General features: G+C 43.7%; 1 protein-coding gene across 2 annotated transcripts; it reads left to right on the forward strand.

Moving 5' to 3' along the window:
- The first annotated feature begins 66,044 nt into the window (after positions 1-66,044).
- Positions 66,045-118,846, forward strand: WDR48 (WD repeat domain 48). Of its 2 annotated transcripts, XM_036738027.1 has the most exons (20): positions 67,092-67,220; positions 84,911-85,051; positions 88,269-88,347; positions 89,434-89,516; positions 89,641-89,770; positions 93,350-93,438; positions 93,760-93,861; positions 94,807-95,031; positions 95,942-96,016; positions 97,163-97,265; positions 99,042-99,139; positions 100,934-101,041; positions 101,485-101,581; positions 102,443-102,538; positions 106,453-106,533; positions 111,989-112,094; positions 113,439-113,526; positions 114,666-114,742; positions 115,209-115,401; positions 116,821-118,846. In XM_036738027.1, the coding sequence occupies exons 1-20, from the start codon at positions 67,173-67,175 to the stop codon at positions 116,914-116,916; spliced, it is 2,115 nt and encodes a 704-aa protein (XP_036593922.1). In that variant the 5' UTR covers positions 67,092-67,172; the 3' UTR covers positions 116,917-118,846. The 2 variants fall into 2 exon arrangements, with proteins under 2 accessions (XP_036593923.1, XP_036593922.1); XM_036738028.1 differs by lacking the exon at positions 106,453-106,533 and having other exon boundaries at positions 66,045-67,220.
- Positions 118,847-119,308: the final 462 nt, after the last annotated feature.

The raw sequence follows: 119,308 nt of genomic DNA on the forward strand, positions 1-119,308 counted from the left end.
CTGTCAGAAACTTGGGGGAAAGAGGAGTAGGGGTGGTGTCAAGGGGTATTCAGATAAACAAAGGGAGAAAAAAGGACTCACTTTGAATGGACTCAAATTTCTCAGTAAATTAAAAGGTGTGGTTTGCTTTGAGAAGCTCTAGGTTTGGGAAAGACTTTTGGGAGGTGAGACAGAGACTCAATCAAGGAGGAATAAAAGAATAACCTTTTGCAATGAGAGCTGCTAGATAACCTGAATGTATAATGTTCACCCAAGTCAGCCTGGTTGTGACACTTCCTCCAACTCAATTCAGCAGCATGTAAGCAGGAGTGGAAGAGGTGGATGGTGAAGTAGCTCAAGGCAGAGATTTGAGAAGAAATAAGGGTGAAGGATTCTAGAGCAAAGGACAATGTGGAATTGAATTGGCTAACTAACCACCAAGTCAAGACTAGAGAGAGGGCAGTGTATTCAGTGCAGGGGTAATGGCCTAAGAAAGCACTGAGGAGTAGAGGGATTGAACATCTGGATGGGCATAGGGAGAAATGGAATGATCTAAGACAGTACAGTAGGATAGGGTAGTGTTTTTAATCAAGGAAGTGAAAAACTTGTGGGCAATGGTAAGAGCCAGTAGAATAAAGGTGCAAAGTGGAATAAAGGAGGAAGTCATGAGATTTAAGGAGACTGAAGAATTCAGAAGTTAGGGGAATTTGAGGGAGCATTGACATGGACATGGAAGTCCCCTAGCATAAGAGCAGGAATGGGGAGAGAGGGTAAGACAATGGGTCAAGTACAGAACTCTTTGAGAAGGAGGAAGATTGCATGACTACACGTAGAAGCTATCTATTGCATGTGTAGAAATCTATCAAATTGCTTGCCTTCCAAAGAAGGGTGAAGGGGAGGGAGGGATGGTGGCAGAGAATTTGGAACTCAAAATTTTTTTAAAAATTTAAAAAATTTACATGTAATTGAGAAAAAATTAAATTTAAAATTTCATGTTAAAAAAGGGAGAAAGGAGGAAGAATGAGGTAGGGGCTACTATACAAGAGCCATCATAATCTGAATTGGGTGGAAAATGTTGATATGGTGTACTTCAAAGAAGAACAGATAGGGGGAGATAGGTGGCACAGTGAGTAGAGCACTCTGGCCCTAGAGTCAGGAGGACCTGAGTTCAAATCCAGCCTCAGACACTTGACACACTTACTAGCTGTGTGACCTTGGGCAAGTCACTTAACCCCAATTGCCCTGCCTTCCCCCCTCCAAAAAAAAAAAACAAATAAGAAACTATTAAAAAAAAACAAAGAAGAACAGCTTGCTAAGCAATAGTGGTAAATGTAGAGTCTGAAAGTGGCAATGGGAAGGGAATATTCTGACTCCCTCCTGGACCAGTACAGGGAGGGGGTGGGGAGAGGGGGAGTGAAAGTACAGCCCGTAGGTACAGTGGTAGAGAGGAGGGAGCCCTGTCTCGGTAAAGGTTTTATTCAGCTCTTGAAGACATCTCCCTGTGGAGGGTGTGAGAGAATCATCTTCAGTGATGATTCATTGATATGTGGCTATTGTGGATCTGAGTCCTTAGAATCTGTCCCATAAATATGAGCGAATAGACCAGATAATGAAGGCAGAGCTAACACATACACACAGTAGCCTCTGGTCCCTGGAAGTGAAGCCTGTACATCCAGGCAGTGTACCCCCTCCCCTTCTTGCCCCCCACTCAGAGAACCTTTTTTTCCCCAGGATGAAGGTAGAGGAAGAGGCAGAGATGGAGTGTTAATAGAAGATTTCCTGGTCAACACTCAGGTTCAGGACCCAGCTTCTTGGAGGAAAGGATGGTAAGTGCTTGACCTCAGAGATGTGGGAGCAGCAAAGGAACCAAGATATGGAAGTTTGGAAAATCACCAAATTAGGAATCATGAGTTCTAGTTTGGACATATTAAGTTGGAGATTCCAGTAGAATATCCAAGCAAAGATTTGCAGAAAGCAGCACGTGATGTAGGACTGAAGCTCTGGGGAGAGGTTGGGACTGGTTGTGTTTATGTGTGAGTAGTTTTCAGAGATGATCCCTGAGCCCCCAAGAGCTGATGAGTTGGTGTCCTTCCTAAAATGTGGCACCCAATACTGAATTCAATACACCATATACTACCTAATCATGGCAGAGTTCCGCAGCACTGTCATTCTCCTCATTCAGGACACTCAGCCTTTCTGAATTTATTCTAATATCACATTAGCATGTTTGGCTACATCAGCACACTGTTGACTCATATTGAGTTTTCCATTCACTGAAATTCCTAGCTCATTTCTAAGACACACTGTTCTCTTCTCCGTGCCTCACTCATCTTGTCCTTGTGAAGGTCATCGTTAAATTAACCCAAGTGAAGGACTTCATGTTGATCACATCTTAACAGATTTAGCCTGTTACCATAGTCTGTCAAGAGCTTTTAGTGTTATCTAACATGTTGGCCCTATCTCCCAGCCTCGTGGCATCTTCAAATGTGATAATATGCCACCAAAATGAGCTTCTTCAGGGCAGGGACTGTTTTCTTTTTGTCTTTCTCTCCCAGTGCCTGGAGCATAGTAGGTATTTAATAAATACCTGTTGATTGACTGACCGACCAATGCTTTCATCCAAGTCACTGATTTTTTTAAAAAAATTGAACAGCATAAAGCCAAGGAGAGATGGTTAGGGTACCATACTAGGGACCTCCACAATTATATGGAGATACTAATGACTTTGAGCATCTGGGTAGCACAGTGGATAGTGCTGGTCCTGGAGTCAGGAAGACTCCTCTTCCTGAGTTCAAATCTGGCCTCAGACAAGTATTAGCTGTGACCCTGGGCAAGTCATTAAACCCCGTTTGCTGCAATTTCCTCACCTATGACATGAGCTAGAAAAGGAAATCACAAACTACTCCAGTCTATTTGCCAAGAAAACCCAAAATGGGGTCACCAAGAGTCAAACATGACTGAACAAAAATTAATGACTTTGATTTTGGCATGCCTTCTTTTTATACCAATCCTCTAAGTCACATCTCTGTCTTGTCTATGAGGATACCATAGAAGACTTTGTCAAATATTTTGTTGAAATCTAAACAAGCTAAACTGCAGAATTCCCCCAATCACTAGCCTAATATTGCAGTCAGCAACAACAACAACAACACACACACACACACACACACACACACACACACACACACACACACCCCTGGCATGATCTGCTCTTAATTAAGCCTTGCTAGCACTTGATCATCACGACTCCCTCTTTCAGAGAGTAACAAACCACCCCTTTAATAAGCAATTCGCCAGGAATCAAAGTCAATCACTGACCAAAGGTTTGCAGGCTTAATTCTTTGTTCTTACCCAAGCCTACAGGATCTCTCCCATTCTCCAAGCTCTTCCAAATGTCTTTCCAAAGATTTATCAAAGAGCTTTCAAAGTTCCAGGAAGGAAGAAAGGAAGACAGGAGGAATGAAGGCGAGCTCTGTCACTTTCCCTTTCATGAATGTCTTTCATATCTACAAAATAGGAATAAGACCATAAGATCAGATGACACAATATATGCAAAGTGGTTTGCAAACCTTAAAACTCTATATAAATATCTATTCTTATCATTATTATCTTATTAGTCTTAGACAACAGTTACGTAGCACTTTCTACCTGCCAGTCCCTGTGCTAAGCGCTTTCTTATTATATTTGATCCTCACAATAACCGTGGGAGGTAAAGGCTATTATTATCCTCATTTTACAGAGGAGGATACTGAAGTAAACAGAGCTTAAGTGACTTTCCAAGCATCACACGGCTAGTAGATGTCTGAGGCCAGATTTGAACTCGGATCTTCCTGTTTGCTTCAGTTTCCTCAGTATAAAATGAGCTACAGAAGGAAAATGCAAACCGCTCCGCTATCTTTGCCAAGAAAACTCCAAATGGGTTCTTGAAGAGTCGGACGTGACTGAAACAGATGAACAACTTCCTGCCTCCAAATTCGGCACTCTATCCACCGAGCCATTTAGCTGCCCCATGGAGCAAAGATTGAGTAGCTCAATCAGATTGATTGATCAAAAAACCATCCCACCTAAAGAAAATGATGAGCTTTTGTACCCTGATAGATTTATCAGAGGAGAACACATTTCTGTGATTACTAGTATAACAACGCCTGAACACCTGTCGACATTCTATAGTAAATGTGTTCAGATTGGGCAAAAGTCTTGTCCCACCTTGGACATCTTATATCAAACCAAGAGCTAATTCAGAACCTAAGATATCAGACAATATGGAAGATGCCTTCCAGCTTGGTCCCTAAATGGAGGGAGAACACAGATTCAGTACCAACTGCCTTTCTTCTTCCCCACCCCAGCCAATGGAGGACCTTGCAAGCTTGAAGGAATCTCAGACCTCTCACTTGCCATTGGTATTCTAGCAGCAATTTTGAGATAGCAGTGGCTGCCATTGGGGTCTGCATTTGAAAGTGAGGACAGACTGGATATACTGAGGAACGGCAGATTCACAGTTCTACCAGAAGCCTAGTAGAAAAGTTATACCATACCTGAGGGGAATGTCTTGAAGACTCCAGCAAAAGGACTTTCCAAAGCTTGGAGTTAGCCCTCTGCCACATGTGCTCTCTAAGCTTGAGGCCACTTTCCCCTGAATTCTCTATGTACCAGGGGGAAAATGTGTCATAGATTTTGGGGGGAGATGTTTGGTATCAACTATTTCAACTATGCCACTGTAGTAAATACTACTTCTAAAAGCTAAATAGGTCTGGTTGTCTAATTGATATCAACTAATAATCATGGGACAAAGCCCCGTGGGGGTTTTACAACACTAACTATAACACCAAAAAACAACCCCGGGTCCTCAGAGATACCCCAAAGGACCTGAGGTGAAGCTGTAGCACCCACCCTCTAGGGGACCCAACCTGCCAGTGGGAGGTGGGGGGAGGAGGGTCAAGAGAGTTGCTACAGAGTGTGAGCTACACAGGTTTGGTTTGGTCTGTACTTGTGATTTCTTTGGTATAAGCAGCTCCCAATGAGGAAACTCCCTCTACCAAAGTGAGTCAACAACTGGCAAGAGTTGTCTGAGACAATAAAGGTTAAGTGACCTACCCAGTCATAGAAGAAGCATACATATCATTGGTGGGACTTGAACCAGGAGCTTCCTGACTCCAAGACCAACTTTCTCTCCACTCTGCCATATTACCTCCCACATCTGTCTCTTTTTAATTTCCACTTTGACCACCCTAGTCCCAGCACTCCCAATACCTGTTTTAGTGTTTTGAGTGCTAGGAAACACACTTTCTAACCTCCTACTGTGCATATTTTAATCTTGACATTGTTCATAGGATCACAGAACTGAGGGATCACAGAAATCCTCTGGTCTAAGATCCTTATTTTACAGCTGAAGAAAATGAATCCTGAGAGCCTAAATGGAGTTACATGGGTAATAAATAACAGAAGCAAGATTCAAACCCAGGTCCTCTGACTTCAACTCCAATACTCTTTCCACTTAACCCAATTTTTCCAGTAGATTCACATATCAATTTTTTCTTCCGGATCAGAAGAAAATTTATGGATTTTCTCATGGATAGCCCACAGCTCCTACCATCCAGCTGGGCACACAGAAAACACTCAGGAATGGTCTGTTGTTTAAGGAGTAAGGGACATACTAAGGAAAGGAAGAAGGCAGGCAAACTGCCAGTCTATAGATGGGAAAGGTGGCCAAGTCTATGGAGTCCCAGAGAAAGGCCTGGCTGGAAGTCAAAGAGGATATAATTAACTTAAGAATCACAATGAACTTGTGGCTGCTCTTAAATAGGTTTCAGTATTTTCTCTGTTTACCCTGAGTCTCATTTATCTCTATTTTCCCTTGGGGAGGGGTGGAGCACCAAGGAGAATGGAGGGAATTTTAAAGGTGCAACATCTATGAAATCTGGATAATCTTAGAACCTGAAGATGACCCAATCAACCGACAACCTTATTCTGACTGGTGTGGGAAACATCCCATCCTAAGAAGCCAGGCACTGAGGACAAAGAGGTTGCCAAATTTCCAGTGAAATGAAGATTGCTTTTGGAGCCAGAAGATGGAAGCTTCAGTCCTGCCTTTGACACAAGTTGTGTGGTCTAACCTGTCTTCCAGCTTCCTCCTCTGAAAACAAAGTACTTACCTCACTATCTGGACAAATTCTGATGAGGAAAATGTTTTGTAAACCACTGAGTATAATAGAAATATGAGTTATCTGATGGCATTTTCTTGTGGCCATTTCACAAATAGTCCATTTCTTTTCTTGGTCTTTGTAGAGGCAGAAAGAATTTCAAGGTGGTACATAAGTAAGGCCTTGAAGCATGAAGAATGGGGAGAATTTTAATAAATGAAGTAGAAAAAAAAGGTGAGGGATGAGCTTGATCAAAATTGGGGAAGTCAAAATCAGCATAACATAAAAAACAGCAGACAAATCAAATTTGAACATATTTAGTTCATATCATGCAAAAATGGAGAGACAAAAATCTGTGGTAATCAAGGTTCCAGCCTAGGAATGGCAATGATTGGGTGCACTGAAAAGACCAAGAGCCATAGATTCTAGATCCAGGCTTAGCTATGAGACCTTCCTACTTATAAAGTCAAATACAAGTAACTTAAATTCTCCGAACTTTGTAGGAATGTGTCCAATGGAGCAACCACTGGGGAGAGCATGCTGATACAAAAGAGAAAAGCAGGAAATTCAAAGGCCCTCTCCATCTGGTTAGACCAGCCATATCTAATTTTTAGATTTATCCATGCTGATCTGATTACACAAGCACCCTACTCATTCTCGTCTCCAAGACTTTTGTCCCACTCAAGTCTTTGTTAGAGAATTGGCATAGTAAAGCTAATGCTGTCTGCATCATGGAAGGATCATTGTCTACACAGGTCCCCAGCTGACATGCAGAGCAGACCAAGGACAGGGGAGACAAACATTTATTAAGTACTTAACATATGCCAGGCACTGCACAGAACATTTTACAGATATTATCTCATTTGATCCAAAGAGTGGGAAGGCTGGTGGCATGTGAATGGTTTAGTGGTTGCAGAGGCTAACTGGCCAGGCTTTGGGATCTAAGTTTATTGTCCCACCATGGTGGGACAAGACTGTGGCAGTCAAAGAAGGGTTTTCAGGGAAGAAGAAAACAATAAAGTGATTACAAGATGCCAAAAAAAAAAAAAAAAACGGTCCTGCCTTCAGCAGAAAGAGGGAAATTTGGAAGAAGTAACAATTTAGGGGGGAACTTGTACCAGATAAACTTCCTTCCAGTTACCTGTCACTAGGGAAATATTGTGGGGGACACTGAGCAATGTAGTAATCTCACCCCCTCCTTTCTCATCCAAATGGTGTCTGTCCTTCAGAGCCGAACTCATTTATCACTATCTCTTTGCATCCTTCCCTGACCTTCAGTACTGACAGTCCAAAGCACACAATCTCACACATTTTGTCCTGTATTTTCCCAAACATCTAAGGCTTGTCTTCCCAACTGAACGATGAGTTCCCCAAGGGCAATGATTTCTTTTGTGTCCCCTAAAACACCGAGCAGGTATAGCAGGTGATCAGTCAAATATTTGGTGATTTAATTATTATTCATTGTCAAGAATAATGTTAAAGGACCAAATGAACCCAAGAACAAAGACAGCTAAGCCACGTCTAGAAAGGAATGCCAGCTTCCCACCCAGAAGGAGAAAGAAAAGAATTCTCTAAAAGATGTGCAGAAGAACATAACAGACACAAGTCAGGAAAAGGATTAATTGAAATGGACAAAGGAAATATTAGGCGGATGTTAATGGAAAATTGAATCTACAATAAATGGTTACTCAAATTACTTGGTCTCATTACTTGTTGAAATCATGTTGGGAAAGAGCTGGGTATATCAGAAGAGAAAGATCCTGAATCATTGAAAGGCAGAGAGAAGTATGAAAAGCCTCAGGGCAACATAAGGAGCCATCAGGGTCCAAGCAAACAAAATCATCCTTTTTTCTCCATCCCTTCACCCACAAAGTCAGGATCTGTCATTGAGTGAAACAGGCATCAGTGTCCCAATAAATGGCATTGAACAGAGAGAAGAATCAAGGTCCAATCTGTTTCACTGGGCCAGGACTTTCTGGACATAGATTCAGTCCTGGGTATATGAATCAAATTCTTGGATGCCGACACCTTTCAACATAGCACATCCACAAGTTCCAGTCTAATTTAATTAATGGAGAGGATTATAGCTACATTTCCCCCAACAAAACTGTAAAAATGGACAAAAATAGAGGACTGCTTCCTTTTTTGGCAAAGCTCCATGTTTGACATGGCTCTCTTCAGCACTGCTATCCATCCTAGGTGGGACCCAGGATTCCCAAATGATACTGCAAGTTGACCAATTGACCATTCCTGCTGCTACCAAAGCTTCTCTAGAAATTGGAGACTCTTCTTCACTTTCACATGTCAAGGCATGCCCAGGGTAAGTCCTAGCCTGACTATCCCCATGAAGACATCACCAAGAAGAAGTCAAGTCCACAGCTGGAGACCCCTAAAGCCCCATGTTCACCAGGAGAAAGACCTCAAACGTTCTCCAGGCACTGGAATATCACCCACAGTTTCCTGTCCTACAGAACTAACATAGTGTCCAGTTCCTGGATGACTTTGGATGAGCCAAAGATGGATGCCCCATGGCCTCCTTCTGGAGATAAACGACTTGGGTCATATGGAAACTGTTGCTTCTATATTAGCAGGGTATGAAAAAGTAGTATAATATGTCCCATTGACCCTGTATGCCAAATACCCTCACTACAGGAAAGGAAAAGAAACCAGTCAGTCAGCTTTTAACACTCTGAAACAAAATGAGGAATCAAGAAACGTGTCAGAAACACCCACCTTCCAGTGATCCATCAGGTATTCAGATAAACCTGCATTTAAACCTCTGCTCCAGTTAAAGAATACAATTCCTCATGGAAAACAATGTTTGAAAAAGAATTTGATTCAGGCAGTTGGTCTGAGTGTGGCATTGTCAGGGCAACTTAACCCCAAACTATAAGAGAAGGTCCCAAGAGGTACAAGTAAATTAAGATGTATCTATGTCATGCCTAGGCTCGGCCCACAACAAGAAAAGATTGCTCAAGTGGGGGCAAGTCCACATCTAGTTAATAATAACTATCATAATAATAATAATAATGATAGTTAACCTGTATGTGTCGTTCAGTTGTTTCAGTCGTGTCCAACCCTTCGTGACCCCATTTGGGGTTTTCTTGGCAAAGATACTGGAGTGGTTTGCCATTTCCTTCTCCAGCTCATTTTACAGATGAGGAAACTGTGGCAAACAGGGTTAAGTGACTTGCCCAGGGTCATACAGTTAGTGATTGTCTGAGTCAGATTTGAACCCAGGTTTTCCTGACTCCAGGCACAGTGTTCTATTCACTGCAGCACATAGCTCCCCAAAGACATATATGGTAAGTACCTACTACATTCCTGGCATTACACTAAGAGTTTTACAAATATTTGTATTTGTATTTACAAATATTTGGATTTCAACTCTGGTCTTCCTGACTCCAGGCCCGGTGTTCTAGTTGGGTGGAAGACAGCACAGGTCTAGGCTAGCAACAGGCAAAGACTATGTTTAACACAAGAAGGAATAAGCAAATAAAGTACAGCCAGCCATGGAGTCCAGGAGATTTCTGAAGAGGAGAAAGAACAGGCAGAATTAGAGCCTGTGGGGCAGTTCGATGGGAAGAACAGGGTTGTTGGAAGTACAGAGGCAGAGAAGGGCATGGGTGGTGTCCTCAGGCAATACACCCTGGAGATTCTCTGGGAATGATCCCAACAGGGCCACACAAAAGAGTCAGGCAAGTGGGCTTAGAGAAAATATAGCTGGTGTCAACACCGATCAGATGGGCTCAGGTGTTGTTTAGCTCAGGGTGTGGTCAAAGTAGAGAGGAAAGGAGGGGCTGAGAAGAGCAGTGAGCAAATGCAATTTGTAGACTCCAGAGCTAATGGGGACCTTAGAGATCTTCTAACCCAAATGCTTTCTTTTTACAGGAATCTGCAGCCCAGAGAAGCATAGTGATTTGTACAAACAACAATACTGAGAGTTCAGACCAGGGACCCTGATGACTAGTCCTCTTTCTTCAAAATCCACTGCCTCTCTGTTGCTGTCCACCTCACAAGATTATTGTAGGGAAATCATTTTGTAACCCTTGAAATGAGAGACAAATATGGCTTCTCCCTACCATCACTTTCTTGCAATGAAAGCTGGAGTAGGGAGCATGTAGAAGATGCATTGACAATGGAAGTCCAGCCAATAATTAGACCAGAGAATCATAGACTCTTAGATTAGGAAAAAGTGCAATTATCACTGTGGGAGATGAGGAAGGGCTGGTGTAGTCCATGATTCCATGTTTAAATTGCAGCCTATTATAAAATTAGGAGATAGGAAATTAGTTTAGGATCGTTGCCCAAGTATACAATAGCCTGGTATAACCATGTGGATGCACGTTATCCTTACTAACAAGCACCTCCATTCTCTTTCCCTGGCTCTTTGGACAACAACAAAAAAATGTCTTTTTAGTCTTCCGCAAATCAAAATCATGAACCATTATTAGTTTGTTAAAGAAATGTTTCCATTGCGAAAATGTCAGCACTAAAAAAAGATGGATCTTTGCAGCAGTGATCATCTTCGAATTACTGAAAATACTGCACCATTTCCCAGATGTGATCCAGCCTGAATTCAATTCATTTCTGAGCTTAGTCTATCACCGTGAATCATGGAACACCACAACATCAAGGTAACCAAAGTCGAGGGTAACCCAAATGGCAATGGAAAGACGGCAAACATAAGTACAGCACAGCATATTAGCAACAGTTACTTTGTGCATAAGAAGTGGCATTAAAAAAGGCATCCCAAAAACCAAGTACTCACATTACTGGAAAAGAAAATGGACTAGTTACATAGCAAAAAGGGGGATAAACAATAGGGGAGGTAATACATTCATAAGATGCTGCTAATAGCCGTGAAATATTAAAAAGTCAAGAAGATGCCTCTGTCATATTGGGAGGATTCTCTATGAAGTAATTGTGGGAAAACTGTGGAAAGCATTGAACTCTGTACTACAGGAAGAAGTTACCACACTTTCTCAATCATAGATCCAGAGAAATAGGAAGTGATTTTTGTGAGCTCAACTTTAAACAATAACAAATGCATTTGACACATTTCAAGAGATATATTCCAGAACTATTGGCTGCTCCATACCTCTGCTAATATCTTAGACCATTAACATTCAGAAGAGCCTTAAACACCTTTCAGGTCTGTGGCTTCATTCCTACATAGGAGAAAATTAAGGCTTCTCTTCCATTGTCTTTGGTTTTATTCTCTCTCCATTATAAATTGTTTATGAACTTATTTTCCTTTACCAACATGGAAGCTGCTTCAGAATGAACAGTCAGTGTGCAATAAGACTGAAGGATCACAGCAAAGGCCATAAGTAACACCCAAACTACTTCAGTAAGCTACTGACTCTGAAAAAATGAAAACTAGACAGAAGTGAATATCGCTGACAAATCATTTCTTAGAGAAATTTAACAAATAATAATTGCTAACTTTTATATGGTGCTCATGTTATCTCATTTGAGCATCACTACCAGCCTGTGGGGGAGATGCTATTATAAATCTCTTGTATACAGATGAGGAAACAGAGGGTCAGAGATGTTAAATGAGTTGGCCAGCATCTCGCCCTTAGGAGGAAGCATCTGCACAAATAAAGCAATTTAAAGCAGTCAGCCATAACAAAGGGAACAAATGGTCCCTGACCAATTTGGTCAGAAAACATTTGTTCTCCCTTGCAAGGTGAGGAAAAATGATAGACAGCCAAGAACAGCACCAGGTTAGAGTATGAGTTCATCTGAAAAACATCATGGAGGAGTATAGTGGGAAAGTTCAAGCAACATTTCCACACAGGACAGGAAAAAGCTGTGGAAGGGAAGGCAAAAGATGGGTAATCCATCAGACAATTAGGTATATTTATAACTGTTAAAATGATTGGACGTAAAGGATACCCCTTGGTATCCCCTCTGCTAAGAACATATCCAAGTGGAAATAAAAGTTCTGCTGGTCAGGATGGAAATTCATCAATCTTATGATTCATAGACTAAGGTGGGATCTTGTCTTCTCTGAAGTATGAAGGAATTCCATGTCCCTGTGCCTGGCTTTCCTTGCAGATCCTGAGAGAGAAAGGCCCTTCTGTACCAGAACATCCCCTAGCCAAATTTGGAATTCCCCCACTTGCTGGATCAAATACTCTTCTACAATCCCTGGCTTTCAGCCAAACAGGAACCTTCTTGATTGTACTGGGTGGGGTTCACAGATATTTTTACTCAGTTACCTGTAATCTTAAATTCTACTTCTCTATATCAAATATAAAGGATTAGGAAAAAATATTTGTTTTATCACCAGGAAAATCAGAATCTTTCAAGCTTCCTGGCTTTGATCTGGGGAGCACTAGAAAACCAAATATTTCAGATGGGCCTTGGGAAGAGCACAGGAGCATCAAAGTTTATAAAAGAAAATGCCTGTGCTTATAATATCTGTGACTCTTTAAAAGTGTTAAGAGCATTTAGCACCTGCCCAAATCAAGAAGATCTGGGTTCAAATCCAGCCTTGACATTTGCAAGCTTGTGTGACCCTAAAAAAATCACTTAACAGCTGCCTTAGTTTCTTTATCTGTAAAATGGAAATTATAGCACCTACCTCCCAGAGTTATTGTGAAGATAAAGTGAGAGGATAATAATAATGGTCATTTTTACCTTACCAGGCAGCAAGGTGGTACAGTGGATAGAGCACCGAGCCTGGAGCCAGGAAGACTCATCTTCCTGAGTTCAAATCCAGCCTCAAACACTACTAGCTGTGTGACCCTGGGTGAGTCACTTAAACCTGTTTGCCTCAGTTTCTTCATCTATAAAATGAACTGGAGAAGAAAATGGCAAACCATTCCAATATCTTTGTTAAGAAAACCTCAAATGGGGTCAGAAAGAGCCAGACACAACTGAATAGTAACAACATTTTACCTTGACTACATCTCTAGTATACTTCCCTTTGTCTTCATTCACAGCCGCTACTTTTATATTGGCTCTCCTTTCTCTTGGCGTATTTTAATAACCTTCTAATTGGGCTCTCTGCCCCAAATCTCTCCCCTACTCCAGTTCATCCTCCACTCATCTGCCAAAGTGATTTTCCAAAAGCTCAGGTGTGACCAAGTAACTTCCTCTGCCCAAACTTAATCAACTCCAGCGGTTCCTTATTATCTCCAAGCTCATATACAAAATCCTATTTGGGGAAAATCTTTACTAAATAGTGTGAGAGGATCCCACTGAAATATGTCCCCATGGTGGGGAGAAAGCTACTCCATAATGGGAGATTGGGACCTTAAAATGGGTATAATCTGCAGGAATTTGTCATTTAGAGGGACCATTACATTTGAGAGTGTGCAATGTCCCCATGGATGGCATCTCGCCTCAAAAGAGGAAGGAATCGGAGGAATCAGAGCTGGGAGCAACTGAAATCCAGGAGGGAGGGGAAGCATGAACTCAGAAAGAGCTTTCATGGCAAAAAGAAAGAAAATGATGATGTGGGGAGGGGGCAGTGAGTAGTAAGGGGCCACACAATAAAGGACAAAGGAGAATTCCTACCACAGAACAACACTTCTATTTCCTATGGGAATTAATACTTTTAAGAGCAAGGCAGGGCAGGTAAAAGGGGGTAGGGGCAAGTTCTATAAAGCAATAGAGTAAAAAACTTTTTAAAGAAAGAATTCAACAGATACCTTAGAATTTTTACAGAGAATAAAGAAGGAATAAATAGTATAAGGACCATGACTCAAAGAATAAAAGTATATATGGATAAGAAGGGAAGAAAATTAATCGAGGGAATGAGGTTGAAATAAATGCTTTTTTTAAGAAAAAGGCAAAGAAAATGGGAAAACCAACAAACAAACAAAATGAAGGGGAATGAGAAGTAAGATGATTTTATTTAACAATTTAATTGAAAAGGGAAAAGAAGGAAAATAAAAGAAAGAAAAGAGATTATTGAGACAAGCAAAACTTCAAAACTTGGGAAAGGGCACCCAGTGGAAGGGGTGTTGAGGATAACCAGAAAACAAATGGGGGAAATAGGGTTGCCTGAAAATACATTAAGCCAAACTGAAGAAACAAAGTGATGTATTTTCAGAGAAAGAACAAAAAATATCCTAGGGAAAAATATTAGGGGCAAAGAGAGGAAAATAAAAACCTAATTCTCATGAGCTGACATGTGAATGGATTAAACAATCAAAAATGAAAGAAAGTGACAAATTGGGCAAAGGGACAGGAAGGGGCCACCTTGTGAAAAGCTTTATAAAAGCCCAACAGGGCCTGAAGGTAACAGAAAGCCAGTGGAATTATTAGAACCACAGGGCAAAATAAAAAGAATCTGTCTCACCTCCTGAAAGGAATATCCAAAGGAAAAGTCCCAAGAATGTCATAACCACAATCCAGAGCTCCTACAAATTTAAAAAAAAAAGTACTGCAAGCATCCAGAAAGTACTTTCAGTATTTTCTAAAGTACTTGTTACTTCCAGTTAGAAGAAAACAAAACCTGGCAATTGCTTATAAAAATGAGAAATACTGAATACAATATTCCAAAACCAAAAAAGATAGGTTTACAACCAAGAATAACTTATCTTATAAGGCTGAATGGAATACTACAGGGAAAAAAATAAACTTTTATTGGAACACAAAACTTTCAAGCATTTCCGATAAAAGGCAAGAGCTGAGGAAGAACTTTGAAATACAAAACAAAAGTCCATAGAAACCCAAAAATGTAAATTAATTTGGGTAATTGGAAGGAGCTGCATGGTGATGTTGTGCTAACATTCTAAAAGGGAAAAAAGAAACAAATGACCTTTCATTTGAAAGGGCATTTATGTCTTCAAAGAACTTAATGTCTTCAAAGGATACTGAGGGAATCAAATAAGAAAAACTGAGGACCTGGGAGGGGGAGGTGTAAATTGGTTATCTTCTGAAGACTTGAATAGCAAGGAGAAGGAGGTATAAAAGGCAGAAAACATATGTATGGAAAGAAAGAAGATGGAAGAAGACTTGCTATTTCTCAATATTAGGATGTACAAGACAACACAAACATGGATAGAGGGGTAAGGGGATTGGGGAGTGGGAATCAGATGACCCTTGCTCATATTTAATGAACAAAAGAAAATTAAACCCACAAATACAAATAAATAGTTGGCGTAGAAATACAGTATACATCAAACTCAGGGATAAGAAGATGGGGGTAAAGAGGGGAGGGTAAGAAGAAGGATAATACTGGGAAAGGAATACTCACAAACAAAACCAACTTCCTCTTCCTGAAGTGGGGATTAGAGGGAGAAGGAGAAGAAAAAAAGAACTAAAATGAAAGAGGGGCTTAGATTGTGAAATTGCTGAACAAGCTGTGGAATATGGATTTAAAGAAATACTATTGTACCATAACAAATGCTAAAAGAAATCATTTCAGAACATCCTGGGTAGTATGAATTGACAGAAAGAAAAGTCACTTGAACCAGAAGAATAATTTATCCAAGGACAACAACATAGTAAAGAAAAAAAAATTTGAAAGACTTAATAACTTTTCAGTGCAATGACTGACTATGTTTCCAAAAGACCTATGAGAAAGCAGGTTACCCACCTCTTGCCAGAGATGTAATGGATACAAGGTACACAGATGTTAAACGTATTTCAATATGGCCATTGTACAGATTTGGCTTTGCTTGACTATGCTCATTTATTCCAAAGCAGTTTTTTTTTCATTTTCTTGGTTAATGGAGGGAGACTAGGGGGAGAGCAATATCAATGTGGAAGACAGGGAAGATGCGGGGTTTTATAATGCCCAGAAGAGAACAGAAGGAAGTTTAGAAGGAAGCACAGACAAGCAGAAGTTTTAAAAGTAACACATAGAATTTATTCTATAAATTTTAAAGAAGCAAGCAATGTAAAATGGAGGGTCACTACCTCAGTTATGAGGTTAGGGTGTTTGAGGGATTATCAATATGTTAAAGTCCCCTAGTGAGAGGACAGGGGTTGAGGAGGAGAGAGTTGCTAGAGAAAGACCTCTGACACTTCTCACAGGAACATGCCAGGCTTTTCTATTCATTCTCTTTCACCTGTCCTTACTTCCATCTTTGGAACCTTTTTTAAGTCTAAGTGGAGTATGAGTTCCCTGTGCATCTATACCAAGTTCTTTGAACAATTTTCCCTTTCTTTCACCAAAATTGCTTCTCTTTGGTTCTTCAGAATTTTGAATTATGAACTTCCTTTTCTTCCTAGGTTGACTTCTCCCACAGAATTGAGTTCATCTATGCTTTCTCTCAACCCTTTCAAATCTGCTTTCCTGAAAGTCGATCGAACTATAATTAACTAGATTACAAAGTGTAAAATGACAGTCACTTTCCTCACAACATTCCAGTCATTTCAATCCAGCCACTAGCTCCTCCTTGCTGGTGAGGATCACCAGATCAAGAGTACCTTGTTCCTCTCCAGCGAGATACATTTTAGGAAAGACATTGATCAACTAAATAGCATTCAAAAAAGGGTGATCAGGCTGGTGACAGGATTTGAGACTATGCTTGAATGAAATAGCTGTATTTCACCCAGAGAAGAGACAATTTAGATGCATGGGTCACTTTCCCACTGAACAACTTTCCATAAAGCCCTCTGTCTTCTGGGAAAAAAATATATAAACTCCCTTGCTTGGCGCTCAAAGGCAGCCATTGCTGGCCCCCACAAACTGTTCTGCCTTATTTCCCATTGCTCCCCCACTTCACACACTACACATTTCAAATTAAGGAACGATTCCCTGGATTTGATGGTCCATCACCTTCCTGCATTTGTTCAAGCTATTCATCATGCCCAGACTACACTGCTGCCTTCCAGAATCTTTATCTCCCTTCAAGGATTAGGACAATTCCTCTGTGAGGTCTTCCCAGACCCTCACAATTTCTAGAGCTCTTTGCCTCCTCAAATTTGCATCATATTTCTCCATGTGCCTTTTACATACCTCCAATAGAAGGTGAACTCTTGAGGGGTAGGAACTGTCTTTATAATTCCTCAGCCTAGCACAATATCTTGTGTATAGAAAGGTGTTTCAACAATCTGGCTAGCAGCTGCTGTGGGGGGGTGTAAAACCAACAGCAACCAGCTCACAGAATGCTGCAAGCCCAGGTTCTTTTGATCTGCTTTACTAAGGAAAGCAACATTAAGGGGTTAACAATCTCAATTTAATCCAGCACACAAATATCATTCACTTAGTTCGGGGTAAAAAGCCAGAGCCCTGAATTTCAGAGCAAATACAAACAAATTACAAACATCAACAGACCAAATATAAATCATAGTTACCAAGAAAACCTTCAACATCTGAGTTCAGCCAGAAGGCCCTTAAGTGACTGCCCAGAGTCCCGTGCCGCCAGGAGTGAGAGCCTTAAGCAAATAGCTCTGTTCTCCCTTTTTGTACAGTTTCAGATGTCATCAGACATCATCTGAGCGACCAGAACTTAGGCTCCTATGATTGGCTCTGGTGTTAGCACCTCCCTTCATTGGCCCCACCTGGAGCCCCACTTTAGTTATCATACCCACACAGGCTTAGCACCTAATAGATAGGGGTTTGGGCCTGGGGCTTACCACCTAGTAAGACTCAATCAAAGACACTGAATTAATCAAAGGAAACAAAGGCCAAACTCTTCAAGGATCCCTAGTACAAAAGGACTTAATGTATATTTGTGGAATTTGTTAATAAACTAGTGGATGACACATTTTAAATTATTATCATAGAAAAGAAATATTAGATTTGTTCTTCTTAGCCCCAAAGGTCATCCAGTCAAGGAGCAATGGAGGGATACAGAGAAGCAGGTGAGAGGCAAATGAAAGAAAACAATTTGCTAATCTCCACCTGGAAGATGGGGAAAGGTTTAAGAGGCAATGGTTTCTCCCTCACTACTGTCTGCTGGCAAAGGATGGACGATTGCCTTGCGGGGCTATTGGCGATTCTAGAAGGGATTTGTGGCCATGTGCAGGTGGGCAAGATGGCTTCTGGGATCCCTTCCCACTGTAAGATTGTGCAAATGAAAAAGTTCACAGACAAGGCTTTCACTCCCCAAATTGGCAATCGAGTCATCAGCAACTACTAACACAAATGTGGTCATTCTTAACACTATAAAAATCTTTATGCAGGGGCCCGTGGATACATCAAAAGTATCTTTGATGAAAATAAGCAGGACTTCAGAGACTATTTTCTACAGCAAATCACACAGCTGGGTGGCACAGTGGAGAGAGCACCCAATCTGGGGTCAGGAAGACACGAGCTCCAATTCAGCCTCAGACAATCTAAAGTCAAGAAGACACGAGTTCCAATCCAACCTCAGACATTTACTGCCTTCCTAGCTGTATGAACCTAGCCAAGTCACTTAATTTCTGTTCACCTCTGTTATCTCATCGGCAAAAGGGAGCAAATAATATAGTCTGCTTCCCGGGGCTGTTGTGAGGGTGAAATGAGATAATCCTTGGAAAGCATTTGCGGTAGTCTTTAAAGCAATATATCATTCTAGCTATTACTTTAAAGTGACCAAAACCAACTGAGAAGTGTGGAGGATCCATGATCCTATTATGTCTATTTTGTTCAGGTTTTTTTAAGTATCTGATTCATCAGAACACAATGTGCTGAGAACCCACGGTGACCTGTTCCAGCCCAACACCATGGGGCACAGAGGGTATTGGCCACCTGTTTTTCCTCTGTCAGGATCTTAAGGTCATATGTTGCTGATCACCCCCTAACTCTGGGCCTACGTGGGTAGTTCATAGGGCTCAGTCTTTCATCTGGACTGAGGAGAAATGTGTTTATATTTACATTTAAATTATAAATAAATTATACTTATGTTATTTATATTTTTATATATTAAAATATTCATATTTTCAGTGTCCCCACCCACTAGCAACTCACCTTGTGTACTTCCACTGTGTCGCCTTTCCCAAAGTCATTGATTTGTAAAGCTTTTAGTAAGATTAGAGGGACAGTTGTTTGGCACAGTGGATAGAGTGCCAGGCCTGGAATCAGAAAGACTTATCATCCTTAGTTCAAATCTGGCCTCAGACTCTTACTAGCTGTGACCTGGACAAGTCATTTAACCTTGTTTGCCTCAGTTTCTGTCAAATAAGCTAGAGTAGAAAATGGCAAACCATTCCAGTGTCTTTGTCAAGAAAACCCCAAATGGGGTCACAGAGAGTAGGACATGACTGAACAACTGAACAACAACTACTAGAATGCCACATAGCCACATTCAATCTCAGGACCCAGCCCCAGCCTTTCCTGGGCTCTCTTCCAAATCTCCAGACTCAGACACCTGGACCAAGGCCTGAGTTACAAGAGGATAGGGACTGATGTCTTCCTAGTTACTAGGATTGGTGGTGTTGTTTGTCCTTCGTTCTCTAAGAGGACCGTGACATCAGGCAGATAATGCCATGACTTGCAAGTGAATCGGATTTAAGTGACGGAGGGCTGTGCAAAGTCACCAGCCTCCTGAACCATCTGGGTCCAGTGGCCAGATATAGATCAGGATGACTGGAGATGGCCCCTAGTTCCTAGGAAAAGTGAGGCTGGATAGATGCAGTTAACTGACAACTGGTTCATTGGGTTGTAGACACTTTGAAGTGCTTCCTCCTAGTTGCAGCTGCGTGAGTATGGAGAAAGAGACCATGTCCCATGCTCAGTTCTGTTATTTCCCATCAATCTTCCCTCTATAACTCTTTTTTTTCTGAAACAAAATCTCATGGGTTTCCGTTTAGGGAGGCTGGCTATTGCCTGCTCTAGTCCTTCCAAAGATCAATGATATAAATGGAGTGAGCAGGGTAAGCCCAGGGATGACTTGTGCACAGATGCCCCACATTGGCGCAAAGGCAGCCACACATCCCTGCCATAGTAATGTGATTTATTATGCTAATTGTTTTCTTAATATTATGCAGTTCTCAGAAGAAGAAACACAAATGAACAATAGCCCCAGGGGGAAGGGAGGATTGTTAGCTAAATGGTTTAATCGCTGGTGCCAGCATGGTGCCCTGCCCTTGGAGTCAGAGACTCATGTTTGAATTCCAATTCTGCTATTTCCTATCTGTGTAACCTCAGGAAAGTCCCTTCATTTCTCTGGGCCTCAGTGCCCTCGTCTGTAAAATGAGGGTGTTAAACTAAATGGTGTCTTCTAAATCCATGATTTATGTAATGGAGTTGACTTTAATGAGCTGTTCAGTGATTACTTCATGAGACACATTGATAAATATATAGCCTTCTCTATTATTAATAACCATTGACATTTCTATAGCGCTTTAAGGCTTACAAAGCACTTTATGTACATTATCTAGAGAAAGACCGCAGCATGCCAAGAGAAAACAGGGGAATCCTGAGTCACCCAAGGCTGTCTCCTTGAACTGACTTATCATTTTAAATGCAGATCAATCCCCTTCCCTACACTGACTTCCCACCACACCTCAGTTGTTATGATGGAGACAAAGCCACACTCTTTGTAGTTTATCCAACATAGCCACGTGGACCTCGCCAGACCCTGGGTATCATTCAACTACCTTCTCCATTGAAATGACTCCCAACCCCCTCCCCCCATCTGGCCATCATCTCCTGATCTCCAGTCCCCTCTATCCAACTGACTGCTAGTCATCCACTCAGTCTTCCCAGTGTATCTCAAGCTTCACATGCCCAAAACAGAACTTGTTCTGTTTCCCCTAAATTCCCTTCACCTCATCGTCTTCTTATTTCTGTCAAGGACAACACCTTTATTTGTCTGGTCTCTCAGGTCTGCAACCTAGGATTTCTCCCCCTCTATTCACACGCACTCCTACCTCCCACTCTACATCCAATCAATTCTACCTCCTCAGAATCTCATCCCTTTCCCTCTGCTCCCACCACACCCATGCTAGGCTCCATTTTCATTATTTTTCCCCACACATAATAGCTATTTAATACCTTCTTTATTCATTCATTCTTACCCAGACTATTACAAAAGCCTCCTAACTGGTCTTCCTGCATACAGGTTCTCTCCTCTATATTCATCTCAAAATGGGAATTCCTAAAGCATAGCTCTGACCGAATCACTCCTGTGTTCAAGAAGCTTCAGCGTCTCAGCATGGCCTTTAGGAGGAAACACAGACTCCTTTGTTTGACTCCTAAAGCCCTTCTTTGTGCTGGCCCATCTGTCCAACCTGATTACCCATGAGAGCCTCCTCAGACAGTCTGTGTGCCAGCCAAACGGGCCCGCTCACCATTCCCCATAGATAATTTTCTATCTTGCACCTCTGTGACTGTGCTCAGACTTTCCCCACTCCCTGGAATGCCCTTCCTCCTCACCTCTTTTTCTTTAACTGAGGACCTTCAGACCTTGGCTCCAGCCACAGCTCCTTCATGGGGCTTTTCCTAATTCCCCACAAAAATCACCATGGATTTATTTTATATACCTCCTGTGTGTGCAGACATATTGTGCCACCCCCCAAAACAAGTAAGCTCCCCAAAGGGAAGGACAACCATCTTTATATTTGTATTTCCAGCAGCTGGCACACAATAGATGTTTAATTAGTGCTTTTTTAATTTAATGTAATGGAAAAGGAACCTTGGTAGAAAGTCCTTCCCTCCAGCTTTTCTCTTCATTAGATTGTAAGCTCCTTGAGATCATAGTCTGGGTCATAGCTACAGGGCAGCCAGATGGCACAGTGGATGGATTGTAGGACTTGGAGGCAGGAAGCTCTGAGTTCAGATCTGGCCCCAGACACTTGCTAGCTGTGTGACATCCGTAAAATGGGGACCATAATGGTACCACACGGTAACCAGAGTGACCTTTGTTTTCTTTGAGTGACTCAGTTTACCTCACTGAGTCTCGCTGGGTGCTGAGGGCTCCTCTTCTGGGGCAGGAAGCCCAGACACCATGCCAGGAAGCAGAGAACTTCCTGTGTGATGAGTCACGGGGCTGACTGAAGGGAGGTGTTGACTCCAGAGCCATGCCCTACGCTAGGGGGAGGGGCCAGCTCAAGAACCAATTGGCCCTGGTCATTCAGGCAGCACTTGATGATGTCAAGAACTCTATAAGAAGGGAGAGGACAGCTTGAAGAGCCCTCTTTCCTTTTCCGGTTGGCGTGGGAGCAGCGGGGAGCATGACTCTGGACCAGCCCTTGCTCTCAGGCTGAGCCCAGATGTTGGTAACCATGAATTGTACTGGGTCTGTCTGTTGATATTTGTAATTTGTTTGTATTTTGTTTTGAAGTTCGGGGTGCTGGTTTTGTTTTCCCCCGAACTAAATGAATGTTCTGAACCTCAGGGTGCTGGCTTTTCCCCTAAAGTAAGTGAGTGAATCTGTATTTGGCCTGTCTGTTGATGCTTGCCTGTATGCTCCTCTGAACTAACTGAATGCTGGCGTTTTTTCCCCTGAACTAAATGAATGTTGTCTGTATGCTAACTGAATGCTGGATTAAAGTAAGCTGGTCAACCCCTTCACCATGCTTTCCTTGTTTAAGCAGATAAAAAGAACCTGTGCTTTTCCAGTGTGCTGGCAGCCTCCTGGGTGCATCTTACGCCCCCACAGAAGCTGCTAGCCAATTATTAAAACATACACTCATAGGGTTGTTGTGAGGGTCAAATGAGATGATATATGTGAAGCGCTTTGCAAACACGTATGTCGTACCTACATGCTCCCCATTGTGATGCCCAGACACAAACCTATGATCCTAATGACCGATCCAGGGACCTCATCGCCTTGATCTCTCTGCACCACAGGGCATGATGGGCTCTCCTGAAAACCTTCCTTGGCTTCGATGAACCTGTCTCTCTTGTCATCTCTGCCTCTTCCCATTAGCTTTGTTTGGGCATTTTCTCCTCTCCCCTCCTCACTTCCAGTTAGACATCTAGCAAAGTTCATCCTTGGCTTTTTTCCCTCCTCACACCACGCTGACTCTTTCATTCACTTTGTCAGTTTTCAGAGCTTTGTTCTATAAACATTCCTCTGCAGACGGATGACCCCAACTCTAAACCTCCAGTTCTGACCACCGTCCCAAGTGCCAGCCCTATAGTTCCAAATTCCGTCTCCACGGGGATCATCAGCCATGATTTTATAAGTCCATTGTATATGTTTCCATACTGTTTTAGAGACTGGAAATACCAAAGCAAAAAGTGGCACAGTCCCTGCTTCCCAAGAACCCAACAATCTACGGGGGTGGGGGTGGGGGCAGGGAAAGGATGGTAAATGGAAAATAAAGTGTGATCCAAGTTACAATGGGCTGGCCTAGGTGACCTCGGGGGGGGGGGGGTGTCGATCTAACCTGAAATTCTGTGCTTCTGTGATATGAACAAAGGAGAAATCCAGATGAAATGCCCTAGGAAAGTTTGAGGCTGGAGAGGTCATGTGCAGCTTGAGAGATCAGGGAGGGCCTCATGAAGGAGGTGGCACCTGAGCTGGCTTTTGAAGGAAGAGAAGGCATTCAACATACAGAGATGAGGCATAGGGATAGATGACTGTTGTGGGGACATTGAGGCAGAAAAGTGTAGTATAAGATTTGAGAACAGCCAGTAATCTAGTCTGGAATGAATATGGAGTGTATAAAGGGGCAAAGTATACAATTAGTCTAGAAAGCTGGTTCAGAACCCCATTATGGAGGATCTCCTAGCCAACTGGGCCAGGGAGTGTGTGTTATCCTACATGAAGTAGGGAGCCACTGGGAATTTTTGAGCAGGGGAATGACAGTCATACCTGAGCAGTAAGAATATGGTTTTTGACAAGTGTGTCCAAAGGAATGGATTAAGAAAAGTTGGGATGCAGTACACCAAATAGGCCAGGTGAGGTAATAACAGTATGAACTAGGTGATGGACATATGGGTGGACAGAAAGGAAAAGATGGGAGAGATGTTAGGGGAGTTAAAATTAACAGGACTTTGGGGCAGCTGGGTGGCGGAGTGGATAGAGCGCCAGCCCTGAAATCAAATGAGTTCTGATCTCAGACAGTTACTAGCTGGGCAAGTCGCTTAACCCCTATTGCCTCTTAAAAAAATTAAATTAATAAAAAAGACTTCGCAAGTGATTGGATGTAGGAGGAGGGGGAGAGTAAAAAAACCAAGACAATTTTGAGGTTTCAGGCCTGAGTGACTAGGACAAGGATGGTGCCTTCAAAAGAAACAGAAAAAGTGGGAAAAAGGAAAGACTTGGAGTGAATCAGCAATTGAATCAGTGCATTTATTAAGCGCCTACTCTGTGCCGGCAGTGTTAAAGATAAAAAGCATTCCCTTTTGGACATTTGGAGTTCAAGGTCCTTTGGGGACACCCAGGTGAAACTGCCCAGGCAGCTACCATGGACCTGAATTTGGCAAGAGAGCTCAAGGTTGCGTGTGACCTGGGGAGTGATCTGCATAGAGCTAATAGCTATGGAACTAGATGAGAAATTCAAATGAGAGGGCGTATCCAAAGCTAACCCCTCTTCCCTGACAAGCTTCCGGATTTCCCCACCATTCCCCCAGTCACCTAGGCCTAACAGCTTAGAGTGATCTTTGACCCCTCTCTCTCTCTCTCTCTCTCTCCCTTCACTTTCCACCTTCAGTCATTCTACACCTGTTGATTCTATTTCCATGATGGGTCTAGAACCCAGTCCCTTCTTCCCATTCCCATTGGTTCCACCCTAGTTGAGATGCAGCTGATCTGTTCTGCCCTGGTCTCTCTCCTCCCCCAACACATACATGCGAGTGTGTGCACGCGTGCGCGCACACACACACACATACACACATACACGCATACACACCACACACACCCCTCCCACCTCAAATCTATCATACACACAACTGCCCAGGAAATCTCCATTAAGCATAATTCTGATGATGCCACTCCACATCTAAAACCCCCAGTTACTTCCTACTGCCTCTCGTAAATGAAATCCAAATTCTTTACCCTAACGTTCCCGTCCTTTGGGCCCCAATTCCACAGCACTTTTCCAGGCTTATCTCTCCTTCACTGTACATGCCTGGCCTCTGGTCGAACTGAGCTCCTCACCTTTCTCTGAACATGCTCCACCACTACCCCAGTCCTTGTGCTGTGTCCTCTAACTGGACTGCCCTCCACAGAAGACTAGATTCTAGAATGGATAGTGTACTGAATTTGGAGTCAGAAGAGACTGGAGTTCAAATCCTGCCCTGACAGTTACTATGAGACCTTGGGCAAATCTCTTCACCTCCCCAAGTCTCAAGTTTCTTCATCTGTACGGTGAGAACAACACCTGTAGTATCCAATGAGATGACATTTCAAACTGGGGGGGGGGGGGGGCAGGGCAATTGGGGTTAAGTGACTTGGCCAAGGTCACACAGCTAGTACATGGGTCAGGTATCTGAGGCTGGATTTGAACTCAGGTCCTCCCGACTCCAGGGCCGATGCTCTCCTCACTGCACCATCTGGCTGCCCCGTTTGCAAATCTTAACTAGCCACAGGAATACCAGCTCTAACCTACCTCACAGGGCAGTGGAGGATGCCATGGGATGGAATGGTGCCAATGAGAATAAGAAGGGGATGGCTCAGGACATATTAAGGCAATAGAATCACCTGGCCTGGAAACCGATGAGATCAAGTGCTGTGCAAATCTCTAGAGACGTCACCTGTTGCTGTCTTCACCTGCTGCAGAAATACCCACCTTTCCAGGTCCAGGCCAAATGCTGCCTCCACCATGAAGCTCCTCCTGATTCCTGCCTCTGGCTTGGATCTCCGTAAATTCTCCTCTGGCATTAGTGGCCTGCTTTGTCCCACGGTTATTTGTTCACTTGTCTGACCTCCACCACCAATTCTTGTTCCCAGAAGGCAGGTGCAAGGTTTTGTTTCCTTTGGTACTCCACACCTCTCAATGCCAAGCATAGAGCCTGGCACATAGTAGTCTCCTAATAAATTCTTGTAAATTGACGGATTTCATGTAATTGGCACTCACTAAACATTTGTTCATTAACTAGGCCCTTTCTGTATCTTTCAACCCCTCTGCTTCCTGTCCACGCATTCATTTATTCATTCAATAAGCATTTAAATGCCTTCTGTGTTTCAGGCACAGTGCTGAGAGCTGGTGATTCAAAAGCCTCTATCTCCATGGAGCTTAATCTCTTTGCAGTGGGGGAGAGATTTCCACAGATAAATAAATACAAAATATACAAAGTAAATACACAAGAATTTCTAGGGGAAAAGGCACTAGCAACTGGGGAAATCCAAAGTCTCCTGCAGCAGATATCTGAGCTGATCCTTGAAGGGAAGCTTTCAAAGAGAAGGAAGTGCATTCTAAGTGTGGCAGAAAATGTGGCCTGGGCAGTGACATGAAAGCAGGAAATGGAATGTCTTATACAGGGAATAACACATTAGCCATTTTGACTGGAAGATGGCATGTGATGGAGAATACTGCGCAATAAGCCTGGGGAGGCAGGTTGGGGCCAGCTGGTATAGGATTTTAAATGCCAAACAGAGGAGATTGCATTTCCTCCTGGAGGTGATAAGGAGCCCCTGATGGCTCCTCAATAAAGAATTACATGGTTAGACCTGTGCTTTATGAACATTACTTGGCAGCTATGGCAGGTTGGAGATGGCAGAGACCAATGAGAACATCTCCAGGTATTCCAGGTGAGAGGTTGTGAGGGGAAAGGGAGGAAGGATGGCGGTGTGGGGAGAAGGAAGGGAATGGATGGCCATGACTCTGTCTACAGAGCGCGTTTGACTGACAGCCCATTAGCTCCACAGAACTGTGCACACCCTAACTCACTCCCACCAATTTGTACCTTTCCAATAAGGAGTTATTTGTTTTGATTACTGGAGAATTCTCCTCTCTAATTGACTTTCAGGCATTAAAGTTTTACACTGATGCTCTCAGAGGATCCTTGGGGAGCAGGGAAAGTACTGGGCATTGCTGCCCTTGGGGCTGGGAAGCTGGCAGAGAGTTCCTCAAACCGTTTCCTTTGGTTTGTAGGCAGGGCAGCTCAAGGCAGGAAGAACTTAGGAGCTTGTGCTTCGGGACTTGGCTCCAAGCCAGTCTAGAGTCCTGGGGCGAAAGATGTGGGAGATGGCAAGATGGCATCCAAATCTTTCCAGTCAGGTGTTTGAGCGTTTTCTTTCTTCAACACACCCCCACTCCCTCCAAGGCCATCTCCGCCCTTGCCTGGCCTTGCCATAGCCTCGCTCACTCCATGGATCCAATCAGGTGCCAAATCTAGTCATTTCTCCTCATATAACATCCCTTCTTTCCACTCTGCTCTAGCTCAGAGCTTTGTCACCTCTTGCCAGGATAATTTCAGTAACCTCCTAATTGCTCTCTCTGCCTCATCTATTCCCATTCAAACCCATTCTCAGCTGGATGTGATTTTCCCAAAATTCGGGTCTGACCACAGCACTCTCCTACGCAATAAACTTTGGGGCTCTCTATTGACTCTAGTATCAAAAATTATTTCATCTTTACTCATTCTTTTTTTTAATTTCTATTTTTGTGTACATTTTATAACATCTATAATTAGAGATGCTATTAGTATGGTAGCGTGTGCAACTAATTTATTAATAAGCATTTATATATCTATTAGGGGTGCATGCTCAGGAACTTTTATGGATAGTGCCATATAATCAAAAAACTTTGGCTACCCCTGGTCCACTCACTTGGCAGAGTGCTGGGCCTACTATAGTGTGTAAGAAAGGTACTGAGGAGGAGTCTTGGACTCTAGTATCAGCTTTGCCTTGATCTACTCACATTCTGGCTGATGGGGCGAGTCCCTCAGTCTGCATACACCTCGGTTTCCTCATTTGTAAAATACGGCCTTCTAAGTCATAAAGTTATGTGAAAACCTCTTTATTGAGTGCCTGCTTTTAGCCCAGGCTTACTGGGTAAGGAGCCATAAAGATACAAGGGCCTCCAAGATAATCTCTTTAAAGGAAGTGAGACAAGCTCACGTACAAAAATCGATGGTATAGACAGGAAATGTGAGAACAAAGACATTAGCTGATGAGTCAGAGAGTTTGAGGGTGAAACTAGATCTTGAAGGATAGGTCTGCCTCACTCAAATCCATTCCACACACAAGTCAAGACATTCCCCTCGTGATGTCATTGGTCCTCTTCTAGAACGACAGACAACAAAAACAAGGGAGGGAGAGGGAGAGACAGAGAGAGGCAGACAGACAGACAGAGACAGAGAGACACAGAGACAGAGACAGAGAAACACAGAGAGATACAGAGACAGAGAGAGAGACAGTGAGAGACAGATAGAGAGACAGAGAGAGAGACAGACAGAGACAGAGAGACACAGAGAGATACAGAGAGAGAGAGACAGACAGAGACAGAGAGAGACAGAGAGAGACAGAGAGAGAGAGACAGACAGAGAGAGAGACAGACAGAGAGAGAGAGAGACAGAGACAGAGAGAGACAGACAGAGACAGAGAGACACAGAGAGACAGAGACAGAGAGAGACAGAAAGAGACAGAACCAGAATCCAATTCAATTTAGCAAGCATTTCTTAAGTATCTGATATATGCCAAGCACTATACTAACCAAAAGAAAAAGAAAACCAGCCCCTGCCCTTAGAGAGCGTCTATGGGGACACTGAGCGTTGCCAGCTAAGTCAACACGAGATAATCTGAGAAGAGAGAGTGATGAGCTGTATGGCTCTTCACCAGACGCTTAGGGCCCTGCAGAATTAGTAACGGCCCACAGACCTAGGAACAGTCACTGTACTAATTAATTAACAGGATACCTAGGTGGCACGGTAGATAAAATGCCAGGCCTGAAGTCAGGAAGATTCATCTTGCTGAATTCAAATACAGCCTCAGACACTTACTAGTTGTGTGACCCTAGGCAAGTCACTTAACCCTGTTTGCTTCAGTTTCCTCATCTGGCTAGGCTATGAATTTAGCCTAGGGAATAATGAAATACTGCTCAGAATCATTTTAAGAAATAGATGAATCTCTGACTCCACTGCGCCCCACTTCACCTCTGGACTCTTCTCTCTGTTGAATGGCCCCTTTGTTGGACTCAGGTAACTGCAGCACATGGTTTATTTAGCAAAATGAAAATAAAAGAAAAAATAGTTAAGCATCAGCTAAACAGAGCCATCCACTTGACTGTCTCCCACAACTCCTCCAATAACCCTCCTTACCTTTTAGGAGTGGCTGGAGAAAAATCCCAAAGCACCTGTGTCCACTGATCAAGGACTGCGGCTAAGTGGAGTGGGGTGGGGAGATGCCCTGGGCCCCGGCTCTGGTCCTTGGCACTTAAACAGGAATGGCAAGGGCAACTCAAGAATGAAAGGCAGATTCCATTGGCATTCAGCTCCCCATTCCTTTGGGTTTCATAACAATTGACAATCTCAGCATTCAGAGCTTTCTTCTAGCTCTGGTCTGTGGATGCTGAAGGAAGAGACTCTGGCCACAGCTGTTTGCCAGCCCCCTCTGTCAAATAAGAGAGCCGAACCACAGATGGCTTCTGAGGTCCATCACACCTCTAGGTCTGGGATGCTACAATCCCAAGTCTGTTCTCATATCTCCTGCAGCCAGTCACAGCCACAGAAGGTAGAGGTAACCCCATGGGACAATTCCCAAAGTTTGCTGCCACCTGACCAGATGATGGGCAGGCTACTACAGACCACTTGCTGCAGCTCTCTTCTCCCTGAAGCCAAAATTGATGAGAGAAAGTCTCTCTGAAACCCTAAATGAAAACTGCCCAGAGCAATTGGAACCAGGGGGCAAAAGGAAGACAGAAATAACCCACTGAACAGGAAGTGATCATCACCTGATGATCCATCGTCCTGGGATTCAGGAATATCACAGCCAAAATCCAGAGCTTCCACATCCAAGGAAAATGACTTCAAGCATCCAGAAAGGAGTTTAAGGACCAAAGAACCATAGTCAAGATCATTAAAAACCTGGCAGCTTCTTTTATAAATGAGTGGAGAGCTTGGAATATACTACTCCAAAAAGTTAAAGATGCATGTGAGCTGACAACCAAGAATAATTACCCTGGAAAGCTAAATATAATTGGAGGGATGGGAGAGGGGGAGGCCCCTTAATGAACTTGACGACTTTCAAGCATCAAGCATTCCTGATGAAAAGACCAGAGCTGAGAACTGACTTTAAAATGGTGACATAGCAGTCAACAGAAACAGGCAAAAGACATTTGTTTGAACAATTGTCTAGGTTTTGGGGGAGAGGGGGATGAAATAGTGAGTAGAGTGAAAGAGTTACTTAGTGTGCAACAGGAATTAGGTATGGGACAGGTAATTTATCCCTTCATACACAATTTTAAAAGTCTGAAGTACACATGAACAGAACTAGATTCAGTAAATCAGCTCCTAATTTCTGGGGCAATTTGGTGGGAAGATCAGAACATAAACAAGTTTTGGGATTGCTGATAAGGGAGTACAAATTTGTATTTGACTCTTCACTGTCAGTCCATTGGAAATCCCGATGTCCTCCAGACCTCATGCTCAGTTGCACCTACCTAAGCTGCAGTGAGCTAATCTGGAGGATGTTGATGGTCATGACCACACTCAAAGATGCCACCTCCATATCTCAACATTGCTGCTTGATCATTACTCAGTAAAATTATAAATATATATATATATATATGTATGCAAGGCAGCCCAAAGACAGGCTAAGGGTGGCCTAGACATATGGGCCTCAGTAGCTAGGCCTGGAGTCAGGAGGACCTGAGTTCAAATCCTACGCCAAACACCTACTAGCTCTGTGATCCTAACTTGTTTGCCTCAGTTTCCTCATCTGTAAAATAGAGATAGTAATAGCACCTAAATCTCAGGGTTGTTGTCAGAATCAGATGAGACAATCCTTGTGAAGCTCTGTATAAATGCTCGCTATTATTACTGGTATTATCATTATCATTAGCAGCAGCTGCATGTGCTCCCAGCTACACGGAGGTGTAGGAAAGGTGAGGAATAGGGTCTCCCACCCCCTCATATACCTATTTCTCAGAACACAGCTCAAAAATACTCCTGCATGATTCAAAGTTAGATAGAGAGTCAGAGGAAGGGTTAAACCCTTTTGGGTTCCCACTTACTGAGGCTCCATCTCCTCCATCCCAGCAGCCAGTCAGATGACTTTGTCTCCTCAAGGATGAGCCCCTCAGCAACGAGTCAAACATGGGCAGCATCTGGTCCCACATGGTCAGTTGGGCAACTCTGAGCAAGCTTTGTGGCAGAGGCATCAAGTCTGTGGCCTGAAGGCCCAACACTTCCAAGTACATGGAGCCAGATTAAAATGGAATCAGGAATTATTTCACAAAATAAACAAAAACATAATTAAAACACAAAATGTTAATACAGTGTGTGGTTTTCTCAGTCAATGTGCAGACTGCAGGCATCTTTACTATGTATTAGCGACCTCATTTCTACTTGAATTGGACACCCCAGCTCTAGGAGCTGCCCCTATTTCTCTCCTAGGATTTCTGAGGACTCCCTGGCTTCTAACTAAGCCCTAGAGATAATCCCACAGCAAGAAACAGGGGTGTCATAAAAGGCCGCAGGAAATGGCTCCTGAGCTGAAGCACCCTATATGCTTTCCTAGCAGAGAGGATGGCCTATGCAAAGGCAGAGCAAAATAGGGAGGCTGGTTTGGCTGGAAGCCACAGAGTGTGTGAGGAGTGATGCACAATAAATCTGGAAAGGTCAGCTGGTGTCAGATTGTGAAGGGCCTTGAATGCCAAGTGAGTGAGCTTTCATATTATCCTCAAGGGAACAGGGACAACAACTGCTCGTTCCTGAGCAGAGGCAGACGCGTAGCAGAAGCTCAGTCCTTCCCATCAGGGTTGTAGGGAGGACTGAGTGAGGCCATGTGCTATTTAAACTTTAAAGAACTTTATAACTGCCAATCATCCTCCTCATCCTCCTCCTCCTCCTCCTCCTCCTCATCCTTGCAATACATGCTCGTCCACCCCGGAAGTCTGGTCGAGAAGAAGCCCGCGGCCTAATGGAAACGTTGCCTTACCTGAAGTGTGGGCGGTGATTCCTGAGGACGCTCGGGCTGTGAGGCCGCATGCCTCTCCCACAGTCCCATCAATATTATGATGCGCATGGTGCTAGTGTTCATCACGGTGAGAAGCATTTATGGCTGACGGGGCTTTCCTTTCATCATCCGTCTTCCTCTTTGAAAGCCAAGCTCCCATTTACTTTCTCTTTGGCTTCTACGTATTATATGACATTAGCAGGCAAGGGAAGGAAAACTCCCCTTCGTCTTCAGTTGACGCTCCTTGGGGCTGGTTTCCACAACCATCCTCCAGCCTCTAGACCTTCCACTCTGTCTGTCTCATCCAAATCTCCTCCACCAATCTTTTTATATTTTCTATTAAGTACAAGAGCTACATCCCCGGTTCAGAGAGGGTAATCTGTTCCCTTTGGATCTCAGGGTCATAAACACAGAGCAAGAAGGGGGACCAGTCCATCTGTCTCCTTTTACAGATGAGGAAACAGACCCAGGGAATTTGAGCGACTTGCCCAAGATCAAACATGTAGTTATTGGTGGAGACAGGATTTGAACCTGGGTCCTCTGACTCCTTATCTAATGCTCTCTCCGCTGCATCACCCTGGAGATGAGCTGGCCAGTTCACGAAGGTGGGAATATCATGGTATTTAGAACTGGGGCATAAATCGCAGAATCACGTCACTTCAAGGACATTGGAAGCCATTGTGTCTAACTCTTCCATTTGACAGATTAGCAAGTTAAGGCTTAAAAAAGTTAAGTGCTACTTGCCCAACATCACAGGTGGGATGGACAGGATTTGAACCAAGGCCCTCTGACTCCCAGTCCAGCATTCTTTCTTCTATCCCACAGAGCCTTTCATGTGTTATGGTAGACACACCACTTCTCACTTATGGCAGACCAGTGGAAGGTTATTAAACAGATTTAGAAGCTCCAGATACATATTGCCATGAGAAGATCTGTTTAAGACAAAAGCCCCCATTCTCAGGACTTAAAGAAGGTTTTTATGCCTTTGAGGGGCAATGGCTAGCTTCTATTAGCATTGGCCTGACTGGAGAGTGAATCTATATTTACAGAAATAAGACTGTGTTTTAGTAGTTGCGTCATAGGGACAAAGGTAGAAAGTCCTTAAAATACAAAGAAAATTGAGGAGCATGTGCCTCCTGATATCCAGTAGACATCTTTCACTCAACATGTGGAACTTATTACCTTTTCCTTCTACCTTCCCTATTACTGTAGAGGACACCACCACCTTGCCCGTCCCTCACATCCTAGCAATCATCCTGGACGCCTCCATCTCTCTCACCCCACCCCACCCCACATCCAAGCTGCCGCCATGGCCTGTTGATTTCACCTCTGCAGCATCTCTGGAATATGCCCCCCTCTCCTCTGACACTGCCCCCCCACCCATCACCTCATGCCACCAGTGGGTCTGCCTGCCTCTCCTCACTCTAGTCCCTTCTCCTTTTAACCATTAAAATGACTTTCCCACAGTACAGATCACTCCTCTACCCAATAAACTCCATGGCTCCCCATCACCTCTAAGATCAAATATAAAATCCTATTTGGTGTTCGAGGCCCTTCATTCCAGTCTTCTCACAGCTTATACCCTTTCGTGTACTCTTCAATACAGCGACTCTGGTCTCCTCACTACTCCATGAACAAGACACTCCATATTTCAGCTTTGGGCATTTTCACTGACTGCCCCCCATGCCCAGAATGTTCTCCCTCTTCGACTCCACCTTCTGGCTTTCCCAGCTTTTTTCAAGTCCCAACTAAAATCTCATCTTCTATAGGAGGTCTTTCCAAACCCTTCTTCATTCCAGCGTCTTCCTTCTGTTAATTATTTCCTACTTATCCTGTATAGAGCTTGCTTTGTATACATTTAATTACAGATTGTTTCCATTATGAGCTCCTTGAAGGCAGGGACTGTTTTTTGGCTCTTTTTGTATCCCCAGCACGAAGCACAGTGCCTGGCACATAGAAAGCACTTAACAAATACCATTTGAATGACTGAAAAACAGAGAATGGTTTCCAAGATGGAGCTGCTTAGTGTCTGTTTCAACAATCCGGCTAGCAGCTTCTGTGGGGGTATAAGATCCACCCACAGCCAGCACCCGGAAAGCTGCCAACAGCACAGATTCTTTTGATCTGCCTTAATAAGGAAAGCAAGGTGAAGGGGTTGACAAACTTACTTTAATTCAGCATACAAATATCATTCACTTAGTTCAGAGGAAAAAGCCAGCACACTGAACTTCAGAACAACATACAAACAAATTACAAACATCAACAGACAGACCTTGTCTGATTCAAATCCCCATACATAGTTACCAGAGTTCAACAAAGTCTCAGCATCTGGGTTTACAAGCTGGAAGGGTCCTTAGCTATAGCTTACTGGAGTCTCCTCATCAACACCATCTCAGAGCCCTTAAACAAATTACAAACAGACAGACCCAATACAATTCATAGTTACCAACGTCTAGGTTCAGCCCAGGAGCTCAGAACAAGGGCTGGCCCAGTCACACATGCCACCACTACTGTGGGTAAGAGAGCTCCAAAGAACAGACAGCCAACCCCTGGTTTTTATATCTTTTTCAGCATCAGGGGTGAGTCACACATGCAACTCACCCACATGACCTAGAATCGTCACAAAGAGGCGGACTTAAACCCACGTGGTCTAAAAGCCTCTGCTCTCCCAGACATGTAAACTAGGCCCTCCCTGGAGTTAGCCCCACCTTGGGCCCCACCTTAGTTGCCAATCCACACCCACTAAGGTTTTACACCTAATAGCGGTTTGGGCCTGGGGCTTAGCACCTAGTAAGGCTCAATGAATTACTCAAAGGGAACAAAAGCCAAACTATTCAAGGGCACTTGTTGAACTAAGTGGAAAGGAGCCTATTTTGCTTACCAACACAGTGTCAAACGAAGGAACCTCTGAATCCCTGCTCTCTTCATCTCCACACTCTGTGTTGGGAAGCTCTTCTGGCATCTCTCAGTATTACTTATCGTCAGCAGCTCCACAGATGCAAAACTGGCTTTAGATTCCACCTTCGCTCATGCTGCCCATGAGTTAAAGGGTTCTGTGGGGAGGATGGGACAAAATGATCCTGGTGCCCCCATCAGCTTTTGGGGTTCTCCAAGCTGATATTCCACAGACAAAGGTGAGCTCACAGCTGAATTCTTTTGGTGAACCCCATACCCTGCATCAGGATTCTTCAATATACACCAGTTCAGTAATGGCTGCTTTTCTGGAAGATCACAACAGAAGCCCAGGAGAGGCCTGCAGCTAAGCCTGAAGCTAGAAGTGGCAGAGAGCGCAGCTGCCCATCAGGAGTCTAGCAGATTGATCTGCCCAGAAGAGATGCTATGCTCTGAGAGGAGTGAGCCCAACCATGCAATGTATCTACAAAGATATCTGTATCTTCTGTATCTGTTGGATATCTGCAAAGATAACCAATAACAAACTTTTTGAGTAATCTTTGTAAAGATATCAAGGCCTTGTAAGGCCATGTAGTTTCCAAGTTGTGAGTCAGCTTGACCTACGTATATTTCTCACTACCATTATACTTTGCCTATACATAGTGTGTATTTGTAAGAGAGTGAACCCCATATTTATGAGGCATGGGGGGAGAATAATTGATAATTACATCTTACATTATTTGAGTAAATGCTTTTGGTAAGAGCTATTTGAGTCCAGTGGCTGATCATTAATTGGAAGCACACCAATGGGGGCTTGCAAGCTATAGTTTAAAAGGGTGATATCAAGGGGCACATTTTTGAATCTGAGAGAAATGAGCCCTCTGGGGATCCAATCAGAGAATGCAAACACAAATTGGGGGAGTATCCCAGAAGAGGAATTACATTATTGTAAGACATTCATATAAGTTAGAAGGGTTTTACAGTAAGAAGGGAAGCAAGAGGGAATCATCCTAAGTTGTTCTATCAAGTCTGGGTCTGCAAATTACAAACTAACCTCTCTTAAATATGTAGGAACAAAACTCAGGGGTAAAAAGCCTGAAAATATGGCTTATAAATTCTCAGTAAGGAAGCAACAAACTACAACATTTGTACACCCAACTCAGGTAAAGATCAGCAAACAAGCCTTTATTAATCACCAACCACTGTGCTAAGTTCTGTGCCTACAAAGAAAGATGAACATAAGGTGCTCTCAAGGAACTCCCATTCTAATGAGAGAGACAAATTTTATAGACTATATATATGGACTGAGACAAACCCTCAATGAAAGTTCCATTCAAGAGGTCATTGAATAGATTCCTTTCTCCAGGAATCCACTTTAGGAAACCTCATGCCAAGAAGCAAAGCAAGGGCACTACTCTTTAAGAAGCATCCAGCTCAAACAAACAGAACAATCCCAACTAGGACCTGGGTTCTTACCAATCTATTAGGAGGGGGAAAGTCCAGATATCTCAAAGCTTGGTTGGGGAGCCCATGGACTTTCAGAGCAAAGCTTCCTGAAGTCCCAAAGAAGATTTGTAACAGCTTTCTTTTATCTTCAATCTGGGCCTTGGGGTCCTACAAGAAGTAATTTGTGATCTCCCTCCCTCCAGATTTTTGTATTGGCTTCCTCGGCCCAATCACACGACAAGCTACTGTGTCAAAAAGACCACTTGTTATGTAACCTCAGTCAAGTTGATTTGAAGTTAATTTAAATGTTTATTGGAGCCACTTCACCTCTTAGGAAATTAGGGGAAAATATTTATCTCTAAATACTTTCATCAACCAAAGAGAGAAAGGAAAAATCAATGAATCAGGCAAGGAAAACTAGAACAAATCAAAAATCTCCAACTAAGAAAAGTAGAATTTTTGAAAATCAAAGAAGAAATTAATAAAATTGAAAGCAAAAAGACCATTGAATTGATCAACAAAACTAGGAGCTGGTTTTGGGGGAGGAGTAGATAACTCTAATTAATCTGATTTTTAAAAAGAAAAGAAAGCCAAATTGTCTGTATCACAAAGGAAAATGCCCAACAATTGAAAAAGAAAGGAAATAATATGCTAAGAAAACTGATAACTTAGAGGGAATGGATAGGTTCTTTAAAGATGTATAGATATATAGACAGAGATAAGGATAGATATAGTAATATCCAGATTAACAAAAGAAAAAGGCAATTATTTAAGCAACGCAATATCCTTTTTAATTGGATAAGCCATAAAGGAACTCCCAAAGGAAGAAAACTCCATGACCAGATGGATCTTTAAGTTAATTCTATCATACATTCAAAGAACAACTAAATCTAATTGTATGTAACTTTTTGCAGAAATAGTGGGGAATGGGATCTTTCCAATCTCTTTCTATTATATAAACGTGGTCTTGAAACTAGAGATAAAAAAGAGAAAAAGCCATAGACCAATATCACTAATGAAAATTGATGAAAAATATAAAATACACTATTAGGCTACTGGCTAAAGCAACATATAAAAAGATTATTCATTATAATGAGACTGGATTTTTACCAGGAGCAATATCCTTCCTTAATTATAAGGGAGGCTGGAAAGGTAAAAAAAAAAACCAACCACTTCGCCCTTTTCATCTGTAGCTCTGCTTGGTTTGAACTCCATAGAACAAGATCCCCATTGATGGTTCCCCCATCCTTTTCAACTTCATTTGGGTGTTGTCTCCCCAAGTTAGATTGAAAGCTCCTTGAGAACCCAGATTGTCTTTCTTTTTCTTATTTGTATCCCTACCACTTACCAGAGTGCTGAACACATAGTAAGTGTTTAATAGACATTTATTGGATTGAATGTTAATATAAATACTAAAAACATTGAAAATGTTTTTGACAAAACACACATTTATTGAATTGAATGTTAATATAAGTACTAAAAACCATTGAAAATGTTTTTGACAAAACACACATTTATTGAATTGAATGTTAATATAAATACTAAAAACCATTGAAAATGTTTTTGACAAAACACCCATTTTGGTTTTAATAGAACACTAATAAGCATAGAAATAAATGGATCTTTCCTTAATATAGTACATAATGTCTATCTATAACCAAAAGAAAAATTATGAATGGAAAATTATGAAATGGAAAAAAGTTAGTGGCCATTTCAAAAAGATCAATAATAAAGCAAAGATATCGTTAATCATTATATATGTAACATATATCTAATGCATGTAATATATATTTAATATATACTATATGTATATATAACATAGTGCTAGAAATTCTAGCTCTATAGCAATGATGAGAGAGAGAGAGAAAAAAAGGAAATAGACATTATAACTATCATCTATATAGAGCTTTAATGTTTTCCACAGCATTTCACAAATACTATCTCATTTTATCCTCACAACAACCCTAGGAAATAGATGCTATGATTAGCCCCACTTTACAGATAAGGAAACTGAAGCAGGTAAAGCTTAACTGACTTGCCCAGGGTCATAAAGCTAGTAAGTGTCTGAGGTCAGATTTGAACCCAGATTTTCCTGACTCCAGACCCAGTACTCTATCCACCATTGTCAATTTTTGAAGATAATATGGTGATTTATTTAGAAAACTTCCAAGTCAACTAAAAATTTATTTAAACAATTCACAAATTTAGCAAAGTTGCAGAATGTAATACAAATCCATATAAATCATGAGTAGTCTTATTCATTAACAATGAAACCCAGCAGGAAAAAATTTAAGGAGAAATTCCATTCTAAACAACTACAAAATATCTGGGTGTCTATATACCAAAATATGCCCAAAAATTATATGAATCTAGCTACATAGCACCTACATAATTGGAAAAATATTAACTGCTCATGAGTAGGTTGAGTCAACATAACAAAAATGACCGTAACACCTAAATTAATTTATTTATCCAGTGCCATACCAATTAAACTACAAAAGAATTATTTGATAGAGTTAGAAAAAATAATAACAAATTCATATGAAAAACAAAAAAGATCAACAATATCAAAGGAAGCAATGGAAAAAAAGTGAAAAAGGAGGGTGCCTGACACTACCAGATTTCAAAATTAGATCATAAAACAGTAATCATTTTTTTAAATGGTACTGATTAAAAATAGAAAGGTTGATCAGGTGAACAGATTGAGTGAAAACAATGATACAGTGTTTGATAAATGCAAAGGTGACAGTTACTGAGAAAAGGACTCAAAATGTGACAAAAATTGCTAGGAAAACTAGAAAGTTATCTGGCAGAAATTAGGTATAAGCCAACATCTGACACCATATATCAAGAAAACTCCACATAGATACATGACTTAGATATAAAAGTTGGCATCATAAACAAATTAGAAAACCACAAAAGAAATTCCCTTTCAGATCTATGAAGAGAGTAAGAGTTCATGATAAGATAAAGAGGGGATCACAGGAGACAAAATCAACAATTTTGGTTAGACAAAATTTTAATTTAAATTAATTTTAATTTAAAGTTTAGTTTTAATTTGCATAAACAAAACTAATTTGGTTAAAATTAGAAGGAAAACAGGTAAATGGAAAAAAAAAACTCTGCAGCAAGGGTCTCTGATAAAGGTCTCACATCCAAGATACTTGGGGAATTGATCAAAATTTATAAGACCAAGAGCCATTTCCCAATAGACAAATGATCAAAGGATTATAAACAAGGAGCTTTCAAAGGAAAAAATTCAAACGATATGAAAAATCCTCCAAATCACTAACAACCAGATAAATTCAAATTAAAATGACCCTGAGGTTCCACCTCACACCCATCAAGTTGGCACAGAAGACAAAAGAGGAAAACAATGATTAGAAATGCTGTGGGAAAACAGGCACACTGATGCATTGTTGGTGGAGCTGTGAATTGATTCAGTCATTCTGGAAAGCAATTTGTAACAGCTATGACCCAAAAGTTACAGTTCTTAAGCCCAAAGAAACTACTGTTTGCCTATACTCCAAGAAAGATCAAAACAAAAAAAAAATAACTCATATGTACAAAAATATTTAGGTGATCTTTTTTATAGCAGCCCCAAAGTGAAAACTAAGGGGGTGCTCAACTTTTGGGGAATGGCTAAACAAGTTATGGCATGTGAATGAATACTGTACCATAAGGGATGATGAAACAGACAGTTTCAGAGGGAACTGGGGAAACCTCTATAATCTAGGCTGTGGCCTCGAGTCAGGAAAACAAGTTCAAATTTGGCCTCAGCCACTTTCTAGCTGTGTGACCCTGAGCAAGTCACTTAACCTTGATCTGCCTCAGTTTCTTCATCTGTAAAAAGAGCACCTACCTCCCCAGGGTTGTTGTGAGGATCAATTAAGGTAATATTTGTCGAGCACTTAGCACAGGGCCTAGCACATGTAGTAGATACTATTTAAATGTTAGCTATTATTTTATTATTATTATCTGATGACGAGGGAAGCAGAATTAGGATAGCAGTATGTGTGATGACAACAATGGTGAAAGAGAGCTCTGAGAACTTTGGGCCTCTGACCAACGCAGTAATAAACTGAGAGGCCACAGTGTAAGGGGGAAGGGCCCAGCCTCTGCCTGCCACAGAGCTGAAGGACTTAACATGCCATAGACTGACTCAATGTGCCCAACATAGAAACCTGTTTAACCAGAAAAGGCATATTTATTTGTTCAGATGCTTCTATTTTTATTCCCTTTTTGTCACTCAATGTTTTGTGCCAGTGGGTGTAAAGCTACATAAATTTGAGCCATTGTTACGCTGCTTTTTTTTTTTTAAAAAAAGCATAGACTTTAAAAAGATGGTCTTGTTTGGACACTGAAATCAAACCCAGCATCTACATTCCCTCTTCTCTCTCTCTTGCCTTTGGTGCTTTCTACCGATGCTGCTTCTCTGGTCTTGCTCACAACTGGCGAAAAGGAGGGGCCCTCCTGCCTCCCCACCTGGCCTCGCTAGGGCTAGGGTGACTTGATCAAGGCCATACAGACACAAGTTAATCAGCCAATAAGCATTTATTAAATGTCCTCTATGTTAAGAATTGGAGGTACAAAGAAAGTACAAGATGCCAAGCAGTGGAGCTGGGATCCTAATGATGTGGGTGACAAGTGGCCTTCCCATGGCCCTGCAAAACTTGCATAAGACTCAATATGTATTATCTCTCTTGAGGCTCACAACCACCCTATAAGGGTGCTACAGGTATGAACATGCCCATGATATAGACAAGGCAACAGAGTCTCAGAGAGGTGATGTCACTTGCCCATGGTCGCTGAGTTGGTTCAGAAACTCTGCTTTTTCTGTCAAAGAAAAAATGACTCATTTTCTTTTTTTGTCTTTCTCTACTCAACAAGCCACATGTTTACTAATCATGTTCCCTCCTTTGACCTGGATGCCCTTCCCTTCTGTGCCCCTTTGATGGAACACCTTCCTACTCCACCCTCATATTTAGAAACATTTCCAGGTTAGAATCTCCCAGTTTCCTAGCTGACTGACTGATGTCTCCTGGACCTTGACCACAGCAGGGGTGGGAAATAGATCAGATCTGCCTGAGCAGGGTCCCCCCACCTCCTTATAAAAACCCATGAGGGAGCTCGTCTGGGATGTGCCTAAGCTGGTAAATTTGTCCCAACTGGTGGTTTGGTAAATTCTAGACATTCACCCTGACTCAGGAATTGCTTCAGCTGCCCTGAAGCACGGACCCAGAATCCTCAACCATTATAGACCCCTTCCTCCTGCCATGCTTTGGAGACCATGTTGCTGGACAGTTCCTGGTGACATCTCTGCTTGTATTTCTTCCCTGCCCCTTTCCAGCACTACTGTGAAAGTGTGAGTCAGTCCCCTGTGTGAGGAAAGTACCCTGAACTGGATGCATCAGTCTAGTCCTCAGTGAGGGAGATGGGGGCTCACTGGACTGTCATAGGGCCCTCCCCCTGCCAGTCAAGACATGGGAGCTTCTCCCAAACGTGCCAGATTAAGAAAGCCCATTGCTTTCAGCATGGTCTGGCTTGTCTAATATTTCTGTGAAGCCGCTTAGTCTTAACTATGGAGCCTGACAGTCCCACAGCTGGAGTCAGACTCCAAATCCATCACACTGTTCTGTGGGACCATACTATAAACACTTGACAAAGTGTCTCATTATCTCTCAACTATTCCCACATCTCTAGAATGGACCACTCACATCTTCATAGACATGGCTACTGATGAGCCAAGGAGCAGGAATAAACTAATTCCAGCAAAATAACAATAAAGTTAATGATAATTGATGAGGATGATGTACATCCCCAATCTCATTTTAGCCAGCCAATTGTTTCCCTCCTCGGATCTCTAGCTGGCGCTGTCCAAAGTAGCTGAATTTATGGACTCTCCTCCTACCGCCTCTGACTTCCCCCTGGGTTGAAATGACCTTAAGCACAAATCTGGCCAGCAGAATGAAGGAAAAGAGGGAAGAGCAAGGAAAATCACCAGACTGGACCATCAGCCTGGCCATAATTGAGTTGCCTGTAAAACCCTATGGTCAGTAAGGCGACAGGATGTTCTTGCCCTCTGCTTTGCAGTGCCAGAGTCCTTCTGGTGGAAGGAGGGGTGCCAAGGGAGGAGAACGAGTTTTCTCATTTCAATAGAGAAGCCCGTTAGTCTCTATAGCTAGAGTCAGACAGTTAGGGTCTAGTGTGACCCTCTTACCTCACCCCATCCCTGTCTTTCCAGATCTTTCCAAATGACCACTTGTCCGAACTGTTATTGTGGAGATTCCTTTCATGTATGACTTGGATTAAATGGCCCATGAGGTCCGATCTGACTCCAGTTCTGTGATAAGTAAATACAAGATCACTTGAGAGGTAGGGCAGCGAGGCCCCAGGAAAGAGAGTCTGCTACTTTGCCAGTGTCCTCTACCAGGACACTGAGAGGGGTGACCTGGGGACAACTGTATAGGGCATTTCCAGAGGACTGATGAGCTCAGGCACAGGGGTGGTGATCACTTTGGAGAGGAAACATCATCTTCTGCTACTGTTTTGGTGCCCATTTACCCTGGGCTAGTTATAGGTCTGAATATCTTACCTGGTCATGACAACCCATGAAACAAAGAAAACTTTGAAATGGCCCTCAGTCCTATGGCTCCCTTCTGCTGCAGCGACAGTGATGGAGTGGCAGATGAGGGCAGACAGTAGTTGGGATCTCGCAGCCTTTGGATGTTCTGTAAACATTCATTCAGTTGCTGGTACTGTAAATGTGAGATTTGCATACAAAGACATCAATGTTGACATTCTTGATACAGAGGAGATCAGAAGCTGTTAACAATACAAGTAATTGGAAGGATAGTTCCCAAGTGTTTCTTGGAGAAGCAAACAAAGGTGATCTCATTCTGCACCTAAAGGGAATAAGAAATCATGTTATGGGATACTTGACCACCTCCACCTTGCTTCACTAATGAGAGTATGCAAAAAGAACACCATGAGGATAATAGTGGAGAGAGGCAGACTTCCGTAGTGGGTAGAGGGGTGGCCTTAGAGGCAGGACCTAGACTGTGGCTCAAGCCCTGACTCTGAAACGCACTGGCCATATGACCTCGAGCAAATCATTTAACTTCTCAGTGTCCAAAGCAACTCTCTAGGACTGAAGTTACAGGTTCACTCAATTGTCACCTTCTACATGAGACCTTTATGATTCCCCAGTTGCCAGTGCCTACCCTGACAATTCATTTTGTACATATCTCACATAGAAGACTAGTCTGTTGCCTTTCTTCCTCATTGGAAAAAAAGAAAATATTTAGTGCCTGCTAGTGCGATCTAAATGTGTGTGTATGTGTGTGTACATAAACATGTATGCATATGTATGGATATGTACATAATATATTACACACAATATATATTAGACAGATAGATAGATAGATAGACAGATATAAAGGATAAACAGATAAAACTCAAAATCTTTGTCTCCTTTCTTGTCTGTCTCCACCATAAGGGCCAAGCTCCCATTCCAAGAAACACAAGCATTTTTCAGGTGAAATAAAGAGGTGTTGTGTAACTCTAATAACAACTTTTGTCTTGGTCTCCAGTGTTAAAGTGAAGCATCTATCTGGACAGTTCCACTTGGTCCCAGGTGCTTTCCCATAGCTCTGATTCTCCCTCCTCTGACCCTTCTATCCCACAAACACCAAATTGAAGTTTCTGAAGCACAGTCCTGACCAATGTCACTTCCCTGCTCAAGAAGTTTCCCTGTTGCCTCTAAGATAAAATACAAGTTTCTCTGCACATCCCATAAAAGCCCACGCTATGTGGCTCCAGTCTGTCTTTCAAGACAGTCCATTTTCTCCCCCACATACACTCTAATTCAGACAAACCACCCTACTTACTGTTCATTTCCTGCCCCTGTCCTTTGCACAGGCTGTATTTCATGTCTTTCTTTCCTTCCTCTACCTCTTGGAATTCCTAACTTCCTATAGGGCTCGGCTGAAGTCAATTCCTTCAAGGGGCTTTTCCCCATCCTCTTTTTTTGCTTAACCAAATTCTGAATGGTAAAACCAGAGGTAGTAAACACATGTTGTAAAATATGTACACTAGTATATATGTTGTATGAACATATATCCATTGTCCATTGTGTCTCTGAGGAGAATGTAACCTCATTGAGGGCAGAGGGTGTTTTCATTTATGGCTTTGGCTCCCTATCACTGAGCTCTGGGCCTGGCACAAGCAGGATTTTGACAAATGCCAACAGAACTGAACTCCACTGTTGACGTTCATTTTTGTCTCAGTAAAGACTGCCTTTAGATCTGTGAGGCATACATGTCGAATTCTTGGGCACAGCTTGGAAGTCAAGAAGATAATGAAGGATCAGATAATTCCAAAAGATTCCTATGTCAGGTCTTGGGAAGTCAGTCAGAAATCATTCTTTAAGCATTTTACCATATGCCAGGCACTTTTCTAAGAGATAGAAAGGCAAAAATAGCCTCAGCCCTTGGGAAGCTTCCATTCCAGTGGGGAAGACACCATATACATATGTAGGTACTTTGGAAGTATACTGAGGTCCAATCCCACTTTAGGCTACAGAGGCTTGTTTTGAGTAGGAATTGTTTTGTTCTTTGCATTTGTATTCCACCACCTAGCGTAGTGTCTGGAACAGAGTAGGTGCTTAATAAGTACCTGTTGGCTAATATGACAGAAAAGGGAAATGACAAATGTTGGAGAGGGTGTGGGGAAATTGGGACACTCATGCAATGTTGGTGGAGTTGTGAACTGATCCAACCATTCTGGAAAGGAATTTGGATCTATATCCAAAGGGCTATAAAACTTTGCATAACCTTTGACCCAGCAATACCACTACTAGGTCTTTATCCCAAAGAGATTTTTTAAATTTTTTTTAGAAAAAGGAAAAGGACAAATATGTGCAAAAATATTTTTAGCAGCTCTTTTTGTGATGGCAAAGAATTGGAAATTGAAGGGATGCCCATCAATTGGGGAATGACTGAACAATTTGTAGTATATGATTATGGTGGAATACTATGGTGTTAGAAGAAATGACTAGCAAGATGGTTTCAGAAAAACCTGGAAAAACACATGAACTGATGCAAAGTGAAGTGAGCAGAACCAGGAGAACATTGTACACTGTAACAGCAATATTGTATGATGAAGAACTATGAATGATAGTTATTCTCAGCAATACAATGATCCAAGACAATTCCTAAGAAGTTATGATGAAAAATGCTATCCCCCTCAGAGAAAGAACTGATGGAGTCTCAATACAGATCAAAGGATACTATTTTTTAACTTGTTTTATTTTTTATAGTTTTTTTGGTCTGTGTTTTCTTTCACCACATAACCACAGAAATATTTTTTGTATGACTGCACATGTATAACCCATATCAAATTGCTTGCCATCTCAGGGAGAGAGGAAGGGAGAGAATTTGGAACTCAAATTTTTTTAAAAAATTAATGCTAAGGGCATCTGGGTGGTGCAGTGAGTAGAGCACCAGCCCTGGAGTTAGGAGGATCTGAGTTCAAATCCAGCCTCAGACACTTGACACACTTACTAGCTGTGTGACCTTGGGCAAATCACTTAACCCCAATTGCCCTGTCTTCCCCCCACCAAAAGAAAAAAAAGAACAAAAAAATTAATGTTAACAATTGTTTTAAGTGCAACTGGACAAAAATGAAATATTTTTCTAAAATAGATAAATTCCTGTTAATATTACAAAATAATATTAGAATAATTCTTTATTCTTTAGTCCTTGTTCCCACCTGAATTAGAAATCTTACTTGTCTTTAACTATCAAATCTAAAACAATGTCCTGCACTGAAATCTTTTGAAACCATTCTTATGGAAGGGTTGATCAGTTTCTAAACAGAGACACTTAGGCAGTCCAGGCAAGACTCCTCTCTGAAGTGATGTAGGGTCATGATTCTACTATGGAAAGGAAGAAATCTTAGATTTAATTCAGTTTGTGGAATTATCTCTTGAGATCACCTTTGGTATCCCACTAAGCAATTGAAGGTGAGTTGAATGATTTTAGGAAAAGCATTTTCCAGGGTGACTCTTCGATGAATCAAAACTATTAGGGAAACTTTCACTTGAGCCCTATAACTATGTTTTCTTTTTCTATGGAACTTTGTGTGAGAATACAATAAATTGTCGAGTAAAAATGGCTTATTTCAGATTTTCAAAGCAGAATTTTGTCTCTTTTGCGATCTCTCTCTCAATCTCTCTTCCCCTTTCCTCTCTCAGGCTTTTTTCTGTCTCCCTGTTCTCTTTCTTCCTTTCTTTCTCTGTCTCTCTCTGGGTGTCTATCTTTCTCTCCCTCTGTTCTGTCTCTTTCTATCTCTCCGACTCTCTGATTCTCTCTCTCACTCTCACTCTCTGTTTCTCTCCCTCTGTCTCTGTCTCTCTGTCTCTGTCTCTCTCCCTCTGCTTTGTCTCTCTCTGTCTCTCTATCTCTCTGACTCTCTGTCTCTGATTCTCTCTCTCACTCTCTGTCTCTGTTTCTCTCCTTCTGTCTCTGTCTCTCTGTCTCTGTCTCTCTGTCTCTCTCACTCTCACTCTCTGTCTCTGTCTGTCTGTCTCTCTCTCTCACTCTCACTCTCTGTCTGTTTCTCTCCCTCTGTCTCTCTCTTTCTCTGTGTCTCTCTCTCCTTCTCTTTCCTTCTCTCTCTCTTTCTCTCTCTCCTTTCTCCCTTTCAGTTTCTCTCCCTCTAATCAGAGATGCTTAGAATAATTTAATTGATAAACTTGTCTCTAGGAGGCTCATGTCCACAACAAGAGCACAGAGTTTTCTCCCACAGAACTTAAACTATATGCAAAGAGCAGATGGAAGGTGATCTGCGAGGGGAGCCACCAGCAGCTGGGGAGATGGGGAAGGCCTCCTGTAGAAGGTAGGGTTTGAGCTGAGTCTGGGCGAAGCCAGGTCCGAGGTTCACTAAGCCATTTACTGAGCATGCTTTTCCTTGGTTTGACTTAGTGCTTTCTCCTATAGACCTCGCTCCTCAGCTATAACATCTACGCTGTAGAAGAATAATGTGAATTTTAGAGACCTCAGAGAGGACGAGCAGGGCCCAGAAGAGGCTCTTCTGAAGCAAATCTCTGGTAAATTGTGGCATTGCGTTTCTATGCGTATTAGTCCATTAGACAGTGAGCTTCTTTTGTGATCAAAATTTCAAGCTTGCTCATATATCTGATGTAGTTAGCTTTTTAGAAAAGCACTTTAAAAAGGCATTAAATCTTCTTTGGTCTTGCTTTCTTATAGAATAGTTGTTTGCAACCAAGTTTAATTCTAACATTTCAACTAATTCCTCCATAAAGTCAAATCACTTTACACAACAGACTAGGAGCCCCATCCCTGGTTTTTCATGAGAGGGAGCCAAAGTTCATGTTGACACAAAGGTCTCTTCCCCATCTGTAGACCCTGGACAAGTCATTTAACCTCTCTCAGTCTCAGTTTCCCCATCTGTAAATGAGGAAAATAATAGCACCCACTTTGCACCGTTATTATGAGGTCCAAGTGAGAAAATATGTGTAAAGCGCATGGCCTGGCACATAGAAGGTACTGTATAAATGCTTGTTTCCTTCCTTTCTTCCTTGTGACCTTCGCTGAGCCTCAATTTCCTCATTTGTAAAATGAGAGGGTCGGACCAGGTGGTTTCTGAGCTCCCTTCTAGCTCTGAGACCCAATGATCATGCCCATTGGTAACCTAGGTTAACTTGAAAGTGGGGTATGGGTGCCCTCTAGTGGACAAATGGAAGATAGGCGCTGAATGACTTTGCCAACAGTGTGTGTGGACTTTCTTACTGTCATGAGCAGGACAGTCTCCTGCTAGTGGAAGTCCAAAGACAACTGGACTACAGAACAAGAACTTCATGTTCACTTTCCTTAGCGAAGGGGGTTTCAAGGAAACATTCAGAGAATATGCCAGAAAATGTCATTCCTCGGCTGCTCTGTATGTGTTCTAGCTTCCCTTCGCACAGAACACTTGGCATCGATAGAGCACTTTCCACGTGGAGCGAGGCTGAATGGGCCAACAGAGGCCAGCCCTTGCTCCCAGTGCACCCCTGGAAACTTCCCTGGATGCCCCTCTGGGGATGGCCAACTTCTTGGACATTTCTGGCCACATGGCAGCCCAACCCTGAAAGGACTCTTCGGCTGTTTGGAATAACATGATGCACCCTGAGCGGTTCCTTCATCATCCCCCTTCCAAAACCCTATGGCAATGGAAAGGTGGCACAACAGGGCGAGCACTGGGCCTGGAGTTAGCAAGACCTGAGTTCAAATCCAACCTCAGATACCCCCTAGCCATGTGACCCTGGGCAACTTAACCCTGTTTGCCTCAGTTTCCTAATCTGTAAAACGAGCTGGAGAAGGAAATGGCAAACCACTCCAGTATCTTTGCCAAGAAAACCTCAAATGAGGTCACAGAGAGTTGGACACAACTGAAAATGACTGAACAACAATAAATGTTTGGGGACTGTTGTTGCATTTTTTTTAAAGAGGAGGCTTTGGAGCTTAAAGGTTTCTTTGGCTGCAGATCACCAGGTGACAAGATGTGGCTGTAGCAAAAGGTAGAGGATGGCCCATCTCTCCCTCAATGTGAGCATGATAGGGCACCACATATGGAGTGTGGACTCAATCAGCTGAGCTTCTTTCACACTGCTGACTGTTCTTTGCCTCTGGCGTCCGTTTCCGTCCTTTAGAATTGACCTTGTAAGCCCTGAAAGGTCCTAGAAGCCTGTGAGTGCTGGTGAGAGGCAGTAACATCTACCTGAGTGACTGTGATTGGGGGAAAGGGAGTTGGCACTAAGGGAGGGAGCATTGGATCTGGGAGGAACACCAGAAAGAAGATGCCACTTGGTTTTTGATCAGACTGTACTCAGAGGAAGTGAAATGGCTAATTAGCAACCTTGTGAAAGGCTGTATTTTTCTCATTAAGTCTTCTGGTAGTGACAAGTTAGACTAGGAGCTGGACCTGTAATATCATTAATATGAGGAACTCCCAGGTGAGGAAAATCCCTCTACCAATGCAGGTTGGCACCTTCTCTGAAGCTGGGGCATTGAGGAGTCATTTGGTCAGGATCACAGGGCCAATGTGGCTCAGAGAAAGGACTTGAATTCAGGTCTTCCCAGTTCCTGGGTTATCTCTCTGTCCACTGGGCCCTGGCACCCCTCAGAGACAAGTTAGCCACACTGTAAAATGTGCTACGATTCTTTCGTGTGGGGGAACAGATCTGTTTCCTACCTAATTCATATTTGTACATTGTCTCCTCTTTCCCTCCGACTTTGGAGAGACCCGAGAGTAGAGCCAGACAGAAATATAAATATCAACTTTTCTTAGATGCACTGGCAGGGATAATGAAGCAATGAATGGGAGAATTGGGGGAGCGTAACTCCCCTGCCTAGAAGCCAGGCTTCCCCCAGTGCAGAAGCCTCATGGGAGGGTGGGAGTGGGCAGGCCACCAGTGCCTGTGGCTTCAGCCACCAGGCATCACTAATCACTGCACTAGACAGAGACAATAGGGGACAAGAAAAAGAACTGGCTTTAGAGTCCACAGGACCCGAGTGTGAACCCTGCCTCTGTCCCTTACTACCCAATGACTGTGGGCAAGGCACTCTCCTTGTCTGGACTTCAGAGACCTTATCTATAAAACGAAGGCCTTGGGCCCCACGGTCTCCAACTTGCAAACCTATAATCTAATCCAGGGCTGTCCAACCTTAGGTTTTTATTGAAACAATAGACAATATATTTTGATTTGCCATTTTAGTGAAGGCTCCCAGGTAGCTCAGTGTCATTTACTAAAGCATTTATGTAAATTTCTACGCTTGTAGGTGGGCTGCATAAATCACACTACCTGCGGCATGCTGCATTTTGGACAGCCCTGGCTAATCTCATAACAACCCTGTAAGGCAGATACGGAGGTATTCTGAAGTCCATTTAGCTGATGAAAAACACTAAGGCTTAGAGATATGAATTGCCTAAAACCCCAGGAACCAAAGCAAGGTTTCCTGAGTCCAAAGCCAGGATGCCTGGGTTGGCAGGAGCCTTGGAGGGGCTGCTGAAGTCCAGCCTGTACCCGTCTGATCCAAGAATCCCCTCTACATCAGAAACATGAATTATTCCACTTTATGATTGTTCAAATTCTATATTAGAAAGGTTTTCTTTACAGTGAACCCCAAAACTGGCCCTTTGCAACTTGTCCCCATGACTGCCAAATCTGCCCTTGGCGGCCAAGCCAAACAAGTCTATTGCTCTTGCACATAAGCTGCAAACCAGGCCAGCTCATGGGTCTAAAGCTCTGAGGATGGTGGCTGGTGGTGCCCAGGGAACCTTCCATCATCACCAGCTGGGGACTGTGGGTTACATCTGGCTCCTCTTTATGGCCATGCGTAACACCATCTTTTCCATTTTCTCCATCGATTTCAAGCCCAGCCATGGGAAATTGAAGCAGTTCTCAGCTCTCTTCGTTGAATTCCTCCCTAATTGACCCCAAGGCCTACTTTCAAGAGCAAAGACCTTCTCCTTCCCTATGATCAGTTCCTGTTACAGTCAGAGATCCTCCTCTATGGCTCCCCTCTGCTCCCCCAGACTGTGGCAACAATTAGCTGCCTAAATGTTGGTAGAACCTACCTGTGAAGTCTTCTGTTTGAGAGCTACCACAGGCTCCACTTTATCAGAGGTCCAGACTTTGGGTGATTCCCCTGCATATTTGGGGTGGAGGAGATCGAGAATTTGGCAATCATTATTGTTCTTAAAATACCTCCAAGATATAACAGTTCTGCAATGACCTCAGGTGCCCCAACCTGAAGACTTTAATAAACGTTGCAGCAACTTCAGGATTTGATGCTAAAAAAGGAAGACTTTGTCTCTTGAAACAATTTTTATTTTTGTTCATTGGACATCTTTGGGGAAAAGATGGCATCTTTTCACCTGCCCCTATGAGACCATCACAGATCTAAACCTGTAAAGGACCATCTAGTCAGACCCCTTCACTTTACCGAGGAGAAACTGAAGCTCATGTATATTGAGGGCCTTGTTCCAGGTCATAGAGGCAGTGTTAGGATTTGAATCCAGGTCCTTTGACTACAGAACTTGTGTTCTTTCCGCTACACCACATCACCTTCTTTCTTTCTTCTCTTTGGGACAATTTGTCATCTCTCATTCTTTAGACGTTGGTTTCCCTGGCCCTTTTTACTAGGACACTCATTTAACTTGGATACCTAAGAAAGTCTGAGTTTTGCCCTTGGGACCAGTTTTTGGATTCTACGAAGTCTAGAAATAAAAACCCAGAAGATCCTCGACAATGTTGCCTGGTTTTCCCTTACACCCCTTGAGCCTCCTGGATCCTGCATTTCAAAGGCAAATATGGACAGTCCCAATCCCAAGCAAAAGATCCAAATAGTCTAAGGCCATGTTTTCCAAACATTAGGCCACAGGACACAAGAGGACTTGAAATATCCTGGGGGTGAAGCATGCATCACTGTTAGTAAGGAATCCTCCTAGATAGAGGACACAGAGAATAAAAAATTAAAATGAAACCTATTTTAATTATCCCCAAATTGCCACATGATGATATGCAAATTTATATGAGATATTTTAGAAGAAAAACTATAGCTTTTCGTACCAACTTTTGCTAATGGATGGATACTCTCCACGTACATTTTATGAAATACCAAGACACCAGGGAACAGTGTGGGAAACCCTGTTCTAAGTTAATGAGAACTTCATCTTTATGGGATCATAGGAATGGAACTAGAAGCCACCCAGTTCAAGCCCCTTGGATCCAGTGAGCCACATAGAGGCTTCATGACTTGCCTACAGTCATAGGTAATGGGCCTGGCACACAAACCCATGTTTTTTGTCACCAATGCCAGTGTTCTTCCCACTTTCCAGCCCCGCCTCTTATCAAATAGATGGCCAGGGCCTTTTGGTGCATGTGGTCATCAGGTTATACAAGGATTTCACATACTAATCCTCTGCCAGCTTCCATTTAGATGGGCTTTCATACTCTGTAACAGCCACTGTGCTAAGTACATATACATGAGAGATGTGTGTGTCCACATGGTTGTCCCAATGCATGGATGCATAGCTTTCAGGAAGCATGAGTAGAGTCCTATCTGAGATCTATTTCCTAGCTGAGGGAGGAGGCAGGTGGGCCTCAGGAGGACTGAATGGCTGGGTGCTCTTTTCTCCAGGCTCTATGATGTATACTGGGCTGGAATTACATCAATTTGCTCCCCATAAACACAGCTGGTCTAGGGGCATAACTTTTAAGGGTTCAAAACAAGACACTTTTATGGTCACTCTTAATGGGGAAGGGCACCCCAAGCTTACACCTGCCACTTTGGCCTCTTGGTTGCACTTTAAAGATCATTATGCATAGCAAATAGGGAGTAAATTCATTTATCTAAGTAAATAACCAAAAGAAATCAGAGAAGTTATGCAGATTAGAATATACAGAATTAGAATTCTAATAGAATTAGAATTAGAAAACACACACATGATAAGCTTTTCTGATGGGAGTTAGAGAAGATTTCAGCTCACATCCAGAGAGAAATTCCAATATCACCCAAGGGGAAAGCTTATCAAGTCTTTATGGAGACTAGCTGGAAAGGAGGGCCATTTCCACTGCGAGTCTACAGCTTCCAAAGAGTCTCTCTGCAAAGAAGCTCTGCATGAACTTCCCCCACCCCACACGTCTACACCATGGCCTCTGCACTCTCCCCACCACTTAGGAGCCAGATCTCACATGTAGGAAAATGAAAATGGCCCAGGCTTGGCCAGAAACCTGGCTGACATGCAAATCCAAGCAAGCAAACAGTACTTTCCTAAAGATGCTTACATTTGAATGGGGGAAGACGGTAAAGGGAGCTGGAAAAGTTGGAAACACTTCTACTCTGGCAGCTGGCTGATAAGGAAGAGAAAAAGGAGAGCAGAGGTGTGAGTGAAGTCAAGCATGGTCAGAAAGAGTGGTACAGGCAATCCAAAGAAGAGGGCCTCGAAGTGGAAGTGTCTCCTGCCATGTGGGGTGACTTCATCGGTACATCAGGGGAATGCCAAAGAAAGAATTCATCCAGGTTTTAGCAAGGGAGTTGGTATTGTCTCTCAAGCTCTGCTTGTGGGAAAAGATGAAGAACTAAGGGCCAGATGAAATTCAGTTAGGTATTCAATTCAATTCAAAAAACATTTATGAAGCACCTACTATTTGCTGGGCACTGTGCTAAGTGCTGATGATATAAATAAGAAAAAGACAGCCCTTGCCCTCAAGGAGCTTACAATATAATGAGGGAATTAAACACACAAAAGGAAGCTGGAAAGGGGGGAGAGGATATTAGGAAGTACCAGGCAAAGGAGCATCTTGTTCTGCAGAGTTGAAACCAAGCAGAGCTGCAGATGGAGAGTGAAGAAGTGGATTCAGATCCTGTTGAATGGCTGAACCAAACCATCATTAATGGGTGAATGTCGATATGGAAGGAGGTCTCCAGTGGAGTGGCCCAGGGCTCTGTGCTTTGCCCCATGCTGTTTAACATTTTTATCACTGACTCACGCAAAGGCATAATGGTGCCCTCATCAAATCTGCAGATGCCGCAAAGCTGAAAGGGAGAGCGAACACACTATGTTGCAGAAGCAAGATTCAAAAACATCCTGACAGGGTAGGACACTGGACTAAAGATGGAATGGAACAGGGAGAAATGTACCAATACACTTGAGTTTTAAAAATCAACCTCCCCAGTACAATATGGGGGAAGGCTGTCCATGAATATCTTAGGGTCTTAGCAGACTCCATAGAGCTAGTCTGATCTGGCTACCAAGAAAACCAATGAAACCTTATTTTACATTTTTTTTTCCTTTTTAAGTAGTATTTTTCCCAATTATATGTAAAGAAATTTTTAACATTCATTTTTTTTTAAATTTGGGGGTTTACCTTCACCCTCCCTAAGACAGTAATCAATTTGATATAGATTCTACACGTGCAATCATGTAAAACATATTTCCATATCAGTTGTATTGTGAAACAAGAAACAGACAAAAAGAAGAAAATAAAGTGAAATTAGTATGCTTCAATTTTGCTTTCAGACTCCATCAGTTCTTCCTCTGGATTGTATTATTGAGAAAAGCTCCTTCACTGATAGTTGATCATCACATAATGTTGCCGTTGCTGTGTACAATGTTCTCCTGGCTCTGCTCACTTCACTTGCATCTGTTCATCTAAGTCTTTTCAGGTTTTTCTGAAGTCCACCTGTTCATCACTTCTTATAGCACAATAGTATTCCATTACAGTCATATGCCACAACTTGTTCAGCCATTCCCCAGTTGATGGGCATCCCCTCGATTTCTAATTCTTTGCCATCACAAAAAGAGTTGCTATATTTTAGTACATGTGGGTCCTTTTACCTCTTCATGATCTCTTTGGAATACAGACCAAGTAGTGCTATTGCACAGTTTTATAGCCATTGCTTTTATCCAACATAGTTGGAACATAGTTCCATATTGCTCTCCAGAATGGTTGTATCAGTTCACAACTCCCATAGTAGTGCATTAGTGTCCCAATTTTCCCACATCCTCTCCAAAATTTATCATTTTCCTTTCTGTCATATTAGCCAATCTGATAGGTGTGAAGCAGTATCTCAGAATTGTTTTAATTTGTATTTCTCTAATCAATAGGGATTTAGAGAGTTTTTTCATATACTTATAGATAGCTTTAATTTCTTCATCTGAACACTGACTTGTTCATATCCTTGTATTCTTATAAATTTGACTCAGTTCTCTGTGTATTTGAGAATTGGGGCCTTCATCAGAGACATTTATTGTACAAAGTCTTTCACAGATTTCTGTTTTCCTTCTAATCTTGGTTGCATTGGGTTTGTTTATGCAAAATTTTTTAATATAATCAAAATTATCCATTTTACATCCCATAATGCTCTCTATGTTTGGTTTGATCATAAATTCTTCCCTTCTCCATAAATCTGATAGGTAAACTATTCTTTTCTCTCTGAATTTGCTTGTGTTATCATTTATGCATAAATCACATAACCATTTTGACCTTATCTCGGTATACAGTGTAAGATGTTGGTTTATACCTAGTTTCTGCCACACAGTTTTCCAAGCAGTTTTTGCCAAATAGTGCATTCTTATCCCAAAAGCTGGGGTCTTTGGGTTTATCAAACACTAGATTACTACGGTCATTTACTACTGTGACTTGTGTGCCTAATCTATTCCAATATTCCACCACTCTATTTCTTAGCCAGCACCAGATAGTTTTGATGGTTGCTGCTTTATAATATAGTTTGAGATCTGGTACAGCTAGGTTACCTTCCTTTGCATTTTTTTTATTAATTCCCTTGATATTCTTAACTTTTTATTCTTCCAGATGAATTTTATTATTTTCTCAAGCTCTATAAAATAGTTTTTGGTAGTTTGGAATGGCACTGAATAAGTAAATTAATCTAGGTAGAATTGTCATTTTTATTATTTTGGCTTAGCCTACCTATAAGCAACTGACATTTTTCCAGTTATTTAGATCTGACTTTGTGTGGAAAGTGTTTTGTAATTGTATTCATATAGTTCTTGGGCTTGTCATAGCAGGTAGACTTCGGACTATTTGTTTCATATTGTTATTTTAAACGGAGTTTCTCTTTTTATCTCTTGCTGATGGACTTTATTGATAATATAAAGAAATGCTGATGATTTATGTGGGTTTATTTTATATCCTGCAACTTGCTATTTCATTACTTCAAGTAGTTTTTAGTTGATTCTCTAGTATTCTTTAAGTATACCATCATATCATCTGCAAAGATAGTGTTGTTTTCTTATTACCTACTACTTCAATTTCTTTTTCTTTTCTTGCTGCTATAGCTAACATTTCTAGTACAATACTGAATAACAGTGGTGATAACAGGCATCCTTGTTTCACCCCTGATCTTATTAGGAAGGCTTCTAGCTTATCTCTACTACAGATACTGCTTGCTGATGGTTTAAGATAGATACTACTCATCATTTTAAGGAAAGCTCTATTTATTCCTAGGCTCTCTAGTGTTTTTTTTTAATAGGAATGGGTACTCTATTTTGTCAAAAGCTTTTTCTACATCTATTGAGCTAATCGTATGATTTCTGTTGGTTTTGTTATTTATGTGGTCAGTTATGCTAATAGTTTTCCTAATATTGAACCAGTCCTACATTCCTGGTATAAATCCCATCTGGTCATAATGTATAATCCTTGTGATATATTGCTGTTATCTCTTTGCAAGTATTTTAAATTTTTTGTATCAACATTCACTAGGGAAATTGGTCTATAGTTTTCTTTCTCTGTTTTAGTTCTTCCTGGTTTAGGTATAAGCACCATATTTGTGTCATAAAAGGAATTTGATACCACTCTTTCTTCACCTATTTTTCCAAATAGTTTATATGGTATTGGAATTAATTGTTCTTTAAATGTTGGGTAGAATTCACTTGTGAACTAACTAGCCCTGGGGGATTTTTTCTTAGGAAGTTCATTAATGGTTTCTTCAATTTCTTTTTCCAAGATGTGGTCATTTAAGTATCCTAGTTCCTCTTCTGTTAATCTGGGCAATTCATATTTTTGTAAATATTCAATTTTGCTTAGATTGTCAGTTTTCTTGGCATATAATTGGACAAAATATTTCCTAATACTTGCTTTAATTTCCTCTCTATTGGTGGTAAATTCTTTCCATTTTTGATACTAGTAATCTGGGGTTTTTTAAAATCAAATTAACCAATGATTTGCCTATCTTAATTGTTTGTTTGTTTGTTTTTCATAAAACCAGCTCCTAGTTCTATCAGCTCAATAGTTTCTTACTTTTTTTAGTCTCACTTTTGGTTTTCAGGATTTCCAATTTGGTGCTTAATTGGGAATTTTTATTTTGTTCTTTTCCTGGTCTTTTTTAGTTGCATGCCCAATTCATTCGTCTGCTCTTCCTCCATTTTATTGATGTAAGAGTTTAGAGAAATAAATTTTCCCCCAAAGTACTGCTTTGGCTGCATCCCATAAATTTTGGCATGTTCTCATTCTTGTCATTCTCTTTAATGAAATTGTTATTTTCATGATTTGTTCTTTGACCCACTTATTCTTTAGGATTAGATTATTTCATTTCCAATTAAATTTAATCTATCTTTCCACTGCTCTTCACTGAATTATGCCCAACTGGAACTATGCCCAAAATTACTGAATGTAATTTTATTGCATTATGATCTAAAAAGAATGTGTTTAATATTTCTGCCTTTTTCTCATTTCTCAAATAGAGAGAACTGAACCAAAGTTATTAAAAAATAAAACAAGCCACTCCCCAATTGATAAATGGTCAAAGGATGTGAATAGGCAGTTTTCAGACAAAGAAATCAAAGCTCTCTAAGGTCATATAAAAATGCTCTAAATAACTTCAGAGAAATTCAAATTAAAACAACTCTGATGTACCACCTCACACCTCTCTGAGTCACTAATATGACAAAAAAGGAAAATGTTGGGTGTTGGAGGTGATGTGGGAAAACTGAGACACTAATGCACTGTTGGTGGAGTTGTGAACTGATCCAACCATTTTGGAGAACAATTTGGACTATGCCCAAAGGCTATAAAGCTGTGCATACTCTTTGGTCCAGCAATACTACTGGCAGGTCTATATCCCAAAGACATCCAAAAAAGGGAAAAAGACCTATTTGTACAAAAATATTTATAGCATCTCTTTTTGTGGTGGCTAAGAATTAGAAATCAAAGAGACTTGGCTAAATAACCTGTGGTATGTGATTGTAATGGAATATTATTGTGCTATAAGAAATGATGAGCAGGTAGATTTCAGAAAAATCTTGACTTGCATGAATTGATGCTGAGTGAAGTGAGCAGAACCAAGAGAACGTTGTACACAGTAACAGCAATATTGTTCAATGAAGAACTGTGAATGACTTAGCTATTCTCAGCTATACAAAGATCCAAGACAATCCCAAAAACCTAATATCCACATCCAGAGAAAGAACTGACATTGACTGAATACAGACTGAAGCATGTTATTTTTCGCTTTCTTTCATTTTTTTCTTTTATTCGAATATGGAATAACTAATATGGAAATGTTTTACATAATTGCATATGTATAACTATATCTGATTACTTACCATCTCAGGGAGGGGGGAGGGGAAGGACAGAGGGAGAGACAGAATTTGGAATTCAAAATCTTAAATAAAAATGTTTTTAAATTGTGGAAATTTTTTAAAAATTGTCTTTCTACATTTGATTTTGAAGGTTTTATGCCCAATACATGGTCAGTTTTTGTGTAGGTGCCATGCACCATAAGAAAAAAGCTTATTCTTTTCTATTCCCCCCACTAATTTTCCCCAGAGGTCTTTTATATCCAACTGTTCTCAAATTACATTTACCTCCTTAGCCTCTTTCTTGTGTATTTTGTGGTTAGATTATCTAGTTCTTAGAGGGGAAAGTTTAGGTTACCATTTAGTATAGTTTTACTGTAGTATAGTTTTCCTCCTGTAACTCATTTCAAGAATTTGGATGCCATACCACTTGGTGCATATGTTTAGTACTGATAGTACCTCATTGTCTATGGTACCTTTTAGCAAAATGTAGTTTCTTTCCTTAACTCTTTTCATTAGATTTATTTTTGCTTTTGCTTTGGGATCATGATTGCTACCCCCTGTCTTTTTTTACTTTAGCTGAAATATATTCTGCTCCAGTCCCTTACTCTATGTCTCTATGTCTCTCTGCTCCATGTGTTTCATGTAAACAACATATTGTAGGATTCTGGTTTTTAATTCACTTTGCTATCTGCTTTTGTTTTATAGGTGAGTTCATCCTATTCACATTCACAGTGATGATTACTGCATATTTCCTTCCATCCTATTTTTCCTCCTGTTTATCTTTCTTTCTTTCCTTTTACCCTTTCTGTCCTTACCAGTGAGCTGTAAAAAAAAAAATAGAAAAAAAAGGCAAATGTTATTAAATGTTATAAAATGTTATTTAAAAAAAGGCAAATACATGGAAACATAGAAAGACCTCCATGAACTATTTTAGAGTGAAGCAGAGCCAAGAAAACAATATACACAATGACTACAACAATGTAAATGCACAGAACCAACAGAAAAATATCAAAAGTGAATGTTGCAAAATTACCAAGAACAAGCATGGCTAGAAGGAAGAGCTACAAGACCACCCTCCCATTCTGCCCTTCTGCAGAGGTGGAAGGTGAGATACATGCACATATTTTCAACATATTGATCAGTTTTGCTGATTTTTTTGCCCTAAAAAATATTTATTACATGAGATGACTCTCTGGGAAGAGGAGGGAGAGGGATACTGAAGGAAACAGTAATGTGGAAACAAAAGACATCAATAAAAACATGTTAACAAATAATCCCTACTCCCAAGAGGTCTGCCTTTTAATGGGGGAGGGGAAGGCTAAGAAGTAATCAGCTATAGCAGCTTCCCCCTCTGGAGGATGACTTTTCAGGTGTGTTATGGTGAGGATTCTTGCTCAAGTATGGCTGGAGGTCCTTTCCAGTTCTGAGAGTCTGTGACTTAATTGAACTAGTAGGCTCTCTTACATGGATCTCTTTCTTTGGAGTTGCTCCAATGCCAACTTTTTCTGCTCCAAGATTCTTGGTCCTATTTCTCATATTTTCTCTGAGCCTCTGCTTTGAAATTCAGCCCACTCCATCTGTAGCATCTCTTATTTCTAGTTCAGCTGTCCTCTGCCCTCCTTAATCCAGCTTCAACACAGTTCCATTTAATAAGATCCATAGAGATGGCCTCCCTCCATTGCCATCACTTGGAGAAACTTCCTGGGAAGTTTTCCGTTTCTGGCTTATGTTTTGCCACAGAGTTCTTGCTATGGTGGTATTACAGCACTACAGACCAATTGTTTTCTGCCTTTTTTCCTAAGGTGGCCAGTCCTGCCTGAAATTGTCCCATTAGTTATGACAGAGGAAGGTACATTCTGAAATTCAATATACTCAGGCCACAGGATCCAAGGTCATTGATGTTTCATCCAACCTGTCAGAACAGGAATCCACTCTGTGACATCCTGGATAGTCTAATAGCCTTTGACAAAAGACCTCCAAGACAGCTCACCCACCACCTCCATGCAATCTTTCCTGATCCCCCTGATTGCTAGTGCCCTCCCTCCCCAACTCTCTCATACCTTATTGTTCAGTCCTTTTTCAGTCGTGCCCAACTCTTCATGTCCCCATTTGGGGTTTTCTTGGTGGAGATACTTGAAGTAGTTTGCCATTTCCTTCTCCAGTTCATTTTACAGATGAGAAAACTGAGACAAACAGAGTTAAGTGACTTGCCCAACGTCACAAATCTAGTGTCTGAGGCTGGATTTGAACTCAGGAAAATGAATCTTCCTGATTCCAGGCCTGACACTCTATCTGCACCACATAGCTACCCTACCTTGTACTTACATACCTTCTATTTATTCTCTTTGTATTTATTCTGTATGTTTTGTGTTCTGAGAAATGATTCATTTAGACCCCTATTCTATTCCAATCAGTATTAGTCAATTTGATAGGGTTCCATAGGGGTAGTGATTATAAGTTCTGTATATCAGGCCCCAGAGCTGCAAACTGCAAATCATAAGTTCCCTTGCTTAATTCATAGGAAGCCAACTAGAGGACCTCCACCCTTGTTTTTCCTTGTTATAGTGACCAAGCCCAGCATGGCAGAAGTGACTCAATTACATGGAAAGTCCCCCAACTTATTTTTGTACCTCTGGACCACTCTCTCTTGTCTAGCACAGCAGGTGACCATCATTATGAACATCTTATGGCCACTTAGTCAGCAGAGAGGCCCCATGCTTCACTCAGCTCAAGATCCCCCTGCTGACATACCAGTTTTTGGCTGATGCCTCATTTTGGCCCTTGAAACAAAGTCTATGAACCAATGGGATTCTGTACGTTGTATATCCCTTCTAGAGTGTTCAAGTATCAGACCTTATAAAAATAAGACCCTAGAGGAATGGGACATCTCAGTTCATGAGGAAGATCTGAGATTCACTTCTTTAGAGAGGACCATGGACCTTTTAATAAGGTACCATTGGCTTGGAGCCCTGCCTCAGTGCTTCTTCTTGCAGATTAGACAATTTTAAAACTCTACATTGCATATATTATTTAGGTATGTACAAGAATATATATTTGTATGTATGTATATGTTCACATAAATGTGTGCATATAAGGTATAGATATTTTGTTTAGTCGTTTTTCAATAATGTCCAACTCTTCCTGACCCCATTTGGGGTTTTCTTGGCAAAGATACTGGAGTGTTTTACCATTTCCTTCTCTAAGCCCATTTTACAGATGAGGAAACTGAGGCAAACAGGGTTAAATGACTTGCCAGGGTCACGCAACTGGTAAGTGTTCGCGGCCGGATCACTTTCATTTGAATTGTTTTAGGAAGATTCCGAAGATCATTTGGCAAGATAAAGTACCAGACACCAAGGTCCTTTCTCAAGCTGAACTGCCAAACATTCAAATTCTACCACAGAAAGTGTAACTCCAATGGGCTGGCCATGTTGTTCAAATGCCAAAAATACATTTGCCTAAAAGACTATTTTATGGAGACCTCGGGCAAAGCAAGTGCTCACACGGAGGTCAGAAGAAATGATACAAGGACACTCTCAAGGTCTCTCATGGGAGACACTGGGACAGGACTGCCCAGCACGGTGTGCCTTCATCAAAGAAGGTGCTCCATGAGCAGAGCAGAATTGCAATAGCTCAAAAGAAATGAGATGAGCAAATTTAGAGACGTCCCTCTAAATGTTCACATGGACCATTGGTGCCCAACCTGTGGTAGAGCCTTCTGAGCTCATATTGGTCTGATCAGCTGTGGTCAGACACACTGTGCCTTGACCCTGACATAGCGCTGTCATTTTAATCCTCTTTGAAAACAAAGGACTATGACCAACCAACCATATTGTCAAAATATTTTGGAGACACCCTGTTTCCTAGAGCTAAAGCCCAGCAAGCAGGCTGTGCCCTGAACTTGGCATAACAACAATCCTCTGCACTGTGGATGATCGCACCCTCTGGCAAAGTGTATTGGACCAGGTGTTCACTCTCTCTACTTCCCAGGGACCTGACAGCCAACATCCATCACATCTCTGACATACTCACAACTGCTGTTCCTCGTACTGTACTCCTGTTCCCATCACAGAACTCTGGTTCTGAGCCCCACAGAGTAATTATGACCCTCAAGACCCGAAACAATACAGGACTCATGGAAATGGTAACCTAAGACCTAAAAGTCATTATGTCATAGTCCAGCCCAGTATGTATATAAGCACTGTCTATACCCCAACATATTTAAGCCCCCCTACGCGGGAAGACTTCTATTAGCAAGTGTTTTCTGACACACCTCCTCTGACCTACTCTGTTTAGGCTCCAGCCATTCCCAGGTTAGAGACTGGTCCAGTCTGGACTGCGTTCAAAATTCTGTTGACAATATGTACACACACCCGTGCACATATACACTGCTCTTTACCCTTAGAATGTAAATTCCTTGAACATAGGGATTATTTCATCATTTTTGTATCCCCAGTCCCTAGGACATAGGTGATTAGGAAGAAGCCCATTCTACACTGGAATATCCCTAATTGTTAGGGGATTTAAATTACATTGAGGGAAAAGGTGCCTCCCAGCAACTGAGAGAGCTCCTGGTGCTACTCTCTAGTCCAGAGCCAAGCAAAGTTAAGTCAGATCTCTCCTGCACAGCACAGTCCTTCAAATAACTGAAAATAGCTAGTATATCCCCATTTGGCATTCCACCCCCGCTACGCTCTGACTAGGGCGGAGTATGGCCAGCCTCTCCAGCTCACTCCCACTGTGCTTCTTTTAGTGAAAATAAAGACCTCATCAGCTTTTTGGGTGGCCCCATCACACCCTGAATACACACTGAGCTCACAGTCTACCTCGTATTAACTACTGCCAGCCCATTTCTCAGTCATCTATCCTTTACAAATTGATCTTTTCCTACAAGCATCAAACAACATACATTTCTCTACTGAATTTTGTAGGGAGACAAGCAAGGTTTTGGCAGGCCAAAAGGCAGCACCAAAGTCAGAAAATGCATAATAATGGCAGGAATATGGAAGGAGAGGCTGGGGACCTAACAGGTTTCTTGTCACCCTTCCTTAGGTTTATTGGCACATCAATACGTTGGGGGAAGGTGCATTTTGGGAGCAAAGGGGAGCCACTTTAATCCAGTTTCAACCAAGCTTCTATGGGGTTTGGATGGGTAGAGTTTTTGAAATGGCTTTTAGGGACATAAACTTGGGGATTCCTGTGCAAAGGAACTTTCCAACTCCAAGCCATACAGTAATCTTGGGGCAGGAGCCTCAAGCATGCAATAAGAGAAAACAGTCAAAAGAACAGATCTTCTCTTGGCAGATCGTATCTGCATGCTTTTGCTTGCTACTTGGCTGGACATGAAGGGTTGAAGCATTTAGCTATGTACTAACAGGGCTTTAACCTTCCCATCCCCAGTAAGTAGAGCTTCCTATCTGCCACACCCCAGCAGGTAGACAGAGCAGTGGAGACATCCCACCCAGCAGAGATTACAGGATGGAATCAAGAGACCCACTACCCAGCAGAGAAAACAGACACCCAACAGAGGCTGTATGATGATGTTTCGGAGCGGCTAATGATCCCTACTGGTCTTTTCATGTTCCCTTCTGCTACTCTCTGCTGGGCAATGTGTCATCTCAGTTAGGCATGGGGTCACCTTCGCTGGGCATTGTGTCTCCACTCCCCACGGGGTATGTCCACTGATCTCATCATCACCAAATTGCTTTTGCTGCCATCTTCTGGGCTCTGGGCTCCCTTGCAAGGAGGTACCAGTCAAAATAAATGGATGCAGCCTTCAGGAACTCAATCTCAACTCCTCAAGGGCATCTTACTGTTGAGAGAGCAGCTGAAGATAAAGCTATGCCATGAAGAATACATGGTCACATAAGTGACCATGACTTCCATCTGTATGAGACGGCAGACCAAAAAGATAAAAAGTTATTGATATATATATACTAGGCTAGTAAAAAAAAAAAGGCATCATGTTTAGAGCTGAAAAAAATATAGTTCCATTGGTTGGCTCCTACATCCTTATTTACATCCTGTAAATTTAACCTCTTGGAGTCTAAAAGGAGCACACACAGATATAAGGAGAAACTCTCTGCCCTCGAAGTTTTCCAGCATGGCAAAGTGGGGGTCACCCTTATTAGCAAGTGCAATGATTCAATGGCCTGAGGTCCCTTCGACATCAGAAATTCAATGATTTTGCTCCAATTGCAATTCCCACTAGAGTCAGTGAGTTTCATAGAGAAAGAAGGTTCCTCAACAAATAGATGGTCACTCACAAAAGGAAGACAGTATAGAATGTGGCTACCTACCTAGGCAGCAACTATCCATCACTGGGAAAATGGCTCAAGCCATGCTAATCACCCCTGGGATCACAGATCTAAAGCTAGAAGGAAACTGAGAGACATTCTCATCCCCTAAATCAATGTAACCTGCAAACATGCATTAAATGCCTACTATGTGCTAGGCACACACACCACTCCCGTCAAACATTCTTCTAGGTTGTTATTGTTGGTATTCAGTCATTTCGGTCATATCCAATTCTTCATGACCGCATTTGGGGTTTTCTTGGCAAAGATACTAGAGTGGTTTACCATTTTCTTCTCCAACACATTTTACAGATGAGGAAACTGAGGCAAACAGTGCTAAGAGACTTGCCCGGGGTTACACAGCTACGAAGTGTCTGGGATCATATTTAAACTCAGGCTGTCCTGACTCCAAACCCAGCACTCTACACGGTGCACCACCTAGCTGCCTTCTTCTTCTAGGTTAGGGAAACATGCCATGCTCAGAGTTAAACAGATGTACAAAATAAAGACAGTGATTTGGAGAGTGCCCCTTGAGGGCAGGGACTGTTCCTTTTGGTTTCGGATCCCTTCACCCTTCCTGGCACATAGCGCTTGTTTAATAAACACATCTTGACTGTCTAACTTCACATTCAAAGAGGGGCAGAGCAAATTAGGAAAACACTGAGGTCCAGCACCCTCAGGCGAGGGCGACTTCCATGACTTGATTTTCCATCTCCCAGCTTTCTTCCGAGGCGTTGTGCCCTGGGGTGGCTCCGGGGCCACGAGGTCCTCACCGGGACTGCTTGTGTACCCACAGCTAAGTACTTTAGTAAGGAGTGCCATCACAGAAAGAGCGGTCGAAAGGCACTTCCATTCTGCCCTCAGGGGCATCAGCTGCAAAAGCGGGGAGGTGGACGAGATGCCCCTAAGGCCGCTTTCGGCTCTAGATCTTTTCGTGCCCTAAGGACACTCTCCGTAAGTGGAAGCTGAGAATGAATGTAGTAGTTTTCTCTAATTATTTTCCATTGGATTGAACTGACATTTAGAAACAGCCCCCCCACCCCGCACGCCCCCGCTTAGAAGTCTTTCCCAACTCTAAACTGCCCAAGGGCAGGATGCTAAGCCCGCACTATATACAGGTCCCTAGCATTTACCCCTCCCAGGGCCATTCAGGCACTCCCTCCGCCCCTTTGTGACCCGCATGTAGCCCAGCCCCGGCGTCAGGCTTCGGACGCATGCTTCACAAAGGGGAAAGGGCAATACCCCGAGATGCCCAGGACTGCCCGCCTCCGGCACTCACACTAACCGCAGGTTTCCACTTCGGCCTCTCCTCCCCTTCCCCTGGGGGACGATCCCTCCTTAGCCCTCCCCCCTTTCCTCCCTCTCCCCACCCTCTCCCCGCTCAAAGGCTCTACTCTCTTCCCAGCCCATAGGTTTCCCCGGGGCCACAGCCTGAGCAGCCCTCGCTCCCACTCCCTCTTCTTCCCCGTCAGCCTACAGGTCCCACGAGCTTTCTATAGCTCCCACCTCCCCTTCAAAGGCTGCCTCTCCTTCCTTTCGCCTAAACCTCGCCCCCCATCTCCCTACCCCAGACCTCTCTGCCTCCCTTCCAGACTACACCCAAACTTGAAGGTCTCTTCTCTTCCTCCAGCTCCCCCAGTCTAGGTCTCCCCACTCCTCTCCATCCTCTATTTGGACCCTCTTAAGGTCCCAGCCTAGGCCTCACGCCGCCTCCCCACCTCAGCCCTCCCAATCTCAAAGATTCTGAACCCCTTCTCCCTCGGCATTAAACATCCAGGGTCCTCTACCCCCGCTCCAGCTTTAGGGGGTCCCTTCCCCCCCTCTGCCCCGCCCACTTTTAAGGGTCCCCCTTCCCTTCCCCACCTTCCAGCTTTAGGGGATCCCCCTCCCCAGCAGCCCCCTAGTCCTAAGCGAACCCCACCTCCGTCCCCGCCCCCCTCCTCCCTAGGGCTCCCCTGAGCTCCCCACGCCCCTCCAGAGGGGTCGCCCGTTCTCCCACTCCCCCGCGCTGCCGCGCCCCATCCCATCCCCCCCCAGGCAGCTGGGCCCCCGCCCCCTCGGGTCCCCTCCGGGGCCGCCCGCCCCCTTCACCCTTGCTCCCTCCCCCCGCCCCGCTCCCCTTTGGACCTGCGCTGCCCCCGCCCGCCCCGCTTCGCCTCGCAGTGGGCCGCGCCCTGGCCCCGCCCCCAGCCCTACAACCACCGCAGGGCCCCGCCCCCGCGGTTCCTCCCCCCGCTCTGGACCCGCCCCCAGGCCGCGGCCCTCGCTGATCCCTTCTCTCTCTCTCACGCCCTCTGCCGGCGACTGTCCTCACGAGGCAGCCCGGTCCCGCGGGGCCGCCCAGGAAAGGAGGCGGGACATCCGCCCTCCTTTCCGGAAGTGACGCGAGAGTGTCAACATGCAAGATGGCGGCGCATCACAGGCAGAACACGGCGGGGCGGCGGAAAGTGCAGGTGAGGGGCGCTGGAGGCGCAGCGCGGGGACCTCCATGGGCCCCCCCCAGCCCGGGCACCTCCCGAGCCCCGCGGGCCGGGCCCCACCGACCCAGTGCCGAGGCCTCTGCGGGGGGGGGGGGGGATAAGGGGGGGCGGAAGGTGGGGGGAGGCGGGAGCGGAATCAGGCCGGCCTGGGCCCAGCGGCTCTGGCGCGCCCGCTGGGGGTCTGGGGAGGGGTCTGGGGGGCCCGGGGGGCCGCAGCCTCGGGCGCCGCTCTTGTCCGTCCACCGGCCCCTTGGGCCGCTGGGCCGCGGCCGCCCGTGACCGCAGCCTCTGACCTGGAGGCGCCCCCAGAGGTCACCGACCCCGGCCCCTCCCCCACCCGCCCTGGCCCCGGGAGGAGTCCACGAGAACCGGTCACCTCCGCCTCCAGAGCCGGCCGGCCATCTGTCCACCCGTCTGTCCTCCTCGCGGGGGCTGCTCCCGCAAACGGCCCCTCCCCGTGGAGGCAACTGTCACCCCCGAGAAGCCCCCGGGTCAGGGGGAGGCCGAGGGCCACTGTCCACGTGTCGGACCCTCCCCCCAGCCCGGCCGCGATGGCCAGCGAGGTCCGGCCACCTGTCCGGGTCACCCCGAGGTGGGGCTGGGTCCGTGCGTCCTTCCCCCTGGGCTCGGCCTTGTGTCCCAGCCCGGTGTGTGTGTGCGTGCGTGCGTGCGTTTGTACCCCATCGCCCCCCATCTAAGCCCGCTGTGTTTGTGTATCAGCCCCCCCCCCCGCCCCCGTGTTGCTGGCAGCAGGGACTGGGTCCTACTGAGTGCCCAGGTGCTGCTCACACACAGGGATGCCGAACCTTGCTTGATCCTCTAGGCCAGGTAGTAACCGGACAGGTGTTCTGCCACATGCGGTCTCTTCCCGGCGCCCCTCGGTGCCTTCTGTTCCTTCTACAGATGTGTCTTGCTTAAGTGGACTGAGGAGCTCTAAAGGCAGGAGGCCAAAAAAGCCTCAGCTTTGGAAACCCGGCTACAACTTTTACTCAGCAAACATTCCCTGTTTCCATTGTGTGATGTCCCACGTGTGGCCTTAGGACCATTCATTTAAACAGTTGGGTTGGGGGAGAGTTCTTCCATTTTCTTTTCTTTTTTTTTTTTTGGTAAGATTCTCTTCTCACAGAAAACAGTTCCAGCTTGTGTCTTGCTCAGTCCCAGTAAGGCCATGAAATAGGCAAATGTATTTTAATCTCTCAAGTTAGGTGACATATCACACAGAACCATTAGGCTGCTGCCCGCTGGCACTGTTTCTCAGGGTGGCAGTGATCTTACTCAAACCCCACTCTCTGCTTTATTAACTGTAACTATCATTGAGAGAGCTTGGGAGCCAAGGCAGGACACTGGAAGCATCATTCCACTGTGCACAGAGTCCCAACCATCCATCCATCCGGGCTTTCTCTTCATAGAGTTCTCTCTGCCAGGAATGCCTTCCTGACATCCTGAGGAGAGTTAGCTGCCTGGATGTCCACTCCCTGAGGTCAGGCATCCCCCACGATATATCAGCATCATAGTGTTGAATGGACAAAGATCCCTAATTAAAACAGAAACTCTTAATTAAATAGCAGAACAACAAGTGAACAGATGTTCATCGTGCATGCTGAACATCAGCCCTACCAGAGCATTAATTTAGCAGTAACTTGGTTTATCGAATGTCTTACATCTTGGCATGTTTGACGTGGGGTGGGATCACCCTCTCACAGCAGAAATCATGACCTCCCATAACACCCGGCAGATCCAGGCCCTTTCTCTTAAGAGTTTCAGGCAAAGCCCAAGAGAAGCTCAGGTCAGTGGTTATTTAACAAGAGAAGTAAGAGAACTCTTTCTTAAAAGATAGGATTTACCTAAGTTTATCTTTAGACACAGGTACAATTATAACAGAGGGGAGTTTTTCCTCTAGTTGTATTATTATTATATTAAACTTCTGTGACAACTCTAACTCTAAATATGTCTGCACATATGCCTGCTTTTGGAACCCGATAGCATTTTGCTAAAAATTTAAATATGTGCTTGCTTTGTTTAGTGTGATTAATACGGATGCTATTTTAGGTTGAGAATATGTTTATGTAGCTACTATTGATACTTGGCAAAAAAAATCATCACTTTGAACAAAATTTAATGTACGAAAAAAGGTTATCACCATTATTCTTAACTACTGCATTATTTTTTTTTTACCTCAAAAGCATTCACTAACACAAAAATTTTGGGGGGCATTGTTAAATGATCATTTTGGGGGTGGTAGGAAGCCGTGAGTGTCATGTGGGATGTGGGGGTGAAAAAATTCTATTAGTTACTTTTCATTGAGAATTTTTTAGTCTATTTGATGCCTGTACCAAGAAGGTTCCATTCAGTTACTAGTTCATTTGCTAGCAGGCTTCTTGCTGCGTTGTTTTTTTTTTTTAATGTTCTGTTGTCTAGTCTCGTCGTTTGTTGTCTCGATGGGTCTTGGAAGTGCCACAGCTGGCTGGCTTTTAAAAAAATTCTGTTTCTAACCGATTGGAACCATGGTGCTAGATGTATTGCAGGCACTCACTAACAGAGTTTGGTCTCTAAAGTTCACTGGAAACAAGACCTTCTCCTGCTACCAAATGGGTTTTGTCTCAGGGATGAATTAATCATCACTGAAAATGACTGGACAAAGTATTTATTAAGCACCAAGTGTGTGTCAGGCCCTGCAGATACGAAGACAAAAAAGAAACAATCCTTGTCCTCTAGGGCCTGATGGATAATATGCAAATATATGCAAAATAATGGGGGTGGGATCATAGAAGAGTGGTGTCAAACTCAAATAGAGACAACTCCCCCCTCCCCCCCCCATCTGTACATAAAGATGTAGGCTGCAGATTGACTGTGTTCTAAAATATATTTATGTTTTATTGCACTTTTGTTTATTTTCAATATTTCTCAATTACATTTTAATCTGGCTTGAGGCCATGCTCAGGTGTGTTATAAGCCACATGTACCCTGCAGCCTTTGGACCCAATGTTTGACGTCTCTGATGTAGAAGGTAGATCTGGAGTCGAGGTTTGAAGGAAGCTAGGGATTCCAGGAATCCACACAGGTGAGGAGGGGGCACCTTTCAGGTATGGGGAGCAGACAGCAAAGAGATAGGAGACAGTGTCCTGTGGGAATTACAGCCAGAAGGTCTCTGTATGTAGATGGCCACAGAGCTCATGAAAGAGAAGAGGAGGGTCCAGAACAGTCTTAGGATACAGCCAAGAGTGAAGACTAGAAATCATTCAGGGTGGCCTCTGAGGCAGGAAAATGTGTGACCCATGACCAGGCAATACTCCATGCAGCCCTTGGACCACGTTTCAGAGAAGGTGCTGACTTAGAAGAAATTTCCCATCCTGGAGTTCACTGTACCATTGAAATCCTTGGGTCCGTGTGTGATCAGGAAGAAGCCTAAGGAAGCCTTTACGAGTCATCTTTAGTTGAACAAGTTAATTGAATGAATGAATGAGCATTTATTAAATACTTACTAGGTGCTAATGTCTGTGCTAAATTCTGGGGATACTAGTGGAAAAAACAAGGACAGTCCCTTACCTCAAGGAATTTGCGTTCTAAGTGCAAGTCCCCACATGAGGGAGGGATGGCCAGGGAGGACACTTTAGAACGTCACAGGGATGATGAATAGGATCATAGTGCAATAGAGGGACACACTCCGTCCAAAAATAATAAGCGAGTTGCTTTGTTCATGGTTCTCAAGCTGTGGGAGAGAGGAAAGGAGAAGGGTTTGAAGTTCTGAACACTCTTAACAGTCTGTTGGCAGGTAGCAAGCAGCACACACTAAGACCTGTAGTTATCTCAACAAGAAGGCAAGTCCATAAGAGACCACTTACTGTGTTGCTCCCAGAGAGGCCACACCTCTGAAAGTATCATTTTTTTTTAAGGGAAAAGCTATATTGTCATCTATATCATCTGAAAACTACCTGATGATAGGCCTCTCTTGGGTTTTCTGTGAGCCGGATTTTTGGGGAAGGGGCCACCTAAAGTTGAAGCAATGGCGCCCTCCTTGTGTGATCCTTCTCTGGGTCCCGGTGGTGAGGGCAGACGGCTGCTCGGGTCCCTTCATCTCTAAAGAGTGAATTCTCCCTGAGTGTTTACTGGTGCTGGCTCCTGCTCTAAAGGTGTCGCCTGTGTGTGATTCCAGTAGTGAATGCTCCATAAGTGAGTTACAAAGATCCCTTATTTACAGCTTGAATCTGAAACACAGAACTCCGATTTCTTAGTAATGATAAAGTTATAAAATGGCCTTTTTTTTTGAATGAAGAAGAATTCTGTCATTCAGGCATCACTTTTTCTTTGTTTTATATTTTACCATCATGGAATAAACTTTTTAAATTTACATTTGATCTTGGGAAGCCATCTAATCCAAATTCCTATCCAGTACATGAAACGTACATAGCATTTTACGGATTTCCTTACAGCATTACTTTATTTGGCCTCAAAACAGTCCCATCAGGTAATGCTGTTAGGTATTATTGTTATTATTGGGTTGGGGGGCAGGGTGGGAGTGTAGGCAATCAGGGTTGAGTGACTTGCCCAGGGTCACACAGCTAGTAAGTGTTTGGGGTGGGATTTGAACTGAGGTCCTCCTAACTCCAGGGCCAGTGCTCTGTCCGCTGCACCACCCAGCTGCCCCACTTACAACCACCCTTAGGTTTTTTCAATTTTCAATTTCTAGATGAAGTAAATAGAGGTGAGATAGAAGGACTTGTTCAAGGTCATGCACATGTAAGTTACTTAGCCGGAATTTGAACCCACACCCGCATATCTCATGTCATCTCCCATCCCCGCCACAATATTTCTGTTAGATCCCAGAATCTCCAAACCTCAGAACTGAACCAGACTCCCCTCTGTGATAATCTGACAAGTGGCCATCGAACCTTTGCCTTAAGATTATCCATTGAGATTTGTGCCTTACAGGAAACACTACATTGAATTTTTAATTTTTTATAATGAAATAATCTTTCTTGAGGTTCATGGCCATCCTCAAAACATTCCTGCTAACCATGCTGCCCTATGGCTGGCCTGAAGTACAGCTAGTGTAAAGCTGAAAAAAGAGGTCTTTAGGTGGAGCACTGGCCAGCTTCCCTCCACCCCAGGGGCAGCTGTTGCTCCAGTGAAGGGAGCTTTCCCTTTGCAATTTGACAGAGGGTTCCATTTGTTGGAAGGAGCTTAGACTGGGGAGAGAATCACCGAATCTAGCCTGCCAGTCTTCACTTGAACACTTCTGATGTCAGGCAGCTCACTATTTTTGTGAAATAATTTAATCCATTATTCAACAAGTTCTAATTGTTAGGAAACCCTTGCTTATGTTGAGTTGAAATCTGCTTCCCATTGACTTCCAAACATTGAACCAGCTGTGTGTATTGAGACTTAGAATATTTCAGAAGTCATCAATACTTGAGCTACTAAATGAATCTATCGGTAAAACCTTTTTGAAAGACACTGGGCATGAGGGACTAAGTTGAGAGCTAGATTTCATTTTTGCCTTTTCTCATTTATATTACTTGGGTGTCAGTCTAAATTACTTCTTACTCTCCACTAAAGTGAGTGTTTTTGGCTAGTACTGGGTAACAATTTCCCACACTTGGCTTTGTTTTGTGCAAGGCACCCCTGTGCTCTAGCCTCAAAAATATAGCAGGAGCTCACCAGTTATGCCAGATCCTTCCTGCTGAGAAACACAAAGGTTGTGGGCAGCAAGAGAGGAGCAGATAGATGTGCCTCCTGACCAGCAATCGTCAGTAAAAAGTATTCCAGGATGAGAGCATTTGGACGATGGTCCCTTGGAGTTTTTTATAATGGAGTTCACCTTAAATCATTAGAACGCTGCAATCAATACAGGAAACTTTGAACTTGGACCAGTGGTGCCTTAGAAATGAGACCACAGTAATGCAATTAATGCTCTTCAGTTCTTCAAAGGCTGTGAAGGGGCCAAAAGGAGGAACTTGGTATCCCACAGTTGGCTGAGAGGCAAGATGTTGTTGCAGTGGGGGATGGGGAGAGCCAGTGGACTTCATTCAACCTCTCTGCTAGAGGAGGAGCCTAGGTGGAGCCCTAGTTTATCTTTCAGAAGATAGAGGAGGAGGTAAGCAGGAATACTGTTATTCTGGATCTGTCTCTGACATAAAAGAAGGAACTGCTTAGTGAAATGACAGAAACATTATGTAAGGAAGTAAGTGATGCAGGTTCAGGCATAGTCCTGACTTGCACCCCAGAATTGAGGAGAGCACATTTCAGAGAAAAAACAGATCCCATGGCCTGTACCTCTTAAAAAATCTACATTTCTGTTGGTACCTATTTTTATATTGCCTAGTTTCTCTATGTCTCTCCCTCAACCCCTCCCAGGGGTCCCATCCCATATCCAATCCAGTCAACATTTATTACATGCCTACTCTGTGCCAGGTACTGCGCTAATCCTGGGAATACAATTAATAAAAAAAGAAAGACAGTCCTTGCTCTCAAAGAGCTTACAGTTTAATGGCAAGAGAAACAGCACGCAAAAGGAGACCAGGCAGTCATGGGCAATCTTGTTCCTTGGACTTGAAACGAGGAGGAGCAGAGGGTGGAGCGAGCCCCAAAGTCCAGTTTCTGTCCTCTCTAAAGGAAGGCATTGGGAGGAGTTTGCTGTGTCACCACCCTCCAGTCAGAGGGGAGAGGAGGCTGAGGGAGGGAAGGAGAAAGAGGAGAAGGAAGAAGAAATGAGAAAGAAAAAAACAAACTATCAAAAACATCTTGAGATGTGTGCCATTTTCCATATCTGTGGGCCTCCCTGCTCTGCATTGGGGGAAGGGAGTGGGACAGCTTTGGGACCTACCTTATCTTTTCTCTTTGGGTTGTTCTCACCATTTACATTGTAGTCATTGTGTCTAGTTTTCTCTGCTTTCTTCACTTTTTATCAAATCATTTAAGTCCATTCTTCTCTGCATTCTTCATATTCATTTTTTTAGGGCACAGTTATATTGGGTTGTATTCATGTGCCACAGTTTGTTTTGCTACTCCCCAATCAATGGGTGTCGACTTTGTTTCCAGTTCTTTGCTACGATAAAAAGTGCTGCTATAAATATTTTGGTGCCTGTGAAGATTTTACATATTTGTTCCCCAAAATGTATGTACTAATTCACAACTCCACCAACAATGTACTAGTGCGCTTATCTTTTCACAACCCTTCTGACATTGACTATTCCCATTTTTTGTCATCTTTGCCAATTTACTGGGGGTGAGGGGAAAGCTTAGGGTTGTTTTGATTTGCATTTCTCTTAGTACTAATGATTTGTAGCATTCTTTCCTATGGTTGTTAATAATTTACATTTCTTTCTTTGAGACCTATCTTTATTTCCTTTAACCATGTATCTATTGTGGAATGGTTTGGGGGGCATGTATGTTCCTATCTCTTAGTTGTCCTTATCAGATAAATTTGATTCTAAGATTTTTTTTTCCTACTTATCCACTTTCCTTCTTTTCCTAAATGCATTAATTTTGCTTATTCATAAGCTTTTTCAGTTTCATATAATCAAAAATATCCATTTTATCTTTTGTAATTGCCTTTATCTCTTGTTTGGTTAAGAATAATCTGCCACCTACAGCTGTGAAAAGCATAGGATCTCCTCTTCTGCTTTTTATTGTGGTAGGAGCTTTACTATTCCGGTCATATATCCATTTAGAATGTGGGTTATGGTTTAAGGTGTTGGTTAAAGCCTAATTCCTTCCAGACTACTTTCAAATTTTCCTAGTAGTTTTTATCAAATAGGCAGTTCTTACATAAGTAACCTATGTTTGGGGGTTTCTCAATTGCTGGCCGTTGTGTTCTTTGATACTTGATATAGAAGTGCTAGTCCCATTTCATTCCTTCTTTTTCTGTAGGAATGTTCCTTGATATTCTAAATCTTTTGCTTCTCCAAATGAATTTTGTAATTCTTTTATTGTGTTCTATAAAAATTCCTCTTGGAGCAGCTATGTGGCACAGTGAGTAGAGCACTGGCCCTGATGTCAGGAGGACCTGAGTTCAAATTCAGCCTCAGAGACTTGACACACTTACTAGCTATGGGACCTTGGGCAAGTCACTTAACCCCAATTGCCCTGCCTTCCCTCCCTCCAAAAATAAAGAAAGAATCCTTTTGATAGTTTATTTTCTCTTTCATTAAAACTTTGGTGGTAGTTTCATTTTTATCATATAGGCACAGCCCAACCATGAGCACTGATTATTCATCTAGCTATTTAAGTTGTTCTTTACTTCTTTAAAAAGTACTTTCTAATTGAATAGATATAAGTGTTTTGTGTCCTTTGGTAGATACATCTCCAAATATTTTATGCATTTTGTGGTGATTTTAAATAACATGTTCTATTTCTGTTATCGCTTCTTGGATTTTGTTATTATTATTTAGAAATGCCTTGTTTTTATGGGTTCATTTTATAGCTTGCAACTTATTTTAATTAGTATCCTCACTGCTTAGTTACTAATTAGATACTAATTCTCTAAACCATCGTGTCATCAGCAAATAAAAGATAGTTTTAGCTCCTCTTTGCCTAATTTCTTTGTCTTATTGCTCTTGCTAGCATTTCTAGAACTGTATCAAATAATAGTAGGGAGAATTATGATTAAGCCAGCATACGTGATTCTGATGAAGAAGAAATGGGGAAGTCACTGCATTAGGGGTTTTGCTTAATTGATTTTTTTTATGGAAGGGAGGATTCCACCGTGTGGGGTTGAGTTGGGGAGAGAGGGTATTTCCAGAAATGACTGGGAAAAACAAAAGTCATCAAACTTATTACACATACATACAAGCATTTGAAGAGAGTGATCTGGCATCCATTATAAGGGACCTGGTTATGTTATGTATATTTGTGTTTATATGTAGATACACTATGTTATATACACACTGAGAAGATGGAGCAGGGAGATGGGGGGAGGGGTGGAGATGTGTTTAATGAACACCTTTGACTACACAGAGGACTTTAAGATGCTCAGAATGTGGGAGCAACATCAGGTAACACAAGACAATAAAAGCATGACAAGGTTGAAAGAGACTAAGGCCAGGGAAGCTGAAGGCTTAGGATGAGCAGACGCCAGGGCACGAAGATGTCTCTAGCTCCGTCTGGCAGTAAGGTAGAGGGCAGAGGAAAGACTTGGCTCCTCGGCTTTCAATTTTGCTTCCTCTTTCTCTATCGTGGAGAAAGATCTTCAGGCTAAAAAAAGTGGAACAAAAAATGGTTGGTAGAAAATTGAAACCTCTGATAAAAGAGGGAAATCAGAGAACCTGCCTTGCCCTTAGTGAGTTCAAGTCTTTTGTCCCAGATCTATATCCCAGTAAACTGAAGGAGCATGGGGTCCTTGCTTAACCAGAGAAGTCATGGAGAATGGGAGAAGTCAGCTAGCTGTTAACCCCATTTTCATAAAGTGTAGAGGAGTTTGAATTCTTGGCAAAAATGTTGGGCTGCGTTATTAAGTGACTTGTTTGTGAGCACGTAATTAGAAAGAGATTCAGCAGTCACACTGAACCACCTTAGGTTCATTAAGAGCAAGCCATGCCCAGGAAACCCTGTTTTATTTTATTACATGCCCAAGAAACTGTTAAAGGGGAGTGCTCTAGGCCAGAGGTTCCCCACCTTTGCTCGTGTCCAGAGCCTCACTGGCAGCCTGGTGAGGCCTATGGATCCTTTCTCAGTATAATGTTTTTAAGTACGTAAAATAAAACACATAGAATCAAAAAGGAATAATGGTAGCATTTGTATAGGGCTTAAGCTTGCCTGTTGTTACTCAGTCGTTTCAATGGTGTCTGAATCTTCGTGACCCTATTTAGAGTTTTCGGGACAAAGATACTGGAGTGATTTGGCAATTCCTTCTCCAGCTCATTTTATAGATGAGGAAGCAGAAACAAACAAGGTTAAATGACTTGCCCAGGGTCACATAGGTAGCATATGTCTGAGTGTAGATTGGAACTCAGGTTTATCAGCTTTATCCACTGCACCACCTAGTGGCCCATTTAAGGTTGGTAAAGCACTTTATTTCATTTGATCCCCACAACACCCCGGGAGGGTAAGTGCTATAATTATCTGCATTTTTGTTGTTATTCACTCGTTTTTCAGGTGTGTCCAACCCTTCATGACCCCACGTGGGGTTTTCTTGGCAGAGATATTGGAGTGGTTTGCCCCAGATGAGGAAACCAAAACAAAGTGACTTGCCCAGGGTCACGGAGCTGGTGTCTGAAGCCAGATTTGACTCTAAGCCTGGCACTCCATCCACTGTACCCTGAGGCTGCCCTTTACAGACATGGAAACTGAGGCACACAATTAATATGGATTGACTTGCCTAACACCAGATTTGAGCCCAGCACATCCTGCCTCCAGGATCAGCATTCTGTCTACTGTGAAATCAGTTATTGAAATACTGTCAGAATTTTTTTTTAATGTTTGAGGACACTAGGTTAAGAACTTTTCTCTAGACACAGTACACAAGACTTCACTATGTTATTTGATGATGCCATGATACCCTTGTGACCAAGATGGAGAGATGTGTGCTGAAGAGTGGCAGAGTTGGGTAGCTTCAGAACTGGCTGAATGACTAGGCCCGAACCACGCACCCCTTCCCCCCACCTCCATCCCTTGCCTTCCAGTAGTTCTCCTGCAGTGCCCCAGGACTTTGTGCTTGGCCACATATTACCACTTGGATAAAGATAGAAGATAACATATTTACCAGATTGACAGATGATGCAGAGCTGAATGGGGGATACCTCATTCACTGAATGAAATGATTGAGCAGACTAGGCTGATGGAATTTATTTTTAAAGTTTAAATTTAACAGAAATAAAGAATATAAAGTCCTTGGGTTAAAAAATGATGAAATCTTAGGAGTTGTAAGGGAATCTCCAAGAAGTTATCTGCCTTCCTCCTAAAGACTTTCAGAGACAAAGAATTCCCTATTTCTAGATTCTGCTTTTGTTTAGCATCAATCTTTAGGAAGAAAGTTTCCCCTAACGTTTAGCTGAAATGTCCCTCTCTATCTTCTCCCCAGGGCTCTGCCTTTGTCCTATTTGTTATTTTGTCATTTTTAATTGTGTCTGGCTCTCTATGACCCCATTTGGAGTTTTCCTGGCAAAGATACTGGAGTGGGTCGCCATTTTCTTCTCCAGCTCATTTTGCAGATGAGGAAATTGAGGCAAACAGAGTTGAATGACTTGGCCAGGGTCACACAGCTAGTAGGTGTCTGAGGCTGGATTTGACCTCAGCTGTCCCTGACTCCAGGATGCTGTTCTATCCACTGCATCACCTAGCTGCACCACGTTATCTTGTAAGGTTGAACAAAACAAGGCAAAATCTTTTTCCATGTGATAGTCCTTCCAATATTTGAAACCTTGAGTTTTCAAACCCCCTTGAGTTTTCTCTTCTCCAAGTCACATGTATGCCATTCTCTCCACTGACTCTCCTCTTTATCGTGTGGTTTTGAGTCCCGTCACCAAGCTCACCACCCTCTAACTTTGTTTTGTCATTGTGGTAACCAGGGCGGGGAACAATACTCTTGATATAACTTGAGGAGGTCTCCCCTCCCTCATTCTGAACTTGATACTTCTGCTAATGGAGCCCAAGATCGAATGAGGTTTTTGGGCCAGCATGCTGTACTTTGGACTCAGATTGAATGTGCAGTCCACTAAAACCTCCAGTTCCCTTTCATGTTAATTGTTGTCCGGTTGTCTCTGCTCCAGTCTGTTCTTGCACACTTGGCATGGAGACAGGATACAGTAACTCATCTCTATATGCTTGATGCTTTGGCTCCAACCTATGTGTTCATCCAATTGCACAGTCTTTGCATGTCCAGTACTTGGCAAAGGGGGTGTGTGTGTGTGTGTGACACAGAGAGAGAGTTTGCACTTAGTCACTGTTTGATGGGTGGGAAAAGGAACGGAATTGGAATAGTGGGCTAAAGCTAATGAGTTGGAGTTTACTAGGGATCCATGAAGATTCCTACACAGGAAAGGGGAAGTGGCCATATCATTTAGCTTGTGTAGACCAGACCTAAAGGTTTCTGTGTGAGTCCACCTGGAAATCTCATCGGCCCATGTTAGGAACGCCTAGAACAAGGGCAGCTTTAATTCACTCTACTTGGTCCCATTCCGTCTCTAGTTCCAGTATTCTCTTCATTTCTGGAGCCAGAGGAGGTTAGTCAGAGTGGTGAGGATGGTGAAATCAGTGCCATACCAGGATTGGTTGGAGGGATGTTTCTCTTCAAGAAGAGTAACTTAGATCTTTCTTCAGTAAAGAGATGTCATATGGAAAAAATCATTAGACTTGTTTTGGTTGGCACCAGAACTAGTGACCACTGGGTGGAAGATAGTTTCCCAAGTTCCTGGAAACTGGCTGGCTTTAGTAGGGGGGGGGGTGATATGCATAGAATTCATGCTTTATATAGAGTTTAAACTAGAACTCACTATCTGAGGTCCTTTCCAATATTGTGTGGGAGTCAGTGATCCTTTGAGAAACCGAAAATAAAGTGCTGATTTGTTGAATAACAGATAATTTAGTGGTTGTATTCTTGCCCATTTTTTTAGTAGTTTAATTAAGTATTTGCTAATATCAGGAGAATTTGTCTTTGCCCTATTCTGTTATTTTTGTCACTGAGTTTGGATGATGTCTCTCAGAATCTTGATCACCCTTGAAGGCTCCCATGGGTGCCATCTCCATGAAAGCCTTGCCTGATAATTCACCCTTCTTCCTCCCCCTAGGTATTATTGTTGTCTTCTCCCTAAAGGCATCTGTCTTTTGCGGGGGGAGGAGCAGGGTAGAACACAAACTCGAAACCAGGACTAGATCTCTGTCTCTTTATCCTCCTTGCCTAGGAGAGTATCTTTCATACAATGGCACTTGATAAATGTTTATGAAATTAAATTGAAGAGGGGGTTTTGTCCAGGGAACAGCTTGGAATCATTGAAGACATTTCCATTGTCTCTCAAACTCAAGGCAGTCTGTTTTCTTGTTGCTCATATTAACTCTTAGTCCAGATTTAGTGTCTGTTTGAGACGTGCTTATAGACCAAAAGCATGGAGCTTTTCATCCAGTTACATGTCCTGTTCTAAGCAAAGGGCAGTGTTCATCCACTTGGTTTTTCCTGTGTGACTTATTAGGCTGAACTGTTTTGAGTCCTTGTGAATCTTATTTAGGGGACTCTGTAGTGTCCTCTCAGCATGTCATGCACAGACCAGAGTGTGTGGTCAGCCTCACCCTAGAAAATCTCCTTCTGTTTGGACTCTGCCCAGAACATCTGCTCTGACACTGGGGAACTCTGCATAACATTGATAATCACAGTTTTCTCTATGGACTCAGCTGGCAAGGAGTCCTGGATGGTGGTAATGATGATGAGAAGGAGGATGAGGATGACGACGATGACTTTGATGGTGATGGTGGGGATGAGGATGAGGATGATGATGGTGACCATGGTGATGACGATGAAGATGATGATAGAAATGATACAGGGCTTTAAGGTTTGCAAAATACCTCATTTGATCTTTACAGCAATGCTATGAGGTTGGTGCTAGTTTTTATCTCCATTTTACAGGTGAGGAAAACTTAGGCAGATAGCGGTTGAGTGACTTGCCCAGGGTCACATAGTTGGTATAAGTATCTGGGGCCAGATGGTGTATGATCCTAACCTGTGCACAGAAGAGGCCTTGCTGAAGGAGATGCTTCAAGGCTGAGTTTTGTTCTGCCAAATCCTTTTCTCAATAATCAGCAAACAAGACATGGAAGAGTCTTAGATTCTTTATACCTTTCAGTCAGTTTGAGACTGCAAAGAATTGAAAAAGAAAAAAGTAAAGTCTTCCTTTCTTTGAACTCTTGAGCCAAAGGGTCCGGGAGGGGGTCGCCCCCTGAGCTTCAGGTGTCTCTGTAGTCGTCTTTTTGCTTGTGCTCGTGATGAAAGCTGCAAGGCATCAGGATGAGTCCCCTGAAATGGCGCTGTCCTGGTGCCTTTGGGCAAGTAATACAAATGGCGCCTTTCTGCCTCCCCCTGAAGAGACCCTGTGAGTGAACTTCTCTCATCGAGCTCCAACATCTTTGTGTCAGGAGTGTCGGGGCTCAGGGCTCGTTGGCCGTTAGCAGAGATTTCCTAGCTGGAGTTCCGCCAGTTAGCTTAAAGTTCATAGCGGTCTCAAAAATTATTTCCATTCCGTTTCTTTGCTCCCATTATTGTGAAGTGAAAAGACTTTGCACGGGTCTCTGGGCCGCTTTTCCCTGTTACTTGTTCCTTGGCTTGCCACGACCAAAGAATCTGCTGATCACCAGTGGACAGTCTGCTGGGCATGCCCAGTTTTCCCTCTCTCTCTACTCTTAGCCAGCCTCATCCACAGCCTGCTAGCGAAGACCAACTCTAACCCTCTCTCCATTTGACTTTATCCACAGTGTACTGGCAGCGACAGACTCTACACAGCCTGCTGATGGTGACCAATGCCCCCCCTCCTGCCCCCCCCCACTTCTCTAGCCTCATCTTCAGCCAGCTGGTGATAAGCAGCTATCTCCAAACACTTAGCCTTATCCACAGTCTGCTGCTGCCCAACTCAGTCTCCCTCGCCATGTGTGGCATCATACATAAGCTGTTGATTTTCCATCTTGAGAGAACCTGTCATAACTTGTGCTCTGCTGGTTATAACCCTGATGAATCCAGGGTCATGGACATGGCATGATGGGGCAGCAAACAATAGCCACTCAGGTCAAGAAAAAGCTGGGTGTGTGGCCTGTTCACAGATCATGTGAATAAGTCCTTGGTGCTGTCGTGGCCTGCAAGCCCAGTGTGAGGCCTCCATGTTACATGGCAGCCAAATGAAGCTAATGAGATTTGAGGCCTTGTTCTTAGAGCAAAGCACCCAGGAAGGGGGAGCGATTCCCATTTGGCCCCATCAGTTCCTTCCCCCTCGGGTCTACCATACCAGGTCCCTCAATTGACTTTCTGAGATAGAGGCTTCTTATTCAGCCTTCTTTTTGTATATTGCTGACTGCCTCTATCTCCCACGGGCAGCCTGGAGTCAGGCCCTTCTTCAGATCATGTTGTTGAATTGCACAAAATGATGTACCAAGGGCTGCAAGTGAAACGTTAGCATAGTAAAATAGTTCTCCTCAGTATTAAAGAGAACTAGAATCACAGACTCCATGTCAGGATCCACTGTTCTAGAGAGGAAAAAAAAGAGTGACACGTGTTTTTCTCAGCCCCTTTGCTGGAGCAGAGAGCTCCAAGAAGTGGCCAGATGGTTAGATCCCCCTCTCACAACTGGGCTTTGTGTCAGCGCCAGGGGACAAGTACAGACCTGGGGGAATATGACTGGACCACAGGTTATGCAAAAGGGACCTGGAGATTTTAATGGATTGCAAATTCAGTAGGAGTCTACAGTGTCTTATTGCAGTCCAGACAGCTAATTTGATCTTGGTGTGATCTTAATAGAGAAGCTCAGTGTTCAGAATGAGGGAGGTGGCAGCTGTCAAGAGCACGTCCCCAGTTGAGGAAGAACCCTGATGTGCTGGAGCAGGTCAGGAAACCAGGCTGCAAATGGGACTAGAAATCATGCCCTAAAAAGATAAGTCGAAGGACCTGTTTAAGAAAGAAGGCTTGAGGGATGGGGCAGAGAAAGGGACAAATATTTGAAGGATTGCCATATGAAAGAAGCATTAGATTGTTCCTTCTGCGTCCAGACGTCCCTAGGAGGCAGGCCAAGAAGTGGCAAAGATGCTGGTTTTAGCTCCTCTGTAAACGCTTCACAATCATGAGAGGTCGCCACAAGTAGGGAAGGCAATAGGCTGCAAGGAAGGAGCACGGAACCCAGACTACTACATCCCTCCTTATATCACCTGCATTTCCTTATCTGTAAAATTACAGGGTTGGGCTAGGCGATGTCCACAGTCTTTTCCAGCTCAAAATCGGTGATTCTGTGGTTCTAGGAAGTGTAAGAAGAATAGATGGCCGCAGTTGGGAGAGCTTTATCGAGGTGATGGCTTCTCAGAGGCTGGGTGGCCTCTTTCATCCTGTTTACTCTGTGAGTCTCAGTCTCCCTCTGGGATCTTTGTGGCCTAGTCCAGTAACACACATGGACCCATACATGGCCTTATTTGTCATTTATCCTTTCACCAGTGGTATCTCAAGCTTTCACCCGTGATTTTTCTTTCTCCCTGCCTTTTCTCTTCTTCCCTTCCTTTTTTTTTCTCTCTTTCCTTTCTCCACACCTTCCTTACCCTGTGGCATAAAATTCTTGGGGGTACTAATTCATATGACATCACTCAGTGGAGGGATTAAGATGAGTAGAAAAACTTCTATTCCAGATCAGTTTCCTTCTTGTTTTGTGATATTGCTGCTTTAGCGTGAAGAAAGAAAGCTTGAGAGCTCTATTCAGCTTTGACTATATTGGCAAAAATATCACCAAATGTAGCAGTCATAAGATAACCACTTTTGCCTACAAGTTCTAAAAATTTACCAAGTTACAAAAAATGCCCATGGCCCTGCCTTCATGGGCCCCAGTGGTCATTTTATGTGCCATCCTTCATCACTGTGTCAGAGAAGGAATATAGAAGCACAGTAACATTCCTTTATCTGCCACATTTAACAGCCATTTCTCAGCTACTCCCTCCTTCCTCACCAAGTCAAATGGAAGTACAACCAAGTCACTATGACTTTTACTCAGCTATCACCTGAACATTTACCCACCAGGGTAATTCATCAAGCTCCCAGAATGAGGTTCTAGATTTTGTCCCACTTCAAGATAGTTTTGTCTATTTGAGAGCCAGGTTCATATGAACTAATGGAAATTATGAATTCTAGAGTAGTTTTTAAATAAATGAAATTTTATTGTTTACTTTGCACAGAGGAAGTCTACTCTTCACCAGGCAGACATCCAGTGGACCTGTTGGATGGGCTGGTGGCCTCTTTGGAATCCTAGAGATGTAGCTGGGAGGAGTGTTAGACTGGTGTTCAAGTTCCTCCAGGCAAAGTGAAGTGAGGTGCCCATGGTCCCCTGGTGGGAACAAGGGCCCAGGTCTGCACAGCATAGTGTTGGGCTTCCTGATTGGGCCTTCTCTTTCAGTTGTGTTTATAAGCAATCTTCTTTTATTTGGGAGGATTTTGATCATCTCCTCCCATGGTGAGCAGCAATGTGTGGGCATTAGCATCTTTGAGATTGCTAATGAAGAGAAAAAGTGGCAGGTTGTGCTCAGGAATAGGCCCAGCAGCAACAAGAAGAGCTTTGGACTTGGTGGCGCGCGTGGTTCATGTGTTCTCATTGCAGCCTTCCAACAACTCTGTGGACTTGGTGTTATTTTTATCCCCACTTTGAAGATGAAGAAACAAGTAGAAAGCCTAGAAATTGATATTAGTCATACCATGCAATCTCCATGGAGCTCTTTATAAACACTAAGATGTAGATGAAGCAAGTAGCCAACATCTTGCTATGTGTGTCTTTGTAGCGCCAATGTGACACAGCCTCTCAAAAAAACCTCCTTAAGGGGATTCTGTCCTTTACCTCATCACATCAACATTTGTTGGATAAAAGCCAAATTGGAATTTTTCTTGTGCATTAAAAACAAGACTATTTCATTAGCAAACACTGGCTTCATTTGGGTCCTGGTAGACAGTGTTTATTTCCCCATGTATTTCCGAACTGTCTGAAAGCCAGATGTTGACTCTCTTTTAGGTGTCTTATGTCATTAGAGATGAAGTAGAGAAATGTAACCGGAATGGAGTCAATGCTCTTCAGTTGGATCCAGCATTAAACCGACTCTTCACTGCCGGAAGAGACTCTATCATTAGAATATGGAGTGTCAGCCAGCACAAGGTAAGGCCGAGCCACAGAAGCTTAGCCACATCACCTCAGGACAGCCTCTGTGCTTTTCACATGTCCTAAGTTTGTTGTGTGTCTGAGCATCATCTCTTTAGGCTCTTTGGCTACTAAGGGATTTTGCAATACACTGAGGGACTGAAGCAGGGCTGCTATGACCCCGGGGGTTGAGGGTTGGGGAGCTAGCAGGGACAGGACAGACTGTTTATTATAAGAGCTCCTTCCTGCTGTAAAAAGATAAGCCTGGTGGCGGGAATCCTTCCACAGTGGGTTTGTATCAACACAAGGCTCCGAGAAGCTTCTTCCCTTTCCAGGATTACTAGACTCTGAGTTAACATGAATCAAGAGAGAAGATAAAAAAATCAAGACAAGTAAAAGCAAGGATAAGCCACAAAGCTTGCTGCTCTACCCAAGAGTCTGTCAGGCCAGTGTCCAGCCTCCTTGCCCTGAGGGCATCTGCTCATTCTCCCCTTCCTGCCTTTTCCCTCATTGGAAGGCTTCACCTGCACTTCAAAGCCTACCCAGGCTTCAAGGTTCCTGTTCAGTCCCATCTCTTGTACCGAACCTTCTTCCTTGATTGTTCTTTCTCACTGAGTCCCTGTGTTATGTGATTGAACCCTTGTCCCACAGCTCTTTCATGTGCATAAATATTGTCTGTGTTAGTCACAAGGTTGGATGTTCCTAGGGGGCAGGGACTGTATCTCCTTCACCCTTGACACTCCCACAGCGTGGTCCACTTCATAGATTTCTTAATTAATAACTATTGAATAGATGATGAAAGAAGGAAGGAAAAGTAAGCATAATGACCAACTTTGGAATAAATGTACCTTTGCTGTAGCTGTTATCAAAAAACAGATTTCTTTAGAAGGGGCTGTTTGATTTTTCTCTTTGTATCTCTAGCACCTAATAGAGTGCCTTTCTCACTGAACGTTATATAATGTAATATTTAGACGGATGGATGAATGGATGGATGGATGTGTGTATATGTATACATACCTATGTATATGTGTCCGCATATACACAGATGCAAAAGAAATTTCTATAAGAGGAAAAATCACCTGTGTATAGGAGAGGACAATAAAAATGGCTAACAAGGGAAGTAAGGAGACAGTAAGAAAACAGCTGGTTGCTCTGGTCCTCATGCTAAATTAGTGACTCAGGTGAATAAATGAATGAATGTTTTATTAAGCTCTTACTGTATGCTCAGCGCTGTGCCTAAGTGCTAGAAACAGAATCAGAATATTCAGACAGCGCCTACTCTGCCCGCTTCGAGGGCTGTATAATAAATACTAACTACTGTTGTCATCATTGTAACTGGGGACAAAACACGTAAAAATATTTGCTTGCAAGGAGGGTTGAAAAGTCAGCCTCAGTGACAGAGTATAATGGCAGGGCCAATGGTAAGGCCCAGTTGCTGGGGACTCTGCATTCCCTTTTGCATGGGCAGAGGTAAAGGAGCTGGAAGGAGAAGCATTGCCAGGAAGTTTGGCGTGGGCTGTGAAATTGTTGAAGCATCTGCCCATTTTGTACTGTTTGGGGCTGGGGTAGGGGAGGAGGAGGTGCTGAAAAAATGTATGTATGTGATTGCTGAGCCACTGTCACTGATATTCAAAAGACCTCAGAGAGTGAGAGAGAGGGTACCACAAGACTAGAGAAGGGCAGATGTCCTGATTTTCAAAAAAGGGGAAAAAATAGTCGGCAAACTACAAACCAGAAAGCTTGACTTTGATTCCTGGCAGAATTCTAGTATGGATTATTAAAGAGATCATTGAGAAATACTGACAAAAGGAAGCTGTAGTCACTGAGAACAAGTATGGTGTCAACCAGAGTGGGTCCTGCCGGAGTCATCTCATCTCCTTCTTACAGAATTCCTGAACTGGTATGACTTAAAGGGATGCTCTGGATGTAGTTTACCTACAGTTTAGTAAAGCATTGGATATGATTGTAATGGAATATTGTGGTGTTATAAAAAATGATGAACAGGATGGTTTCTGAAAAACCCAGGAAGACTTGTGTGAACTGATGCAAACCGAAGTGAGCACAACCAGGAGAACAGGTGGTGGTGCTTGTCTTGCATTCTCATTTTCAAAGAGAACCGATGACATCATGGGTCATGTCTTGATTTGTGCTCATTTGGATTTAAGTGAGGCAAAGTTGCATGAAGTCATCAGCCTCACTCTCCCTGAGTCATTTGGGTCCAGTGGCAGGACAAAAGTCAAGATGATTGGCAATGGCCCTGGATGCAGCAGATGACCTTGGCATCTTTGACACCTGCCTGACCAAACACTAAGCCTGTGCCTCCACAGTACCTTCTTCAGCCGCCTTCATGGCCCTTGGAACAAGTTGGCCTCATCTGCCCACTCTACCAAGACTAGTCTTCACGTGCTTGGAGCAGACATCCCTCTAACTCACCGACAGGTCGGAGGCCTATTGGTCACCCTTAATGTGGCTCAGCCCATCTGCCAAGATTGTGGAGCCACAGGCGAGGATTGGGTGAAGCAGCCATGAAAAGGGCTCAGCAGCCCTCATGCCAGAGGGGCCAGTCCTCTCTTAAAACCCCATATACTGCAGACTCAGCTACTCCGACCAAGACTGACCCAAGACAATTCCAAAGCACCCAGGATGGAAAATGCTGCCCACCTCCAGAGAGAAAACTGATGAACTCTGAGCTCACACTGAAGTACAAGTTTTTTCACTTTCTTTTTCTTGCTTTTTTATTTGAAGCCCGGCTAATATGGAAATATGTTTTGCAAAATTCCATATATATAATTGATAACGTATTGCTTGCCTTCTCAGTGGATGAAGAGAGATTGGAGGGAGGGAGAGAATTTGGAACTGAAAATTTTTTTAAATGTTAAAATCAATATATAATAAATTTTTAAGAAAAAAAAATTTTAAAAAGAGATTAGTTGGCTGGCCAGACTCAAAGCATAGTTTGAGGGAATGAGGACTTAGTGAAGCCTTTGCTTCCCCTATATTTGGAGGTCTTCTCAGAGAGGTTAAATATGTCGCAGGCGTGATTTTTTTCAGGTATGGACTAGACTGGATAACTGCTGAGCTGCCTCTCAGATCCCTTAATCTAGTGAACTTCAATCACCTGCCTGGTTCTTTTCCTTCAAATTCAGTCTTTCTGTTAAAGTCCCGTCCTGTTTAATGTTTCCTCCAGACACATAACTTGAAGACATCATCTTTCTCTTTTTTTTTTGCGTTTCAGCAAGATCCCTACATAGCATCTATGGAACACCACACCGATTGGGTAAACGATATTGTACTTTGTTGTAATGGGAAAACATGTAAGTATTTCTTGATGGTGGTGGGGGGCATTTCAGAGTGTTCGGTTCATGGTTACAGCTCCTCTTAGAAACATTATTAAGCATTATATTTTAAATTAGTAAGATACATTTATGTATTCATTTTGGCTTTGATTTTCTCAAGATATTTTGCTGCTTACTTTGAGTTTTCTTGTAGCAGATTTGTTACAAACAGCCGTTACTTTTGTAGGGCATCTTCTGAGACATGGAAGTAATTTTGTTATGCAAAAACTTTCCCCGAAAAAATCATAGAATCTCAGATTTGGAAGGACCTTAAAGGCCACTTAATCCAACCCCTTTTCTGAAGTGCAAATCACCAGTGGTCATCAGGCTTCTGCTCAAATACCTCTGGCAACAGGGAGTTCACTACATCATGAGACCATCCATTCCATGTGTGGACAGCTGTGATGATTAGGAAATTCTCTCTTATGCTGAGCTGAAGTGTGTCCCCTGAGGGTAGCCATGCAGAATGGGTCCAATCCCTCTGCTGTGTAACAGCTGTTGAGATACTTGGAGACGCCTGTTGTATTTTCCTCAATACCCGTTGTCTTCTCTTCTACAGTTCAGCATCCCCAGTTCTTGCAAATGAACCTAATGTGATATAGGTTGAGGTCCCTCCCCATCCTGTTCACCCTCCTGGGTGTGTTCCATAATCTGTCCTAAAATATAGTACAGAGAATTTGACATAATACCTTCTCTGTATTCTGGTGAGTATTGAGTACCGTGAAACCATCACCTCCATGTTCTGAAAATTCTGTTTCTGGCCCTGAAACCTAAGAGTGCCCTTTTGGCTGACCGTTGGTGACACAGGCATTGCAGGCACATGCACTGCTGATGCTCGGCCCTTCCTGACTCCTGTAATCATGCAGTCAGTTTTTTAGACATAACTGATGCTACGAAGTATCGTCTCATGGGATGCCTTTTATTTTGCTAGTATTAGTGGGCATTTTAGAATATCATTACATTATTCTTACTGTGTTAATTGGAAGAAGCTCAGAATAGTTCATAGTTTCATGTGTAAGCCTTGCTAATATATTTTGTCCATTTCCATTTTTTTGCCTCTTCTAGTAATATCTGCTTCCTCTGACACAACAGTGAAAGTGTGGAATGCCCATAAGGGGTTTTGCATGTCCACATTAAGGACACATAAGGTAAGCTCCTCTAGGGGACTTTCATGTCTTTGCTCTGGAGTGTAAGAAGTAGCTGTAGGCCTATTGACACATCTGCTTCTCACTGTTGCCCCTCATCTTCATTGGCTTCTCTGTTCTGCTGCAGGATTACGTGAAAGCCTTAGCCTATGCCAAGGACAAGGAGCTGGTGGCTTCCGCTGGGCTGGACAGACAGATCTTCCTCTGGGATGTTAACACTCTCACAGCACTGACTGCCTCAAACAACACTGTCACAAGTAATCCACTGGCGAAAGTCTGTCAACCTGCAGTTGTGCTTGTAGCGCTTTTTCCCATGAATGCCAGTCTTAACTCTCTAACTGGCCTGGGAGCGTTGAAGTCAAAATCCATATCTAATGCCTCTTTGTAGCCCTATAGTGGCTCACACATGGGAAGCATTACATGAATGATTGTTGGTGGTGATAATAGCGTATCAGGAAAATGTAAAGTAGCCCACTCTGGGGATGGGAAAAGATTGTTGCATATGTAGCTAAGAGCCCTTAGCCAAATGGCAAGATGGAAAATACTTGTGGGATAGAGGGAAAGGTTCTGTGGAGTGTATGAGTCCTCTGGGAGGTGCAAAGCAACCTTTTAAAGTTAGGAATCCATCCAGTCCATGGTAGGTTATGTTCATCATCTTTCTGAAGTATTCATCCAGTACCTCATTTCTCAGGTCCGTCTTATAGGTCCTATAGAAAGAAAGAATTGTAGGTAACCTCTGCATGCTAGAAGCTTAAAATACAGTTACTTGTTTGTGCTTTTACTACTACGTCAAGTCCTTACATCAACCACCTGATTCACATGAGAAATAGATTAGAAATTCACAATAGGATTTCTAACTCACTTTGTTACCTTGGAAAAAATTCTAATCCTTAATAGTTATCCCTTTAGTTTTTAGAACATATGGTTTCTATCCTGTGATTCTTTTGACAGCTGAATTGGGTGCAGAGGAGGTCAGCTGAAGTGATGGCAGAAGGCCAGGGTTCCCAAACTCTGTGTTGAGGCACCACCGGGAGTGCACAGAGCACTACAGGATAGTTTCCATTTTTGACCTAACTGTTTAATACGTATTTCTTTTGGCATGGGGAGTCCTTGGAAAAATTACCGAGACACAAGGAGAAAGTTTGGGAGCCCTTGGCATAAAATAAAACTAGTGAAGAGTAAAGTTAAAAGCTTAATGTAATCATTGTCTGAAAGATTGTTATGGGAAACTTTTATAGAAATTCTGCCTCAATGCCTCATCTTAGCATGGAGGTGACCCTGTGTTCTTGAAGGACATCTAAGCTCTGATGAGCTCTCTTAACCCGAAAGGTCTTTGAGTACAGACCCAGGGAAAGAGCGCCTGGTCAGAAAACCAGCCAGACGGACTAAGGCGAGGCTTATCCCCAGGCTGGCCAGAAGTTCAGTTCTATATAACTCATGAAACAGACAGAGTGCAAAGTGGTTTTTAGTGTCATTGAGGCCCCTTGTGTGTCTGCAGTGATGGTCACAGTGGCAGAAAATAGGCAGGGGTGCAAAGAATGACCTTCAGGTAGAGAGCAACCAGACAGTGGGGATCCTCATGCTGGCTAGGTCACACCTTGCTCTTCCCCAGACTTGCACAGTCCACATGACTCACACTACAGTGAAGAGCAAGGTCTTCATCCCCAGGGCTCTGCCTCATTGCTGCTCAGGTTTTAGTGTCCGCAACTCTTGGTTCGAACCAGGGCCTTGACTGGCGTTCTCTGCCTCTGTCCTGTGCTGCTGCAAAAGCTGCTGCTGTTTCCTTAAGAAAGTGCCATTCTTTTAGATTGATCTCCTCCAGGCCAAAAGCCATCGTTCCTGGTCGGTCAGTACATTTCCAGTCTATGGTCATGCACATTCCCAGTTGTCATGAGACAGCTGTGAAAATCTCCTGGAGACCTTCTGACTCATGTTTTTCATCCGTAGGTCCTCAGCCTTCCCTCTCATCCCATTAGGGCATAAACTTTGGAAGACTATCGGAGATTGAAAACTCTCATCCAGGAGGCCAACCCAAGGGATAGGAACAGGGCCCGGGGAGTTTGGGTTTGTCCCAAGCAGTTTGGATGTTCAAGCCTGATGATGCTGGGAGTGATGAGGGGGAATCTTCTTCATAAGATTGAGGAGTTCACTTTGAATTTGCCCCAGTAAGCGCATTCCAGAATCATTCCAGAATCCAGGTTAACCTGATCCTTTCATTCTAGAACCAGGCTTCTTCCACCATACTCTCTACTGTGTCGTCTTTGATCCACTGACACCAGCCTCCTGGCTGTTCCACAAACGAGATACTGCATCTCTTGAGCATTTTCTCTGGCTGTTCCCCATGCCTGGATGCTCTCCCTCCTCTACTCAGACTGTTGACCTCCCTAGCTTCCTCTAAGTCCCAACTAAAATTCATCTGGTACTGGAAGCCGTCTCCAACCCGTCTTACCTTGAGTGCCTTCCCTCTGTTAATCAGCTCCTCTTTATCCAGTTCGTAGCTTGTTTTTACATATTTTTCTTCCCCAGTAGATTGTAGCTCCTCAAATGCAGGGACTGCGTTTTGTTTCTTTTTGCATCTCCAGCACTTAGCCCAGTGCCCAGACTTGACGGTACTTGACTAGGTATGGAGCTGGACCCCTCTTTTAGCCCAGAGCTGGTCACAACCTATACCTTTGGTGCTGGTGAATGCAGTCCCAGTTCTCCTTACAGCACTCTCATGCTCAATGCATCCTCATTGCCCTCCAATCAACATTAGTGCCCCATTCTGGCAGACAGCCCTCCGCAGCTACTTCTGCAGACTTTCTCATTGAGTTCATCATGCCCATTCTCCAGCTTGGTCCTGTTGCTTCCATCTCTGTCTGTCAGCTGAAATCCCCCAAAGGGGCTCCCTGCTGGCTCCGGACCTCACTGTCACGCCCCCAGCTGAAATTCCTCTCCTCCACATTTTAGTGATTGTACATGTCTTAGTAAAGTTCCCCAGGACAGAGCCAGCATCTTTCTTGGTCTTCATATACCTGTAGCCTGGCCCAGGGAGCCTCTCTTTTTCTTATCTCTAACCTGAAAGACCCTGGCATTACCTCCAGGTGAGGCCTTTCTCTGCCAGCACAGACTAATCTCATATTCCAGAGAATCTTTGGAAGTCACTACAGCCCCCTTGCATCCTTGCATCCTGCCTGGTAATGAAGCTTTCTATAGGCTGGTCCTGAGTGAGCTGATGTGAGGTGCTCATCAGACCCTTCCACTTTCATAGAACAGTAAAGACTTTGTTTTATTAATAAATGGGGTAACTTGGTAAGTAGACAGGACAGGCTTTTGGATTGATTCAAAAATCGTTCCTCTTTATCATACTTAAAATTCTGTTTTGTCCAAGAAAATGGAGAAGGCTGTTTTCCCTTTTTTCATCTCATTGATTCTTTTCTTGAACATGGTGCCTGTGTGGGTTAAATGCCTTTCTCACTGGGGTCAGCTAGTGTTGGAGGACCCAGAAACAGCTCCCGCAAACCATTTGTGATGAGGCAGGGCTGCTGCACTTCAGGCGCAGATGCAGCAAATAGGTTTTTGATCAAGTGAATTATTTTCCAACTGGTCAGGTTTTGAGGTTTTTAAAAAGGACATTTTTCTAACAATATTAATTTTTAGTGAAACCAATAAAGATTGTTTATTAAAATGCATCTTTCTTTAGATCTTTTTGTTTTTCCCTAAAAGCCAATTATAAAGATGACATTGTAATTGGTTTCTAAATTAAACTGCCCTTTACAGTTAGAGTTTTGGCTAACTCCTGGTGACTGGTAACACTTAGTTCTGTTTTCCCCCTTCCTCCCCCTGTCCCCCAATAGCTTCTTCTCTAAGTGGGAACAAAGATTCCATTTATAGCCTTGCAATGAATCAGCTGGGAACAATCATTGTATCCGGGTCCACGGAGAAGGTCAGTGGGATGCGCAGGTTTGTTATCTGTGTCCAGGGACTGAGTGGTTGGGAACCAAGAAAAGAGGCTGGCCGGTGGCACTTACATATTGGGGGGCCGTGTGTGTGTGCATATGCGTGTGCATGTGTGTGCGTACATTTGTGCGTGCTCGTGCATACGTGTGTGTGTGCATGTGTGTGCGCGTGCATGTGTGTGTGTTGTGTGTGTCACGCGGGTCATAAAAAAGCTTTCATGACATGGTTGTGATTGTGCTTTTTACATCTTAAATGTGGTGACTTGTGGAGTTTACCTGTGTCCTTCTTTTCTGTTTACACTTCACAGGTTTTGAGGGTTTGGGATCCAAGAACGTGCGCCAAGCTTATGAAACTCAAAGGGCACACAGATAATGTGAAAGCTTTGCTGCTGAACAGAGACGGGACTCAGGTGCTCGGTTTAATTTGCTCATCTGGATACTCTTCAAGGGCAGCTGGGGGCACCAGACTGCACAGGGTACTGGGTCGGAGTCAGGAAGACTCCACTTCATGAGTTCAAATCTGGCCTCAGACACTTACTAGCTGTGTGACCCTGGACAAGTCACTTCACCCTAAGTTTGCCTCAGTTTCTTCATCTGTGAAATGAGCTGGAGAAGGGAATGGCAAACTACTCCAGTGTATTTGCCAAGAAAATCCCAAATTGGGTCATGAAAAATCAACCATGACTGAAATGACTGAACAACAGCAAAATTATTGTTTGTATTAACTTTTTCATTACTGTTAAAATAGTTTTAAAGATTTCCTCCAAGAAATGTCCCAGAGACATTTCTTTTTTTTTTTCTTTTTTTTTGGAGGGGGAAGGCAAAGCACTTGAGGTTAAGTGACTTGCCCAAGGTCACACAGCTAGTAAGTGTTAAGTGTCTGAGGCCGGATTTGAACTCAGGTCCTCCTGACTCCGGGGCCAGTGCTCTATTCACTCGCACACCTAGCTGCTGCCCCTCCCCACCAAGACATTTCATCTCAAATTTTCCCCCTCATCTGCTATGGCATAGATTGATTGTTTTTTTAAACAAAGTGAATATATATAGTCAGCTCTAGACTATTTAAAAAACTTAATCTCAATTCACATGCCAAATCCCCACATCTTTATTTTTTTATTTGATTTGTTCAGCATTTTAAAAATGAAAACAAAGCAAGGAATTTCTTCTGGAGAGCTGATACAGATGGGTATTTGCAGTGTCTCATCTGAACTGTGTCATTCTGCATAGATTCAGGATCACAAACTCTTGGGCTTTAGAGCTGGACACAGAGACCTTAGAGATTTTCACAAGGTTCCTGGGGGGTGGGAGGAGTGGGCTGCCTCCTGACCCATTCTTTGTTGTGCTGTTTGATCTAGTGCCTTTCTGGCAGTTCTGATGGAACTATCCGCCTCTGGTCTCTTGGCCAGCAGAGATGTATAGCAACCTATCGAGTGCATGATGAAGGAGTATGGGCCTTACAGGTTAACGAAGCCTTTACTCATGTGTATTCTGGAGGAAGAGACCGAAAGATTTATTGTACAGATTTGAGAAACCCAGATATACGGGTCTTGATTTGTGAAGAGAAAGCCCCTGTTCTCAAGGTAAGAGGACATTCTGTGTGAAAATGATGATGGTTGCACAAGCTGTAGCTCATTAAAATGGAATCCTAGTGGGGTTGGGCACTGGAGGGAAGAAAAAACTGTCTGCAGAGACAAAATAGAGTGCAGGAATTCTCCCAGTCATGGGTTCTTAACTAGGGTCTGTAAACTTGGTTTTACAGATATCTTGATCATTGTGTTTTCAGTAAAATGGATTTCTTTTGTAATCTTATGTATTGTGTTGTATTTTATGCATTTAAGTACATTAGTCTGGGAGAAAGGGTCCGTAGGCTTCTCCAAATTGCCCAAGGTGTCCATGACACACAAAAGGTTAAGGACCTCTGCTCTGGATAAAGAAATGGAAGCCCTCAGACTCCTCAGGGATCTGTGCTCATCTCTTCAAAGGAGTGAAGGCCAGTGAGGCTGCCCCACATTTTCTGTTCTGGGAGGAATTGCCTGAGCAGAAGTTCCTCCTCCTAGTCTCTCCTCCACCCTTTACCGGGGGGCTTAAAACAACACTGAATTTAGGGCACCACCTACCTCGGGAACAATGCAGATATAAAAGCCATTCTTGAACAAGGCTTTCCATGGGTTTCCTTTTCACCAAATTGGCCACTTTGCCATTTTCCTAAAGAATTCCAGTCAGTGTGACCCACCATATCTGGGAAACTTCTGTGGGCATTCCAGTTGGTAATCTGCTTTAAAACATCTAGAAACTTGGTCCTGCTGGGCATTCATGGCATATTGCCATGCCATATGAAGAAGCCACATCTGGGGTACCCCATAAAGGGAAGAGGGATGGGGGAGTGCAGGAAAGAAGGTGTCTGAGCTTTGAAAGTACTGGCTCCCTAATAACACTGGAGAACATCTGGCTGGCCAGCGTGTCCTCATGTTTGGGATTTGTGTCCTTTAGATGGAGCTTGATAGGTCAGCTGATCCTCCACCTGCCATTTGGGTTGCAACAACAAAGTCTTCAGTGAATAAATGGGTGAGTTCTTGTTCTGATTGCTAAGCTCTGTAAACATGAATTTGTTCCCAAGAGTCCACATGGCCTGAGAAGCACCGTGTACATGGGCTGAAGGCAGGAAAGTGGGAGCTGTGGCCTTCATAGAAGGGAAGCTATGTTCTGAACCTGGGAGGTCCTGGTCTGAGCCTAAGCAGCAGACTCAGAAGGCTCTTTGTCCTTCTAACCCAAGATGGAATGGATCAAATTCAGACAATTGTTAGGCTTTTTCATTTTCTGTGTGAGCCTGAGGAGCAGCACGATTTACCTAGAACAGAATTGAAAAGCTCTGTTGCATTCATTATGTTTGCACTTTTACTTAATACAGTTTCGGTTTTCTTCTTATGGCTTAACATGGACACTTAGGCTTCATTACCTCATGGGGTGGAGATTTCACCCAGTCTAAGTCCTCCCTCTGCCAGTAAAAGCTGCAGGCCCTCCCTGCTTGATAGCAGGCCCTGGCAGCCCGCCAAGAGAGCCTTTTTAAGCTTAACTAATCTAGTCCTTGGGTGGTGGCGTCAAGTCCCCACGTAGGGCCCAATAAGGCCTTTCCAGCTGGCCAGGGACTGGCACTACCTGGATAAAGGGTCACCTCCTCACCGCCGTGGAGGAACTGAGTCATGCTCTTAGAGAGAAATTTGGATAATGAAGGAAAAACCTTGGCTGCCTTGTTTCTTAAAGAGGGAAAATGGCCTGGGAGGTAAAACACTGCTGGGAAAATAGGCCTGCCCAAGCTCCTTTTAAATTGTCCAGTAATGATTCCAGCTGTGGAGGAGTCATCCTCATTTTTGCCCTTTTTCTCCTGATGAAGATTGCCCATAACCAGCTGTACGCTGAGGCCTCAGCTTCTCTCATGTAAAAGGAGGAAAAGATGGGACTAGATAATGTCATGTGGTTTCCAGTTCTAAAATTGTACTATGGTGCCATCAGGCCACTGTTTCTCTGTTTGTTTCTTTTATGCCTTCTGTATTTTCAGGCTGTTGTGCTCAGGATTGTGGATGTGACTTTGTTTACTCTTGGTTTTTATCACCACAAGAAACCAACAGCTTGTCAGAGATCCTTGGGTTGAGAATTGTTGCATTCACGTTTCCAGCAGTCTCATAAAATGATCATGTTTGTTTACTCTTTTAGACTTTGAAGGGAATTCATAACTTTAGAGCTTCTGGAGATTACGACAATGACTGTAACAATCCTATAACGCCCCTTTGTACACAGCCTGATCAAGTTATTAAAGGTAAAGGGGGAGATTGGACCACTAAAGTAATTGTGAAGGTTTTGTTTAAAAGAATAACCCAGCCTTTCCTTAGCAGAAATTCCAATTCAGTGAAAGATAAATGAGATGCATTGTCTTTTATAGAAGGGAAACCTCTAAGAACATGCTATTTGGTGTCAACCTGGAGTTTGTTTGGCCGTAGGTCTTTTGACTTCATGTATTTGCACTCTTAAAACAGTCACACTCTGTATTATCTATCACTCTCAAGGATGTTCAGAAATTGAACATTGACTTTTGGCCCAAGCCAAGAGAGGGGAGATTGAGTCCTGGAGTTAAACAAGGCCCCCTGTCTGTAACTGGTATGTCAAGACTTGGCAATACTGCCTAGTGAGTGCTTTCACCTCCATTGGTGCTTTGATTCCTCAGTCCACAAAGAGCCATCCAAACACAAAAAAGGGCCCTGGGTGAGAGTGTGAGAACAATCCTGTGAAGCCCACTGCTGATTGGGGGAACGGTCCCAGAAGATAGACTTGGAATGAACTTCAGAGGCCATCTCATTCAAGTCAGACCCATATAGGAATCCCCTCTAGACAGGTGGGCTTCCAGCCAGTGTTTAAAGACCTCAGTCTATCCCCCAAAAAGAACAGTCGGTCCGTGTTCTACACATGGACCGTGGATCAGAGTCCGACTGATGATAGCCGCAGTACCCATCAACCAGTTAAAAGGGGCTCCTACCCCATCGCCACTTTATATTTTTCACTGAGCAAAAGTTCATTTTATTTGCACTCCCTGGGCTGTTCTTTTTTCCATCAGAGGGCTTTTTATTTCTTTTATTATAGCCTCCTGTCATCAGAGAGCTATCCTAGGTGCTAGAGGAGGTGAGGGTCTAGATGTACCTGGCCCTGCCTTCAGAAGAGGCTACAGTCAAGTGCTCTAGTTAGTGTTCCTTGAGCAGCCTAGAATAATTACAAGGTTTCTTTCCCTAGACCTATCTGCTGATAGATTTAAGGCATTTCTGACTAAAGCATTCCATACACTTTTTTTTTTCTCAAGGTTTTCTATTTTAAACTTAGGCAGCTAGGTGGCTTAATGGATAAAGCGCTAGGTCTGGAGTCAGGAAGACCTAAGTTCAAATCTGACCTCAGACACTCACTAGCCATGTGACCCACACCACTTTACCTCTGTTTACCTTACTAATCCATTGGAGAAGGAAATGGCAAACCGGTCCAGTATCTTTGCAAAGAAAACCCCAAATGGTGTAACTGGACACAACTTGAATGACTGAACAACAGCTTTTAACAGAGGAAACTTAAAATAGGATTTCTAATTGTACATAAAACCACAAACTACAAATTCTTTATAATTTGAAGTACAAGACTATGGGTCATATAACCATTCCTGGACATATGCCAGAATGAAGCCATTTGTGAATGATGCAGTAGATAGAGGGTCAGCCTTGAGTGTATCAGACCTGGGTTGGAGATCTGCCTCTAACATACACCTGAATGTTGAAAACCTACAATTCATTTAACTCCTTCCTGTTAACACCCAGGAGTGCCCTCTACAGCCATCCACTACAGCTGTTCAGTGAAAGATGGGTCCACACCAGAATTTCCTAACCCCAATGTGAAGTCCCAGGGGTGACCTGAAAAAGGCCTTTGAAGGAGCTGCCCCCATGCCCGCTTTGCTTTGAGTTCTTTGGTTGCTGCATGTGTGCCCTGCCAACTTTCCTATAATTGGCTTTAGGCCAATGCCACTGAGGCCTTGCTAATAAATTCTGTTCTTTTTCCTGTTTAGGAGGTGCCAGTATTATTCAGTGCCACATTCTTAATGATAAGAGGCATCTATTAACCAAAGATACCAACAATAATGTGGCATATTGGGATGTACTAAAGGTGAGTGTGATCTGCATTGGCTACTAGTCCCCGGTTCTATGTCTGCTAGTCCTCTTCATTATAAAAAATCAAGTCAGCTCTTCCAGATGACTTCTGCATGTGATTTATTTATACACACTCACATAATTATTTTCTCTGGCTTTGTTAGGGAGTGAGTGTGCAGTATTACTCATAAGTGAATTTCTTAAATAACTGAAGGTTACCCTCCTCAGTGTTGTGTTACTCTCAGGGGCTGTTAAGGTGTTGGCTTTAGCACTGAATGGCCGCACATTGCTGTCCTGAAAAACTAGAAACTAAGTAAAAGAATTTCCCAATTTTTGTCATTTTCCTGTACCCTCCCTCCAGTTAGCTGTCCCTCCTTAGCACACCTTGTGTTTTGAGGAGGACTCTGTTCATCCTGGGAGGAGAGAAAGGGGGTACAGCATTGTAGAGTGACTTGGTCCTTCCCCTCAGAAAGTATACAGCCCGGGAGTTGGGAAGATGAGACATGTTACTTTGTGATAGGATGCTGTCAGAGATTAGGAGGAAGATGTTGCTTTGGGCTAGTGGTAGGAAGAGAGGAGGGTGAGAGTAAGGAAGGAGAGGGTGGTATTGGAACTCTGCTGGGTGAAAGGCGAGTGAGAGAAGAAGGGGCATTGGAGATGGACGATCACAAGTGGGGAAATGGGGAAGGATCAGGTCTGTTTAGGGAAGGAGGCTTGGACCAGTTTGACTGGAAAGATAAATTAGGGTCAGGTTGTGGAGGCCACAATGTCAAGATAAGAAATTTGAATTTCATTTTGTAGGTATCAAGGACTTTGGGAAAGGTTATTGATCAGGGGAAGATTACATGGTTCTTCAAGATGATTAAGTTGGTGATAGCCTGAAGGTTTGATTGGAGGCGGGGGCGGGACATGGAGGCTGCATGACTAGTGAAGAAGCTAGTGGGATAGGGGATGCAAGGGAATCCTTAGGCCTTAGGGACTGGTAGAATGTGGGAGCAAAGAAGAGGGAAGGAGGGAGGAGTCAAGCTCTATGGTTCCAAGCTTGTTGGACTGAGATAATGGTGAGTGACACCATTAATGGAAATAGGGAAGGAGGAAGAGCAAGTCTGGGAGAAAGAATATGGCAGCGTTGTATGTGGGTGGCAATGGCTGGTAGGCAGCTGGAAACGTGGACCAGATCTGAGGAAAGAGGCATCAGTTTCAGGAGCCAGTCCACATAGAGAGATGGAGATAGGGAAGTGGTAAAGGATATAGAAAAATAAGTTGAGAAACCCTTGGATACTTACCGAATGGAGTGAAGAAGAGGAACCAGCAGATAAAGGGAGGGAGTGGGGAGGAAGATGATGGTAAGAAGTAAAAGGTGAAAACATGGAAGCCCCCAAGGAGAGAGTCTTGTGTCAGGCGCTTGCCTGGGTGAGAGCTGAGAGCATGGCCTTGGTGATGATCAGCTTGCTACATGGAAAACCTGACTTCTTCCATGTGGTTTCAATTCTTCTGATTGAGATTGCTAAAAGGAATCTGCACATCACTTTGGTGCCAATGTCGGATTTCAACAAATTCCAGGCTTATAAAAGACAAGGGTCATTTTTAAAGACATCTTAAGCCATACAATTTGGCTAGCGGTTGGTCATTGTACAGGAATGCCCTAAACTGAGATGATTTATCATGTTCCTTTTTTAAAGCAAGCATTCTAAACTCCATTCTTCTCCAGAGAAACATCTTGTAAAAGTCTAAGCTGCATATTTAGAATTGAATGTTCTTGAGTCCAGTCAGTAATTATTCTACTTTTCTGAAAATTTTTGGAATGCAGGCATGTAAAGTTGAAGATCTTGGCAAAGTGGATTTCGAAGAAGAAATTAAGAAAAGATTTAAAATGGTGTATGTGCCAAATTGGTTCTCGGTTGATTTAAAAACTGGGGTAAGTTTATAAACATTGTAAGAAGCTGGGTGGCCTGGACATCCTGCAGTAGTTGTGATTTTTCTCAAATAGATAAGCCGGCTGGGCTTTGTTACTGACAGAGGGTGGAGATTGAGGAGGCTAAGGGGAGTTTATTTCAGTCCATACGAACCAGGCAGCGCACTAAGCTTAGAATCCAACGTATGAATGGTTCTGTGCACTAGACATTCATGGAAGTCACTGCCTAGTTACGGGGGGGTGGGGCAGAGATAAACCCTCAAGGGTTTTGCAGTCTATGAACATGCAAGTTACAATTTTCAAGTGTAAGTAATACATTGTAGATTAATCAGATTGTGTGAAACCAGGTTTAAAATTTGCTTTTAACCAACTGCATGGTTGACACATAAGCAAAAATTGCCCATTAGGGTCGAGCAGAATGCCTTCTGATGATCTTATCTTAACAGATGTTGACAATTACACTGGATGAGAGTGACTGCTTTGCCGCTTGGGTTTCAGCAAAAGATGCTGGCTTTAGCAGCCCAGATGGGTCAGATCCAAAATGTGAGTTTCTGTTAACTTTCTTTGTTTCAAGGGTTGCTCTGGCATTTTAGGGCTCAGCCTCCTAGTGATGGAGCAAGGCGGAGGACCCCTGCTCCAACAAAGGGCTCCTTCTGCTTTGTCCTGGGCTTCCTGAGCCTGAAATCACGTTCAGGAAGGACAGGAAGATAGAGTTGAAGTTGTCTTAGGATACTTTTCTCAGAGAGGTTTTCACGGTTTCATTCAGAAGTAGCCCTGCAAAAGAAGCAGTTACTAACTCTTTTTGAATGACTGGTATATGAAAGTAGCACTAATTACCATTACTATTCAGCTGAAAGTAACCCATTCTTGGCCAAGATAAATCAGACCAAGGTCATGTTACTTTCAATAATGGCGGGCTAAAGTCAACCCAAGTACATAAGCTTTAGTAACGTAAGTTTTTCCTGTATTATCAGAGAGTTTTCAGGATTATTCAGAATGTCAATTTTATCTGCGGATCTTTAAAATTTTAGATTTATTACTGAAATATAACTGCAGTTTAAGAATTAAATCCCTAGCAACTAGCCTGCTTATGATCAAACTCTTGATTTCCTTTACTTGTTGAGGCCCTTGGCCAGCAGGCCCAGTGTGACCAGGCCTGGACTCCGAGGCATTTGCATCCTGGCAGGGCCTGGCCAACATGGGGGTCCCTCCCCTGGCATGGTCTTTCAGAGGCTGGGGCTGCTGCCTCCAGGAACACAGGATTAGTGAGGCCCTGAGGAGGACTTATGTCAGTGACCTCACACTCTGTTGGCATTTGCACAGTGAAATAGGTGGGAACATAATTTGTGTTTCATAATCTTTTTCTTTTCTTGTTTTTTTGAGTAATGTGAACTCTCTTTACAGTGAACTTGGGAGGGCTTTTACTGCAAGCTCTCCTAGAGTATTGGCCCAGAACCCATGTTAATCCAATGGATGAAGAGGAAAATGAGATGAACCATGGTTAGTGTTTTCTACACTTATTTCCTAAGAGCCTGTGGGGTACTCTTTCCACAGACTAGACTGCAGCTCTCCATGCCTTGGTGATACCATTCCCTAAATTATTGTCACTTGGTTTAAGGACAAGAGCCTCCAAAATTATCTAGGACAGTCCAGGATCGATGGGCCTCTAGCTGGAACTGGTGTAGCCTTTGAAAACCCAGGGCACCCCCAGCAGATGGTACAGCAGGACTTCATGGAGGTTTTCTATATTGCAGGAGAAATTATCCAAATTCCTCTGATCCTTGCTTAGTTGTACCTCAGTAATTTACATTGTGCTTTATGGAACAGTGGCCCTGTCACATTCTCCTTTGAGCCTCATTACACTGTCGTGAAGGAAGAAATGCAGTTGTCATTGAATCTCCAGGTTGGAAAGGACCTCAGGGCCATCTGGGCCTGGCCCGGACCTGACCAGGATCCCTTTTTCAACATCTGGACAGCCTCTCATGGCTTGAGCCCTCCCTAGGCAGCTTGTCTGCCTTCCAGAGGCTCACATGACATGAGCGAGTTTCTTCTCACATGCCCCTTAGATCTGCTCCTGGGTCACTTCTGCCTTGCAGAACAAAGGGAAATATTGGATAGGGTTGTTATGCATCTAAAGCATATTGTGAATCTAAGTTATTATTGTTGTTACAGCCGTGATGGTACAAAGAGTGATTAGAATTGTTGAGAAAATCTCCCTAGTCTCATGCATGGCTGTGCATGGAGGTGCCCTGTGGCTCTCTAAGGCTCTGCCAACAGAGTATATGAGACCTCAGTAAGAAAACTCAGGCTGGCTCTGCAGCAAGGAGATCACATAGCCACCTATGATGGGGCCAGGACAGGAGTCCACTGTTTTTTCCATTAAGCCCAGGTGCGTCTTTACAGCTGCTGCCTAAAAAAAAAAACCTTCTTGATTAATACTCCCTGCAGCTTTGGTATGATATTAAGAGTGTACTACTACACTTTTCTACTTTGAAAATACATGGCAAGTATTTATCAAGTTGCCTGTATGTCAGAGGAATGAAGTCCTTGGTTTCTAAGCCTTATTGCTGTTTTAAAACATTTGCTAGTAGCTGTTTTGTTAAATATTTTCCATGTGCCAGTTTTTAAAAAATGGAAGACTGGACAGTCTCTGTTCTTTGGTCTAAATATTTTGGCAAATTGAGAATAAGCTTCTAAAGACATAAAATAGCTTGTGAAGTATGAAGCTAACATTTTTGGAAAGCCCATTCGGATATTGTCTTCCGTCCAGATCATGAGCCAGAAGAAAATTCGTCTCCTCACTTTATAATGGCATCTCATTTTTGACCAAAATACTGGTCCACCTACGATGTGCCCAAGACTTAGAGCCATGTAACTGAGCTATTTCAAAAAATCAAACCTGTTCTCCAAGGATGAAAGTTTGTCCCCATGGAAGATATTCAAGAGCATGGGCTCCGTCTGCTGAAAGCAATTTCCAGAGTTCCCAGAATTGCTCGAATTTTGGCATATTATTGAAATACATATATACGCTTTTGCAGAAGGACTGCTTTAATTGAGCAACACTAAAGTGGCCATGTCCGTTCTCACGTGGTTGTAAAAAGTTAGCCATGTTCCTTTACAAATGACACTTTCCGTATAGCTGTTAAGGCTGAGCAATTGTGTCCTCCCCTTCCTTCTGCAGAACCCAGATAAATTGCCATGACACCATCACTATCCACAGTAGTATTCTTAGAGGGAAATTAAAGAACTCTGATGTTTACTCCTCACCTGGGAGGATAGTGTTGTGACAGACGTTGGCCCCACTTTCCCAATAGAGGAGTATTCTGGGGAGAAAAAGGGTGCCAGGAGTTCAGTTACTCTCAAAAGCCAGTTCTTGGGCTGGGCCGATTGTTGGTCAGTGCCAGTGGAATCACATGTTCTTCTGCCTAAGATGCATGAGAGCAAAGCCAGCATGCTACAGAAACTTCTGGAGTAAGAATGTCTGCCTAGTTTCTAATATGTGGCCAGTGGTGGCACAGCTTGGGACAGTTTGTAATGGATACTTATGACCTCATTTTCTGCACATGTAAAAATCAGTAGTTGTACTTAGGTTGTACAATAATAGATTGTACTTAGATAGATAGCCTCTAAAGTGCCTTTCAGAGCTTCAGGATTGCATGATCCAGCTTGCCTTGGTTTGATTCTGTGTTGTCCCAACCAAGACTCCCCCCAAAGCAAAAGTCACCTGCAAAGAAAGACCTCAGGAGCTTCCACAGGCTCTCCTGGTTATACCTTTAAGACCCTGGGCAAGTCTTCTCTTTGGGCCTCAGTTTCCTCATCTGTAAAATGAAAGGGGTTGACTAAATAGAGCCTTTAAGGTACCTTCTTGATCTGAATCTATATATAACCTTAATGAATAATTAATATTTGAACAGAAGGTGTGACCTCCGGGGTACTGGAGAAGAGAACACTTGTAACTTATCATCCAGACAGATAGCCAGGGGACAGGGCCCACAGAAAAACACTAAACATTTGGAAATTGGGGTTTTCATTTGCACCTGTATCTTTCAAAACTATTCCTGAACTCTGCTGTTTTATCTTAGTCCCTTTAAAACCACAATTTAGCTTGAAAGTAAGCCCTTCCAACCAACTGTCTTTTCAGTCTGCAAAACAATCAAGTTTGATCCGTTGCTGTTTAAAAATGTCAGAAGTTTGTCTGGGGATCTATCTCCCATTTAACTTTAGAACAGTGTTAGAACAGAAATTGTGAAAAGTATGTTTAACCAGCCTGTTTATAAGCTCACCTCTTTAGTATGAAAGGACAAGACAGCTATTTCATTACCAAGAAAAATTTCACTTTACTATGAATAGGATGGTCCCACTTTACAGATAGAAAACTGAGACACAGAGTTAGAAACCAGCTCATATGTAGTATACCCTCTATTTAGAGATGAGACAGAATGGTGAAGGAATGTGTCCAAAGTCACCCTGCCAGCTACCAGCAGAATTGTAAGAGCTCCAGGTCCTCGAGGCCAGAAGGGGTGACCCCGGGGCCCTGAAGGCCCTCAAAGTGTAGGCCAGGAGGAGTTAGCAAGGGACACACAAGGCAAGACCCATGTGCAGTTTTGCAGAGTGTCCAGAACCAAAGAGATTACAGTCCTACCACCCTCTACCTTGGATGCCACATTTTAGAAACCAAGCCCAGAAGAGGACATGTAGATGTAAAGGGATTCAAACCCAGACCACAAGAGGACCAGCTGAAGAACTGAACGATATTGAGGCTAGAAAAATGAAGATTACAGAGTAATGATAGAGGTCTTATGATAGAGGAAGGATGGGCTGTCATGGAGAACCAAGATTAGATCAGTTTTGTTTGGCCCTAACGATCAAAACCAGGATCTGTGGGTAGAAGACCCAGGAAAGCAGTAACTTCCTCACAATCAGACCTTGCCAAGAGCATGACAGGCTGACTCCCTTGATCAGCAGGGAATTCTTCAATACTGGAGGTCCTCAAGCAAAACCTGGGGGACCACTGGTAAGGGATGTTACAGATCCAGCTAAAGGTTGCACAGTGGTTCTAGAGGGTGGCCAGTCCAAGCCCCCCCATTCTCCAGAACAGTAGAGTGAGGCCTGGAGGGGAGGGGGTAGGTCACACAGAAAGTAAATGGTAAGTGTTGGGGGCCGGATTTGAACCCAAGTCTATTTTCTACCATCCTTTCCATTGTACCACACTAAATGCTATCCAAGGCATTTTCAGGCCCTGAGACTCTGTGAGTCTTCATTTGTTGGGTCACAGTAGTTAGTTTTGTCTTTTCATTTTTAGTAGTTTAAACGTTTGATTTTATTAGGAAAATTTATCCTTGTTCCCACTCTGTTCAACATTTTCATCAGTGACTTGAATGAAGGCATAGATGGCATGTTTCTCCAATTTGCAGATTACCCAAAGCCGGCAAGAAGGGCTAACACATTTGGAGGACAGGATCCAGGTGAAAAAAAGGACTGGCCAGGCGAGACTGGTACGCTCGAATCAGACCAAATGTCAGGACTCGGGTTCACACAAATAGTGGGGTGGGGGATATGGCCACGCCCCCTGGGTAGTGGAGTACGCAGGGGCAGTGTTCATGACAAGTCTGATGTAGCAGCCAAAGAACTTTGGGCTACATTAACAGAAATAATGTGTCCAGAAGGAGGGCAGTGATTTCTGCTGGGCATAGTTCCTCCTTCGTAGCCAGAATCTGCTGCAGAAGAGCCAATGATACTATCAGCAAGGACCTTCTCAGCTGTCCTGCTTTTGGCCTGAAGATACCTCTAGCCAACATGCAGACAGTTGAAGGGTCTCCTGGCTCCCTGCCAGCGTATGAGGAAGGGTCTGGGCAGTCATTTATGTGAAGGGGACCTGGGTGTTTTCATAAGCTGCAAGCTCATCCTGAGTCCCCAGGATGACGTGGCAACTCAAGAAGTAATTTGGTTTTAAATGGCACCAATAGAGATGAAATCTCCAGAGTGGGGGAGGTGACAGGCCTGTTAGGATGAAAGGGAATGATCCCTGACCTGAGCCATTGGGAGCACTTGCTTCAGTCCCGGATGCCATGTTTTAGGAGGGACTTTGATCAGCTGGAATAGAAGAGGACCAAGATTGTTCCAGGATCAAGGAATCCCAGGCTACCAAGTTGGATGGAAGGAGGGAAAGAGGGCATTTCAGCTGTCTATGAAGGTCCAAAGGACCTTCCAGTGTGAAAGAGGGCTTGGATCAGTCGTGCAGGGCACAAGGGAGTGGAAACAACCAAGAAGCAGATTGGGGCTTAGCAGAAACGCCATTGTCCAGGGGAAGATGGCCAGACCTGGCAGAGATGGTGTAGAGAGAATGCCTGTCTAGCTGTCAGCCCGTCAGATGATCTCTGTGAGATACCACCTGGTTCTCACTATAATGCTTAGTAGCTCTACCAGCAGGCATTTACAGAGCACCTGAAGGCTTGCCAAGTACTTCACAGATAGGATCTCATTGGATCCTCACAACCACCCTGGGAGGTAGGTGCTATTATTCCCATTTTATTGAGGAAACTGAGGCAAGCAGCAGTGAAGTGATCTGCCCAGGACCATACATCTAGTGCGTCTGAGGCCGGAGTTGGATTCAGGTCTTGTGACTCCAGGGCCAGCAGCCTGTACTGTGGTGGCCCCAGCTGCCTACCTGAGCCTTCTCTGTACTAGCACTGTCCTAAGAGTTAATAAGGCACTGCCACTGCCCTCAAGAAGCCTCAAGTCACAGAAATATTGACTCCCCAAGTTGAAAGAGATCTCAGAGGAGTTCAGCCAAAAGGCTTAAGTTGACGTAGTTTGGGAACAACTTCAAGGTAGGAGGAAGTAGATCAATATGAAAAGTTAATTGGAGTTTGATTTTGAAGGACCTCAGATGAAAGACAGACATGTATTTTGTTTAGGAGCAAGTGAAGGCTTAGGGGAAGGGGAATGATGTCACATAGAAGCCAAAGGAGACAGAGAGTGGAGAAGGAAGAGGCAGGAAAAATCCTGTAATATGGAGGAGGTAACACTAGGAGTAGAAAGGAGGAGCTCGAGATGAGAAACCTTCAAAAAGAGAAAGGAAGAGAGAAGCCAAAAAAATGGCCCCATGGGACTGAGTTGGTTTTTTTTTTATTTTGTTAATTATTTCTCAATTACATTTTTTAAGAATTCCAAACAGCATTTTGTATTGTATCCTGGAAGCAATAAGGAACCACTGGAGTTTGATGATTTCAGTTTTTTTACATCACTGTAGCTATCGCAAGTATCCCTCCCCCTCCCTGTTTTTTTAGAAAGAAGAAAGTGCAACACCTATAGGCCTTCCACCTCCACGAAGGGGGTGGGTCGGGGGGGGGGGTCCTCTCCCTGATCTTCGTTTGAATCCTGATTGAGTTTTGTAATTTTGTGGCATCTGCTTTTGATTCTTGATGTCCTTGTTCTTTCAGTTTACATTGTTTCCTTGGCTCTCCTTGCGTCCCTCTGCATCAGTTCATGGAGATCTTAACAGGCTTCTCTGTATTCGTCATACTCATCCTTTCTTTCAGCTCTGTAATACTCCATTTACATTCCTGTACTACAGTGTGTTTAACTGTCCCCCAATTGATGGGTATCTTCTGTTTCCAATTCTTTGCTATCACAAGTGCTGCTATATATATTTTGGTGTATGTAAGGACTTTCTTCTTATCAATGGCTTCCTTGGAATATAAACTCAGTAATGGAGTCTCTGGTTCAAAGGGTATGGACATTTTAGTCACTTTATTTGCGTAATTCTAAATTGTTTTCCAAAATGGTTATACCATGTCACAGCTCGAACAGCATTGTATTAGTGTGCCTGTCTTCCCACAACCCCTCCGATACTGACTGTCACCATTATTTGTCATTTTTGCCAATTTGCAGGGTGTGAGGTGAAACCTCAGGGTTGTTTTGATTTGCATTTCTCTTATTACTAGTCATTTGAAGTGATTTTTTTTTACATAGTTGTGAATATACTTCATACTTCTTTTGAGAACTGTTCATATCCTTTGACCATTTATCTATTGGGGAATGGCTTTTAGTCTTTTTTATATTCTATATTTATATTTTAGTCTTTTTTATATATATGTATATGCATGTATGTGCGTGTATATATGTACATAAATGTGTGTATATATATAACATGTATACCTTTGATACAAGACTCTTACTAGAGAAATTTGATACCAAGGTTTTTACCCCATTCAGATACTTTCCTTCCTATCCTAGGTGCATTAATTTTGTCTGTGCAAAAGCTTTTCAGTTTCATATAGCTGAAGTATCTGTTTTATCTTTTACAATTGCCTCTGTCTCTTGTTTGATTAAGAACATATCTCTCACCCAGGTGAGAGGTATACGATCTGTTTCTCTTCTAATTTTTTTTCTATCATATGATCTTTATCCCTTTCCCTTTAGGGTTTTCTTTATTAATTCCTTTTTATCTTGCTTTTGTTTGGTTATATCTTTCTTCCTCCTCTTTTTTACTCTCAGTCAAGTAGATTCCCCCTTCCTTTCCTCACCTTCAGCCAATCCTAGTCACTAGTTTTTAAATTTCATGTTGGGTTCTTCTGGGAGCCTTGTGATCATAGGTTGTCTCTGCACATCCATCTTCCAGATCCATAGGTCTTGCTGCATCATGCGCAGATTTTCTTTTAATGATCATGGTTTTTGCTTCTCTTTTTCTAGGTTGTCCTTCATTAGTGTATTTGCGTTTTCAGTCTGTTGTTTTCTCTTTCGTTTCTTTTGGTGAGGCCACTACACATTCAAGTTTTCTATTCTCTTTATTTTTGTTGTGCAGGCCATAAAGTCTGCTCTCATAATTCTCTTTAAAATCACTCAGGAACAGCGTGTTGTGGTTCCATGTTCTCCTTAAATTCCCGATCCTTCCTTTATTCTGCAGTATTTATTTGTAGATGCCTAAGGTCACATACTAGATCTGGAGGCCATGTTTCCTTCAGCTGTTACTATTTTTCCTTTTGATTTCTCTGTTTATCTTCAAGTTCTTTGAGTTTTCTTTTTCCAGAAATCTTAGGTACTTTCAGTCTTTTTTTTCTCCACTTATTTTCCATATCACTCACTTCCTGACTCCCTCTCCTCTGATGATGGTTTACTTGGTGATTAAATCTCAAAGCCTCTTGGCCTCGGCCCACAATGGGCATATCGTGGTTCACCAGCCTAGTTCTCTGCTCCAGCTGACTTTTGGGTGGTCAGAACTGGCCCCTGCTGGGTGCTCTGCTCTTTCTGTCATGGTGGAGTGCTGCATAGCTCCCCACACACACAGTGACGTGCCCTCTGTTCCTTAGTTCTGGCATGGGCAGAGCCTGCTTGGCAGCCTTGGTGCTTCTAGGATGCAGTCACAAGCAGGCTTTTGCTCCTGGAGGTCTGTGGCCAGACTGGCTATTGAGGCTGAGGCAGATTTCTGCATCCTGGAGCAGGGAACTCCATGGCACTGGAGAGAGGGAGGGGGGCTGGACGGCAGGGTTAGGTTTTGATGTAAGCCTGTGTCATGTCCTTGGGTCTGCTAATGCAGCCTTGATGCTGATGGAGTGGGACATGGGGGAGGGGAGCCGAGTAAGCATCACTTCTGGGTTTGGGGGAATTTTTTTTTTAACTCTCTTTTGGCTTCTTCGTGTCCTAGACCATGGAGACTGCTGATGTTTTTATCTTTCGTACATAATTTCTGTTTCGGAGAGGTTTGGGAGGTTGTGGGGATTGGAGAAAATGACCACCTCCCAATTATTCATGGGGTTTTATTCAATAGAAAGAGCCAAGTTTAAAAGCAGGGGCAGGTTTAGGGGGAAGAAGCATTTGGGAAACACCTACTATGTGCCAGACACTGTGCTGAACACTTTGATCTTCACAGGTACCCTGGGAGGAGGGAGGTGCTATTATTATCCACACTTTACAGTTGAGGAAAGTCAGGCAGACAGAGGTGAAGGGACCTGCCCGATAAGTGTCTGAGCCTAGATTTGAACTCACATCTTCCTGACTCCAGGTCCTTCACTCTGTCCACTGGGCCACCCAGCCATCTAGTCTAGTGAATGGCTACAAGGTCAGTAGATGTCCATGAAAAAGATAAGGAGAGGATTCTGAACTTGGGACTTAAGGCTGTCGAGGAAAGACAGCCAACCAAGGGCAGGGAAGTGACTGTGGGGAGCATAGGGCAAGATGCTCCCATCTCCTGACCCACCCTGGAGAAATGTGGCAGCCTTAGGGGGAAAGGTTTTGCTTAGTGCCCCAAGATGACCCAGAAGAAATGAGCAGGGCTGTGGGGAAGCCTGGGGGCACTGGCACACTAGTATGGGGGTGCCAGGGAGGATCACAGGGCCAGGACATCCAAGGCTGGAGAAGCCACTTGGGGTTGGGGGATGAGACCGAGCGGAGCGAGCAGTGTGGAGTCCTCAGAGCACTCCTCTCTCGCTTCACACAGTCAGTGAAGACAAAAGCAGGGGCTGTGGGCAGCCCTATCACTGGCCAGTCTTACTGTGCATCAAGCCTGTCAAGTGACAGCTGTTGAAGTTGCCCCTTCAGAGCTCAGAATGCTATGTATATATATGTCATCACTTTCTCTGAGAGGCAGATGGGGGAGAGTGGAGTTGGGCCATTCTGGGTTCGGGTTCTTCCTTATACCTATACCAGCTGTAAGTGATGACCAAGCAGGGTTCTGAGAGGCAGAACCCCCACAGCTGCTGCTGCTGCTCTGCCTGGAAAGGGGGAGGGAGGGAGCCCCCTGCCCCCTCTCAAGGGAGGCGCATTCTCAGGAAGCCTTCACAGAAGGCTTGACTCTTGTTCCCCCAAACTTGGCTTTAGTTGGCTCTTTAATGTGTTTCTAACTGCTGAAACTTCCTGACTTGGGTTAAGAGGCTCCCATGGTTGCCAGCCCCTGGGGACAAGTCAGGACAACTCCAGACCTGACTAGATCTCATGTGCATCTTCCCACAGTGAATGGCGAGCAGGAGAATCGAGTCCAGAAGGGGAATGGCTACTTCCAGGTCCCTCCACACACCCCGGTGATCTTTGGCGAGGCTGGAGGCCGGACCCTGTTCAGGTAGAGGAATTGGAGGGCTGGACTGGGCTTGGTTTTCTCCCTGCTCTCTGGGCCCTGAATAAAGACATCCCAGACTAGCTGTCTCACTAGGAGTCGGGCACATTAGGAGTGAGCAACAGAGGCCGGGGAGCCACTTAGGAAGATAGTCATTCATGTATGAGTTGGACTCAGTGGCATCTGAGCCCCTTTCTAGCACCAAGATGGGGGATTCTAAGTTAGCACCTTGGAATATAGGGACCTAATCCTTGGGAGCCCACACCTGTTCTTTCTTCACAGCACAGAGATGGGAGAGTTATTAAATATTCATTAAGCACCAACTTTGTGCCAGGCACTGTGCTAATAATACTGGGAATGCAAATACAAAAAAAAAAAGACAGTCCTCGCCCTAAAGGAACTTACAATCTAATAGGGAAAGAGCCCACCAAAGAGAGTTTAAAAGTTGTAGGGGAGGGAGTGCCAAGGAACATCGCTGACATGGGGGTCTGGGGGAGAAGTCATAGAAGCCCCAAAGTGGTACAGCCAGGTAAGAAACAAGGGGCTGTCTGCCCTGGGTCATGGCCCTTGAATGAGAGGCTTCACACTTCAGGGGTGAGAGGCCACATCCCAAGGCTGATGGGATCTTCCTGGGGCCTGGGGCCTTGAGCCTTGGGCCTTGGAATGAACTTTTCATGACTATTCACACCTGTTTCATTTCAAGGTGTCTGCTTAAGCAGTTAGCAAAACAAAAAGACATTCTTGTCAAGGTCATAAGACTGTGGCACTCTGGGACTTGGTCTTTGTCAGAGTGTATGACCAGGGAGGCTCAGGTCTCACACTCAGACGCATGCACAAACACATGCACACAAACATGCACCCACACACCCATTCCTGTGGCTTCCCAGCTGAAAGCTGTCAGGTATTGGGGAGCAGCAGCATCAGAGCTGGCCATATAACCTGACCTCGTTGGACCTCCTCTGTGGCCGCAGAGACTCAGCACGTGGAGAGACTTGCCCACGGCTTTGGAGAGAGGTTGATTTCTAACCCCGCCCCCACCCCCAGCTGCCTGAGTGTCCCTATGGATGGCTGCTTTTGAGGGACTAGGTGGGTGTCAGGGAGCTTCTCTTCCAGGCCTGGTCAGTCACTTCACACTGGTCTTGGACCAGAGGCTGGGATGGAGGTTGGGAGAGGACCCCTCTCTGCTAATTACCCAGAGGGCCAGTGGGGCCCTTAAAAAGAAAAAGCCTTTCCTGAGGCTGTGCCTTCCTCCTGGAACGGGTGGCCATGTCAGGGGATACTGTGTTTGGGGCTCCTGCATGGTCAGTGGGTCACTGAGCTCTCCCCTGCTTTGTGTGTGTGTGTGTGTAGGTTGCTATGTCGGGATTCCGGAGGGGAGACTGAGTCGATGCTGCTTAACGAGACAGTGCCCCAGTGGGTTATTGACATCACTGTGGATGTAAGTGTCTGCCTCTTCTCTGCTTTGTCTTCTTAAAGAACACTGAGGAAAGGAAAGGAAAGCCTGCTCAGGGCTTGAATAACCAAGAGCATTGTAATGGTGACTGTCAGGCCTGCAGAGGGCCGGCCTTCCCTCCTGACAGGACCCAGCCCCCAAGAAGCCCCCCAAGCCTTAAAAAGCCAGCTGGGCTCTCAACAGCCAGTGTCTCCTCTCTGTGTATGGGAGCCACCCCCTGAAGAGACAGCTTTCCTGCTGCCTCTAGACCTGTGGTCGACTCCTTGGGAGGAGGACGCCAGAGGGCTCTGCGTGGGGTGCAGGCTTTGTCCACCCAGTTGAGAGGCCTGAAGACAAAGGGCACGGTTCAGGCCGTGTGTCTGGGCATTTGGTTTACAGCGCCCAGACGTCTGCAAAGTTGAAGGCAGCTCTCCGCTTCACGCCCCGTGCCAGCTGAGGGTCCTTTCAGTGTTCCCAGCATGAGCCGGGCCCATCTGACCATCTCGTTCAGAGACAGTAACAAGAACTGCCCACCCCAAGTGCTTGAGAGCGAGTAGAAGCACTTTGCTCCTAGCAGCACCTTGTGAGGAGGTCATCAGCACAAGGACACTTTCCACCTTCCAGGGGGCCCAGCAGCATGGAAGGGGGTGGGGGGGGGGGCAGCCACCACTGGGGTCCAGACTCCTTCCCCTGCGCCTTGCTGCTGCTTAGGGAGGAGGAGAGGAAATCATGGGGGCTTCTTGTCTCACTGGGGGGACTCTCCAGGGTGGAAGCTTAACTTGTGGAAAGAAAGCCTCCATCAAGAAAGATGCTTCCTTAAAATGTACAATGTGAGGATTTTTTAAAGGACTCTGAGAGACTGTCGTATGTATTGGAGGAGAAAAGTGTTTATAACTTCCACGTTGTCATGTGCTTTCCATTGGAGTATTTCATGTTTTTGTTCTGATTCCAGTATGACCTTCTGCACTTTTCTGATAATTTTTTTCAAGGCTATTTATGGGGTCTGGTACTTTGTTATGAGAAAATCATACCAAATTGTAAAATAAATTTTAATTAAAAACCATGAGTTTAATCTGTGCTTCAAGGGAGCTTTCTCTTTTATACTCATTAGTATACAATTGTAATGATATCATATTTTCTTTCAGAAAAATATGCCCAAATTCAACAAAATTCCCTTCTACCTCCAACCTCACTCATCTTCAGGGGCAAAAACCTTAAAGAAGTAAGTGAAGGGTTGGGCCTTTTGTCTTCCTAAGCCCTATTAGCTGGGACAGGCTCCTTTTATGTTTTGTGGTCAGAGAGGAGAAGGCTGCCCTTAGAAACCTGAACATTATGGGTCTCATCTAAAATAATCTGGGCTGGGGTTCCTCAATGTGTCCTTGTGATCAATTTTTAGCCAAACCTGCAATGTAGAGGAGGTCGCTCCTAAGGGCTTTGAGATCCAGCAGCCCATTCCCCCATGCTGTACATTTGAGGGTCAATGGTGTGAGGTCACAGGCAGCCTGAGAAGGCAACACATGAGTCCTTGTCTTAGCAGGGATCCCTGGGAAAGTCCTTGGAAGACCTCCCACCCTGCCGGTGTCTGTCTTTTCCCAGACCCAGCCCCCTAAGAGTTGATAGGTAGAAAATGAATTTTTTCTTTGCCTTTCACCTTTCTCACAACATGACCTTTACCTTCCCCTTCCCAGAGATAGACTGTCTGCCAGTGACATGCTCCAAGTCAGGAAGGTGATGGAGCATGTTTACGAGAAAATCATAAATTTGGACAGTGAGTCTCAGACCACCAGCTCGTCAAACAATGAAAAAACTGGAGAACAGGAGAAAGAAGAGGACATCGCTGTGCTGGCGGAGGAGAAAATTGAACTTTTGTGCCAGGACCAAGTGAGTTGACGTGAGGACCTCAGTCTGGGCCTTTCCCATGGGAGAGATAGAGAGACATGGCAGATCCCGGGGCCTGGGGGCTCGGGTTGAGAAATCTTTGTGAACTGACCCCTGCTCCCAAGCCCAAGAGGCCTGCCCTGCAGGACTGCGTGGCCAGCCGCTTGTGGGTCACTCTCCTCAGTGCCCACTGCAAGAGGGTCAGTCTTCAGTGTCGGTAGGGATGGTGTTTAAAAAACATGTTAAGGAGCTCCGAAGGCCAGATCAGGATCTAGGGAAGCAGATGGATGTCTCTAGGCTTTCAGGGAGCCAGGGGCTCACCAGGCCTAAGGCAGAGGCAGGTGAGTGGGGGACCTCGGGTCTGAATTGTCGACAGTGCAGTGTTGGGGGTGGGAGCAGAGGCTCCTGGCTCACCAAACGTCCTGCCACATCTCATCTCCCTCCAAGGGCGATGAGGACTTGGGCTTATGCGGGAGTGGGTGAAAGGCTTGGAACAGGAGAGCCTCGTCTAGACATTGGATGGGATGACTGAGCTCGTGGGTTTGAAGGATGCCGGAGGTGGGCAGCTCAGTTAGAAGGCTCTTGTATTCCCAGGGAGAGGTGCAGTGGGTAGATCAAGCACGGGCCTGGATCAGAAGGCCTGAGTTCAAATCCAGCCTTACACTCACTAGCTGTGCAACCCTGAGCAAGCCACTTCATGTCTTTTTGCCTCAGTTTCCTCACCTGTAAAATTGGGATAATAATAGCATCTACCTCCTCGGGTGGTTGTGAGAATGAAATGAGATGCTATTTGTAAAGGGCTTAGCACAGTGCCTGGTACGTTGTAGGTGCTTAATAAGTGCTTCTTTATTAGCGGCGGGGGTGGAACCTAGGCTTTTCACTCATGAGTGACTGGATGAATGGCAATGCCGCTGACAAGAAGAGGGAAGTGAGCTCAGGTTGGTCTGGGCTGGTCTTCATGTACTTCCTAGCCAAGGGCTTTAGGCAGCTCGAGTGTTTTCCCTCTGAATTTTCCTGTCCCTTGCAGCACGAGGGCACAATAAATATCCCGTGGACCTCAGAGGTGGGGCGGGCAGGGGGGAGGTTCACTGGCAGCCTCCCTTTGGTGCTCCTGTTGTCTCTGGCCTTTGAGCAGTGACACCCACAGAAGGCGACCTAGAGTTAGGGCAAAGGTGCGTCATTGAGCGCACTCTTCCTTCGTCTTCACCGAAGCACAAAGACACATGTCCCTGCCCCACCCCACATTCATCACTTGTCAGGGCACCGTGCTGTGTGTTGTGGGATGCAGGGATAAGGAAGGCCCAGCCATGCCTGAGCTGCCAGTCCCCCACCCCTGCCCAGCTGGGATTCCTCTCCTCCCCTGTGGGTGAGAACAGCCAGTGAGCCAGGGGCCCAGCTGCAACACCATTTCATTCTTTTCAGGTTTTGGACCCAAATATGGACCTTCGAACAGTAAAACACTTCATATGGAAGAGTGGCGGTGACCTCACCCTCCATTACCGTCAGAAGTCCACGTGAGGCCGTGAGGGCAAACACTCCTGGGTATTCATTTACTGACCTTCCTCTTGTGGTCCTGAGAGTAGTACTACCTAGTGAAGCCCACTGAACCCCCACAGTAGCGAGACTTCTAACGATCGATTCAGTACGGACCGAGATTACCCCTTTTAACTGAAGTGACTAATAGAGATGTAATATAGAAACACAGTCTTTCCGGCCTAGACTCCAGTCTGTCCCCAAGGGAGGCAGCGTGTGCAGGTGAAGGGAGGTGTGTGCGAGGAGCGCCCTCCAGGCCAAGGCAGACTCTGCTTCTCCTTTTTTTTTTTTTCCAATGACCTCGTCATGCTTGTTAGGAGACACTTGGGGGCCATATCTGTCACTGTGTTCCAAATGTAATTCAAACCTGCACGATGTCTCGTCTTTTTTTTTTAAGCACATTCCATTCAGAGAGCACCTGCGATGACCTTTCAAGCTGGTCATCAAAAAAATCAAATAATTTTCACCATCAAAGACAAGATCTTTTTTTTTTTTAATGGGGAAACAGCCTTGCACCCCTGAAGGCAGCCCGTTCACTTACAATATTAGACTGGTTTTTTAAATACTGTACTTCAGATGTGTTCTTGTAGAAAGATCTGGTGAAGTTCAGCAATCCTGAGGCAGAACACTCCAGAGACACGGTTGCGGGGTCAGTTCAGTGATGTCGGCATCATTATGGAGTCAGCACTTTTTTCAGCAGGAGCCAATTCAAACTTAGCCATCTCTCTTCCTTCCTGCACCGTGTCCAGTTGGGACTTGCGCCAGCTGAAATTCAGGTTACAACTCCAGGTGGAAACCTGAACTTTGTTCAAACTTAAGAGCATTCTGAAATTTTAGCTTCATTTAAATGTTACCTGAAATTTCTGTCAGAGTAAAGAAGTATCCGAGCAGATTAATTTGATGTTCAATCTAAAGTAGCTCTTTGTTTTCCAAAGTTTTATATGCCTTTTGTTGTTGTTACACTTAGATCTTCTTTTCACTGTTCTTTCTAATGATCTAAAGCTTTCATACGGTCAGTCATCTGGGTCTTGTATAGAGTTTAACTTATTGGGGGAAAAAACATTTCAACTTTTGGCAGGGAAAAAAATGGAACTTTGGATTCTGCCCAAAGGCTGTTTGTATGCAGAACAGATCAGAGGTCCACCCCGAGGACTTGTGTAAGACGAGACTCCTGTCCCAGGCCAGAAGCACAAGTGCCTTTGGAGGGTGGCTTGTTCCATGCAGATGTTCTTCCTGGCCTTGCTCCAGCCCCTCCTGTGGTGTGGGGGGACAGGAGAGGATTGGGGAGAATTATTTTCTACATCTCTGGGGGGTGGGGCAGCCAGGGGCAGCAGACAGCTCTGGGGCCACAAGGTTCCAGTCCACACTCCTGCAAGGACTGGGCTCTCTCACTCCCATCAGGCTTCATTTGGAAAGCAGCCAATTCATGCCTCCTGCCCTTGCAGGAGCTAAACAGACACACCGTGCTCCATCTCCAGTCCACTCGGACAGGCTCCTGCCTTTAGAGAAAAACTGGGGGTATGCAGTGGGATGCATCACGTGCTGTGGTGGCACATTTTTAGCAATGTTTCTGAATTAGGTGGAAAAAAGAAATGCCATTGGAACTTATCAGTTGGCTCCTGATCGTAAATCCTGTGAGCAGGAGGAGCCATTCTTCTGATGGAAGTGAGTTCTTCCAGGTCCCTGTGGGTGCCCAAGTTTTACAGCTGCTGCTCCCTCTTTACTTTCATGGACCTAAGCTCCACCAGGGTTCTCTTTCATTCCCCTCCCTCTCCCCCTTCCTCTCTCCCTTCCTTTTCCTTCTAACCAACTCAGTAATGCAATTTCAGGAAAGTCTGACAGAGTCTGCAATGCCAAAAGGGTAAATAATCTGTATTTCACAGTTGTATAGAATAAAAGGCTTTAGTTAAAATATTTCAAATTGAAGTTGCATTTATTTCAACTCACTGTCATAATTTTCCCCTTTAACAGCTTTGTGTTTTTTAAGTCAGATTTCAGGTTGGTGCTAGAATTATCTGGCATCTGTTGATGAGGGCAATTAAATTTATAAAAAGTATTTAATTGGGTGCCAGGAATTGTGTTCGGCATGGTGACAGACAAAAACAGCCCCTGCCTTCCAGGAGCCTAATGGGGGAGAGCCCATGCAAAGAGCTATGTACAAACAAGCGACAGACAAATGAGAGGGAAGCACTAGCATTGAGGATCTCTGGAAAGTCTTCCTGTACGAAGCGAGATCTTTGCTGAGCTCTGAGGAAGCCAAGAGGCAGGGATAGCAGCATCACTGCATCCCAGAGTATGTGCAGTGACCTGGAAAGGGAGGACAGGGCCAGGTTGTGATCCTCAAGGTAATGGGGAGAATGAGAAGGCGGCATGTTCA

Source organism: Trichosurus vulpecula, chromosome 9 (genome assembly GCF_011100635.1).
Source record: "Trichosurus vulpecula isolate mTriVul1 chromosome 9, mTriVul1.pri, whole genome shotgun sequence".
NCBI classification, from domain to species: Eukaryota; Metazoa; Chordata; class Mammalia; order Diprotodontia; family Phalangeridae; genus Trichosurus; species Trichosurus vulpecula.

Excerpts from the sequence above, each read along its gene's own strand:
- WDR48 (XM_036738027.1), top strand. The coding sequence starts at position 67,173 with ATGGCGGCGCATCACAGGCAGAACACGGCGGGGCGGCGGAAAGTGCAG. Across the intron at positions 97,266-99,041 it reads GCCTGATCAAGTTATTAAAG|GAGGTGCCAGTATTATTCAG; the intron begins GTAAAGGGGGAG and ends TTTCCTGTTTAG. Across the intron at positions 101,582-102,442 it reads AGATGGGTCAGATCCAAAAT|TGAACTTGGGAGGGCTTTTA; the intron begins GTGAGTTTCTGT and ends CTCTCTTTACAG.